This window comes from Trachemys scripta, chromosome 1, assembly GCF_013100865.1.
Source record: "Trachemys scripta elegans isolate TJP31775 chromosome 1, CAS_Tse_1.0, whole genome shotgun sequence".
NCBI classification, from domain to species: Eukaryota; Metazoa; Chordata; order Testudines; family Emydidae; genus Trachemys; species Trachemys scripta.
The window spans coordinates 105,704,346-105,848,524 of NC_048298.1; the positions used below are offsets into that span (position 1 = coordinate 105,704,346).

Genomic DNA, 144,179 nt, shown 5'->3' on the forward strand with positions numbered 1-144,179 from the left:
ACTTCTAGATCTTTCAATTAAGAAATTGCTCCTGATTCAATCTAAATGAATCTTATTTTGGATGTCCCAGGTAATCTAGTTATATCCCTCTACATTTTTCCAGGGATATTCACTTCAGTCTCCCTTTAGTCATCACATAGCCTGTTAATATGCTTCATAGTCTTAAACTTAAGTTCCTCTAGACCCCTAATCATTTGTTCTGTATATTCCTTTCATTCTGATGTTCCTTGTATTGAATTCCAGAATTGAAACCAGTGTTTTAAGTGCTGTATAGAGGGTGTAAAACTCCACTGTGGTATATGTAACCCAAAATCACACTTGAAGAAAGCCCAAACGTGCTGCAAACTCCTAAGCTGTTGACTGTCCCAAGTCTCAGTTTGGTAGAATTGCTTTGAAATCTTGCTAAATGGACTTGAGTTTTTTCAGTCTTTCTATCTGAACTCTAAGGTGTATCAGGATATTTCTCACTCCCATATAAAATTTCACAGTATTGTTTAATATGCAGATCTCATTAACTCTCTCTTTAGTTAGCTTAAGCTAATCGGGTCTCACTTATCCCTGCAGCAATTCATTAGACAGCTCTTCAGTGTAATATTACCATATAGCAAAGTTGTTCAACCAGTGTTCCATCCATGTTGGCTTCTCACGTCAAGTTAACTGGAGTATTTAAGTACAGCTTTAAGGCACTGAAGTGCAGTGCTTCAGGTACAATGTAAAATGTCATTCTGTGGTTTCATATATGTCTCCCGAAGAAGGGAGGAGGGTCATATGCAAAGATCTTTGTTTTAACTGAAGCTTCATGGTCTGTTTATTTCTAGTTGCAGTTAGTATCCCTGACCCAACTGAGGTATTTAGGAGAGAATACGCAGCTTGATGTGTATTTCTAGGGGTAAGTTCTACAACTGATAGAGCAAGAAAAGCAGCTCAGTTGCCTTTTTTTTTTTTATTGGCTCTGCAACAGGAAAACAGAAGTTCAGTGAGCAACTATAACATGGAATACATCCGATCTGAAGGAAAATGTTGCCATTTTAGGCAGTTTTGATTACCCTACTTATAGAGTGCAGATGTACTCTCAAACTACACTACCTTCATCTGCTAATCATGTAATTCTGTCCAAACTATCAATTCCATGGCCAGGAAGGACCATGCTGATTATCTAATCTAACCAGTAAAAGACATGCCATAGAACTTCCCTGAAACAATTGTTCAAACTAGAGTGGGTCTGTTTAGAAATATAGTCTTGACTTTAAAAATTTCCAGTGATGGTAAATTGTTCCAATGGTTAATTACCATCACTGCTGAAAATTTACCCCTTTATTTCCCACCTGAACTTGTCTAGTTTAATCTTAAATCTAGCAGACAAAACCCTGAAGGCTAGAAGAGCCCACTATCAAATATTTGTTTGCTGTGTAGGAATTTAGACTGAAAGCCACCTCTTAACCTTCACTTCATTAAGTTAAACCAAGTTGTCTGGCAAGATTTCTATAAAGATGCTGGGTATCCATGGTTCTGTTATCCCTTAAGAATATAGATTTTTCTCCATTCAATTGTATTAAGGTTAATTACCAAGTGATAACTGCAAAGATCACTTTTTGAAGACTTATTTGCTTGTCTCAATCCTGATTTCTCGCCACTTTTCTATGGCTCTTCAAAAATTGCTCATAGTTCTGTGAATTTGCTAATATCCCTAACACTTTGGTATGCAGATCATCCAGAGCTGTGTTTAACTTGTGAATACCTAAGTAATCTTAATCCCACTCCAGTTGTGAAAGCATAGTGTAAACGTGCTGGTTTTGACTCTCCACAGTAAAGAAGTATCCAATAGGGTGGCTTCTCCTTCCCTTCATTTCAGGCAGTTCCCTATCAATAGAAATTTAGGCTGCTGGAGGGTATGAAAGTCTTAACTATTTTCTTACTTCAAAGCTGTTTCTGGTTTTCAAGAAATGTTCACTTGTACAATACTTGGTGCAGGTTTTGTCTAACAAGAGAAACGAATCAGGTATTAAATTTTTTCTCTGCATCAAGGTAAACCAAAGATACAGCTTGTAGTGATTTTTTTTTTCTACAGGCAGATATAGGCAAACTCTCAAACACGTGAAGTTTGACAGGACACAAACTTCCCCACCAAGCCTCAACCTGTTCTGGATTCAATCAACACGTCTTTGACCACATGGAAGCCAGTGACTAAATCAGCATTCCTTGACATAATTTAGGATATCTCTTGCTCTTTATACATTTGTCCTGGCACTATCCTACTGCTTCACTGAGATGCTGCTTATGCCACATCTTGAGTCCCTTTACACAGGTGGTTTGCTGCTTCAATTGAGCCACCAGTACTCATTTCAGTTGCTGGTGAAGCTTACTGACCCATGTCAGTCTAATAAATTTATCAACAGTCAAAAGCCTTACTGCTGCTTGACTTCATATTGTTGGTTTGCTTTAAGCTTCTTTAATCCACATCCTATCCCAAAACTGTTTCTGTTGATTCCCTTCCTGCATGATCATTTCAGTTTGGCTTGCTTAGATTTTTAGCAAGTAGCAGCTGTTAAAACCCTTACAAATTCTTCTCCAGTTTCCAATTCCATATTTTCATACTAATCTAATAGAAATGATTCAAGGTAGGAGACACAGCTGCTAGTAATTGTATATCCCAGTTGACCATGCTGCTTCAAGTGAATTTTCTAGCTAAAACATGACTGCATCTAAGTGCAACTCTTCTCATCTCTTAAATGGTGAGATGTCTTTACCAATCCACACTTTCATAACTGACTCAGCTCTACTCATTAGCATGCACACAAGCACCTAGATGTTTGCAAACTATGTGGAGGGTGAACAGATTTCCAAATAAGCTCTTTTCAACTATTCAGAATACATACTCTGGATTATAACCATCTATAATAATAATAATAGCTCATTCTATGCAAGTGAAAAGCATGAAGATATGCCAAAGTATATTAGTTGAAACAAAATCTTACCAGTATACAACTACCTTGCTAATTAAGGTTACAAACAGAATAGATTATGGATGGCCATAGTAAAGAATGTCATAGTTCATCATTTTTATCAAAACTTGAAAGATGGTTTATGCAATTTCAGCTGTTAAAAGATTTAGACAATTTTACAGAAACTCTTAATTCTACACTACACACCTTTTTTTCCTCAAAGCTACAACTATTACAAGAAATTAGTGTAAAACACATGGGACAGTACCTCAAATGACTGTCTTCCTGTTTACAGTTCCTGTATTGACTACCAGCAAGTCCTCTCTTAACACTGAGGATTTTAACAGTGATAGTCCTAGGCCTGGTCCCCACTTAGTCCGGACTTCGGACTAAGGTACGCAAATTCAGCTACGTTAATAACGTAGCTGAATTCGAAGTACCTTAGTCCGAACTTACCGCGGTCCAGACGCGGCCGGAAGTCTCCCCCCGTCGACGCCGCGTACTCCTCTCGGCGAGCTGGAGTACCGGCGCCGACTGTGAGCACTTCCGGGATCGATTTATCGCGTCTTAACCAGACGCGATAAATCGATCCCAGAACATCGATGGCGTGCCGCCGGACCAGCCGGTAAGTGAAGACTAGGCCCTAGACTAGATGAAGTTCTAGTGGTTTCCAATATTCTCACCATAGTGTCATCAAAATCTGGGCAGCAGAGTAGACACAGTTGAAGACTACTACTCTAAACAAAAACATAGTAGCGCACAAGGTTCAAGAAAGCACCCAAAACCTAGTGGAGAACAGTCTGAATTTTGATCAGGTGTTTGTTTAGGTCATTCATAAACGCATAGTATATCTGAAAGCTCCAAAGTGCACAAATACAAATAGATATTGCACAATCTCAGTTTAGTGTAGTTGCCTAACCCTAGACTGGTTGGTGCTCTGGTCCTTGCTTTCATCCCATGCCTAAACACCTACACTGTGGCAATCTTTGGAAACACTCTGTGTAATTGATTCTCTTTAAACTCCATGTTTTTAATCTATCTTCAAATTAAAACAAGACCTAGATTTATATTCCTCTTTTTGGGAAAGCATTTAAGCTGGTAAATCTCAATGCCTTTTGAAAATGTTTAAGCAAAATTGTGGCTGTGTTATGTAGGGTTAATGTAGACCTTTTCTGCACACTTAACCCTTTCCCCTTTCATCACTCTTTACTCATTTGTTGCTTTTTGAATATCTGCACTGCTAACACATCTATGCAGGATTCAAATTTAAATTGTAGATTTCTTAAATCCATGGAAAAGAGGACACAGCACTACTCAGTTCTTGGTAAATCTTTTTTACTGGGCTAAGTCTTAAAATATGGTAGTATCATTATCTTACAATGGCTGCTGGAGACAACTTGTCTCCTGCCTGCAATGTAAGACAAATAACGTTAGGTTTTGTTTCAAATTCTGTTGAATGAAAAGCCTGTTTATAGTATACTGTAAAACAAGTTTCCTTAACTGTGGATTAATTTAATGGAATAGTGGAATAAACTTGAAATGGCAGTGTTGAAGCTGACTTAAGATTTTTGCTTTTTCAGGCCACAAGTGTATTGAGGCAAAGATACAAATGATCTGCCACAATTGTCACATTTGACATAATTTTGTAGTTAAAGAAATCCACATCCTGCTGTGCTAAGATGCAATAATTTCATTACTCATCCCAGTAATGTCACCTTGGCTTTGCTATTTATCTCTTCCTCATAGACTACCTTCAATTCAATACAATACCCGGCAGTTATTCTGCCAATAAAATAGGTAATAGATGAGACTAGTTCAGAACTGACAGTCAAAACTTTGACTGTGGGCCACCATAAATAGCTTTTGCTCTGCAGATTTGCCTTCCTAATCATGATACTAATATCAAATCCTGATATTTGCCTTTAGCTATTTGACAAATGGAGAAATGGCCTTGTAGAACTAACCATGTTGTTAGAACTAGTTTATCTAGTTCTATCTTGCATAGACATTTGTGAATAAGTCTTTATCCTTAAGTGTTGAACTTGAAATATGATAGTTGCCTTCTAACGGCAAGCAGTATATATGTTTGTATTTACTGTCTGAATCATTTGCTGAAGGATGGGAAGATCCAGGTGTGATGTTCCCCTCTGTTATCTGGACCAGTGATCTACTAGATCACCCCAATCCTTGACTCTGAGAGCCAGCTTTACCCTGCTCTGTTGTGAGAACCCCCACTCCTGGGCTGTTCACACACAGCCTCTGGAATATAAGCAGCTTCTAGCGACTTGCAACTGAATGACTCTAGCCACTATCACCAGTCCCAGACACACCCCTAGGAACCTCCATCTTGCAGTGTCTAGTTATGCCCGCCTGATGCTACAAACTCATGAGTTTGTCAATTTAACAAAGAAATTGATATATACCGGGCTTGTTATCCGAAGGGGAGTCTCTGATTTACTGCAAACTAAATGCACTGCTTCAGGTACAATAAAGAAACAAATTTATTAACTCTAAAGATCGATCTTAAGTGATTAAGTCAAAGTATAACGCGACAGACTTGGTCAAATGAAATAAAAGCAAAACACATTCTAAACTGCTCTTAACACTTTCAATGTCCTTACAAACTTAGCCAGCAGGTGGTGAGAAGCATCTGGTTACTTTTCAGTCAGGCTCTCTCCTTTGATCAGCACTTCAGTCACTTGGTGGTGTGGTGGTGGCTGTAGATGGAAGAGAGAGAGCATGGCAAAATCTCTCCCTTTTATTATGTTCTTTCTTTCCTCTTGGCTTTTCCCCCTGGCCCCCTTCAGACTCAGGTGAGCATTACCTCATCGCAGTCCCAAACTGCAAACCAAAAGAGTGGTACAGTCTAAGCCAATACCAAATACTTCATCTCATGTAGGAACAACCCCTACTCTAGGGCACCACTCCTCTACCTCCAGGTACATGTGATGGAAGGACCTGAAGGTGTCTATCTGGAGGGTTACATTTACCTGTGATGTGAGATATGAGAATTTCCCCCGTACCAAGTTCCTCTCCCTGCCTGTAAGAGAGCATCTATCTCTTTATTCCTATCTCAACTGTCCATCTCTTATGAGGGTAAAAGTTTATTCTTCATCAGCTAGTAGTGGTGATTTGCCCACATTCTCCTATAGCTCCCGCCCCAGATTTTGGATCTGAAAGGGAGTCTAGGCTATCCTATTGCTTTAAACATATAGACTATTAGGCTCCAATGTCATGGTACCTATCTCCCTGATCCCCTTCTCCACGTCCCTATGGTGCCCCATTGTGGCAACAGTAAAACCCCTCAGGGCTTTTAAGGGAATACTATCCTCCTGCACCCTCTCATACTGAGTAAGTTAGGCAACAGCCCACACCACCTCAAGCTCCTCCAGTTCAAATCCAACAACTGGAAGAACCTTGGAAGGAAGAACTACCCATATCGGTACTCACAGCACTCTCTCCTGTATCATGATGTCTGGCTGATCAGAACTCATAAAAAGAGTAGCTGAGGCATTCTAGATTCTACCTGAAGTTCCTCAAACTGTTAAACAGTCTTATGCTTCCATGTCAGGACAAGATGCCTCCCAATTCAGCCTGCAAGAAACGTGCCACATTCCTGCTACCATTTCCCTGACTGCTAAGAAGACAGAAAATTAGTAATGGGAGCAGAATATCTATGCTCCCCAAAGGTGGCAGCTACAACTGAAAGGAATAGGTAACCCTACTCCAAGATGACCCCAGTTTAAGCATCTCAACCTCAACCGCTGAGACTTCTGTCTTTAAAAGGTGTTTTAATCCCTTTTCCCACATACCCATCCTAGATAACCAGCTATGTAAGGAGAAGAATAATGCTACTATTACACATATAGATGTGACTTTAAAACACTGAAAAACCTAATTAGGTTTCTGTCCAATAGCAGGCTAAACTGTTGAAATGCTTGGAAACTGTTACTGGACCATTGACTTAGTTTACTGTGTCTCATTTAAGTGAAAACCCCAGAACAAAGAATACTATATGTCTTGACATTTTTTTTTAACCTCAACACAGCATCCTCTCTTCATTGTTACCATCCTTCTTATAAAAGATGGAGCACTCCATAAACTGTCACTTATTTGTACAAGAAATGAGGAAATACTGAACAAAGTGTCACGAAGGACAATATCAATTTCTTATTGAAAATGCTGGATTTGCTGTAATGGGGGTGAATATAGGACAGCAAGGTACTTAAATGTAGCCAGTTTAAAGCTGCAATAGAAAACCACATAAGCAGAAACAATATACCTGATAAGGGGTGGTTTGAAGGTTTTTGATGCAAGGGACTAGGTTACTAGTTTCATGCTAGGCCAGTTGTGTACTGACAGAATAGTATTACAATCTGAACAGTGTAACCTATGTGACATGACTTTGTAGTCTTAAAATTTTAAAAAGCACCTAAGTCATTTGGGAGCCAAGTCCATGTTCAAAAGTGCCTAAGTCACTTGGGTGCTTTCAGAAACCGCCTTTGTTCACTTGGCAAGGGGTAGGTACACAGACCATACATAATTGCTATCATAATTGGCTCCTTAACTAGCAGTCTCAATAGAGAAATGCTAAAGTTACTCTCCAATTTAGGGGGATTATGTAGAGCAGTGGTTCTCAACTTACTTACCATTGTGTTATGTGGGCTGCAGGTTGAGAGCCACTGCGCCAGATACACACTGGCCTACCCAGCCCTGTGCTGCCAACCTGTCCCTTCTCCTGCAGGCCAGACCCACACCATGCACTGCACCAACCCCCTGCCCAGCTCTCCACTGCCCAGAGCCACCCCCCACCCCAGACTTCTATACCCAGGACCCCCTGTGGCTGCAGGGCCAGGAGCAGAGCCCCAAGTAAAACCTGGAGGTGCTGCAGCACTCCCTGTGAACCCCTAGTTCCTGGGCCTATGCTGCCCTTCACACCCCTCCTCCCCCACTGCCAGGAGCCCACCCAGCGACCCACTCTCTCGCACCCTGCCCTCCTGCCGCAGTCACCGACCCCACTGCCAGCAGGAGTGCTCCAGCAGGGCTGCTAACACCTCTTCCCCCTCAGCTGGCCCCACCCCCTGCCAGACAGGGAGCAGCAAATCTTGATTTTTATTTTTTTTATTAGCACATACTGGAGCTGCAGCAGTGTGCTAATTGGACTGCATGTGGCTTGCAGGTTGAGAAACACGGTTTATAGAAACTCCTACTGTAGCTGCTTTCAGGAGAAGAGAGTTCAAGCAGCTGGGCAGGCAACTTGGTAGCCTTAGCGCTCCAACTATTGGTCCAGGCTGTTGCCTACAATATTTTCTTCACCCTAACTTCAAGGACAGCCGTTAGTGAATACTTACCTCTATCATTTTGCATGGAAGTAAAAATCTGTATGCTCTTTAACAATTAAAATTGTCCAATTTAAGGAAAACACAAGTTAGGCTGCCCCATTTCCTTCTTTTCTTTTTCCCCCTGCCTACAATTGAATTATCCTACATACTGACGTATGAGAGTAGATTTATGTATCCTGGGAATGTGGCTAACCTGCAGAGGTGAAAGTAAGCCGGTATGCCCTGGTATGCCGTACCGGACTGGCTTCCCCAGGTGGCAATTTAAAGGGTCTGGTGCTCCCAGCAGCAGCTGGAGCCCCGGGCCCTTTAAATTGTCGCCGGAGCCCTGCCGCCGCTACCCCAGGGCTCCAGCAGTGGGGCTCTGGTGGCAATTTAAAGGGCTCTGGCTGCTGCTACCACCCCGGGCCCTTTAAATTGTTGCCAGAGCCCGGCTGCTGGAGCCGGCAGAGATTTAAAGGGCCCAGGGTGGTAGTGGCGGCCCGATCCCTGCTGCCGGAGCCCTAGGATAGCAGTGGCAGCCGGGACCCCCGGGGCTCCGTTGGCAATGTAAAGAGTCAGGGGCTCCACTGCAGTAGTGGTGGCTGGGAGCCCCTGGCCCTTTAAATCACCACCGGCGCCCTTGGCCGCCGCTGCTACCCTGGGGCTCTGGGAACAGGGCTCAGGTGGCGATTTAAAGGGCCCAGGACTCCACTATGAGAGCGGCGGCTGGAGCCGCAGGCCTTTTAAATGGCCCCCGGGGCTCCTAGCCGCCTCTGCAGCTGGTAGCTCTGGCATTGATTTAAAGGGCCCCGGGCAACCAGCTGCCACTACTGCAGCCAGAGCTTGGGGCCCTTTAAATCTCGATTTAAAGGGCCCAGGGCTCTAAAGGCCCCACCTCTTCCAGTTGAGGCCATGCCCCTTCCGGTTGATGCCCCGCCCCCTGTTCAGGACTCTGGCGTACCGGTAAGTCCTTTAAATTACTTTCACCTCTGCTAACCTGACTTCACTGGAGTTATGTCAGATTAACATCAATATAGCTGAGTAAAATTTGGCCTTATGAATAAATCAGGTAAAATTTACAACTATGCGAACATGATGAAGTAAATATTACCCATGTAAAGGGATTGATTACCTGCCAAAAATTCAGAGGCACAACCAGAATTTTCCTAAGGAGGGGGCCCAAAGTGGAACACATGGAGGAGGCAGCATGAAGAGATCGTATGCCAGGATTCAGGGAAGCAGGGAGCTGGGTCTGGGTGAGTCCTATGGCTCCAGCTCCAGGAAGAGCTACTGCCTGCCTCTGCACCCTCAGCTGTGCTGGGCCCTGACAGCTTCAGTTGCCACTTCTTCCAGGACCAGTCCCAGCAGAGGACCTCTTATCCCACCCACCCACTGGAGAGACCAGGACTAGCTGGGACCTCTTCCTCCACTCCTCTCCCACCAGAGAGATGAGGAGAGACTGAATTTGTGGTAGCATCTATGGCCAAGAGGACTCCCACCCCCCATCTGCCTCCCATTGCACCCCTGTAAGAAAGTGAAGGAATTTCCTTCACCCTACCCTCCTATCGTATTTGCATAATTGACCAGGAGCATTTTCAAGGCTCTTTTACCTCTCTTTGGAAGGTTAGTATTGGTCCCTGGAACTAGTTAACTGCATGCTATAGATGTCAAACAAGTGCCTGTGGGCTGGTTCAAACTAGCCTGATGTATGTATTTGGCCAGCAGGGTAGATACAGATTCTTTGCAATGTAAGCTTACATTTTTAAAAGTGAGTTTCTAGTCCTCATCGTTGTGAAGAATTCCAAATGTGAATGGAATACAATTGATGCAGTGCTGTCTTCCTGAATCTGCAGATACCATGACATTTCCTCAGTGTCGACAAAGCCTCAGCCTGTTTCTTCAGCTGCAAAATTGGGATGATAATAATACTTAACCACTGCATTGGGATTATGTGAAGTTAATTCACTGTTAATAAAGCACTTCTACATCTTGTGATGGAAAGGTCTCATGAAGAAACTATTCATTACATGAAAGTGTGGCCTCATCTTTGGTAGTAGAAAGAAACATGGCTGCTAAAATGTAGTTGAAATCGGATGCTACAACTGTGGGATGTTATAAAAGAAATAACTATACTTATCAGGGTGAAGGGATGAGGTAATAATTAAAATTTCAAATTTTTGAAGTCCATTGGTTATACCTACACTGTCTCTAGTTAAATTGGATCATATGCACTTGAGAAATGCAATTGTAGGACAAGCAAATACTTTTCTGTTTTGTAAAGAATTCAGGTATCTTGTCACTTGGGAACTTGTAAATGTTTAGGGCTACACTATCAATGGCCTTCATAATATAGCTGATTGTGTTTATTTTTATACCTCTCAAGATATTTCTATTTTGGTAAAATTGCCAATATGACCATCTTATTTAAAACTGAATTCATCTCTGAACTATTAGGTGGGGAAATCACTGATAGGTAGGGCCCTACCAAATTCATGGCTATGAAATCTGGTCTCCCCCTGTTAAATCTGCTCTTTTGTGTGCTTTTACCCTATACTATACAGATTTCACAGGGGAGATCACCGTTTCTCAAACTGGGAGTCCTGACCCAAAAGGGAGTTGCACTGGATTGCAAGGTTATTTTAGGGGGGTCACAGTATTGCTACCCTTACTTCTGCACTGCCTTCAGAGCTGGGCAGCCAGAGAGTGGCGGCTGTTGGCTGGGTGCCCAGCTCTGAAGGCAGCACCCCGCCAGCAGCAGTGCAGAAGTAAGGGTGGCAATGCCATAACAGGACACAGAGAAGGCTACTGTCTTCCACACTGAATAGTTCCTCACACTCTGGGAAGGGCCAAGACCTGTTAACCTATAAAATCCAAAGTCCTTTTTAGGGCACCTCGCTGAGTAAGACACTGGCCTAAAAGCACAATGGATTGATTTAAATCCAAGTGGAAAGCCTCAATTTAAATCAGATTATAATCAACTTTTCTATTTGTACTTCAATTATATACTAAAGAAAGGGGCATTCTCATTGGTTGATATAACCATTAAAACATGTTGATTTTCAACTAACTAGAACCTTTACACTAGATTTGATACATCTTTTTGCTAGGAGGGTACACTGTAACTATAAGCTATTATTTCTTACTCTAACTTTTTAGAGAAGGGACAAAGTAGAGCTACCAATATTGGCCTCTGAGGGACTCATACCTTTCAAATAGAGAATCCCTGCTCCACTAGCAGGGCAAGCCCTGGGGGCATCTTGAAGAAAAGACTCTGTTGCTGCAGCCAACCTATCAGCTGGAGGGGCTGGGGCAAGGATCACCTCTACAAGCTGCAGGGGGAGGGGACAGAAACACCTAAACCAGGGGTTCTCAAACTGGGGATCTGACCCCTCAGGCAGTTGTGAGGTTATTACTTGGGGGGTCATGAGCTGTCAGCCTCCACCCCAAACCCTGCTTTACATCCAGCACTTATAATGGTGTTAAATATATACAAACGTTTTTTAATTTATAAGGGGGGGGGTCACACTCAGAGACTTGCTGTGGGAAAGGGGTCACCACTACAGAAGTTTGAGACCCACTGACCTAACTCCCCCAAACACTTTCAAGCTGCTAGTGAAGCAGCTTTGACCCCCTCCCCATAGACAACCCCCCTGAACAGTTTCCAGGGGAACAATCTCTTTCTCCCCTGCCCAGGAAAAAGCTGGAGGGAGCACCTGTGCCTATGCTCCTCCTCCCTGGGGGAGGTGCACACCTCCATCCCTCCACCCACTTAAGCAAAACTCCAGCTAGGTGGCGACCGGGGGCACCTGTCACCCTCCCGTCAAACAGTAATGACAGGACCAGCTGCGCCGGGAGGGCGGTCAAGGAGACAAGTTTCCGTACTACAACATGGCCGCCCCCATGGGGGACAGGGCGTGCTGTGGCAGCCGCCGTAAAGCAGCTTTGCAATGTCATTGTCCCTTTCCGTACAACAGTATGGTGGCCTCCTTTCCCTTGCCCCGGCTGCAAGAAGCTGAAGGAGGCGCGGTGGCCGTAAAGCAGCCCCCGTTTCCCGACGCCCGGCTGTCGCGCGCACTGGTGTGAATGGCCGCGGGGAGCGGAGCGAGCTGGTGATTGCGGGGCTGGGGACGGGGGGCGGCTCTCGGGGCGGCGAAGCGCTGCCTCCCGGCGTCGGGGGTGACATGGATCCCAACAGGATCATCCAGGCCCTCAAGGGCACCATCGACCCCAAGCTGCGCATCGCGGCCGAGAACGAGCTCAATCAGGTGAGGGGGCCGAGGCCGGGCCCTGCCCCTTCGCCCGCGGAGACGGGGCCCCGGCTCGGGGCGAGTCCCGGTGATCGACCCCCCCCCCCCGCTCCCGCTCCCTGCGGCTGGGGGAGTCTCCGCACTGCTCTGCCTGTCCCTCGCGCTGCCCGGGGCCGGGGGCTGCTCGCCCCTGCACCACAGCCCCTGGGGGCTGCCCTGTGGCTCTTCCCCGGCTTGGCCAAGGGCAGGCGGATTCCCTCTGTGCCCTGCCAGCCGCCTTCGCTCCTGGTAGGGTAAAATGGGGGCGGCAGAGGGGCCAAGAAAACCCCCGAGGGAGCCTGGACATCCCCGAAGCATCTTGCCCGGGAGCTTCTGCTTCATGGCTGCCCCGGCCACCAGCTGCCGCGCGTCTGGCGGCCTGTGAGCGCTGTCAGCGCTGGGCCTCCAGGCGCTGCTCTCAACCCTTCGCTGGACCCCAGCCCCAGTGATGCTAGTGCTTGTGGTGCTCATCTCTGTTGGGAGTGAAGGCGGGGGGAAGGGGGCAGCGAGGGGGACCTAGCGAGCAACATAACTCCCTCTCCCCCTTCACCTGAGCTGTCTATTGAGCCTGTGCGGATGGGGGAATCTGTCACTTTCAGCATCTGACAGCTGGTTTTGCAGTCTCTGTGGAGTGGTGATAAGGGCAGAGCCAGGTTGGTCCTAGGCACCAGTGTACTCTAACTACAGGCAGCTCCTAAATGGAAACAATGCTTAAAGGGGTTGTCAGCTGAAATTTAAAATGGTATAAACCTGAAGTACAATAGAAATATTTCCACAATTAACAGGAAAATCTGATGAGACGTTTTGTTGTGAAAAAAATATTCCCCTGCAGTGTTTGAAAGCTAAGGCATTGATACTGCAACTGGCTATGTATGAAGAGACTTCTGTACCACTGTGAAGTTCCACTGACTTCACTGGGAACCTGTGTGGTTATAGAGGTCTGCCCATGTAGCACCAGTTGCAGGATCAGTGCCTTCACTTTCTTAACTAAGTTTGTGAGCTTAAAAATATGAGTCAGGAAATGTCGAAGTAAAGGTTGCACCTGAATTTTTAATTTGGTGGTCTTGTACATGTGCATTAGACTTGAAATACATGATTGTGTACTAGTTTTTCAAGTAATACATATAATATACAATACTTCAGTATATTGTATGTGCAGGTTACAATGCTTGTGTGCCTCATACCATTCACTGTGAATATTGTACATTGACTCTCATGGATTCCTGATATATACATTAGACGTATAGATTATGCAGTGTTTGTGTATATAAAGTTCTGGAAAAACTGTGATACTCTTTCTTAGATATCACAGTATATCTGGTGGTCATGTAGTTAGACTACTGTAATGGCATGAGGGTATACAGTTAAGTTTATGCCTGCAATCATAATTTTGGCACTTCCTGAATTTTGGTTTGTTATACAATCTTAAAATTCTCGTAACATAGGTATTTTGATGGAATATAGAAAAATAACTTCAGTTTTGAACTTATTTTGAAGAGACCCACTTTTTGGGGTCTTCACTATGTTAATTGAAATGATTAATAAGGTTTCGCAGGATTCAGGTTCAGTTTAGAAATTTGTCCTTATTCTAATTTTCCACGCTTGCAATTTAAAACCACTCCTGAATTACTTATATCTAACACTCTCACTTTTAGAGTGAGAGTGTTCACTGTTGATTGATAATGGGCATTTGAAATGCTGTGAGGGGGGGTTATATCAAAATGTGGCCACCTTCTTTATTTTACAAAGTCCATATTTATTTAAAAAACACAAAAACAAATCCATCAGTGCTTGTTTTACCCTTATTAAAAACAACATATGGGAGCAAAACTACAATAACAAACTGCTGTATGTTTGGCAGGGTTAGAGCAAAAGAATGATTGTCTGGATTCCTGGATCCTGTTCCTGACTGTGTCATTGATTTGTTGCACATGAGCGTTATGAAGCTTAAAGAAAGTTTTGAAGATTGTTGGGTTCATCAGATGAAAGATGTGATGACTGCAGATTACTAGCAATATAGTTATTGTTCAGGATTCTGGTTCAGTTTCAAGGTTGCAGGGGTACTTAACAATGTTTTAAAAAGCATGTATTTTTTTTAAGGAAAGCTGACAGGATTTTTTAATCTGGTTTAAAAAGTGATTCCTGGAATTAAGAGAAATGTGTAATATTTTTGGAGGCCTCCTGTTCCTAGAGTGAGTGAGCATTATGGATTTAACCGACGCATATCAGGTTATCTTGTTATGACATACTAATGCTTGCAACACTGGCTTTAACACTAATCCCTGAATGAATGGAACAAAAATGTTGCCTGAAGAATGAAAACTGAAGATAATCAGTTAGATATTGATTTTTGCCCTTGGAATTCTGAAACATTTCAGTGCTAACCTCTGGAGCAAGGCTTTAAAGCCTTGTCAAACTTTAGTAAATCCTATGACAATACTGACCTGGAATTCACTTTCATATCTCAGAATCCAGATGCTGATTTATGTCATATGCCAGCAATTATACCAAGAATACACCTCTTTTGGTGACTAACGGCTTGTCTAAACACAAAAGTTGTACCACCTTATACTGGTATAGTTAAAGCAGTACAATCCCCTTAGGGTATGTCTACACTATGGGATTAATCCGAATTTATATAATTTGAATTTTGAAAACAGATTGTATAAAGTCGAATGTATGCGGCCACACTAAGCACATTAATTCGGCGGTGTACCTCCATGTACCGGGGCTAGCATCGTTTTCCGGAGCGTTGCACTGTGGGTAGCTATTCCATAGCTATCCCATAGTTCCCGCAATCTCCTCCGCCCATTGGAATTCTGGATTGAGATCCTACTGCTGATGGGACCAAAAACATTGTCGCGGGTGGTTCTGGGTACATCCTCCCCCCTCAGCAGGGAAGCAACGGCAGACAACCGTTTCGCGCCTTTTTCCTGGGTGAACAGTGCAGACGCCATACCACGGCAAGCATGGAGCCCGCTCAGCTCAAGACAGCAGTCATGAACATTGTAAACACCTCGCTCGTTATCGTGCAGTTTATGCTGAACCAGAACCTGCAAAACCAGGCGGCGAGGAGTAGGCTAAGGCAGCGCGGCAGCAAGAGTGATGAGGACATGGACATGGAATTCTGTCAAACCGCGGGCCCCGGTGCTTTGGAGATCATGCTGTTAATGGGGCAGGTTATAGCCGTGGAACGCCGATTCTGGGCAAGGGAAACAAGCACAGACTGGTGGGACCGCATAGTGTTGCAGGTGTGGGACAATTCCCAGTGGCTGCAAAACTTTCGCATGCGTAAGGGCACTTTCATGGAACTTTGTGACTTGCTTTCCCCTGCCCTGAAGCGCCAGAATACCAAGATGAGAGCAGCCCTCACAGTTGAGAAGCGAGTGGTGATAGCCCTGTGGAAGCTTGCAACGCCAGACAGCTACCGGTCGGTCGGGAATCAATTTGGAGTGGACAAATCTACTGTGGGGGCTGCTGTGATGCAAGTAGCCAAAGCGATCACTGAGCTGCTGCTAAGAAAGGTAGTGACTCTGGGAAATGTGCAGGTCATAGTGGATGGCTTTGCTGCAATAGGATTCCCTAACTGTGATGGGGCGATAGATTGAACCCATATCCCTATCTTGGCACCGGAGCATCAGGGTACCCAGTACATAAACCGCAAGGGGTACTTTTCAGTGGTGCTGCAAGGACTTGTGGATCACAAGGGACGTTTCACCAACATCAACGTGGGCTGGCCGGGAAGGGTTCATGACGCTCACGTCTTCAGGAACACTACTCTCTTTAAACGGCTGCAGCAAGGGACTTACTTCCCGGACCAGAAAATAACCGTTGGGCATGTTGAAATGCCTATAGTTATCCTTGGGGACCCAGCCTACCCCTTAATGCCATGGCTCATGAAGCCATACACAGGCAGCCTGGACAGGAGTCAGGAGCTGTTCAACTACAGGCTGAGCAAGTGCAGAATGGTGGTAGAATGTGCATTTGGCCGTTTAAAAGGTTACTGGCGCTCGTTACTGACTCGGTCAGACCTCAGCCAAACCAATATCCCCATTGTTATTGCTGCTTGCTGTGTGCTCCACAATCTCTGTGAGAGTAAGGGGAGACCTTTATGGCGAGGTGGGAGGCTGAGGCAAATCGCCTGGCTGCTGATTATGCGCAGCCAGACACCAGGGCGATTAGAAGATCACACCAGGAACTGCTGCGCATCAGAGAAGCTTTGAAAACCAGTTTCATAACTGGCCAGGCTACGGTGTGAAAGTTCTGTTTGTTGAAAACCCGCCCCCTTACTCATTCCCTGTAAGCAAACCACCCTACCCCCTTAAATCACAGCTTGCTTTTAAAGGAAATAAAGTCACTATCGTTTAAAAATCATGTATTCTTTATTAATTGATTATAAACATAGGGAGAGAACCGACAAGGTAACCCAGATGAGGTTTGGGAGGAGGATAGGAGGGAAGTAAAAAGCCACTGAAAAAAATTCAGTATAATAACAGCCTTTTGGTTGGGCTGTCCACTGGGGTGGAGTGGGAGGGTGCACGGAGCCTCCCCCCCCCCGCGTTCTTACACGTCGGGGTGAGGAGGATATGGAACATGGTGAGGGGGGAGGGAGGTTATACAGCAGCTGCAGCGGCACTCTGTTATCTTGCTGCCGTTCCTGAAGCTCCACCAGACGCCGGAGCATGTCCGTTTGATCACGCAGCAGCCCCAGCGTTGCAGCCTGCCATCTCTCGTCTCGAGCATCCCTCATGACCTCATGTTCACTGCCATCTTTCCTGTACTTAGATACCGTGTCCTTCCACTCATTCAAATGAGCTCTTTCATTGCGGGTACACTCCATTATTTCCGAGAACATCTCGTCTCGCGACCTCTTTCTCTGCCGCCTTGTCTGAGATAGCCTTTGGGACGGAGGAGGGAGGCTTGAAAAATTTACAGCTACTGGAGGGATGGAAAAAAGGAGAGAAGTTTTTAAAAAGATACATTTTACAGAACAATGCTTATACTCTTTCACGGTGAAAAACACTATTCACATTACATAGCACATGTGATTTCAGTACAAGGCCGCATTTTCCATCTTAATATTGAGTGCCTGTGGCTTTGGTGTTTAGAGATCACAGACGCGGGTCCGGGCAACAGAATTTGGCTTGCATGCGGCCATGGTAAGCCATCGTCTTTCGGTTTCTGCGCCCTCCTTTCCCACATACCAAGCAAAGCCCGTTGACTGCTGCGGTTTTCCTGTTAACCTTCAGCAGCAGAAAACAAACTAACCCCCCCCCATCCAATTCTCTGGGATGATTGCTTTATCCCTCCCCCCACCGCGTGGCTGGTATCAGGGAAGATCCCTGCAGAAACCAAACTACCCCCCCGCTCCCTCACCCGCCATGAATTATCTGGAATGAGCGCTGTACCCCTCCCCCCCACTGCATGGCTGGTATCAGGGAAGATCCTTGCTAGCCAAAGGCGAAAAGCTCAGCACCAATCCCTCCCCTCCCCCCCCGCCCCCCGGCCGCGCCTGGCTAACTGCAGGGAAGGATTTCTTTTCAGCCACAGGCAAACAGCCCAGTAGGAACAGCCAGCTCTGTCCCCTTAATTAAATTCCCGTATTTCAACCAGGTTACGATATCACTCTCCTGAGGATTACACAGCGAGATAAAGAACGGATGTTGCTTGAATGCCAGCAAACACCGGGACCATACGCTGCCAGGCTTTGTCATGCAATGATACCAGATTACTTGCTACTAGCATGGCGTGGTCAAGTGTCCTACCATGAAGGACGGAATAAGGCTGCACTGCCCAGAAACCTTCTGCAAAGGCTTTTGGAGTACCTCCAGGAGAGCTTCATGGAGATGTCCTTGGAGGATTTCCGCTCCATCCCCAGACAGGTTAACAGACTTTTCCAGTAGCTGTACTGGCCGCGAATGCATCCCAAGTCCTCAGGGCAAATTAATCATTAAAAAATGCTTGCTTTTAAACCATGTTTTATATTTTAAAAGGTAAACTCACCTGAGGTCCCTTCCATGGGGTCATGGTCTTGGGTACTGGCTTGGGAGGGTACTTCAGTCAGGCTGAGAAAAAGATCCTGGCTGTTGGGGAGAACGGAGTGCTGTGTGCTCTCCGCAAGCTCGTCCTCCTCTTCCTCCTCTTCCCCGTCCCCTGATGAGATTACCCCCGCCTCGGAATCCACAGTCAGAGGTGGGGTAGTGGTGGCAGCCCCCCCTAGAATTGCATGCAGCTCAGCGTAGAAGCGGCATGTCTGCATCTCTGACCCGGAGCGACCGTTTGCCTCCTTTGTTTTCTGATAGGCTTGTCTGAACTCCTTGACTTTCATGCGGCACTGTTCTGAGTCCCTATTGTGGCCTCTCTCCATCATGCCCTTGGATATTTTTTCAAAAGTTTTGGCATTTCGTCTTTTCGAACAAAGTTCTGCTAGCACTGAATCCTCTCTCCATATAGCGATCAGATCCAGTACCTCCTGTACGGTCCATGCTGGTGCTCTTTTTCGATTATCGGCCTGCATGGTTATCTGTGCTGATGAGCTCTCTGTGGTCACCTGTGCTGTCCTGTGCTGGGCAAATAGGAAATGAAATTCAAATGTTCGCGGGGCTTTTCCTGTCTACCTGGCCAGTGCATCCAAGTTCAGATTGCTGTCCAGAGCGGTCACAATGGTGCACTGTGGGATAGCTCCCGGAGGCCAATACCATCGAATTGTGGCCACACTAACCCTAATTTGAAATGACAGTATCGATTTTGGCACTACTCTGCTAGTCAGGGAGGAGTACAGAAATCGATTTTAAGAGCCCTTTATTTCGAAATAAATGGCTTCGTTGTGTGGACGGGTGCAGGGTTAATTCGATTTAACGCTGCTAAATTCGAATTAAACTCATAGTGTGGTCACAGTTATATTGGTATAAAGATGCTTATACCAGTACTACTTTTTCCTACGTGTGAAGAGGAACAAGCTATACCAGTATTGCTGGGTCCATAATAGAGGTTGTACTGGTACAACTATTTCAGTAAAAAAAAAATCACACCCGTAGTTAAAATAGTTTTGCTGGTACAAAACCTTTTTGTCGACCAGGCCTACATCACTTTTGATGAAACTGGCAACCTTTTATGTGTGTAATATTTAATTAAAAAAGAAATGTAAATAAAACTAATAGTCCACACACACAGTTTTTAACCAGTGTTTTTTCCTTTAAGAACATTCTGTTAATCCTCTAGTATCCCTTCTTACTTCCTCTTCCACCTCCAGAAAGCCTTTCTCTGGTGAGGAGATCCTGAAGCATTTATCTTGCGCCTTATCACCAACCTACCTTCAATTAGCCAGAGGCAATTTGTGGAGATTTATGCATGGCCCTCCTGACTTCCAGGGCAGAATATGCTGCCTTCCAAGAGACTCCAGGCCCTAGGTCTAGAGATAGAAAGATGGAGTTTGGGACCCAATATGTTACAATCTTACTACAACCACCTAACTTGCACAAATTTATTTTTCACAATTTAACAGATAAATGTGTATTATAACTTGTAAATAGATTACATTGTTTCTTCTGAGGCCTACTAAATTTTTATATCTGTAGAGAGGGAACTGATGCGGAGAATACTTTGCACTGATACATCCATTTTTATTTGAGATCTCAAATTACTTTACAAAGATTAAGCCTCCAGGCACAAAGCAGGTTAGAATCAAACCAGTTTTGCAGATGAGTAAACTGAGAGCCAGAAACTTAAGTGATTTGGCAACGGTGTTGCAGTGACAGAACTATTAATTGAACTTACAGAAGGAATCTTGATTCACCTTTAGTTGGTGAAGAATTGTGGGGCTGGACAGAGAGCTAATGATTTCTCTCCATTTCTTTGAATCCAGCCCAGTGGCTCATGTGTGATCCAAATTATATTTGTTTTGGAGTTTAGGCAGTGACTTCTTCATGGTGCTACTACCTCTTTTTTATGTAAGCCTCAGTTTTGATATCCTCATCCCTAATTCTCAAAAAAAAATCCTTCTTTGAGTAGTGTCCTTATGGGTGCTCCACTGTAGGTTTGTCTGCACCCCTGCATCTCTGATCACAGAATTTTCGTGGCAGTCTCCATTCAGCCTGTGCATGCGTTGCCCCCTCTCATGTTGTGCCACGAGGCTAACCAACACTGTGCAGGCAAACCTCCTCAGTTTCTTCTCAACCGCTCCTGGCTAAAGATGGAGATTTAGCTGTCCGTTAGCGGATCATTAACGTCTTCAGAATTGTTAATTTTAGCTACCTTTTTTGGAGCTTCCTTTTCTTTTTCTTTTTTTAATCTTTATTACTAAAAATAATTAAATCCTACTTTATTTTGGACATCATTTTTCTTTGACCCTCTCCTTCCTCTCCCCTGGGTCTGGGGACCCCTCTGGATAGGGTATGCCTGATTCACAGGGCTTCAAGAAGTGTCAAAGGGTACGTCCAGACTACCCACTGATTTGGCGGGTAGTAATCAATCTATCGGGGATCGATATATTGCATCTTGTCTAGACGCGATATATCGATCCCCGAACACACTCCCGTCGACTCTGGAACTCCACCAGGGCGAGGGGCGGTAGCGGAGTTGACGGGGGAGCCGCGGCTGTCGATCCTACGCCGTGAGGACCTGAGGTAAGTCGAAATAAGATACGTCGACTTCAGCTACGCTATTCCTGTAGCTGAAGTTGCGTATCTTACATCGACCCCACCCCCTAGTGTAGACCAGCCCTTCGTTGCGAGGAATTTATCCTGGTGACTGATGGACTCAGTGTGTCCACTGCCTGGGGAGAGAACCACATACCACAGAAGCGTGGTTTGTGCCAACAACTGATGGCCAGATTCAGAAAGGTTAGAGAACTGAGCTGCAAGGCTCTCTTAATAGAGGTGGCCCTTCAACCACCCTCTGAACTGTGTCAAGACCTGGATGATGGGAAGCCTCACTGCAACCCTCTACTTCTAAAGGAGGTGAGCCCAAGAAGACACCCACAAGCCACTCACGCAAGGCCTCTAAGAAAAGGACCATTAGTTCCACAGCAAGCCCTGACCTATCCGAAAATGATTTTTGGCTTGCTCAGTGTCATCAGTACTGACGGCAATGAAGCTCTCTAAATCCGGTACCCAAGGCTCACACGGTACCGCCCCAACAGAGCATGTTGGGCTGCATAAGGACCCAAAGGGCACAGGCAAAGAATCATCAGTACTGACTGGGCGTGAAAAATCCAGAAAAGCTGCCCTGGGGAAGTCTCCTATGGTGTGGACATCAACATCAGTACCATCTTCGGCATGCCAGGCACCAGCAGACCAGGTTCACATCACCAACTCTTTCGGTGCAGACATCTCGGCACCAACAACCACCACCAGTACCGACGCCTTTAGCACTGCCGGACTTCTGATAGGCAACAGACCTTTCGTGTGTGATGCACTGGATTCTCCTTTATTCAGTACCAGGGCCTCAATACCAAGTCCACCCAGAGCTCCAGACTCACTGGCAACATCATGCCATACTCTGCCTTTTTCATCCACTGAGTCTGATAGTGAGAAAGAAGACGTGTTCTCCCGCTGCTCCTCTCACCCACCCTACGGTGCCCAATTCCAGTATGGACCTCAATCATACCATCCCTCTGATCCCCAGTCTCCTTGGTATGGGCAGCCATTGTACCAACTACCGCCCCTCCCCAGTGGCTCTAATGGGATCGTTGGCAGGCACACAGACATCGTGCTTCCGATGGCGCTAGCGTGGCCCATCAAGAGCCAAAGAGACATCCTTCTTCAGCTGCTGCAACGAGGGCATCCTAGCCCCCTGAACAATTAAGAGAAGAACAAGAGGCAGAAGTCAAGGAGAAAGCTATCCCCCAGACTAATTTCTCATCGTCATCATCAGACAAGGTGGGGATGCCCCCACCACCATCGTTGGCAGATGACTTTAAGCTGTTTCAGGAGCTGGCCCAGCGGGTGCCAGATGCACTGCAAATAGCTCTACAGGAGGTGACTGAGTCACACCACAAACTAGTGGACATTTTACATTCTTCTACCTCATCCAGAGTGGCCCTCCCTATTAATGAGGCCCTCTTGGACGCTGCCAAACTCATATGGCAGACTCCTGTGTCGGTCCTACCAACATGCAAGCAGGCCAACAAAAAGCATTATGTGCCAGCAAAAGACACGGAATTTCTCTTCTCTCACCCACCTCCCAGTTTGATCATCGTGGATGTGGTGAATTCAAGAGGCTGCCAACCCCATCTCACATCCACACCCTACGACCAGGACTAGAAGCATCTAGATCTTTTTGGGAGAAAAATATATTCATCAGCCTCTCTTCAGTTCCATATTGTGAACTAGCAAGCCGTAATGGCAAAATACAATTACTTAAACTACTCAAAACTCATTTCCTTTATTGAGCAGCTCTCAGATTCGTACAAAGAGCAATTTAAAGCAAAGACATCACTCCAGTGTGCACTCAGTGCAGCTGACACAGTGGTACACTCCATCTCTACTGCCGTTGTGATGAGACGACCCTCTTTGCTGCACTTATCTAGGTTCCCCAAAGATGTGCAAACAACTGTGGAGGACCTTCCTTTTGAAGGTACAAAAGTGTTCACTGAGAAAATGGATGCTTCCCTTCATACTTTAGTTTTAAAAGATTCCAGGGCTACTCTTTGATCACTCAGAATCTACACACCTGGGCAGAAGAGAAAAGCCCCCAGTCTTCATTCAGACCCCGTTTGTCACAGTATTCATCCCAGAGATTTTATGAACTCCAGAGAAAGAAGTGCAGGTTCCCCAAATGGAAACCATCAGACTCAACCTCCTTCTTCACAGCCATCCACCTTAAAATGACAGTTTTGATGGGTTAGTCAAGGTGCCTGCAGACCATTCTCCTCAATGCTATCCAAAACTGGAAAACCTCCCTTGTCGCTGTGGATGCCGTCTCACTCCGTTCCGCAGTGCCTGGGAAAGGATAACCTCCGACAAATGGGTTTTGGAGATTATTCGAGATGGGTACTCAATCCACTTCACAACTCGCTCCTGCCAACATCCGTCCCCATCTATCTTCAGGGACCCTTCTCACAAGAGCCTGCTATGAGACGAGATTGACCATCCCCTCAGCATAGGAGCTGTAGAGCCAGTGCTCATACATCTAAGAGGCAAAGGCTTTTACTCTCGCTACTTCCTGATACCCAAGTAAAAGGGAGGTTGGAGACCTGTACTAGACCTCAGAGTGCTCAACAAATTTGTCAAGGCTCAGAAGTTTAGGATGGTCACATTGGCAATGATTATCCCAGCATTAGAAAAGGGAGTCTGGTTCTCGGACCTTGACCTTTAAGATGCTTACTTTCACATTTCGATCATATTGAATCACAGATGATACCTCAGATTCACACTTGGTCAAGACCACTACCAGTACAGAATACTCCCTTTTAGCATCTTAGAGGTCTGCAAAGTATTCTCCAAAGTCATCTTGGTAGTTGCAGCCCACTTAGTCTCCCAGGGCATTATGATTTATCCTTACCTGGATGATTGTCTCCTCAGGGCGTGTTCCTTCACCAAAGCCCAGCGCGTTACCCAGAATACCCTGGATCTGTTCAAGAACCTGGGCCTGCAAATCAATGCACAAAAATCAACCATTAATACCGGTACAGAAACTAGAATTCATAAGAGTGAATCTCGACTCAGTCCAAGCGAGAGCGCTCCTCCCACATCACAGATTCCTCAGTCTCTCCACACTTTTAGAGACAATGCATCCAGCCCCCAGATATTGGACAGACATTGCCTTTAGCTTTCTGGGACATGTGGCCGGGGGCACATCGCTGATATTTCATGCAGGACTCTGCATGAGATGCCTCCAATCATGGTTCAGTTAGGTTTACAGACTGAACAAGGACAACTAGACAAACTGCTATTGATGCCCACCAAAATCAAACAATCCCTGAATGGGTGGAAAGACCCAGCAAACACCTGCATGGGAATCTTGTTTGCTCAACCTCCTCCATCACTACTACTCACTACCTACGCATCCCTTATAAGATGGAGCACACATCTCAATAGTCTCACAGTACAGGGCAAATGGTCTTCATCTGAGACGTGTCTTCATATCAATTTACTTGAACTCGGAGTGTTCAGGAACATATAAGTTCACTTCCTGACGATGATCAGAGGTGCACACACACAAAGATCGTGATGTATAATATAGCCTGCATGTATTACATAAACCGAAAAGCAGGCGCGAGATCACCCTCCCTTTGTATGGAAGCACTAAAGCTATGGAACTGGTGTATTTCCCACACTGTTACACTATCAGTGGCTTACCTACTAGGAGTACACAACATAACAGTGGACAGTCTCAGCCACAAATTTCCCCACAATCATGAGTGAGAGATAGACTCAGTGGTACTCTGCAATATATTCCAATGATGGGGACACAGATAGTAGACTGCTTCGCTACTTCTCAGAACAAGAAACGCCCATGGTACTGTGATGGGTTGGATCACAGAAACCCCCTTGGGAGCTGACACCTGATGTATCAAGACTACCCCTGCTCCTGTTTTCCCTGCCAGCACCCTGTCTTGCTGAGCCAGACACTCCCATCTGCTTCAACATGGGACCCAGGGTCTGAATCACTTGTCCCAAAGCTGCAAGTTTACCTGAAAACAGCTCACGGAAGTGTGCTTGTCTTTGTCACTCAGATGCCCAACTCCCAATGGGGTCTAAACCCAAATAAATCCGTTTTACCCTGTATAAAGCTTATGCAGGGCAAACTCATAAATTGTTCGCCCTCTATAACACTGATAGAGAGATATGCACAGTTGTTTGCTCCCCCAGGTATTAATACATACTCTGAGTTAATTAATAAGGAAAAAAGTGATTTTATTAAATACAGAAAATAGGATTTAAGTGGTTCCAAGTAGTGACAGACAGAACAAAGTAAGTCACCAAGCAAAATAAAATAAAATGCGCAAATCTACGTCTAATCAAACTAAATACAGATAAGTTCCTCACCAGTTCCAGAATGCTCCCTTTTACAGGCTAATCTCCTTTTAGCCTGTGTTCAGCAATCACTCAAACCCCCTGTAGTTACTGTCGTTTGTTCCAGTTCCCTTCAAGTATCCTGGGGGGGTGGAGAGGCTCCTTCCTTAGCCAGCTGAAGACAAAATGGAGGGGTCTCCCACGGGTTTAAATAGACTGTCTCTTGTGGGTGGAGACCCCCCTCCTCCCTCCTATGCAAAGTCCAGCTCCAAGATGGAGTTCTGGAGTCACCTGGGCAAGTCACATGTCCCTGCATGACTCAGTCTTTACAGGCCGAAGCCATTGTCCACATGGTATCTTGCATGTCTCCAGGAAGACTTCTTGTGTGGATTGGAGCATTCCAAGATGCATTGTTCCCCAAACGTTTCCTGATCAGGTACTTAACCTGGCGAATTCCTTCCTAAAGAAGCTGACCAAATGCCTCACAAAGCTTACTTAGAAACCAAGCAAGCATACAGCCCATATTCTTAACCTCAAGTAGAAAATGATATATATGTACAAATAGGATGAATAGATATAGTAGACCATAACCTTTACGGAGATATATTACATGGCACAGGCAGCACAAAACATACTCCAGTTATGTCATACATACATTTATAAGCACCCGCCCCCCTAAAGCCTTATGGGGTACACTGTCACAAGTACCGCTCCAGAACAGGCATCAGCCAGCACTCCATGGGGGACTCTCTCCTCCTCTCATGGGAGAAGGGCCTCCTTTACGCCTTTTCCCCCGTTCCCTCTATTGCTGAAAGTCCTGGTTGAAAGTAAAAAGAGAAAAAGCAAACATAATATTGATCGCTTCCACCTGGCCCAGGCAGACGTGGTACCCTTACCTGTCACAACTGGCGCTGTGTCTACCGATGACTCTTCAATCACTCCTTACCTCCTCTTGCAGAGTGAGAGACACACTCTTCATCACCAACCTACAGATACTACAGCTCAAAGCCTGGCTCCTTCATGGTTCCAGCACTTAGAAACATCATGTTCTGAAGAGGTACAAGAAGTGTTATTAAAGTGGCTATCCATTGCACTTACCTACAGAAGTGGTCCAGGTTCTGGATCTGGTGCCAATCCAAAAGGATCACACCAGATACCTCCACTCTACCCATAGTCCAGTGGCTCTCAACTTTTCCAGACTACTGTACCTCTTTCAGGAGTCTGATTTATCTTGAGTACCCCCAAGTTTCACCTCACTTAAAAACTACTTGCTTACAAAATCAGGCATAAAAATACAAAAATGTCACAGCTCACTATTACTGAAAAATTGCTTACTTTTTAATTTTTACCATATAGTTATAAAATAAATCAATTGGAATATAAATATTGTACTTGCATTTAGTGTATAGTATAGAGAGCAGTATAACAAGTCGTATGAAATTTTAGTTTGTACTGACTTTGCTAGTGCTTTTTATGTAGCCTGTTGTAAAACTAGGCAAATATCTAGATGAGTTGATGTACCCCCTAGAAGACCGTTGCATACCCGCAGGGATATGCATACTCCTAGTTGAGACTACTGTCTAAGACTGTTTGTTGGATCTCAAGTAATGGGGACTTTCATTAGCTTGTTAAAAGTACACTTAGCAGCAATAGCAACCTTCCACCGGAAGGTGGAAGGGTACTCAGTTTTTCCCCACCTGACTATGAAGAGGTTTCTCAAAGACATAGCGAACCTCTTTCCCCAACCCAAGCTTCCTGCCCCATAATGGGACCTCAGTGTAGTATTAAAAGGACTGACTAGACCGCCCTTTGTACCTGTGGCCACTTGTTCTTTAACTCACCTTTCCATGAAGACAGCGTTCCTGATTGCCATTATCTCGGCAAGAGGATAGGGGAGATGCGCTATCAGAGAGCGGCACTGATAGCGTATCTCCCCTTCAAAGTGTTCTTCCGTGACAAAGTTCCACTTAGACCACATCCAAAGTTCACCCCAAATTGATTTCTGCATTTCACATGAATCAACTCATTCTCTTTCCAATGTTTTATCCCAAGCTTTATCAGGATAATAGGGAAGCCATCCTCCATATGCTCGACATAAGGAGAGCCATGGCCTTTTATTTGGACAGGACAAGAATTTTTAGAAAATCTCAGACTCTTCCTCACTGTTGCGGACAGGTTTAGAGGTACAGCGATTTCAGCTCAAAGACACTCTGAATGGGTCTCGAACTGTATCAAACTCTTATCAGATTTGCAACTTAGCACCCCTATCTACAATCTGCACACATTCTATGAGATCGGTTTCCTCAGCCATTGCAGTCTCCAAGGGTATCCCTGTATCAGAAATCTGCAGAGCAGCTACCTGGGCATCTGCACATACTGTGACAGATCCAGACCAGTGGGGTACAGGAGTCTGGTAGAGGACAAATATACTGGTCACTGGATGAGTAGTTTTCTGTTCCCTGAGTGACCAGAGCAGGGGCTGCACTAGAGTAATCAGGGGAACCTGCTAGAACCAGTTAAGGCAGGCAGGCTAATTAGAACACCTGGAGCCAATTAAGAAGAAACTGCTAGAATCAATTAAGGCAGGCTAATCAGGGCACCTGGGTTTTAAAAGGAGCTCACTTCAATTTGTGGTGGGAATGTGAGGCGCTGGGAGCAAGAGGCGCAAGGAGCTGAGACTTGTGAGAGGGTGTGCTGCTGGAGGACTGAGGAGCACAAGCGTTATCAGACACCAGGAGGAAGGCCCTGTGGTGAGAATAAGGAAGGTGTTTGGAGGAGGCCATGGGGAAGTAGCCCAGGGAGTTGTAGCTGTCATGCAGCTGTTACAGGAGGCACTATAGACAGCTGCAGTCCACAGGGCCCTGGGCTGGAACCCGGAGTAGAGGGCGGGCCCAGGTTCCCCCCAAACCTCCCGATTGACCTGGACTGTGGGTTCTTCCAGAGGGGAAGGTCTCTGGGCTGTTCCCCAACCCACATGGTGAATCTCTGAGGCAAGAAAATCCGCCAATAAGCGCAGGACCCACCAAGATAGAGGAGGAACTTTGTCACAATATCTTTGCAGAACACTATGCCATCCTGGGGGACTCTGCTGCAGACACCAGGTTCGGCGCCACGGTACACTCATCCATAACAGACTCGACTCAGAAGCCCCAACCTCCAGTGGGGGGATACTTCTCGGGAGTCACATACAGTGGAGCACACATAGGGACACTACTCAAAGAAGAAGAAGTTACTCACCTTGTGCAGTAACGATGTGTATCCCTATGGATGATCCATGACGTACCCTCTTCTTCGGAGTTCTCATCATAAACTCTGTGGCAGAGAAGAAACTGAGGAGGGTTTACCTGCACACCGTTGGTTAGCCTCATAGCAGATGATGGGGGGCGGGGGAGGCAACGCATGCGTGGACTGAGTGGACGCTGCTAGTAACATTCTCCAGTCAGCAGCACAGGGACGGAGATACATCTACAATGGAGCACCCATAGGGAAAGTACTCAAAGAACCATAGTTATTGCACAAGGCGAGTAACTTCTTCCTTCTCTGCAATTTTGTCTGTTTGAGGGCTTTTCTGAGCCTTCGTATAACCAGCCCTCCCAGGGTATAGTGTCAAGATGGAAATCCTTACCTGGTTTGCTGAAAAACCTGGTGGGAAACAAATAGACTCTGATCTTTCTGTTCAGGGTTGGCAAAAGTGACCTGCCAGTTTGTGCATGATGGCGTGTATCCAAGACCAATGATCTAGATTCCTTGAGCCTGTATCCGTCTCCAGAAGCCCTTGCATATTTGTTGTGTTGCTAGCTGTTACTGCTGTGGCATCATGTCAGGCTATGTTGACACTACAGCTTATATCAGCGTAACTTATGTTGCTCAGGGGGGGTGAATAAATCACCCCCCTGAACGACAACATAAGTTACACCAACATAAGCGCCAGTGTGGACACATTTCATTATGGAAATTATCATCATCTCATTATGGAAATTCTAGATCAAGGCATCCGGGCCATGAGAAAGAGACCTAATCATGTATTTCTGAGCAGTTGAATGAGATGCAGTCCAAGAAATGATGTAGTGTAGTTGTGTTCAATTTTTAGTTAAAGTTCTTCCCTTTCAGCTAGGAAAACCATTAAAACCACTAGAGCTGCCAAATGTAAGTTATCTGAAGAGTATTGGTTAAGCTCGTCTACAGGAGATTAAATAAAGAAAGCTGCGGTCATGCAGACACTGGGAAAAAGCTCTTTGAAACATCAATTGTCTGGAGCTGAGAGAAAAGAGATCATAACTGACTAATAACTACAGATGTTGCTGAGGCTGAAAAGTCACTGAACCATGCAGAGTTCCCTATTCCTCATGCAGGAGGACGCCCACTGAATTGTGGCAGTATACTGCTATCATATTTTCACCTTTTAATCTGGCATGCTTTGCTCAGAAGTTCACTAAGCAGTGTTTTCACTTTAGAAGTTCTTCAGATGTTCTGAAAATGGAGTGTCTGAAAAGTTCCCAGAAAATACACAAAAACTTGTGGCTTTGAAATCTAATCTGTCTGCACTTGATTTTAATTATGTATGGCTAGTCCAGTAGGTTTTCCAGATTTTTAATTTTTCTCTTATGTTACTATAAATTTAATCCAACAGTTATATTGCATATAACATAAGCATTTGCCAAATATACTTTAATGTAATTTAAATGATTTACTGATTTAAAAGGGAGTGTGGTAGCATTTCCATTAAACTCTGAAGTATTTCTCACAGAAGTGCTATGTATCTGTGAAGCAAATCAATATGCATTTGACTCTTTTAGGGTCAGTATTTTTTTTTTTAAATAATTCAGGCACTTCTGCAGAATTTATTATTTGTAGTCAGTTTTGTCTAAGTATGTAATATCTCAGAATCTCCAAGAAGGTGCCTTTGTCACATCACTAATGCCACTTCCTTGCCTATATGTGCTTAGTTTCATAAATTAATTATTTATGATGCCGGAGGGGGTGAATTCGACAGAAGTGAACTTCCATTCAACTTCCCATGGAAAGTCTCAGAACACTGTAGTAACTCTCTCAAAAATGGTCATCCTAATTTTCTTATTCATTTGGCAATGCAATATTTTAAATTTAAAAAAAAAACACGAATTTAACTTTGGGTTGTTTTGTATAAATTTCAGTCGTACAAGATCATAAATTTTGCTCCCAGTCTACTACAAATCATAGTTTCGGATCAAGTTGAATTTCCAGTTCGTCAAGCAGGTGAGCTAACTTCTTGTTTCATTTTCTTCCTATTGTAAAAAGTCAATAAGATATTAAAACAAAGTGGTGAACTATTGTCATGTCATTAAAATTGACTCTATTTTGGCCTTTGAATTAATATAGGTCAGTGAAGGAGTCATAATGACTTGGTGATTCACTTTCCGGTGTGGGGGTGAAATCTGGTTATGGCACACTAAACCTTCTCCCTTACTTTCTTGTGTTTGTAGTGAGCGCTCTTAGATTAGTTCGATTGCCCTGCCTTTCTGGGCAAAATTTGGATATACATGAGGGCATGAGGAGCTCAGATATTTTCATATGAGGAGAGGTGGAGCCCACATGAAGAGGGTATGTGGAGATCGGGGATTTTATCTGAATGGGTCTGTCACTGTTTTGAATCCTTAACATAGAGAAATAGAAGTCCTTATTAACATGGCCAGAGTCAATGCTAGATACTTACAGGCCCTTCCCCCAAAAACAGATCTCAAGAAAGATCCCTTAGATAAGTTATGGGTATATAGCTAGCTAAATGCATCTTGAAGAGAATCCTCATATGCGTGTGGTATAGTTAATATTAAGCATGTGTGTAACTCTTTGCAGGATCAGGACCTAAATTGTTTGTTTATAAAACATGTTGATTAATCCTGTACAATAGGTGGCTAAATGTGAACCTTTAATTAGAACAGCGAGTATTCCACTTTTCCAAGAAGAGTTTGATAGGGGTTTTTCACTCACAGTTCTCTTTCTAGCATATGAAATAGAATTTTCCATAGGAGGTGGGGGGTGGTTGAATTCTTGAGGGGGAGTGGGGGAGTTAAAAAGACCAGTTAATCCCCTGAATGCATTGGGGCATGCTGATGTGTGCTGTTCATTTTATTTGGCCTGTATATTATTGTAGATAATCCAACTGTGAATGGCATTGTTAGGACCATGTTGGCATAAAGGGAGGCACTTCATTCAGGTGTTACTTCATTCATATGGTCATTTTAATAAAGTAGACTCTTATTTTAATTTGTCAGAACAAAACAAATGTAGGTGTGGAACATATTTCAGTATTTTTTTGGAGGGAAGGAGGTGGGGAATGGAAAGACAGTAAATTTATACCAAATTGCTAAATCAATAGAATGCTACAGTTGCTGTGAGAGCAAGAATTTATTCAAAATCACAATCCATGTAGAAAGAACATGTCCTGGTGTGACATCAGTGTGTTAAGCTATTGTATTGGTTGTTCTGGTCCGGTTTTTGTCTGAATACTCTGGTCCATCTGAAAAACAAGTTTTTTAATTTCTGACATCCACTTGACCCTTTTTAACATGCTTTGCACACAAACTACAGAATTTGGTTAATACTCTTCAATCTGTCAAAATTGAGAAAAATATTCTACTTAAATGTGCCTGATTCATGCTTTAATATGCTTTAAAATCCCAATCGGGAATTAACTAAAAAGAAAATAGTGAAAGGATTAGTATTCTAAAGGTTTATTAAGAACTTTCTGCTAATGTTATGTCTGAAAGAATAGTTACAGGCATTCTTTAGGAGTAAGTGATATTTTCAGCTAAGGATTACCAGATACCACTTTTTAATGACCTTTCATTAAAGGCGATAGGGAACATCTCTGTGGAATTACAGAGAAATTTTAATGATGAGATAAGACTTGGGGATGTTACAGTGGACCTTTTTGCTGGAATAAAAGGTATGCTCCATGCTAGTTCGATACCAGGCAGTTCCCCAAAGTAGAACGTACTGGCCATGCATACAGTTATGCTTTGTTTTAAGTCAGCCCTGCAAAACTCTACTTACTGTGGGTGAGTAGGTTATTTTGAAGTTGAGTGAAATATTGTAATTTCCATTCATTATAACTATCACAAATGACAGATGAGTAGCTTTTGTGCCTAGGCTGGTAAATTGTTGTGACAGTTTTGCAAATCTGGTTGTAATAAAGAATACTGTCCAGTAAAGGCTGGCTGAAATAATCCCATATTCTGTTTAGGACCACACATTTGACCCTGATGTTTCTAGTGATGAAAAGCTTGGGTTCGTTGACTAAGATCTCCCACGACAACTTATGCTAAATTATCTATTTGATCTTGTATTTAGTTGTGACACTCTTCTTCAGATCTGGGAAAGGTACGAAGAGCTCTGTGTTGCTTGAAAGCTTCTCTCTGTCACCAGTGAATATTGGTCCAATAAAAGTTATTGTTTCACCCATCTTATCTCTCTAATATTTGCTAAAGGACAGATATTCAGTAGTTCTTAGCCTTCTGCGCTGTTTTGTTGTTCAGCATCACTTTGTGCCACCTTCAGTTGTAATCCACATTGAATGGTAGAGACTTTGCTACAGAACTGAATTTAAGTAATCCTTTCCATGCTGCTATGTTAGGATTTTTTCTGTAACTTAGCTGCCATTTACCTGAAGAACATGGTGACGCAGTACTGGCCAGATCGGGAACCACCACCAGGAGAAGCTGTATTTCCATTCAACATTCATGAAAATGATCGCCAGCAAATTCGTGATAACATTGTGGAAGGAATTATTCGGTCTCCTGACTTAGTGAGGTACATTATACTGTGCATATGTTGACGAAGGGCCTGACTTTCAGAGGTGCTCAGCTTCCGCAACTCCTTTTATTTGTCTCATTAGATTTCAGGCGAGGTCTACACTACCCGCCTGAATCGGTGGGTAGAAATCGATCTCTCGGGGATCGAATTATCGCTGGACTGTTTTTAACTTGCGAGTGTCTTCTGCTCACAATAAGAGATTTACCACAAAGCGTAGAAAGTTTAAAGCAACTCCTGAAACTTGGTCTAGTCACTTTCTGTTTATTTTGCTAATTCAGAGGAGATCGGTGCATGAGCTCTCCCGACGACAAAAAACTTCCATCCCCAACGAGCGGCGGTAGCTTTGTTGGCAGGAGAGCACTCCTGCTGACAAAGTGCTGTTCACACCAGTGCTTTTCCTCGACAAAACTTTTGTCTTTCGGGGGGCGAGGGGCGGCTAATGCCTCTGAACGACAAAACTTTTGTCGTTCACTTGCCAGTATAGACAAAGCCTTAATCTGAAAAGCACAAAAAAGAAGTTTGACAGGCTTTTGCCATATCATTTTAATTGGTGAAATGTCCAAAATATTTTGATGTTGACCAAAACAATCGCGTCTGAAAACCAGTTGTTTAAAAGTCTATAGGAAGCAATCACTGGGGGTAATGCTTTTAACTTGCATAAAGTAGAGGTGTTCTGTCAGTGCCAAGTAGGAATGTGGTGATTTGCTAGAAGGGTAAAAAGAAGCAAGGTCAAACAAACTTTATTATAAGTAGAGCAATGCTGTGGAGGGTATCACCTTTTGCTTGCCAGAGCAATAGTAGGAGGGTGCAGATACAGAAAGATGGCAGGGTGAAGCACAAACTGCAAAGGGATGAGAGGGAGGGGGAAATTGAGGCAAAGCTAAAATGATTAAAAGCTTGAGAGCCCCTTGCTGAATAATGACATCCCTCCACTGAGTGCCTGTATGGAGAATTGCAAAGAGGATTTTCTACAATAGAAAATTAGGTAAAGAGAAAATATTTTTGCAGACTTTTTTCCTCCCTTGGCAGAGTCAAGAACATTGATTTCTAGATGATCCAAGGAAAATCACATTTTGGTGAGGAAACTTCAGGCTGGATCACACACGACAGTTTCATGTTATAAAAATTTGCAAGCTTACATTTTTTTGTTGCTCCTTTTAATTTCATCGGCACTTAAAAAAACTCCTACCGATTAATTTTCAAGGGGTAGTGCTAGTAGCTTTCATAAAGAAACTGTATGTAACACTTGGTAGGTGTGGAGAGTGAAAAGGACGGGAGAAAAAGCAGCTAAAAAGCCTGAAGTTGGAGGAAGAGCGGGTTCCCTTAACATTAACTTCAAGTCTTTTTTGTTCTTCCTTTCTCATCTCCTGACCCTCTCCCCTCAAACTCTTCTAGTGTTCTCAAAGTATGTATAATCCAGTACATTGTATCCATTAAATAATGAGAGTTCAGGATCAGGTCTTTAATATAAACTGTTCGCTGTTAACATATTTATCTTCTTATAACATATTGCTTTTTCTTCCTTTTTTAGGGCCCAGTTGACAATGTGCCTCCGTGCTATCATTAAGCATGACTTTCCTGGCCATTGGACAGCAGTTGTAGACAAGATAGGCTACTACTTGCAGTCTCAGAACAGTGGGAGCTGGCTTGGCAGCCTGCTGTGTTTGTATCAGCTGGTGAAAACGTATGAGTAAGTGGATTTCCATCAGTGGAATAGAAATCAATGTTATCTCAGCTGATTTCTTTACTTGGAAAGAAAGAGCCGAAAGAGTATTGACAATTCTGTAGGGAATTCAGATGAAGGATGGGAATTTCTGATGCCCATATGCTTTCTTTCTTGTATGTAAATGAGAACTTTTCATCATATCTATATTGACAGCAATTTGAGAGCAGAAAATACAGCAGCAGTCAGAGTTTTAGGGTATGTCTGTGCTGCAGAGAAAAACCCATGGTGCAGAGTCTCAGAGCCTGGGTCTGTTGGCTCAGATTGCAGGGCTAAAAATAGCAGTGTAGATGTTCCTGCTCGGGCTGGAGACCAGGCTCTGAAACCCAGTGGGAAAGCGAGGGGATCTCAGAGCCCAGGCTCAAGCCTGACCGAAAGTGTCTACACTGTTATTTTTAGCCCTCTGAGCTTGAGTCAGTTGTCCCAGGCTCTGAGACTTGGCACTGTGGATTTTTCTTTGCAGTGTAGACATACCCTTGCTGATTTTTCTTTTTCCAATCTAACTTTTTTTTTTTTTCTTGAGTTTCTTCCTTGGGTATTTTACTTGAGTAGAACTATTTGTGAATAAATAAATGTATTTGTGAAAAACCTAAATGTATGTAACAACTTTGTTCTAAGGCTCCCAAAATGTTTTATGTACCACACACAAGAATCATGATCTTTATGTTCTGGTAGTGCCCAAAATGTGCTATGCACTGTCCACACACAAGAAAACATAGTCTCTACCCCAAAGTGTGTCCGGTCTAATCAGATAAGCACCATAGGAAGAGTAGGGGAGAAGGATTCTCTCAAATACATACATTTTACAACGTAACTAAATATCAGCTCTCTTTATTGTTGTGTCACTGAAAGTGCAGCCTACTTGGGTCAGAAATTATAGCCAGATAGCTAATCCACACACAATAGCGAGGTGGTGGGGAGAAGGAAACTTTGAGTCACTACCACAATCTGTATACTAACATGAAATGCTATGGGATCTTTGGGGTCAGCCAGAACTTACCTGACACGCTGGATTGCAAAGTACAATAAATACATTTTTGAACCTGTTTCATGAGGCAGGACCTGAAACACCCCCCTTTAAAAAAAAAAAAAAAATTGGATAACTCATTGATTTGTAGGACTTGCCTTCCTTTTGACTGAGCTTATGGAAGTGTGGAGTGGGGAGAGGAAGAGGAAGTATGAAAAGAGAATATGGGAGTGATATTGATACACGCAATATTTAGTGCCTAACAATCCATCAGTGTGTGGGTTATGCCAAGATAAAGTCTTGAAATATTTTATCCCCGCTTCTTATGTAGGGATGTCTGTGGTCAACCCATGCTCTTTCATGTAGAGGAGCCTCTTGCAGTGAAGTCATCACCTTTGTCCAAGCTGGCCTGTCCTTTCTTGTTTCTAAAAGAGCTGAATTGTGTAAAATGGGAGAATTTGGGGAGCTGGGAGAGGGGGGAAAGGGGCAAGGTAGCTTTGGATTGTAAGGTTGCTCAACTAATCTGTCAGCCACAAGGCTTAATAAGCAGTAATACCCTTGCCCAGTATGGAATCCATGTGGACTTAGAAAATATTGAAATGTAAAGTTAGTCTAAAACTGAAGCTACACTCTGTTTTCCTTGACATCCAACTTTTGTAATTGTATTCAGGGCCCTGAATGTGTAAACCACACAGATAGCAGTTTGCACAGATGCACCATGACACTTAGAATTTCTCAAGAGTTGCTGCCTCTTTACAGTGCTTTCTGGCACTGCCAAGAACTGAGAGAATGATTAATTCTTGGCCACTTCCAAAACGTGGAAGTCCACATTGAAGGCTAAAGTACTTTTTCCTTTGTGAAGGAGTAGAGCCATCTGATGGCCCTTAGTTATTGTAATGTCTTTGTACACATTTGGAGAAACAGCTATAATTTACTGGATAACAGGATAGAACTTATTTTCTAGCTGTGCTTCCAAAGAAAATGCTGGATTGTGAATATGGAATCTGCTTTGTTGTATTGTTGTTCAATACTATATATACCCTGCGCCCGATTTTCAGAGGTGCCAAACACTCTCTACTTCCTCTAACATCAGCTGGAGCCACAAGCATGTGGCATCACTGAAAATTAGTCCTATTCGTTATAAAAAATGTTGACCAGTTATTTATATTTATAAAAACACAAACATGTAAATGTTAAGAAGAACCCAAAAGCCTAGCCAATCGAAAGAGCTTTCACTACCTGTTGAAGGCTATTCACTTATTTACTGAGCACCAGCAGTGAGCTTGGTACTACAAGAACATATAAAAAATCATAGTCCCTGGTCCAAGAAGCTTACAGTCTAGTCGCAAGGAAAATATTATTTATTATTTGTATTACTGTAGCACCTAGGAGCCCTCGTCATAACCCAGAACTCCGTTGTGCTAGTTGCTGTACAAACACAGAACACAAAGGGGGTCCCTGCCCCAAGGAGCTTACAGTCTAAGTAAGATTAGTCCTGCCCATAGTGGCATTAATGTTTACTTAACCTTTGTTTTGACATTTTTCCATCTGCTGGTAGAAGGGTTAGGTAGCATGCATTGTGTGGGCTGTCAGATGGAGGCTGGAGGAGGGGAGAAATGTATAAACACTGCTCTCATGAATGTCAGGGTTGTTGTTTGTGTTTTTTAAAGGTAAAATAATTGGATTGTGGGGAAGAAGTAGGCATTAGAACTGGGAACACTCAGACCCTTGACATCTATGTTTGTCCTCTTTTGTAGATACAAGAAAGCAGAGGAGCGAGATCCTCTCATAGCAGCAATGCAAATATTCTTGCCTCGGATTCAGCAGCAGATGATCCAGCTTCTTCCTGATAACTCCCATTACTCTGTACTGCTTCAGAAACAGATCTTAAAAATCTTCTATGCACTTGTGCAGGTAGGCTTCTGTGCACCGAGAGCGATGTGAAATTGTAGATTGCTGGGAACAGCAGCTCACTTGCACACACAAAGCCAGTTTGATAAGATACTACTGATTCTGTACATGTATAACCAGCTAGCAATTCAGAACAACAAAATATGTTGCATTTACCTAAGAATGCTATTCCACCATGCTCAGAGGGTTCCACGAGCCTTAGCACATACAATCTTTGCAGTGTGCCCTAAAAGTTAATAGATTCAAGCCACTGTGGAGTAAGAAGAAGGAGCAAGTCACAGGGCTGGTCTAGACAAACAGTTAGTGCACAGCAAACGGGTGTAAATCTACCCTACACTAGCCTGCCACATGCTCACTGGCTATGTGGACCCTGCTGCCATGTTCTAAGTTCTTCTTCGAGATGTGTTGCACATGTCCATTCCACTGTTGGTGGCTGTGGTTCCCAGAATATGGCCATCGGAAACTTTTCCCTCAGCAGTACCTGTCTGGGCAGCTTGAGTGCCCTCTGCTGTTGGATGACATCATGCAGTTATAAAGGGCAGAGCCACCCTCTTCCCCCTCAGTTCTTCTCACTGCCCATGACAGTCATTGGACCTGCTTTCTGTTGCTTTGGCAACACTTGTCAGCCTTTGTGTAGATAGTTTTATGTTTAGTTGTAAATAATTTTGGAATTTTTAATAGTTTTAAAAAAAAATTCTGTTGCTGTTTCCTGTTGAGAGTGCTGTGGCCGGTGCTGGGGTATGCCCCTGTCATCAGGCTTCAAGGCTTGTGCTTCCTGCACAAAATCCTTGCCCAGGAGTGATCCGCACGACTCATGTCTGAAGTTCCTGGGCAAGACTTAAAAAGACCAGTGCCAATTTTTTTGGGACTTTAAGCCTAGGACAAAGAAGGACAGGGAAGCTAGGCTGAAGTTCCTGCTAGTGGAAGAGGCACTGAGATCACCCTTGGAGCTATCCCAGTCTGAGTTGATATTGAGTGCTGCAGTTTCAGTCAGAAGTGTGCCTTCAAGACTATCCAAATCCTGGCACTGGTCTCCTTCTCTGGTACTCTGGAAGAGATATAAACCTTCCAAAGGGGAATCAAATCGAGGAAGATCTCCACCCTCCAAGCCAGCTAAGGAGGAAGGAAAGAAGTTGAGTAGAGTGCATTCAAGTTCAAAGTACTCCTCCTCCTCCAAGTATGTGGCAATAATGGCACTGTTGACTCCAGTGCCAGTACAGGCTCCGAGTCCAGAACCACAAATGGTACTGTTGACTTCAGTGGCATTGCATCGGTCGGAGATGATCTTGGTGCTGACCATGCCATAGGGGTTTGCTGCAGCAAAACACCTAAGTCGATCGGTACTGGTGTCTCCAGTGATACAGGAAATAGTTCTCTCAGTGCCATAAGATCGCCCAGAACTGACTCTTATGGTGCAGCATTCGGTACCACACCACTCTTCAGTTTACAAATCAGCCTACCTGTCGGTACTGTCGACGGGGAAGCTAACAATAATGGCTTTTCTTCAGCATTCGGGATCTCTGCACCATTCTCCTGTACCAACAGGCCGCCCTTCCATGGTTGGTGGAAAGAGAGTCCTCTTCTTCAGACTCTGAAGCAGAATTATATGTCTCTCAGCCTTGGGGCAAGACTTGCCATTCCACTCTTAACCCTACCACCACCCAGGATACCTTTGGGATCCTGCCTCAGGGCTTGCTCCGGTAATGTGTCCAGGAGGCCCTTGGGGCCCAGTTCCTTATCAGCTACCTTTTTGGAACCCTTGGGGGTCTCCTCCAGCCTTCAGCTCATCCCCACACCCTTCCTACTCAGTATCTTGATCCAGGCGAATCATTGCACTGAGTTGAACCTGCTCCTGTGTCCAGTACTGGGCCTGATACTGAGCAGCTGGCAGAAGAGGTTCAACTGAATCCCGAGTTGACTTCATCCTCATCCTCTCCAAATGAGATAGCTTCCTCTGGGACAACATCATCCCCTCCTGAGGACTATAAGATGTATCAGGAGTTACTATACATGGTGGCTTCGGACCTGGACATTCAGGTCAAGGATTTCAGGGAGTCCCTCATTGCCTCATTTTGTCTATGATAAGTTCATCTCAAGTGGTTTTGCCAATCAATGAGGTTATTTTGGAGCCTAAAAAGTCCCTGCAGCAGACCCTCATCATTGTTGCCTCCCACATGAAAGCATGCGGGGCGCAAATATTGTGTGTCCTCCCAGGGGTTTAACTGCCTGTACTCCCATCCTCCTCTAGGGTTGCTAGTAGTTGCAGCCACTAATGAGAGGAAATGCCAGGATCCTCAAGCTGCCACCCCTGAATTCAAAGATGTAAAGAAACTGGATTTATGTGGTAGAAAATGATATTTGGCAGGGGGTCGGGGGAGAGGAGTTGCAGCTTAGAATTGCCAACCAACAGGCTCTGGTGGGATGTTTTAATCATAGCTTGTGTGGTTCTGTGGCTAAATTTAAGGACCTGCTGCCTGAGAATGCTAGGCAGGAGTTCTCCTCATCATGTCTGAGGGCAGGTCACTGGCGAGGACTTTGCTTCAGACCCAGGTTAGGTTCTGAAGACTTGGCTGCTAGGTCCATGGCATCTGCAGTCTATGAGAAGGTGCTCTTGGCTATGATTTTCCGGTTTACCCCATGAAGTCCAGCAAACTATCCTGGATTTTCCCTTCAAAGGTCCACTGTTGTTCTTGGAGCAAACAGATAGCAAGTTCCATGGACTCAAGGGCAACTTTGAAATCTTTGGTTTTGTATATACCTGCCCCAGCAAGAAAGCTCTATCAGCCTCAACAGTTGTGCTGGTGTACGGCTCTGGTTCCTCGTAGGGACCTGTCGATGAGGAAGAGCAGGGATTTTAGGCTTAGTCCTGCCCCTCCTTCAGCTTCTGCATCAGCCCCTGTCCCTTCTAGTCACCCAGGGAGTTCTAAGTAGACCTTTTGGTGGCTCAGTCGAGAACGTCATGCCAGTCACCACAATTCCAGATCCTGTTTTGCAAATTTTTTCCTACTTCCTCAGTGCTTGGTCCTGAATTACTTCAGACCAATTGGTCTTGAGCACTGTGGAAGTGGGATATACCTTCCAATTTGTTTCTACCCCTCCCTCCCTTTTCAGGGACCTCTCTCACAAAGATCTCATCCTGCAGGAAGTTCAAGCTCTTCTTCGGATGGGTGCCATAAAGTTTCAGAGGGATGGTGTTTATTCCGCTATTTCCTAATCCCAAAAGCAAAGGGTGTGTGTGTTTGTCTCAGACCAATCTTGGACTTGTGTCTTCTTAACAAGTTTTTAAAAAGAATAGTCTTGCATGGTCACCCTAGCTTCAGTTATCCCCTCCCTGGATACTGCCCTCAACTTGAAAGATGCCTACTTCCATATGGTGATCAATCAAGGTTACAGGAAATATCTCAGATTTCTGGTAAATAAGAATCATTGCCAGTTCACTGTACAATTGTTTGGTCTATCAGCAGCTCCCTGACCTGAAGAACTCTGTGTAAACTCTCAAAAAGTTTTTCTCTCTCTCACCAACAGAATATGATCCAATAAAAGATATTGCCTCACCCAGCTTAGCAGCTCCTTTTTACAGAGGTGTTGGCAGGTGTGGCTGCATTCCTCAGAAGATCAGGAATGTAAGATTATTCCTGTCTGAATGATTGGCTGTCGAGAGGCTGATCGAGGATTCAGATGTTGTTCAGTGTATCTCTAATCCAGTCAACTTTCGGTGCAGTGGGTCTGTTAGTCAACGCAGAGAAATCTCTCTTCTTCCCAGTCCAGAGGATATAGTTGATAAAGGACAGTGCTAGACTCGTCTTAAGCCAGAGCTTTCCTTCCAAACTGTATGTTTCAGACAACGTGGGCCTTTGTTTTGGATCTCAAGGCTCACCCAGTCATAACAGTACAAAACTTTTTGAGGCTCCTGTGGCATATGGCCTTGTGCACATATGTGGTCCAATATGGCAGACTGGGCCTAAGAATTCTTTGGTGTTGGCTGGCGTCAGTTTACTCACTGAACTATTTTCCTTTAAATTCAGTAGCGAGGGTGCCCTCTCAAGTTCTTGCCTCCCTAGATTGGTGGACGAGACTGGACAATATATGCTGGGTTGTCCTCTTTGCCCACCCTCATCTGACCCTCATGTCAGTGACAGATGCATCTGCACTCGGCTGGGGGACACATCTTGGTGCTCTTCAGACTCCGGGACTATGGTATTCAGGAGACCTGTATTTACATATAAGTGTCAGGGAACTGAAAGCTATCAGGCTAGCATGTTAAGTTTTAGTTCCGCAGGTCAAGGGGAAGGGCCTATTAGTTCTCACAGACAACACAGCATCAATGTTTTACCTCAGTAGGCAGGGAGAATCCTGTTCTTTCCTGCTGTGTCAAGAGGCAGCTTGACTTTGGGAGTTCTGCATTGCCAACTTGGTAGATCTCAAAGCATCTTACCTTCTGGGGTGCAGAATGATCTTGCAGAGCACCTCAGAATATCATTTACTAGTCACCATGAGTGGATCTTCACCTGGATTTGCCCAGACATATCTTCAAGTGGTGGGAATCTCCCCAAGTGGACCAGTTTGACACGAAAGTTAAGAGAAAATGTCAGCAATTCTGTTCCCTGCAAAGTCACATCCAGGGTTTCCTGACAGACATGTTCTTGCTTCCTTGGTCAAGTAGGCTACTCTATGCTTTCCTGCCCATACCGGTTATTCACACAGTATTGCTGAAGATAAGACAGGACCAGGCCAGAGTCATACTCATAGCCCCAGCATAGGCCTGCCAACACTGGTTCTCTGCTCCCCTGGATCTGTCAGTGAAGCTCTGATTTCCCTTGGACTTGGAACTAATTTCCCAAGACCATGTTGACTGCTCCACCTGAACCTACAAGTTCTTCATTTAACCCCATGGATGCTCCATGGTTAGATGATAGAGAAGAGTCTTGTTCGGAAAAGGTGCAGGATGCCCAGCTAAACAGTTGAAAGCTATCTACTAGGGTTACTTAACTTTCTAAGTGGAGATGTTTTTCCATTATAGGATGTCGCCTTCCTGTTCCTCGATCCAGCATGTTCTAGAATACCTATTGCATCTGAAATACCAATGGTTGGCTGTTAGTTTGATCAAGGCACACCTAGCGGCTATTTCTGTGTTCCACCCTAAGATGGATAATGATCTGGGTTGTTGTTTTTTCTGACGTCAGTGAGGTTTCTGAAAGGCCTGGACAAGTTGTACCTTAGGTGCACAATCCTGTTTTCCCCCGTGGGACCTGAACTTAATGTTGTTAAGGTTTATGGGTCCTCTGTTTGAGCCATTGGCTACTTGCTGTCTACTACATCTATCAATGAAGGTGGCATTTTTGGTAGCCATCACCTCTGCAAGAAGGGTAGGAGAGCTGTGTATGCTAATGTTTGGGCCTCCCTATACAATCTCCTTTAAGGACAGGGTTTACCTTCACCCTCATCAGAGATTTGTCCCAAAGGTGGTGTCCATGTTCCATGTCAAGCAGCCTATTTGCCTAGTTTTCTTCCCAAAACCACACTGGAAGAGGGACGTTTTCACACTCTAGACATAAGAAGAGTGCTGGCGTTCTACCTGGATAGATCTATCTTCTCAACTGTTCATGGCAATAATGAACAAAATGAAAGGTCAACCAATCTCTACTCAAAGAATTTCTTCTTGGATAGCCTTATGTAACAACATGTGCTAAGATCTGGCTAATATCACCCCGCCAAATAGGATCACAGCTCATTTGACAAGATGGCAAGTGGCCTTGGCAGCTTTTCTGGCAAATGTTTTCATTTTGGACATTGGTAGAGCAGCAACCAACTGTACTCATTTCACATGTTCGCTTCCCATTATGCCATCAAGCAGGACTTAAGAGGTGATGCTAGAGTTGGATGGGCTCTCCTCCAGTATTTATTAAGATAAACTATGATTCCACCTCTTCTTTCACAGCTTGTGAGTCACCAAAAGTGGAATGCATGTGTGCAATCCCTCAGCGAAGAAAAAATGGTTACTAATCTGTTTCATAACTGCTGTTCTTTGCGATGTGTTGCACATATCTATTCCATGACCCGCCTTCCTACCCCTTGGAATCAGAGTTCTATCAAGAAGGAACAGAGGGGGGAAGGGAGCGGCTCTGCCCTTTTATACCTGCATACAGTGACGTTCACAGCAGAGGGTGCTCGAGCCACCCAGATGGGCTCCACTGAGGGAAAAACTACTGGGTGCACAGACAGGAAAAGTGGAATGGACACGTGCAATTCGTTTTGAAGAACTAAAGTTACGGAACAGGTTAGTAACCATTATTTTTCCTAATGTGCTTTTCTGTTTGGGATGGATTATTGGGTGTCACCATTTTAGGCCTCATCAGGACGATGGGTGATGCTGACATGGGGTATGTTATAAGCTGGGTGAAACCTGGCTATGGGGTGAGTTAAAACCTCATTGAAATTGATGTGTGAGTGCACTCTTCACTTAAGATAGTTGTGAGACAGTTAAGGGGCCATATTGAAAACAAGGCCTAATAGACCCTTCCCAACATTTTTGGATTGTGTGGGTGGAAGGACTTTTGCTGAGTATTGTTTTGGGTAGGGGTATGTGTGCATGCGAGAAGGCAGAACAGACAAAAAACGGGAAAAGACTTGAAGAAGCAGCTGAAAGCCTGGTGGCTGACCATAGAAGAAACTTGGGAAGAGGTTTTTGGGTCCAGGGTGTAGCTAAAAAGAGTGCTGTTGGTGATGTGAGCAAAAGAAGCTGTTTCTTGCTGTTTGATTTCTTTTGTGTTCAGAAACACAGGACTTTGTATATTCTTTATAAATAAAACTGCATCAAAGAAGAAATACCTGACTATCACCAAATTCTCTCCTGCTAACTGAAACACCCTGATAGATCCCAAATTTTTGGCTAGCTACTTGGCTCAAAAAGGATAATGTTCAAAGTGCACTAGAGAATTTATTGCATGGCAGCAGACTCCGTGTGGCCAGTTATTGTACGGCAGGCTAGCAAGAGGTAAATTACACCCCTGATTGCCATGCACTAACAGTTCATCTAGACAAGGGGCTCTCACAGAGAATGTCTTGTCCTCCACCCCTTGCTTATCTACTAAGGAGGATCTAGCTTGAGTGCCTCACATAACAACACACTTATCTCGCAAATGTCATTTAAAAGAGCCACTGTGATCCCTGCCATTTTCTCCAGCTTCTTTTTCCAGCTTCCCATCACCAGTTTTGTCTGGATGGACCCATAAGAAACTTGCAAGTTGCTCTCATTTATGTGCCAGTCTCAGATATTGTTTGAAGTACTTGACTACGTCTTCTGGCTCACACAGAACAGAGAGAGAAAGAAGGGTATCTTCCATGTATTGAACATACTGCATGTTAATTGCTAGGCAGCTTATCTTACATTTCTCACTCTGTTCACTGCTTCTCTAGAATCAACAGTATTTCAGCTTGATTGACCACTTATCTTTCAATTACTCTGTTTTGTTGGCTTGATATGTTTTCCCTTAAATTTTTTCTCACTAAGCCATAGAGGTAGTATAGTGCAATTTAGCACTATAATAAATAAAACTTGTTTAAAGAGAAGCTACAGTTTCCTAGAGAAGTGTAAATAATGCAGAAATGCCTTCTGTTTCTTTGAAGAAAATTAACTTCATTTATCCTTATGTTTTCTTCTTCCCCTGTTTCAGTATGCATTGCCGCTCCAGTTGGTGAATAACCAGACCATGACTCAGTGGATGGAGATTTTCCGTACTATCATCGATAGGAATGTGCCTGCTGTAAGGTTTACTTCACTGGAGAGAGACTCACATTGATTTCTTTAGGGTGGGAAAATGGGGATGGTCCAGGTGGAGAGATTATTGAACTAATCTCTAAAGATACCATCCAGGCAGGTGTCTCTGATACAAGTCATGCAGGCAACTCAAGTAGCTCTTAAGATTTTTGACTGTTCGAGGTAGTTGTACAGTATATACTCCAACTTTGGGTACTTCAGAGATTCCAAAACGTTTTAGCCAGTTTGTTTCAGAAACAGGAAGGAAAAGCTCAACACGAACATATAGATATGCAGTGTCTACTCCATGAACATATAGTGTAAACACACAATCTGTATCTGTTCCTGCTCTCCATCCTTTTTCCTCATAAAAGACATAAATAATTCCAAAGGAATGGGTTTAAGAACAGCATCAACAGGATGAATCCATATAATTTAAACCCTCAAACTCTGAAAGAAGATGGATGGGTAAGAGTCAGTTTTCCAAGATATGTTCAGAGAAGCAGAATTACTAGGTATGGTAATACTCCCTTCTGAAAAGATACCTTTTGTACACAATTCTCATTCATAGAAATTAAGTAGCCTTGGGGAAAATAGCACCAATAAACACTTTATCTCATGTCTGTTTCAGGCAAATATGAGCAAGGAATTAGGAAGGATTACTAAATTTGACACACACACATTAGGGAGGAAACAAATTCCCACAGAGGGTTTGGATTCTCATGTCCTGGAAGCAGAATCATAGATCTGTAAGATTGAGGCTGGAAACCTGCCAAGAGACTGAATAGAAGCAATAGTTTACTGTCTACTTCTGGGGGCATTCTGCGCCAAAAAATTAAAATTCTGAAAATTTTATTTGTCAAAATAACACTACATAATCATGCCAGTTTAAATTATTTTGGTAATTTATTCCAAAATACCTGTCAGCAATACAATACAGATGCACACAAAATTTTCCCCAGGAGTAGAAAGTTAAAGAAACCCTATGACAACCCAGTTCCTGTTTCTCTGTTCCCTTCCTCCCCCCCAATACACCCGAACCCCCTCCCTCTGGGCCTCAGGGCATACCACTCAGAGCATGCTGGGAACTGCAGCTGCCAGGAACCCTCTAGCTCAGGCCTGGCTCCACTAATTAGGTGCCTGGAACCTGGAGAAGACGCACATGTAAGGTGAAATGGTGGCCTTGGGAGGGGAGTAGGGGGTAGGCGGGAGGGGGCAGTAGGGTGAGAAGAGGGGGTGGGGGGAAATTAGGATGTGCAGGGCTGCGGTGGCCAGAGAAAGAGGCGACTTTTCCCAGCTCCAGGTCTGTGGTTGCCAGGGAGAGATGGCCTTCCTCCCCAGCCTCAGCTCTGTGACTGCTGTGGCGGGGGAGCGACCCCCCTCCTTCCCAGCCCCTGCTCGGGAACTACTGCAGTGGAGGAGAGAGAGAGAGACCCCCCCTCCTTCCCAGCCCTAGCTTGGGGGCTGCTGCGGTGTGGGATGGAGGGCACATCCATCATATTAGAAAGGTAAGACTATTGATATTAAAATATGAGTTATGTGCTTTTATTTGTAGAACAAAAAACATTTATTATTGGGGTTTTTTTAATATATATATATAGCGCTTTTATCCAAAGCGTTTTACAATAGTTAGCTAATGGTACAAACAACATTTGGAAAGATCACTAAGTGATCTGCCGAGACCCTCAGAAATTTTCAAGTGGTCCATGGAAAAAAAAAAGTTTGAGAACCACTGCTCTAGCTCCTTCTCCCTCACCCCAGAAGTGTCTTCTGTGTGCGAGCTGGGCTCTGCTGGATCCAGTGGCAGCTAGCAGCACTGAAGCCCGTTTCTGTTGGGGAAAGGAAATTCTGCGTGTACAACGTTAATTTCTGCAAAATTCTGCATTGCACAGTGGCCTAGAATTCCCCCAGGAGTATTTAGAGTGTGGCCATGTAGTCAGTATACATATATACGTAACTGAGTAACCTGAGCCCAGCAGTGATACGGAGTTCTGTAATTAGATTGTATTTCAATGCATACGCAAAGGGATGCACAGTTAGGGGTGCTTGTGCAACCTTAACTTTGGCATTTCCTAATTTCTGAGTGCTTCACTTCGCAATCTTATTCTCTTAACATCTTTTGTATGAATGTATGGTATATGCATATACACGTGATTATTTTATATTATATCTAATATAAGAGTGCAAACATAAATACAGTATATACAGCTTTTTTAGATGGGTCATTTTCAACATAATAGTACATTTGAAGGATCCCATAAAAAAAAAAATCCTATCATGTTTTATTCTGGTAGCTAATATTATCACTATTAATAAAATCAAAACATTAATGTTTGTATCTGAATTTGTATTAATCCACTCAGTATGAGTGTTTTTTAAATTTAATGTTTGTATACTTTGGCTGATTTATTGATTTATTTATTTGTAGGAGACATTACAGATTGATGAAGATGATAGGCCAGAGCTGGTGTGGTGGAAATGTAAGAAGTGGGCATTGCATATCGTAGCTCGTCTTTTTGAACGGTAATATAGTGATTAAAAACTAATGTGGCATAAAAATGTTAATTTTTACTTAGCTATCTTTTGCGGATATTGTTATGCAGAATATATATCTTTATATTGATACTGCACCGGCACTATATGTTTATGATGTATGTATGTGCAGGTATTCTGAGAGATAATATCCTAGTGGTGAAAGCTGGGGACTGGGAATCCAGATTTCTGGATTCTGATCTTAACTCTGACACTCACATTATATGTGACTACCTAGGACAAATAATGGAATTTCTGTGTCTCAGTATGCCCGTCTGTGAAACTGAGCTAATGCTTAACTACCTCACCGGGGCATTGCAAGCTTAATTGTTTGTGAAATGCTTGGATGAAAAACACTCTAGAAGCACAAATGATTTATTTCTATTTCTTGTCTGCTCTTCCTGGGAACTTTTTAGAATAATTTTTTGTCTTGTCCTTTGCCTGGTGGAATGATGACCAAGGTTTTATTTCAGAAGTTTTTCTTCATATTTAGCATATAACTTGCAGATTTTTTTACTAGTTTGAGACATTTTTAGGCTGATTTAGACTTGAAAAAAGGGATTCCTAGATATATAATTATGTGGATATTAGTGTCTTTAATCCTGAAGATTCTCAAACTCTTTACAGTCTATTGCCTATAACTTTTCATGGAACAGCGGGGAAGAAAGGAAAATCTCTGGCGAAGGACTCCAGGGGAAATACATTTCCAAAAGATGCCATGGCATCTTTGTCTAGTAGATCAGACATTACCTCTAATTTAAGGTTTCATCCAAAAGACTGAGTGACAATAATTTACCTGCCCCTCAATTTTGATTTGGAAAGATGAAGGGCTAAGCTGACCCTGCTGGGATTTGAACCTTTAGTTCCAGGGAGTTAGGATGTTCCAAACTGGTTCTTTAACGGTTGAACCATCCACTCTGGGTAACACGGTGACTAATGTTTACCAAAATTAAGATTAATACTGTTCAATCCTGAAAGATATCTCCAAACAAACAAAATGCAGATTGCGTTAAGGTTGGAAATCTATATGTATGTATCTTAAATTAAAAACCAAATATTTAGAACGGGGCGGGCAAACTTTTTGGCCTGAGGGCTGCATTGGGTTTCGGAAATTGTATGGAGGGCTGGTTAGGGGAGGCTGTGCCTCCCCAAACAGCCAGGCATGGCCCAGCCCCTGCCCCCATCCAACCCCCCCCCCTCCCCCGCTTCTCACCTCCTGACGGGCCCCCCCCCCGGGACTCCTGCCCCATCCAACCCCCACTGTCCCCTGATCCCCCCCCCCCCCGCCCGGGACTCCTGCCCCATCAATTCCCTGCCTGTCCTCTGTCCGCCCCTGAAACTCCCACCCCTGACTGCCCCCCGCTGCCCCATCCAACCCCCCCTCCTTCCTGACTGCCCCCCCTGGACCCGTGCACCCAGTCAACCCCCCTGTTCCCCGCCCTCTGACCGCCCCGACCCCTATCCACACCCCCACCCCCTGACCACCACCCAGAACTCCCCTGCCCTCTATCCAACCCCCTCGTCCCCTGACCGCCCCCAGAACCCCTGCCCCTGACTGCCCCCCGCTGCCCCATCCAATCCCCCCTCTTTCCTGACTGCCCCCCGGGACCCCTTCCCCCATTCAACCCCCCCGTTCCCTGCCCTCTGACTGCCCCGACCCCTATCCACACCCCGAACTCCTCTGCCCTCTATCCAACCCCCCTGCTCCCTGCCGCCTTACCGCGCTGCCTGGAGCACTGGTGGCTGGCGGCGCTACAGCTGCGCTGCCCGGCTGGAGCCAGCCACGCCACAGCTCAGCACAGAGGACCAGGTCAAGCTGGGCTTTGCAGCTGTGCTGCCTGGCCGCCCAGAGCATTGCACCGGCGGCACAGCGCACTGAGGCTGCGGGGGAGGGGGAACAGCAGGGGAGGGGCCGGGGGCTAGCCTCTGGGCCAGGAGCTGAGGGGCTGGGCAGGAGGATCCCGCGGGCCGTATTTGGCCTGCGGGCTGTAGTTTGCCATAGTTAGAAGCTAGAAACTCTGAGTTATGGCTTTTTGTGGAAGCCTAACACTTTCTATCCCTGTCCACCATCCTTCTATTATTAGGATTACAGTTACAATCATGAATAGTAGAGCAGCTTAGTAACTTTTCACATCAACTAAACATTTAAAATAGAATACATTTTATACATGTGATGGCTCTTGTTTTTCCTCTTTGAGGAATGAACGAACATTTTTATCTGCACGCTATTATTATAAACATCAATTTCCATTTGAGTGTTTCATCTGACAGTCTGTAAGCATAATACTATTGTTACCCTGCTTAGTGAAGGGTGCAGTGACATTTTTGAGGAACCTTGGGCTGGCAGGGGCTGAGACTGCTTTGAAGGTGGTGCAAGCTAGTGCTTTGCCACCATTATCTTTCATAAATAAAGCTATTAGCTTGTTACAGTAAATCAGTGATGCTCTGATTATGGAGAAAGGCAAACACCACAAATTTATAGTTTTTAATTTTAAAAAACTCAGGTTGCATTATTTTAAGCAAAATATGCTTTTCCAATAAAACTGTTAAAAACCATATAATTGATAAAACTCGTGTTGTGATGTCTATTGGTCCGATTCTGAATGAGGATCTGCTACCATGTGACGAACCAGTAGCTCTAATTTGAGTTCCTGCTCTCACAGGCTTTAGTACAGTCAGGTTTCACTTGCTAGTTCTCAGTGCTTCCAGTAAAATTCATTCAGCTTTTCATCACTGCATCCACCTGCCCATGCGTAAATTCTGAAATATCAACGCATGAATATTAAAAAAAAAAAACCCCACACACTATGAAATTCATATATCCTGTGACAAAAATGCAACTTTAGTTATTGGTTACAACATTGTGCTTTGTGCATAGGTAAGAAAAATGGGGAAATGGATCATTGTGTGGGATATAATGGCCTAGAATGATGTTTGTGGAAAGTGATTATTCAGTGTATATATCTCTGGTGGAAGATGAGTTTTGCTTCAATGGCTTTTGTATGTTTGCAAGCTTAATCAAGGACTATGTTGTCCTGGTAAACAGAAAACTTTGCTTCAGAAGTGTAAATACCTGTTTTCCTTTTTTGTTTAAAGGTATGGAAGTCCTGGAAATGTAACAAAAGAATATTTTGAATTTTCAGAGTTCTTCTTAAAAACCTACGCTGTGGGAATCCAACAGGTAAAGATGTTGTTTCTTGTTTCTGAATTAGGATAACTTCTATAGAACAATCATGTTATCTTCCTGTAGCGTCTTCATATAAGACATAGGACCCTTTAAAGAAACCACAAAAAAATGGTCAAATACACATCGTAATCGATGAGAAATGGCTTGGAACTCTTGTTAGTAATGATATTTCCATCTTGGGGGAAATAATCCAAATTGCAGTGATGCAAAAGCGGGGAGAAATCCAAAAATCTGCAATGATGCAAAAAACGTAAGGGTGATAGGCAGGAAATGCTAGTAAAAAGACTGATGCAATTTGGGCCAGTTACATAGAGGCATCATAGCAAAGAAGGTCTTATTTCCAGGTCACGCTTCGTACGTGATTCTGCTGCAACTAACCCTGGAATACTGAAATCTCTTCTGGATGTGTCATTACCAGGAAGACATAGGCAGATTGGAGGGAGTTAGGAGCTGATCGGAAATACTCAGAATGATTTTCCATTGGAGAATGCAGGGAGGTTTGATGGTTTGATTTTTGACAAAGTTGCAATGGAAAACGTGCAGATTGTGAAACTGTCACCCCCTCTGGTGTACTGTCAGCTCAGCAGCTGAGGGTTCTGGGCTCCCAGCTCTTTGCCAGCCTGCCTGAAGAGCTGTCAAGGTGTGGAGAAACCAGCTCAGCTAGGGCTTTCAGGCTCCTGGCGCCTTCACAGCTTGCCAGGAGGACTGCAGAGGAGCTGGAAGCCCTGAGAGCTGCGACTCCCAAACTCCAAAGCTCCCAGCTCATCTTCGGCCCACCAGGCGAGAGTACAGGGAATTCAGAGCCTGGGAGCCCCAGCTCACAGCTCCTCAGCAACCTGGTCTTCCAGCGTTCACATATCTGGTGCTGCCTGCCTGGCAGACTGCCCTAGAGCCTGGGCTGCCTTCCCTTTTGTAGAGAATTTCAAAAGCTTTGGTCTAAATCAGAATGAAACCAAATATTGAAATCTCTGTGAAACGTAATCGCCTTTCTCTGCACAAAAAAGGTTGAGATTAAATGTGTAAGCTTGGCTAAAAAGCCAAGTAGAGAGAGGACATGCTAATTCTATGTACATTTGAAAGAGCTATACATAAAAGAAGATAAATTATTTCGGAGGTACAATTAGAAGTAATGGATGATACTGAAAAAGAAACTGTCCCGTCACTTGAAATACTTAAAACGTAGACTCTCTAAAAGACTAGGAAGTGTACCTTAGGGAACTATTTGCCTTCTAAGGCAAATGGTCTAGTTGAGCTACATAGGTCTTTTCCATTTCTAGCTTGTAAGTTCATGATTCACCACACTTCTCAGATGTATTGAGGCTGTAGTGAAACTGTATTGCTAAGTATTCATTATATATTTATTGGTTGTTAAGTGCTAACATTGTGTTAGTGACTGTATTAGATACAGACAGTTCCTGCCCCAAAGAGCATGTAGTAGAGAGGACAAATATAGGACCCAACTCCCAGGGAGCCCCAGGGGAAGGTATATGTTATGAAATATGCTACAGTGTGTTTATTACTCTACTATGAAGAATTATTATGAAACAAAACTACCCTTTTGAAAATAAATGACCAGAGAATATTTTGTGATTTGTGTACTTGCCAGTTCTCCATCCATGTTAACTCATAATAGGTGTCCTGTCATTATTAGTGACCTACTGTAAATATTTTCTTGCTTGCAATATACACAGAAACCTCCTATTGATAGAGGAATACTGTAGAATGAAAGGTCCCAATTGTTGCAATGGATTGCTGTTCTAATCAAAGAGAATGAATGTGATCTAGTACAGTGTTTTTCAGAGTTCGGGTGTCAACCCAGTACTGGGTCGTGGCATGTAAGGCACTGGGTCGCCTTGCTCAGCACCCAGGGACCCTAGCGGCTCCGGTCAGCACTGCCGACCGGAACGTTAAAAGTCCCATCAGCAGTGCTGCCCAGCTAAGGCAGGCTAGTACCTATCTGTTCTGACACTGCGCTGCACCACGGAAGCGGCCAGCAGCAGGTCCAACTTCTAGGCAGGGGGGCCATGGGGCTCTGCGTGCTGCCCCTGCCCTGAGCACCAGCTCCACCTGGCCAATGGGAGCTGGGGGAGGGAGGGCGGGTGCATGTGGGCGAGAGCCGCACAGAGCCGCTTGCATGCCTCCGCCTATGAGCCGGACCTGCTGCTGGCCACTTCCGGGGCGCAGCATGGTCTGCGGTGCCAGGACAGGCAGGAACCCTGCCTCTGCACCCCGGCTGCGCCCCTGACCGGGAGCTGCTGGAGGTAAGTCCGCGCTCCAACCCCGTGCCCCAATCCCCTTCCCCAGCCCTGAGCCCTTCCCACACCCCAAACCCCTCAACCCCAGCTCTGTTGGGTCATGGGTATCAACAGTTTTCTTCAACTGGGTCCTCAGAAAAGAAGTTTGGAAACCACTGATCTAGTAGTTATAGCAAGCAGTTGTTCGGACTCCTGCTCCTCTTCCTAGCTTTGCCATAAACTTGTTGCAACCTTAGTGAAGTCACTTAGAGCTCAGTTTTTAAATTTGGATTTCTCAAAATTTGGCACCTAAATTTTAGTCACCTAAATCCTATGTATAGATTTAGCTCCTCCTACCTTTAGCTACTGAAGTTTGAACATATAGCCCTTAACATCTGTGCTTTACTTTTCTCCATCTGTAGAAATGAAGACATAACTTATTCCACTGAGTGCTGAGACTTATTTAGGCCCCAATCATGCAAACACTTATGCATGTGTTGAATCTCACTAATGCTAGTAATTCTGTTGTGGGAGAATTCCTGGTAGTAAAGGTTTGTGGTCTCAGAACTTCAATGTTTAAATTATTACTGATGTTTGGATAAAAGGCATTATAGAAGTGATTAATACGTGAGCTTCTACTTAAAATGAAATTGACCTGTCAAAATGTCTTCACTATAAAATGGTTACATTGTGTGTTAAAATCTTCATGCTTCATTAAAACAAATAAATTTACTATTCCCTTAGGTTCTCTTAAAAATCTTAGACCAGTACAGGCAAAAAGAATACATTGCTCCTCGTGTCCTTCAGCAAATCTTAAACTATCTGAACCAAGGGGTCAGTCATTCTGTAACTTGGAAGCAGATGAAGCCACACATACAGGTCAGTGCAAGAACACAGTCAAAAACATTTAAATAACATTATTGCCATGAGCTGAAGTTGAGACTTCTGCTTTTCTGAAGGGGCTTGGAGAATCTCTCTCACTGCAGTCAGTCTGGAAAAATAGTTTTCACAGAGATGTACTTGTCTGTTACTTTATTGTTCTGTTTACCTTTTGCCTTTATTGCAGATATTTGCATTTGAATAAGAGCTTTTAACCTCCCAGAACAGCTTTTTATTTTGCTTGATCCTGCAATGAAGTCATAATCTTATGTTTTTGATTACTTAGTCTTTTGCTTTGGGTATGATTCCTGGAAAGATACTGGAACAAATTATTAAACAATCCATTTGTAAGCACCTAGAGGATGAGAGGGTTATAAGGAATAGCCAGCACGGATTTGTCAAGGACAAATCATGCCAAACTAACCTAATTTCCTTTTTGACAGGGTTACTCACCTAGTGGATGGAGGGGAAGCTGTAGAAGTGATGTATCTTGATTTTAGTAAGGCTTTCTACACAGTCCCACATGACAGTCTCATAAGCAAACTGGGGAAATGGAATCTAGATGAAATTACTGTAAGTGGGTGCACAACTGGTTGAAGGACCATACTCAGAGCGTAGTTATCAATGGGTCTCAGTCAAATTGGAAGGGTGTGTCTAGTGGGGTGCCACTAGACACACCCTAGCAGGGATCAGTACAGTATTAGTCAATATTTTCATTAATTACTTGGATAACAGAATGGAGAGCACGTTTATCAAATTTGCATATGACACTAAAGCTGGGAGGACGTTGCAAGCACATTGGAGGCAGGGCCGGTTCTAACTTTTTTGCTGCCCCAAGCAGCAAAAAAAAGCACCGCCCCGCCGAGGCCCCCCCCCCCCCCCCGAGCGCCACGCCGCCGGAACCCCTCCCGAGCGCCCTGCCGCCAGAGCCCACCCCCCCCCGCCGAGCGCCGCGCCGCCGGAACCCACCCACCCCCCGAGCGCTGCGCTCCGCGCCGCCCCCCCACCAAGCGCCGTGCCGCCGGAGCGCCCCCCACCCCCTGCGGAATGCCGCGCCGCGCTGCCCCCCCGCCACCCCAAGATTGGCCGCCCCTTACCAGGTGCCGCCCCAAGCATGCTTGGTTGCCTGGTGCCTGGAGCAGGCCCTGGTTGGAGGACAGGACTAGAATTCAAAAGGATCTTGACAAATTTGAAAATTAATCTGAAATCAACAGGACGAAATTCAAATGAAGACTAGTGCAAAGTATTTCACTTAGGAAGGAAATATCAAATGCTCAACTACGAAGTGGGGAATAACTGGCTAGGTGGTAGTACTGCTGAAAAGGATCTGGAGATTATAGTGGATCACATATGGAATGTGAGTCCACAATGTAATGCAGCTGTGAAAAATGCTAGTATCCTTCGGAGGTGTATTAACAGGAGTGTTGTATTTAAGACATGGGAGGTCATTGTCCCAGTTGGCACTGTGAGACCTCAGCTGGAGTACTGTGTTCAGTTTTAGGCACCACGCTTCAGGAAAGATGGGAATAAATTGGAGGGAATCCAGAGAAGGGCAACAAAAATGATAGACTTAAAAACCCTGAACTAGGAGGAAAGGTTAAAAATCTTGGGCATGCTGAGTCTTGAGTAAACAAGACTGAGAGGGAGCCTGAGAACTGTTTTTCAAATATGTTAAGGGCTGTGATAAACAGGATGGTGGCAATTGTTCTTCATGCCCACTGAAGGTAGGGTAAGAAGTAATGGACTTAATCTGCAGTAAGGGAGATCTATGTTAGATATTAGAAAAAACTTTCTAACTGTAAGAATAGTTAAACTCTGGAATAGGCTTTGAAGGGAGGTTGTGGAATCCCCATCACTGGAGGTTTTTAAGAACAGGTCAGATAAACACCTATCAGGGATGGTCTAGGTTTACTTGGTCCTGCCTCAGCGCATGGGGATAGGCTTGATGATTTCTCGAGATCCTTCCCAGTCTTACATTTCTATGCTTCTATGATTGTGACTATAGATATTCAACATTGTCTGCACTGTAAGGTAAAGGAAGGGAAGACAAACCGTGAGGGAATGAGCTCTTCTTTAACCACTTCTTTTGTCATTAGAACATGTGGAAAAAGCTAAAGAAAATGATTTTCATCTCCATATTTTGTTTTCCTATCATAAAATTCCCATGTTTAATTAACTTATCAAAAGATAAATCCCATGAGTTTTAGGAAGATGAGGGGAAAGTAAAAGATCTACTCTCATCTTAGTGCCACATTGTGAAATCCTCGCACAGAATTATATGTTCTGCTATTCTTAGATTGTGCCCTGCGGTATATTTTTTGTGTTAGAGTGGAGTATGGTGGAGTAAAATTTATTGCTACCTTCTGAGTCCTTTGAAAAACACAATGTGTGTATTGTAAGATTATCCCAGTCAGTAAAAATAATTTAAGAGGATTGGTTAAACTAACTTTACTTAACTTTACGAAAAGGTACAATGTAGTAAACCTTTTTTTTGGCGGGGGGGAAGCTATACTTGAAATATGTTCTGTGCACTTGAACATATTTGATTTCTCTGCTCTTAGAGTATATCTGAAGAAGTGATTTTCTCCCTAATGTGTTATAAAGATGAGGATGAAGAGCTGTGGCAAGAGGATCCATATGAGTACATTCGCATGAAATTTGGTAAATGTTTGTGCTTAGTGTTTGCTCCCTGTTTTTGCTGTAATTGTGCGTTATAGATCCCTGAATTACAAAACTGTATTTGCCACTGTAGTTGTATCTTCACCAGAGTTCGAAGGAGACTCTAAAAGTGAGGTGAATTGTTCTTTAAAGCCTAAGTCGGAATAAGCTAGTTTTGTCCATTTAAATAATGTGTTATATTTATAAGATTGGCTCTAGAAAGGTTGCTTACCCCTTCAGACCAAGCTTGATTGTTCACTTTATTCCTGCCCTTCCTCCCCTTGCTGCTTAGGCACCTGATGCATGTTTTCTTAGATTCCCCCATTTTGCTCACTTAAACTCACCTTTAAAGCCCAGTATTGAATCACTGTTATGCTTAGACATGAGACCCTATTGTAAGGCAGTGCAACTCTAGTTGACCAAAGGGGGCTTGACATACTCCATCCCTGTTGAAGGTCGGTACATTTTGAGTGCCACTTATTTTTATTAACGTTTTTGAAATAGTTAGAAATATGCATTCTTTCAAAAGACAAATGTAGGAATTAAAGTATAAATTGCATATAATTGTACAAATTATAAGTCCCTTGTTCCCCTTTCAGGATTAGTCCTACTGGAGAATAGGTTTTTTGTTTGTTTATTTGTTTGTTTTTTTAAATAGTATAGGAAAACTTGTTGGAAAAGTCCCCAAAACTAAGCATCATAGAGGGAATTAAAGTTTTAAAAAAACCAAAACTGGTTAACTTTTGGCTAGCATTTTATAAAAATAGTGTCCTTTAGATTTTCTTGGAATAGTAGAAAATAAAACCTAGAAAGAGGTACTGTAGAACAATAAGGCATCATAAGATATTAATATTCAGGGAGCAGAGATGTAGCCAAGACTTGAGCATCTGAATCCAATTCTTCATGGACAAGCATTTAGTTTTGATTTTTTCTTATGTAGCTAAGGTACTTAGACTTTGCATTTTTCATTTGTAAAAGGAAAAAAGAATGAAGTTTAGGGAGAAATACTCAGGGTGGGAAATTCAGTTCTGACAGTATATTTAATATTCTGCATCTGTTATGACTTACTTGGGAGATACCAGGAAAAATAGAAATTGCCTTCTTATTTCTAGACCTCATTGAATATCCCACCTGTTATCTGATGCTGCAAATGTAGCAATATTTTGCAAAATAGAAGAACTTTATAGGGTATACAATACATTTACAGTGTGTTTCGAGGAGGATTAATTACAATCAAGGACATAAAAAAAAATTCAGCTTTTTTAGTTTTTTGATATAGCCATAGATTCAAGAGTACCCTAAATTCAAATACATTTAGATTTAATGAAGTTTTTCATAAGGTCTGTAACTTTTTCTTTTTAGTGACCTGAAACCATAATGGACTTCACCAATATACACATAGCACTGCAGCATACTGGTGCTGCTACTGTAAATGTCACCATTAAAAATTTTGCCGCCATTTACTACGCTGTGATATCTTAGGCCTGGTCTACACTAGGCGTTTATGTCGAAGTTAGCGCCGTTACATCGAATTAACCCTGCACCCGTCCACACCGCGAAGGTATTTAGTTCGACATAGAGGTCTCTTTAATTCGACTTCTGTACTCCTCCCCGACGAGGGGAGTAGCGCTAAATTCGACATGGCCATGTCGAATTAGGCTAGGTGTGGATGGAAATCGACGCTAATAGCTCCAGGAGCTATCCCACAGTGCACCACTCTGTTGACGCTCTGGACAGCAGTAAGAGCTCGGATGTTCTGAACTGCCACACAGGAAAAGCCCCGGGAAAATTTGAATTTGAATTCCTTTTCCTGTCTGGCCAGTTTGAATCTCATTTCCTGTCTGGACATCGTGGCGAGCTCAGCAGCACTGGCAACGATGCAGAGCTCTCCAGCACTGATGGCAGTGCAATCTCAGAATAGAAAGAGGGCCCCAGCATGGACTGATCGGGAAGTCTTGGATCTCATCGCTGTGTGGGGCGATGAGTCCGTGCTTTCCGAGCTGCGATCCAAAAGACGGAATGCAAAGATCTATGAGAAGATCTCTAAAGACATGGCAGAGAGAGGATACAGCCGGGATGTAACGCAGTGCCGCGTGAAAATCAAGGAGCTGAGGCAAGGCTACCAGAAGACCAAAGAGGCAAACGGACGCTCCGGATCCCATCCCCAGACATCCCGTTTCTACGAGGCACTGCATTCCATCCTCGGTGCGGCCGCCACCACTACCCCACCACTGACTGTGGACTCTGAGGATGGGATAGTGTCCACGGCCGGATCCTCGGACATGTTAGCGGACGGGGAAGATGAGGAAGGAGATGAGGAGGACGAGGCAGTCGACAGCGCTCACAACGCTGATTTCCCCGACAGCCAGGATCTCTTCATCACCCTTACAGAGATCCCCTACCAACCCTCCCCAGCCGTTACCCCGGACACAGAATCTGGTGAAGGATCATCCAGTAAGTGTTGTAAACATCTAAACATTTATTTGTAACAGAACATGATTATTAACAATTTAAAAAATGGGTTTCTCATGATTAGTTTGATTAACTTAACGGTTCAGTCATGGGCAGTGCAACTATTTGAAAAAAATCTAGCAATGTCCGGTTTTGCATGATTGTCCTGCCCAAGCCGCTCTACTGTTTAGTCCCTGCTACTGCAGCTACAGTAAGATGCGGTCTATATGTCCGGGGATGGAGCAGAAATCCTCCTGGGACATCTCAAGGAAGCTCTCCTGCAGGTAATTTGAAATCCGCTGCATTAGGTTCTTGGGGAGAGCGGCCTTATTGGGTCCTCCGTAGTAGGACACGTTGCCGCGCCACGAGACTAGCAAGTACTCTGGAATCATTGCTTGGCACAGCATGGCGGCATACGGCCCTGGTCTTTGAAGGCTTTCCCGGAGCATTCTCTGTCTGTCGCTCTCAGAGATCCTCATGAGGGTGATGTCGCTCATGATGACCTGCTTTGAATGAGGTAGGGGAATGTTAGTGTTGGGACTGCTTTACCGTTCCTTTACAGAACTGTAACCGCTGGTTTGCAGCCACGCGGTGGAGGCGGGAGAGGGTCAGCCGAAAGGGATCGTTCCCGGGGACAGCCGCGAGGGTGTGGGACAGGAGCAGACTTCCTGCTTGCCGGATTGCTGGCAGCAGGGACCGACATTGATTTCAATGTGAAATGAGGCCATTGCTAATATTAAAGTTTTAAGCTGCCACGAATCTACGGCTTACCATGTCTGCATGCAAGAGCAATTCCGTTGTCCTGACAGGGTTCTCAAAAGTGCTCTGCAAAACCCCAGACACTGAATGCGAAGGCCGAGAATTCGACCTTGTGCTGAGTGCGCATGTGATAGGTGCTGTGCATGGTCCTGTTCACAGAGAAAGACTATGTTCTTTGTTCACAACTACATTTATCTTTCTGAGGAATTCACTCCCTTTTTCCCATTCCCACAGCCCCATCTGCGACTGTCTCACAACCTAGCCTGTCATCACACTCCCAGAGGCTAGGGAGGATTAGGCATAAGAAGAAGAGGACACGGGAGGACATGTTCTCAGAGCTTATAGCCTGCTCCCGAGCCCAGGCAGCACAGCAGACCCAGTGGCGGGAGAACTTGTCCCAAATGCACCAAGCCAACATGGATCGGGAGGAGAGGTGGCGTCAGGAAGACCAGCAGGCGACTCAAACCCTGCTTGGACTACTGAGGGAGCAAACGGACACGCTCCGGCGCCTTGTGGATGTTCTGCAGGAACGGAGGCAGGAGGACAGAGCCCCGCTGCAGTCCATCTCTAACCTCCCTCCCCCGCCACCAAGTCCCATACTCCCTTCACCCAAAGTGCACAGAAGGAGAGGCGGCAGAGTCCCTGCTAACTCTCACTCCACCCCTGCAGAGAGCTCGAGCAGCAGAAGGCTCTCATTCCCCAAAGTTTGACAAGTTCTTTCCTTCCCGCCTGACACAAGCCCCCGTCCAAGTTTCACTTCCCAGTCCCATGTGTAGTTGATAATAAAAAATATGTTTCTGTTAACTACTGTTTCCATCATGTTCTTTTGGAGGAGGGGGGGGAAAGGGGGTTGGTAATTGGACAGGACAGTCACCTTTGGCAGGGTACATAGTCGGGGGCAGGCACAGCAGCAGGGCACATACATAGTGCAGTGATGCTGTGACTACTTACCCTGGTTAGTCTGGGAGGTTCTTTTCATGTTATGTGGTGGGGGGTGGGTTGCTCTGTGACTTTGTGTCAGGGGAGGGCAGTTAGAGATCTTAAGCGGCGGTCCTTAGGCAGGATCACAGAGCCACACAGCAGGGGATCTGTAACCGTCCCACCCCTGCCACAAACTCACATAGACCCCCCCATACACACAGTCCGTATCAGGAGGGGTGACAGGCTCCGTTGAAAGAACCATCCCACCGCAGCGGAGCCTGTCAGTCCTTGAGTTTAGAAGCTGCATTCGCGCGACTACACTACACCCGCTCCGCACCACAGTCTGCGTCCCAGTTTTAAAAAATTCCCGCGAAAACAGTATTAAAGAAAACGGTGTGCTTTAACAAAGTAGAACTATTTTTATTTTGAAACGTGTGTTGGAAGTGGGGTGAAGGCTTCTCTGTACACAAAATTAGAAAGTCACAGGTTACCCTGCTCACTCAGGAACTTTGCTTTCAAAGCCTCCCGGATGCACAGCACTTCCCGCTGGTCTCTTCTAATCGCCCGGCTGTCTGGCTGTGAGTAATCAGCAGCCAGGCTAATTTCCTCAACCTCCCACCCCGCCATAAAGGTCTCCCCCTTGCTCTCACAGAGATTGTGGAGCACACAGCAAGCTGCTATAACAATGGGGATATTGGTTTCGCTGAGATCACAGCGAGTCAGCAAGCTTCTCCATCTCCCCTTGAGACGTCCAAAAGCACACTCCACCACCATTCTGCACTTGCTCAGCCGGTAGTTGAAGAGTTCTTTTTCAGTGTCCAGGGCACCTGTATAGGGCTTCATGAGCCAGGGCATTAGCGGGTAGGCTGGGTCCCCGAGGATGACTATAGGCATCTCCACATCCCCAACAGTTATTTTGTGGTCCGGGAAGTAAATACCTTGCTGCAGCCGTCTAAACAGACCAGAGTTCCTGAAAACACGAGCGTCATGAACCTTGCCCGGCCATCCGACATTGATGTTGGTAAAACGTCCCCTGTGGTCCACCAGTGCTTGCAGCACCATGGAAAAGTAGCCCTTTCTGTTAATGTACTGGCTGGCCTGGTGGTCCGGTGCCAGGATAGGGATGTGAGTTCCATCTATGGCCCCACCGCAGTTTGGGAATCCCATCGCTGCGAAGCCATCTATGATCGCCTCCAAGTTTCCCAGGGTCACTACCTTTGGCAGCAGTACATCAACGATTGCCTTGGCTACTTGCATCACAACAACCCCCACGGTAGATTTGCCCACCCCAAACTGGCTCGCGACTGACCGGTAGCTGTCAGGCGTTGCAAGCTTCCAGAGGGCTATGGCCACTCGCTTCTGGACAGTCAGGGCTGGTCGCATCCGGGTGTCATTGCGCTTCAGGGCAGGGGACAGCAACTCACAAAGTTCAAGGAAAGTTCCCTTCCGCATGCGGAAGTTTCGCAGCCACTGTGATTCATCCCAGACCTGCAGCACTATGCGGTCCCACCACTCAGTGCTTGTTTCCCGTGCCCAGAATCGCCGTTTCACAGCATCAACATGACCCATTGCCACCGTGATGTCCTCGGCGCTGGGTCCCCTGCTTTCTGAGAGGTCTGTGCTACTCTCAGACTTCAGGCCATCACCGCGTTGACGTAGCCTCCTCGCCTGACTTTTCTGCATCTGCCTCAGGGCAACCTGTATGATAAGCTGCGAGGCGTTGAGAGCGGCCACAACTGCAGCGATGGTTGCAGTGGGCTCCATGCTCACAGTGCTGTGGCGTCCGCGCTGTCAATGACTTGAAAAGTGCGCGAAATGATTTCCCGCCGGCGCTTTCAGGGAGGGAGGGAGGGCGGGAGTGATGGACGGATGACGACAGTTACCCAAAAGCACCCTGGCCCCTTTTTTTTTTACCCAGAAGGCATTTGCGGCTCCACCCAGAATTCCAATGGGCGGCGGGGACTCCGGGAACTGTGGGATAGCTGCCCTCAGTGCACCGCTTCCAATGTCGACGCTTTCCCCGTTAGTGTGGACTCACAAAGTCGAATTACTGTCCTTAGTGTGGACACACACGTTCGACTTTGCAATATCGATTCCAAATATTCGATTTAAGTAAAATCGAACTACTCTCGTAGTGTAGACAAGGCCTTAGATACCACAGAAAAAATAAATCTCTCAAAAAGAGAGTGATTGGTATTTGGTATATTGGGAAGGTAGTTGACAAAATAAACACTGGTCAAAGGTGACTGACACTCAGTTATCAGAGTCCAGAGGATGAAGAAGAACATGAATAAATGTAATGTTCTTTTGTCACCCTGGTTCTGTGACATCCATCCAAAGCTCTTACTCTACATATATTTGAAAATGATCTGTGAGAATTTTATTATTAAATTGTACTCAGTGACTGAAAACACTTTCTTTAAACATTGTTAGATGTGTTTGAGGATTATGCATCCCCTACAACAGCAGCCCAGAATCTCCTCTACACTGCAGCAAAGAAGCGAAAAGAGGTACTGAATAATTCCTTTTTAAAAAATTATTCTTTCTTTAAAAGGGCATCTGTCTATCTCAAATGGTTCTGTATTATCCTCAAGCCTTGAAGAATCTACCCTGCAATGAATGAGTGCTATCAACTTCCATGTAATCAAAATTTCAATTTCTATGTTTAAACTAAGTTTCTAGTCATTATGGTTGCAAAGATTCACCTTCCAGATGTGAACTGAGTATGAACAGATACAGTTAATGTCTTCCCAAGTCTGCAGGCAGACAGCCCCAAGGTCTCTGGGGCTCAGAGCTTCCTAAGCTACAGCAAAGGGAGAAGTGGACCTGATTCACATTAGTTTTTCACTGTTGCTATTTAGAATCCTGTGGGCAGCAGTGAAACTGCTGAGAATCAAGTTGGTTTCAGTCTGCTGTTTCTTGGGAAAGCAGTAGACAGGAGCAGAAGAAACAGGCATGAGAACTACTCACGGGGGAGGAAGATCCTAAACAGTAGGAGCGACCCCTATACACCATCACCGTGCAGCAGCCAGGAATGCTCTTGGGTAACAAGGGAGAATACTTCTCCCTTCCAGCAGCCAGAATTGAGGGATTCAAATGTATTATTTACCTACTAGCCAGAGGTAAATATGGCAGACTGTTCTTAGAGCTTGCTTACAGATAGCACCTTGGTAGGAATCCCAACATCCTCTCCGTCCCAACAGCTGGGTGGTGGGTTGATTTCTCACCTAAATGTTGCTTCTGAACAGCATAGGTGTTCCCCTATTTTCATATCAGTCTTTGGCTAATCGATTTAGTCTTTTGGCTACAAGATAGGTGGTAATGTTCTCAACACTGTGTAAGAGAGTGGAGTAGCAGCGGATGAAGGGAGTGGATAGAAGAGGGCTTGATGATATATTAAAAAAGAAATGCTATATTTAGAAAGAAGTTGGTGGGAGAGCAAACAATTTATAGAAGAGAAGGTAGGGAACACAGTGTATGGAAAAAGACACTGAAGACAGCCAAGAAAGGAGAGACCATGAATTTTTATAGGGCGGTGGGGGCGGGGGGGGTGGAATGGAAAAATAGCATGAAACCTGGAAAGGATAGAAGGTATGAGGAAAACAAAAGAGATGGAGTAACTTGCATTTTAAAGCGTATTAAGTTGATTGGCAGTGATGTTCACTATGGTACATGATAAACAGTATATAACTATTTATATTCCTTAAATGACAAGGGTTATGGTTTTATGCGATGTAACAGGACAAGTATTTTCCTGCTAAGTACCCTGGTCTTTCAGGCTGATAGGTGTATGAGTAAATTTTTCAAGCTCTTATTATCTTTCTAGAACAGTTGGCTGGAAATGGATATGAAACTTTTCTTTGCCCACAACCTATTTCTTTTTTTAAAAAACCTTTTAAGGCAGCATTAAGACCGAAAGTTTTAAACACAAATCAAGAAATTCAAATGCTAAGCATCTCAGAGACAGGTATACTATCTCATGTTGAACAGATGCATTTTTCATTGTTGGTTAATTTGTTAAATATATATCTTACCAGGCAAAAAACTTGACTGAGTTTCAGTTAAGGTTGTAAATATCTGTCAATTAGGTAATGAAAAAGCCTTTGAGACAATGTTGTAGTTTTCTTAAAGAACACAGGTATTATCCTGAAAAGTCTGTTTAGGTTAGACTGCAAAAAATCAAGAATTAAAAATCGTAAAGATGCAGTATTAAGGATAGCCAACCAACTTTGTCTCTGCCCCTTCCTCTGACCTACCTTTTTGTGTAAGATCAAACAATTTGAGTTTTTGATAGATACTTCAATGTGCACTTTTGCTCTGAAAAGTGACAGTAAAAATGGCACCTTCCTATGGATCTGCTCGCTTTGTTTATTCAGAATTCTCCCTTCTGACTTTAGTGACTAAAGTACACAGCTAAGATGAAGTGGGCTAAATTTGATTCCTTTGTCTGCGTGTTTGTTAGAATTATTTACTAAGTTCTGAACAGTTGAAAGGGAAGGGGGTGCAAAGGTTTAAATGAGGACCTAACTTTCCTGTAGAAGTTCCATTATTTTTGGTGACGTGTGAGGACAGAAGCCAGCCTGGCCCTGAATGCCCAAGTTGACTTTGCAGGGCTAGTAGTTAGAACAAAGCACATTTGATACTGGAAGTCATTTGAGACACAATAAATGTGAAGCATCAGGCTGCTGTTCTATAGTAACTTTTCAGAGTCAAACCAAGTCTGCAGCTCTGAACACTTAAAATCTAATTTCTTATATAGACTATGATCTTTCCCCTCACCTGCCCCAACGTGGTTCCTTGCCTGCCACCGTCCCCATTGTAGTAGTCTGCATTGGGGTCTTCGTTTCATGAAGTCTGCAAAGCATATAATGTATGTGAAACCACATTAAATGAATGATTCTGCCAAGAGACCTGTCCAAGTCTTGTAAAAATCAATAGATTTGTTGTAATCTCGAGTTTCTAGACCTCGCTGTTCTGGAATTTATGTAGAACGAGTCAGAAAAGAAGTTGGGAAGAAATTTAACAAGTGAAATTACTGCCTTGTGTGAACCCCTGTATCTCCAAATCACCTCTTCTAATTTGCTTTGAAGTATCAAAAAAAAGTACCTCACTTATGATTACTAATGTGAAATTTCAGGCAGATGCATCTATTTTTGACAAATTTGAGGGTTGTGATTAGAAAGAGGCTTATAATAGGGCTTTCCACATTAACTGGAAAGAGACTGCCATGTTGCCATAATACATTATGGGCAATGTGGATTAGTTCACATTGGTACTATATGAAAGCTTTAAGTTCTTGAGTTTTCAAACTTTAAAAGAAAGATGCTAATAAATAGATTTAAATAGTTCACTGACCCCACATACAGATTATCCTCCATTTTCTGTTTGTGTCTTACTATATTTAGGTATTACCGAAGATGATGGCATTTTGCTATCAGATCCTCACAGAACCAAACATTGACCCTAGAAAGAAAGACGGAGCATTGCACGTGATGGGATCTCTAGCAGATATTTTACTGAAGGTAAAGGATGAGGGCATACAGTATGTGTATGATCAGAATCTATTATCAACTGTCCTTTCTAATTTAAAATGTTAATTTTTAAAGTGTGGTTAGCCCTGAAGCACACTTACTAAGTCTGTGAAGTGATTTTTGCTGTAAAATACCAATCTGAAGTTCTTCTTAAAAAAAAAAAAAATTAAAATTACTTCAGCCACTTCTTTCTCTTCCCATTTTACAATCAGCCCTTTCTGTCAGACTACCTGCCTTGTTACAGAACAGTTCCTTGTGCTTTCCTGCTTTACTGATGAAATGGGACCATGTTACAAAATACATTCCAGCAACAATTGGAACCTTGGACACACTGATTACCATGACACGTGTCCATAGCAAAAAATAGCTCCTGGTCTTATAGGCTTCTTCTGGTTCTGTAAATAATGTTTAAAGTGTTCCAGCAATACGTTGTGTAGCCTGCCAGCCTCCCATTCTTCAATATGTGCCTCTTGCTCCTACGTCAAAATGCCATCTAGAAATTATTCTACATGTATTAATGGGATAGAAATAATTCATGTGAAGGCAGAGAATGGTTTTATTAGTCTGGATTTGACAGTTAATATGGGTTACTGAATAATACAGTATATCCAAAAATAAAGACTGCTTGAACTTAATTTTTTGTTTATTTCAACAGAAGAGTGTATTCAAGGATCAAATGGAGCTGATGCTACAGAATCACGTATTTCCATTGTTCATGTCTAACCTGGGGTATCTCAGAGCAAGAGTAAGTTCACCGAAGTTTATAGACTGCAATATGTGTCAGATTATTTTCTTTTCAGGTTTATTTCACTCTGAATAACAGACTGAAATGTAGCAGTTCCCACATGTCACAAACAATAATTTACTTCTCAGCAACTCCATTGTACAGAAACCTTTTCAGCATTTTGATCTGAAATGATATGCAAGTAAAACTTATTTATAGATGTTTGAAATTCTAGGTGATCCATTTCTGTATGGCTCACTTTCAACTCACTGTTTTGATCAAATTGGGAAACTTGAGCATTTGATATATGGTGACCTTTGGAGGTCCTTATATGATCCTTATGTCCAGTTTCGGGCACAAAACTTTTAAGAAAGATGTGGATAAAGTGGAGAGAGTCCAGAGGAGAGCAGCAAAAATAATAAAAGGTTTAGAAAACCTGACCTGTGAGGATATGTTAAAAACTGGGCATGTTTAGCCTTGAGAAGAGAAGTGTGAGGGGGGAACTGATAAGCCTTTATATATATTAAGGGCTGTTATAAAGATCGGTTGTTCTCTAGGTCCACTGAAGGTAGGACGAGAAGTAATGGGCTTAATCTGCAGCAAGGGAGATATAGGTTAGCTATTAGGAAAATCTTTCTAACTATAAGGATAGTTAAAAACTGGAATAGGTTACCAAGTGAGGTTGTGGAATCTCCGTCACTGGAGGTGTTTAAGAACAGGTTAGACACGCCAGTCAGGGATGGTCTAAGCCGGGGTGGGCAAACTTTTTGGCCCGAGGGCCACAGCTGGGTGGGGAAATTGCATGCAGGGCCATGAATGTAGGGCTGGGGCGGGGGGTTGGGGTGTGGGAGGGAGTGCACAGTATGGGAGGGGGTGCAGTGTGCAGGAAGGGGCTCGGAGCAAGGGGTTGGGTCGGAGGAGGGGTGTGGGATGTACGAGGGGGCTCAGGGCAGGGGGTTGGGGTGCAGAAGGGATGTGGAGTGTGGGGGTGGGCTCAGGGCTGGGGGTTGGGGACTCCAGGCAGGGGGTTGGGGTTGTGGAGTGCAGGAGGGGTGCGGACTCTGGCCCAGCACTGCTTACCTGGAGCGGCTCCGGGGTGGCAGTGGTGCTGCGCCACTAAGGCAGGATCCCTGTCTGCCCTGGCCCCGGGCCAATGGGAGCTTCAGGTGTGGAAACCACAGGCGAGGGCAGCGCGCGGAGCTCTTTTCCCTCCCCCCTGCCCCCAGAGGCCGCAGGGAGCGGCGCGGCGCCACAGGAGTGGCAATCCCGCAGGCTGGATCCAAAGCCCTGAGGGGCCGGATTCAGCCCATGGGCCGTAGTTTGCCCACCCCTGGTCTAAGCATACTTGGTCCTGTCTCAGCACAGGGTGATGGACTAGATGACCTCTTGAGGTTCCTTTCAGCCCTACTTTTCTATGGTTATATGATGATTCTGTAGCAAATCTCAGGAGTTTGAGCTAAAGCCAAATCCAGTTTTCAGAGAGCAGTTAATGCCACTTTGAGGATGGGCTGGGTTTAATCCCTAAGCTCTTCCCCCCCTATGCCCACATCAATCAGTAATGAGTGATTAATTTTCCTGCTAAGTGTACATCTCATTGCCTAGGAAGAAAACTTTTAAAAAATAAATCCCAAGCTCTCTTGTTCCTGATAGAAGTTTAGTATAACAATTACAGTTATATATTGAATCTATAGATGTTTGGGGAAAGGAGCAGAAGAACCACTGTAGTGTGAAACCTGCAGAGTATGTAGTAGTGCATGTATACTCTGTAAATGTGCAAACAAAAGAGCATCAATTTAAAACAGATAAAGAACTGTTAGCATGTAACTGAAATTCTTTAAAGAATTCTATAACTTAAGTAGCTCCTGACTTGCTTTCTTTTTGTACGACAGTCCTGTTGGGTTCTTCATTCATTCAGCACATTGAAATTCCACAATGAACTCAACCTAAGGAATGCAGTAGAGCTGGCAAAGAAGAGCTTGATTGACGACAAGGAAATGCCTGTCAAAGTAGAAGCTGCCATAGCTCTTCAGGCCTTAATAAGCAATCAGGAGCAAGGTATGCTACAATGGTTCATTGAAGGATATACTGATTATTTTCCCTGCCTAGATGACATGTTGCTATAATTTGCTGTGGAGGTATATAAACAGTTCTTGCATTTAGAGATATAGATCCCTGGAACACTTAATCACATTTAGACAAGTTAATTTGCTCATTAGCTACAATGTACATCATGGAACATTGGCTACAGATTTTTCTGACAGGTTTTTGAACAAAAGAAAACTGAATCAACACAATTCAGTTAACAAACTGAATGGTATCTTCTTTTTTAACATTGAATTGAAGCAATGGGTATGTTTAGGGCCAGATACTAGATGTGCATGTCTCTCATGGAAGTAGATCATTTCTGTGGACAGAATTCTAAGTGGTGGGAGATGTCTGAGTATATACATTATGTAATATGTTTGAATCTAAAAAGTACACACTGTTAGACTGACTCAACTTTTACTTGAAATGAATTGTTTTAAGTGTTTTTGCTTAAGAGAACAGTAAGAATCCTGATAACTAAGACAGATTGTATATTTGTTTTTATGGAAAGTTGATTTTTCCTAATTTTGTTTTGTTGTCTTATTAGCAAAGGAATATGTAAAGCCGTACGTCAGGCCCGTTATGCAGGAGCTGTTGCACATCGTTAGAGAGACAGAAAATGATGATCTTACTAATGTTATCCAGAAGATGATCTGTGAATACAATCAGGAAGTAGCTACCATCGCTGTTGACATGACACAACACCTGGTAAGAGACAGTAGAACAATATTGTAGTCACAGTCCTAGGCCTAGCTTATTAAACATTGTTGCAAGCTTGTTTGAAATGAGCCTTTTTTTAAAGGGACACTGGCAGGTTTAAAATCATAATTTTAAAAAATTCCCACCTATATTGCTTACAGCTTCTTTGATTATTTAAAATAAAGAATCTTTAAAATCTGATTTGCTTTTCATTGTTTATTCTGTTTCCTTTTGGATTTCAGCTTGGATGATGAAAATAGCTGAGTCATCTAGTTTGTTCTGTTTCAGTTCTAGTCTGCCTATTCATGCAGTAGCATGATGGCATCAAATTCTGATCTGCATATACTCCATGTGTTAGCTCCAACGTAAGCTGTTTTCATTGATGTTTTTAAAACACTTTACTGAAAACCTATCTGTCAATAGTAGCCCTTGTAACCCCCCCCCCCATGTAAATTTGGGGGTTAAACTACCTGACAGTTTCTCTTCAAAAAGTTAAACTTTAGTCCTTAAAATTACAGTAGTTTTGACTGTTTTGATAGCTGTTGCTGTTCTAAACAAGCCAGGATATTTAATAGCTTTGATTATTTAACTTAAGTGACTTGCCACAGTTAGGTTTATCAGAGGAGGGAGGAGAAGGTTTTTCAATTTCCCAAACTTCCCCAGTTCCCTTACAGAAATATCAGGCGTGCCTCTCACCACTGGTGGCTTTATCACAGATGTTTTAATAATTTGAGAACACTGCAGCCACTTCATTATCAGTCAAAGGGCAATCCCTCATTTCCTACGAGGCAAGCTGGAAGTATGAGTTGCCTCTAGAAGATCTGTCTGTTTGCTCTTTTCTTTTCTTTTTTTCTTTTTAAGGCTGAGATATTTGGTAAAGTTCTTCAGAGTGAAGAATATGAGGAAGTGGAGGACAAGACAGTGATGGCAATGGGAATCTTACACACCATTGACACTATTCTAACAGTTGTGGAAGATCACAAAGAGGTGAGATGACTCTCAGTTACACATCTAGTCTTCTCTCATTTTATTCATCACAACAAGCAGTTTTATATATATATTAAATAGCTTGAGTTGAAAAGAGCATGTAATAGTTATGGAGCTTGGTGTATTAGGATCAAGTGATCCCTCTCAGTAAACATAAATTTAAAGCTCAATGTAAAATGCTAATTTTCAGTTGTACAGAACTCATCTTTAAGAGATAATTGACATTTTTGAGGAAATAACACTTTAGCCTTTACTATAGCAAATATATTAGTAGAAAGTGTTGCAGGCTGTTACAAATACAGCTGTATTTGCTAAATTTTAAGCTAAATTCTCCCCTGAGAATGTTTGTTATAATTTACAGTAACTGCAGTATGATAACTATTGGTAATGGCAATGTACACTTTGATGTTGAACTCAGCAGTTACCTGGATGGAATTGACTGAGATTGATCAACATATTATTGTACTGCAGGATGAGTTCTAGACTATATATATTCATGAGCTATCTGCAGGAGGAACTTTTTTCCTAATTTCATTACTAGGTAAAGCTCAGCTTAGGGTTGCCTTCTGCTTTTTTCTGAATTTACAATTGTGTCAAGTGAGGTACAAAGAAGGTCAATTGACTTGCCCCAATGTCACACAGTCGTTGGGTAGTTCTGAGCTTAGCTGGTATTACAGCAGGAAGATGTTTTGTCCTTGATCAGTGGTTTTCAAACTGGGGTACGCATACCCATGGGGTATGTGAGCTCTCGTCAGGGGGTATGCAAGAAAAATCCTGAAATGGTGGACAATGCATTTTATTTAGTACAGAGGATTTCAAACTGTGGGGTACGCCACCCTAAGGGTCATGAAGGGACATTGGGGTGGGGACAGCTCTGCACAGCTGGGCTCGGGGACGGAGCGCCACCTCCACCCCATGACTTGCTTGTGGCAGGTCTTGGGGAGGAAGCGCTGCCTCCACTCCCTGATTCACCTCGGGCCAAACCCCACTTTGAATTACAATTTTTGGTTGTGCCCCTCCAACCCTGGGGTGGCCCACTGAGGTGAGTCAGGGGGTGGAAGTGGCGCTCCCTCCCTGAGCCCTGCTGCACAGGGCCTGACCCACCCCAAAATGTTCCTCTAGCTTTTTTTGAATGTTTGAAAACATGCCCCTGCGTGCCCCTTACCACTTGTCACCTGTGCGTATCTCAGATTGGGTACATGGTAGACTATTTGGAAAGGGGAACACAGCCTAAAACGTTTGAAAACCACTGTCCTAGATCATGCTGCTTCCTTGGTTATACAAGTTCTCATCAAAAGAAGTAAACCTATTTTTGAGACATATCAATCATCTGACAAGAAATGTCTGAAAAGATTTTCTTGGTGACCACTGCATTTCAGCTAAGATTTCAAAGCATCTTCAGTTTTTCATAAAAGATCTTTTTCCATCTTTTAAGAAATAGAATGGAAACTAGGATCTAAAATGAGCTTTAGCACTGGTAGATTGAAATACTGTTCTTTGGGGTTTGTTCAGCTTTTAGTCTAGTGGGCATCTATGCTAAGTTAGTCTTTTTGTGAGAACTTAGTAGCTCACTGTTTTGTAGTATACAGCACAAGATAATGCTTAACACTTTATCTCAGGATCTTTTACACATACATGAACACTACAATTTACTGCCTTTTTATGGAAATAGACTATGGTCAAGATTTGAAAAAGAACCTAAAATTAGACTCTTAAATCTGTATTCAGGCACCAAAAGAATTGGCCTGACTTTCAAAAGCACAAGGAGCTTAAAGCTGAGCGTATGCGCAAGAGCTTTGCTATACTGGGGGCAGAGTGCTCCACACCTTGCAGGAATTAGCCCTTAATGAATGCGTCTGTTAATAAAATTAAATGTCCATGTTTGTTGATTTTATGTAGGCTTCTAATGAGGACCTACACTTCTCTTTTGTGACTCTGACAGTTTTCACCCCTAAATACATTCTCCCTGCCCAACAACAACAAAATAGCTACTCACAGTAAAACCTGCTCATTCCAGCAAACGGCACCCTTTTCCCCAACACAATCTAATACTGTCTTCTGGGAAGTTCAGTATGGGCCACAGGCAGGAACATCTTTTCTTTTTTTTTTGCTCTTTTTCCCTCCTCAGCCCTATAGGGTTTTTGTGCAGATGTCTGTCCTCAGATCCTTTGGATGCAGCAGCTGGAGCAAGGGGGTGCTCTTCCAGTGTGACGGAGCTCTCAGCTAGTGTATGGGAGCAACCATTAGTTAGGAAGTATTAAAATGATGATCAGTCTGTTAAGTAAACAGTTCTAAGAACGATGTTCAGGAAAACTATTTTTTAAAATAGCTGAGTACTTATAACTTGAGTGTGTCCCTGAAACATTCTGATGATAGTTGAAAGCGTTTAAACCAGGATGGAAACTCTCTTTTCCTTGAAAGAACTGCTTAGTCAAACTGAATTAGTCAAGTGGATGGATCAAGTTACTCTGATTGTAGCTTTTTAAATAAACTGTCTTATTTTTATTTCAGATAACTCAACAGTTGGAGAGCATTTGTTTACAGATCATTGGCCTCGTTTTGCAGAAACACGTAATAGGTATATGCAGAAGCTGGCTTTTTGAAGTATCCAGTTTGTTTTATATGGCAGAAAAAAGTTACTAATGCAATATTTTTAAATCTAACAGAGCAAATAGTACTGTCTTCCTGCCGAGTACTTTGTCAGGACTTCAGCTCAGGCTTGAATAAGCCACTTCTCTCAGGACTAAAGGAAGTTCATTTTTAGTTCTGATTTGTATATCCTGATCTCCTATTTTCATGTTACTAAAACTACTACAGTAAATTACATTAGTTTCTGTGCATTGGAGCACTGAAAAGCATCAAACTCAGTTCCGTATAAAATTTTAACTTGATTTGAAATTAAGGGGAAGTGACCTTTGATTACATTTATGCTCCTAGCAGTTCCCTATATTAAAAAGCTTCAGAGTTTTATAGTAAAGCCTGTAAATTAAAACAAATCTTTAGAGAATAGAAAAAAGTGTGAAAATGTTTTAGAAACAATTTCTTTAGTTCACTGTGTGATGGGTTGAATCACAGAAACCCCCTTGGGAACTGCCAAGTGATGTGCCAAGACTACTTCTGCCCCTGCTTTCCCTGCCAGCCTGGGACCCCAGCACCCTGTCATGCTGAGCCAGACACGCCTGTCTGCTCCAACACAGACCCAGGGTCTGAATTACTTGCCCCAAAGCTGCAGACTTGACTGAAAGCAGCTTACAGAAATGTTCTTGTCTTTAACACTCAGATGCCCAATTCTCAATGGGGTCTAAAACCTAATCTGTTTTACCCTGTATAAAGCTTATGCAGGGTAAACTCATAAATTGTTCGCCTTCTATAACACAGATAGAGAGATATGCACAGCTGTTTGCCCCCCCCAGGTATTAATACATACTCTGAGTTAATTAATAAGTAAAAAGTGATTTTATTAAATACGGAAAGTAGGATTTAAGTGGTTCCAAGTAGTAACAGACAGAACCAAGTGAATTACCAAGTAAAATAAAATAAAACATGCCAATCTAAACCTAATACAGTAATACAACTGCATACAGGTAAAACCTCACCCTGAGAGATGTTTCAATAAGTTTCTTTTCTCAGACTGGACACCTTCCTAGTCTGGGCACAATCCTTTCCCCTGGGACAGCTCTTGTTCCAGCTCAGGTGGTAACTAGGGGATTCCTTGTTCTGTTCCACCCATTTATATACCTTTTGCATAAGGCGGGAATCCTTTGTCCCTCTGGGTTCCTCCCCATGGAAAAGCACCAGGTTAAAGATGGATTCCAGTTCAGGTGACATGATCACATGTCACTGCAAGACTTCATTACCCACTTGCCAGCACACACGTATATAGAAAGACTTACAGGTAAAACAGAGCCATCTGCAGTCAATTGTCCCGGTCAATGGGAGTCATGAAGATTCCAAACCACCATTAATGGCCCACACTTTGCATAATTACAATAGGCCCTCAGAGTTACATTTCATATTTCTAGTTTTAGATACAAGTGATACATTTATAGATTATTTATAGATGATAAGCTTTGTAATGATACATTACAAGAGACCTTTTGCATGAAGCATATTCCAGTCACATTATAGTCACTCATTAGCATATTTTTATAAAATCATATAGCCTGCACAATGTCACACACTGGTAATGCATTTTTTCAATGATTATAAGAAACTAAATATAGTGTGATGCCTTTTTTATTGGAATTTTTCAGTCCATATTCTTCAGTCTCTCACTATATAACATTTTACCTTTCCAAAGCTGTCTGCTCATTGCTGTATAGCCTGAGGGCATGTGTTTGAGAGATTATGGTATTTGCAAGCAAAACTTCTCTTTTACAGACCCCTACCTCAAATTTTCTTCTCTTCAGAGTTTTATGAAGAAATTCTCTCCTTGGCATACAGTTTGACGTGCCAGATGATTTCCCCCCAAATGTGGCAGCTTTTAGGTGTTCTATATGAAGTTTTCCAGCAGGATTGCTTTGAATACTTTGCAGGTATGACTGTTCCCCAGCTGTAGTGTATTGTAACTGTTTGCGGATGCAGCTTCAAAAAGCTATCTAATGGAGTTACTTTCTTTTGGTCTGTATTAGTGAAAAGAGCACGTGTGCTTGGGCCTTGTTGTGAACACCCCAGTACAACACAGTGAGCTAATGCCACTGTTCTTTGCTTGGAGAAATTTGGCCGAATAAGTCAGTTTTACACATTGTAGTAGGTCCAGAGCTCAAAGGAAAATCCTAAAAATTATGAAACGATCAATTCGTTAGCTAAAATGTAGTTATGTCTGTTCTAATTCTTTTCTCCATCTATATTTAAAAACCCCATCTCGCAAAGACATCTGCTAGCACAGAGAGCTGTATGCAGAAGCTTTAGGACTCCTGTCAGGCTCAGGGATCCAAGCAAGTAGATCCCATTGCCGGGTCAGGGCCTTAATGGTTAGAGTTTTGGGGGTGTTGTTTTTTTATAAAATCTTTTCTTGTTTTTTTAGATATGATGCCTCTCATGCACAATTATGTGACCATCGACACTGATACTTTACTGTCTAATCCAAAACATTTAGAAATCATTTACACTATGTGTAAAAAGGTAAGACTTGGATTCCTTGTCATAGTCCTCACCCTTGATGTTTGAGCACCAAATATTCAAAATAAGAGTGAGCAAAGCTTGCCAGTTGGTGGTGATTGATTGGTCAAGGTGAAATGATAAGCCTTAGCTCGGTTCCCAGTGGACGCATCACAGAAACCATTTCCACAATCTCCTCCTCAGAGAGGCCACGGTTTAAATGGACATGGGAATTGAATTCCCCCTTTCATCCATGAAGCAAGTGGATAGACCATTGTGGAAGAAACTTGCCATGCTGTTGCTCATGTTGTACCTGTTCTGTGGAAAACAGTACTTCACTTTGTCAGGCTGTTAATCTACCATTAGTCACCAAAACTGAAATCACATCGCAGAAAATACCAATTATCAAGGATACTCATAATAACTTGTAAAATAATGTTTTCCTCAAGAAAAGGACAAGCACTGAAATAACATAATGGAAAAATGTTAATGTTTGTAAAGAATGATATGGATTTTGCAAGCTCTAAGGTCGCAGTTTGAATTCTCCAGTCTTGTGCCCCTTTACCATGGTTTCTTATATATACATCTCTCCATACACATGCTCTCTCTCGTGTGTGTATGTGTATTTCCACAGCAGATTGCATACGATGTTGTTGGGCTGAATTATCATTCTTGTTGTTAGGTATTAACTGGAGATGCAGGAGAAGATGCAGAGTGTCATGCAGCCAAACTTTTAGAAGTAATTGTTCTTCAGTGCAAAGGGCGGTGTATTGACCAGGTAATATATTACAAACAGCTTTTTAGAGATTTGATGCTGTGTATGCACTTCAATATAAATGCAACCAGATTCATAGGAGTTTAGTAGATGAAATATGTAGATTTAAGGAACAAATGTAGGAAATCAGATGTTCTAAATGGAATTGTCCTCCAGCACACTGACTGTGCAAAGAGTGTGAGTGAGTTCAAGAGATTTTTTTGGATTTGTTTCTCATGGAGGAGATTAAAGGACATGGCATCTTGAAAATGCAAGAAAATGGGATTAAAACTGAACAATAAAAGACTGGTGCCTTGGGTAGGATTCTCTTTCTGTTTCCTAAATTTTCTCCTGATAGCACTGCTTGTTCCGAATTGAATGAGACGTTTTAATACATTGCTATGATTTAGAATTTAATCATGCAAGTCAAACTACTGGAGTTGTTTCCCACAGCAATATGAACTCAGATTTTTTTTATTATTAGTGCTGTATTTTGAATTGCTGTATATACTGTAAAATCTATGACTTAATATTTGCAGTATGGCTGGATTGTGGTTGCTGTGAGTACCATAACTACAAATTTCCTGAAGCTTTGTATACACATTTTCAACCACTATCTGGAGTAGTGTATTTTTCACATTAATTCTTCTTTGTTATTTTTGTGTAAAGCTCCACTCTGCACAGCAAGAACAGATTTTGTCCATTTGTTCTTGGACCCTTAAATTTACTGGATAATTCTGGAGTTAATTTAATTGAAATCAGTAGAATTCCACTCATGTACATCTGGAATAATTGAAGGGAAAATTTTGCTCAGAATTTTTTTTTTAATGAGAAATCTGAAAGGGATGGAATTAAATCACATACATTTTCAATGAAATTCATGTGTAAAAGCGCCACATCTGTGTTAATGAAATGATTGCACATTGAAATCAAAACTTTCTCCCATGCTCGTAAACATGGGATATACCTGTACCTTCTTATGGGGAACTGTTTATTTCATAATCTAGACATACAAACTTGCGCAATGCAAATACCTGAATAACCATACTCTTTGCAGACTTCTGTAAGAAATTTTTCACCATACTTTGTTACAATTTGGCAGAATATATATTTCTTGCTGAGGGTTATGTACATGCCTAGTGAAGCTTTAAAACTAGATGTTTTTGATTTAGCTTAGGACAAGAATATATTTGAGCTGTTTTCCCAAAGCTTGAAAATGCCTTTTATACACACTAAAACAAATCCTACCAAATTTCCCCAAAATATTTACCTTTATGTTGAGACTAGCCATAATTTTTAGTCCAAAGGGTAATTGTTTTAGAAAGCTTTATAAGCATGCAGAGTCTTAAGGTGAAGGTACACTCTTGCTTTTATGTTGGGAAATGAATATACTGTACTATTATGAGCTACAAGCAGAATTCCAGTTGACTCTTTGTCTTCAGCAGGTTCGAGACTTTTAAATGCTTTTAAATTGTCATGCAAACTGACAGTATTTTTAACATTTAATTTTTTCCCCTCCTGTGTCCCCAGTGTATCCCACTCTTTGTAGAAGCTGTGCTAGAGCGATTAACTCGAGGAGTTAAAACAAGTGAGCTTCGTACTATGTGTCTTCAGGTTGCCATAGCTGCCCTTTACTACAATCCTGATCTACTTCTGCACACGTTAGAGAACATCAGATTTCCACACAACCCTGAGCCCATCACAGCGCAGTTCATAAACCAATGGATGAATGACACAGATTGTTTTCTTGGGCAAGTATTAAGTCTTTTTCTTAAAATCCTTGTTTATCATTTCTTGGCAGCAGACTTCTGAGCTTGTTTTGAATCCCTAGTCACATTGATTCAAGAAATTAAATTCCAAAGCTAAGTTTAAATAACAGTAACCCACACCAAAAAAATCTAAATGCTGTGGTGCAGTTGAAGGTGACCTGCACGTATTAAGTTTTTCTTTTCGTTACATGCTGAGTATCCTGCGTAGCAAGTATAAGATGGCATTGAGCACTTAATCAATTTTAGCCTCTCAGGTGCCCGAGGTTACAGAACATCTGCCTCTGCATGAGATGGTCCAGTATGCACTGTGCTGGGGATAGGGTGACCAGATGAAAGACATGAAATATCGGGGCACGGGGGTGGCCGGGGGCGGCGGCGGAGGGGAAAACAAAAACAAAAACTGAGAGCCGGCGGCGGGGGAAGGGGGAAAAAAAAAAAAAAGCTGCCGGAGCATAGGAAAAATTGGTGGGGGCTGAGAACCCACCGGCAGCTCCCCGCCCCCCACCACACCAGCTCACCTCCGCCTCCCCTGAGCTGGCTGCCGCGTCCTGCTTCTCCCCCCCCCCAGTCAGCTGATTACACAGCTGATTCACGCAAGCCTCGGAGGGAGGGGGGAGAAGGAGGAGTGCGGCGTGCTTGGGGAAGAGGCAGGGCCAAGGTGGGGATTTGGGGAGGGATCCAATGGGGCAGGGAGGGGGCAGGGCCAGGGCTGAGTTGGGGGCAGGGGGGGCACGAGCCCCCTCCGCCTGTGCGCCGGAGTGCAAAATATCGGGACAATTCACATCCCGACGGAACATCAGTCAGGACGTGGGACAAACAAGTAAATATCGGGGCAGTCCAGATAAAATCGGGACGTCTGGTCACCCTAGCTGGGGATCTCAATCACTGAAGTATAGAACCAACCCAGCAGGATTTCAGGGAAATGATTGGTTTTTTTCTGGATATGTGGAGTATTTATACAACTTTTTTCTATTCTAAATTTTTAAAGTGCACTGAATGTAGTGTACATTTTTTTTTTTTTAAATAACCCAAACCACCCCCAACCAAAAAAATCCTCTACTCTGTTCCTAGTCATGCTCCCCTCACCCCCCAGAAAGAGACCTGGCTGCATGAATCAAAAGGGGCTTCATGGTTGACATTGCCAACACATTTAGCACATAATATTTTTGAAAGATAATGTTTTTTCTAAAGTTTGTTGAAGCAGTGGATTGTGTGGAGCTGATTGTTTTTCTTAGGTAGTTATTGGCTAAATGTTGGGCAGCATCTCCCCGTGAAAGTCATTCTGATCCAAGATTGGAGATGTAACTAGCTTTCCAAGCCAATTCGTTACAACACTGTAGTAAAGTCTTAGTACCATATGTAGCCTGGAAAAAATACTTAGTTTTGGGGGTGTCCTCTAGGATCCCACACCCATTCTTCCTCCTTTTACTTGTAGTTTTTCTCCAAGGTCCTTGCATTGCTTTGACCCTCCCTCCTAGCTGAAACCCTTTAGCACTGCTATCAGCTTCAGCCAGAGAACGTGTATATTATTGGCTGCAGTGGTTGGGCTAGTGCAGGGTATGTTGGGACAAACAACACAAACACAATTTTAATTAACACAATGCATATTGCACTTGGGTTACTTTGGTAGAGGCAGGTGGGGCATAACCAGAAAACAACTGAAAGGTAAAATGTCTCCTGACATGCAGGATGCTTGAGAGGCATATGCCAATGCGTAGAGTAGGTAGGTTTATCTCTCTCTTACTCTTCTTTACTTTTTAAAATGTATTACTTAAAGTACACAGTGGGGAATAGAAGGGGAACAGTTCGTAGGCTGCAGCAAAGCGGGGAAACCCAACATTTCTCAGAGGTTTTGGTGAACTTCCAGGTCCTGTGTGCACATTATGCCAATTGGACCAACACTGCCAGCATAGCGATGTGGCAGAGAGGCCAGTTGCTGCAGTATAATTTGGCTATAGACAGGTGCCCAATGGAAAATCTCATCCTAGTATTGTCTGTTAGGTAATGGTTTAGTAAGGATTGGTTGGGGAAAGTAATATAGCTTGAAAGAAATGTGTGAAGTGTGTCACTTACAAATGTTACTTAAATTGATGATTGAAAAGTAGGGAGGATATTTTGTGATGATGTTGGCAATCTCATATTAAGGAATTCATATACATTTCTTATAACATGTACATGGCCAAACACTTCTGTATGTTGGTTTGGAAAGTTGAGAATCTCTTCTGTCCAATGGTATAAAGCTCCAGTTTCTTGCTGTGCTGGATTACAAGACATTGGAGCTGAAGCCTGTCGCTGTTCTGAAGCTTTGAATACCAAGGGGAGGGATGGAGAGTGAATTCCGTACTTCAAGAGAAAAGATGAATATGTCTCTTCTTCATGTAATTGTCCACATGGATCCCATTTCTGGTTTGCACATGTCCTGGATGCAGGAGGGAGATTGGGTTCTTCTGGCCAGCAATGTCCATTGAGGCAACACCAGCACCCTGGACGCTCTCGCTCCCCTTCCTTAACCAAGGACATAAGGGGCAGAGCAGTTCCAACCATCCCTCTGTTCCTTCAAACAGCTCGTGCTATGGCTCCTTTTATTGTGCTCTATACAACTTAAATCTGTTTTGTATGTATAGTTAGCATAATTGTTAGTTTTTCTGATTATTTTTATGCCTGTTGGCTTAAAACCCCTAAAGCATGACTTGCTAGGGACTTCCCCGGTACTGGATCTAGCTTCTGTGGCTGAAGCAAAGTTTGTGGGGTTCAAAACTTGCCCCTCCTGGTGATGCTCTAATTCCACTGAAAGATGGTCAGATGAAATGCCTCTTTTGCCTTGAGGACATGTGTAGTTCAATAGGTGTTGAATTTTATCATTCCTTTTTTGAAAGAATTCAGAAGGCAAATGAGCCTTAAACTCCTCCTCCAAGAGCATTCAATGGGAGCCTCCTTAGAACGGGAGGAAAAAGGCTCTAATAGGCTTCATCCCTGAGTGCTCCTATTAGCCATGTTAGATTCCAAGTCATCGAAGGCTCATCTCCCGTAAGAAAGATTCCAGACCACAGTGGACCTTGTCAGCCACCTGCAGGCTTATTCAAAGACATTAGTAAGAGCATGGCTCATGCTTCTGAGTCATATGACTTTCTAAGCCTACATGATGTAGTTTACTAGACTTCAACTATGCTTCATGCAAGGATGGTTAAAATCAGTGTATTTGCCAAGCAAACATCACATGGCCATGCAGGAGACAATCCCACAAGAAGTTGGGTCCCCATTAAACTGGAGGAAAGACGCATTACAGGTGTTTAAGGGAGTACCCTTCTCCTCCCCTCTGCCAACCAAGACTCCGCTCAGGGATGAGCAGCTCATTTAGAGCACTTACAGATTCTGGGCATGTGGTCTCAGCAAGAAACTCGTCTGTACGTAACTGTTTTAGAACTCGGAGCCATCTGCCTGGCGTGCAGAGCGTTCCTTTTCTCTCTTCAGGGATCTGCAGTCCAAGTGCTGACAGACAACATCACAGAGGGCGGAGCAAGTCATCTCCGCTCTGTCAGGAAGCTGTTCGGCTTTGGACTTGGTGTATTACTGTAAAGAAAGTAACTGTTCTTTTAGGTTTATTTAAAAATATGGTGACTCTTTGGAGCTGCTCAGCGACTTGGAGTGCTAGAACTAATCCATGGGGCGGGCGGGGCGGGGTACAGGTGGATTAGACTGCCCTGTATAGATGAAGCATAAATAGAGTGTATCCCCTGGATATTGCACATTTGTGGGTGCATATTTGTACGTATATAATGTGCTTTGTTTGGATTGTTTCATGTAGACTGAAATATGTATTGTGTAGTTATTTAAGATTGAATTAGAGTGAGGGTGATGAAGAGACCTGTAAAACCCTGTGTACATGTGTTATTTGCCATCTTATCCTCGATGGCCTGAAATTTGAATAAGCCATATTTTGCATGCTCAGTGTTTATTGTTCCTAGTAAAGATTCTTCTACAGAAACTAAAGTGAAAAGGAAAACTTAATTTTGGTTTGAACATGTGAGAAATCAATAGTTGAATTCTCTAAAAACTGAATAAGAAGGTTTAGTTGATGAATAGGAATCATTTGACTTCAAAAGAGCTAGGATTTCACTCAATCTTTTAAAAACTGATGATTTGTATTTATTTAAGCAGAAGATCTGATATAGGAAATTCAGGCTGGTCCAAACTCTGTAACCTAAAGGAAATGGCTAATTATCTGCAACTCCGAAAGGAAATACATTGATGTGACTGAAAGAAAATTATTTTTTAACACGAAAGAGGCAGCTAATTAGTATAAGAAAGTCTTGCTGGTTTCCCTTTGAATTTCCTAGGATTCAATTTAAAGTAGAAAAGATCCTTTAGCTCCTTCTGTCTATTACTGAAACAAGCGTTTGTAGGCTACAGAAGGGCTTGCAGATTATGAAGACTGCACGCCACATGTTAAAAATAGACTTGCGTTATGGCAGTATGTTGTGCTTCCATTTGGGGAACAGTCTGTCCTTAGCACTCCAGGCTGAGAGTGCTGTCCAGGGAGCAAGGAAAGTGCATGTCTGGTGGAAGAGTGTTTTACATTGCTGACCAACTGACTCAGGATCAACACTAGCGAACACCTCAGGGAATTGTGTTCAGGCCGCCTCATGCAGGTGGAAGGGTTGCTTCAGTCTGGGCCTATGGTGGGGTGAGACTAGATGGATGCTGAAGCATCCTTCCCCACTACAAAAAATATCCTATTTGGTTTGTTAAGTCTTCTTGATACTTGAAACAGACTCAGCATAACAGACTGCTGAACTCTGAATAAGATGATTGCTAGTTCTGCTATTCATCTTTGGCTGATAGGCAGAAAAAGCAATTCTTCCTTCGTCTCAAATTCACTAAAATTGGCATAGTGCCCAAGTTTCAACTATCCTTCTGGGACCTCTAACACCACAATATATGTCCAGAGCACACATTTGTTCTTGCAACTGCTCATTTAAAGGCTTGAAAACATAGGAAAAGAAATATTTGGGTCAGCTCCTAAGTATTACCATTTAAAATGGATTTATTCTTGAGTCCTCTAATCTCCTTTATTGTCCAAGAAGGGGAATTTACTAGGAAGTGGAGGCACTAATTACTATGGCTTCTTGAATTTTGGCTATGTTCCATTTTGGAGTTGGCATTACATGACTGTAAAGCATTGACACATATTATAAGATGTAGTGACCACATGACATTCACTGTTGTGGTGCACGTATAGTAAAATTAGTTCATTGCACTGTAGGGACTTGAAGAAATTTCAAGGCTTCCAGTGTCAAGCTACAGAACATGTATGGATTTGGGGGCTATAAGAGGCTGCTATCATAGAAAGGAGCTGCAGGAGACAGGTGTGCAAGGATCAAAATTAATTTTTTTTTTCTCTCTGGTCTTACAAAATTCATCTGGGTGATCTCCTTGTACATTTGTGCTTTGCACATATACAGCACCTTTAATCTAATAATATCAAGGGGCTTTACAAATATCAAGCCTTACAACACTATGGTGTGCGTAACTGGTGGTGGTAAGCCTATATTAGTGATGGGTAAACTGAGGCACTGAGCAATTACATTTTTTTCCCCTGGTTGCAAAACTGGAAATAGGATTCCTGAATTCTATCACCCTCCTGATTTCAGTCCTAGCCTGCCTTCCTGGTGTGTGTGTGAGAGAGAGAGAAATCCTAAAAGTTAGAGAAAGAGAGGATATCCTTCATGCCTGGTTGCAGTTCATCCATTTCTCAAGACAATAAATGAGGGAGATGGCAAACACCACGCAGGCAAAACACTCAGCTTGATATGCTGGTTGACTTTACTTTCCCTTGGATGGACTATTGTAGCCAGAAGGCTGTGCTTGCTCTTTTTAAGTAGCTTATTGCTATTGTGCATCACTCAGAAAACAGAGCTGCTTTGCTAAGCCCAATTGGGACTAACATACTAAGAGGCCTAATGCAATTCCTAAAAATCCCCATTCCTGTGTAAGCTCTTATTTATTACATCTTTGTAACCACTTGGTTTGCTTGATGCCTGTCTCAGATCTGGTTGGGCACCCCTGTGTGCCAGTCGCCAGACTGCTCTAAGGGGAGCCTCTGGATTCCTGGATGTTCTAAGCCTCTGGTGTCTGAGCAGAGCTCAGTCACTGCCCCAGTCTTGGGGCCCAGACCCTTTGTCTAGTGCCCATTCCTGAGATCTGGAACCCACAGTTCAGCGGCCTTGCCCCTGGGCTCAGTGCTGACGGCTCAAATTCCTCTGGTAGCTTAAATACACTGTTACTTAAAGGTTTGGGGTTTCTTAATTAATAAGATGTCAAGTAATCACAGTGAACCAAATTTATCAATCCATGAGTGTTAGAGATCAGTCAGCACAAATACAGAAAGATACGGGTTAAACCAGGGGTTCTCAAACTGGGGGTCGGGGACCCCTCAGGGGGTTACGAGGTTATTACATGGGGAGTCGCAAGCTGTCAGCCTCCACCCCAAACCCCGCTTTGCCTCCAGCATTTATAATGGTGTTAAATATATTAATAACTATTTTTTATTTGGGGGGGGGGTTGCACTCAGAGGCTTGCTATGTGAAAGGGGTCACCAGTACAAAAGTTTGAGAACCACTTGGTTAAACCCTTCCATTGATCTGGGGATACAACCAGCAGCGTGGACTGGTCCAGAAATATAACTCACTGCTAAATAGTATATATACCTTAGGTTGTTACCATCAGTGCAAACTCCCAAAAAGTAGTTTGTGTCATTCTTACCCTAATATTTCCATTGCCATGCACTTGCTATCCAAGGTTGTTGGAAATTTGTGCCTAGTTTCTAGCAACAATTATATCAGTTGCTTATTACTGTCAGAAACTTCGGCAAAATACTACTTTCAATGTGCGCTCCAAAAACAAAAGTTTACACACACTTTTTACTGTCATAGAATCATAGAATATCAGGGTTGGAAGGGACCTCAGGAGATCATCTAGTCTAACCCCCTGCTCAAAGCAGGACCAATCCCCAACTAAATCATCCCAGCTAGGGCTTTGTCAAGCCTGACCTTAAAAAACTAAGGAAGGAGATTCCACCACCTCCCTAGGCAGGGCCGGCTCCAGGCACCAGCCCAGCAAGCAGGTGCTTGGGGCGGCCAAGGGGAAGGGGCGGCATGTTGGGCTGTTCTGCGGCAATTCGGCAGTGGGTCCCTCTCGGAGAGAAGCATCTGCCGCCGAATTCCCGCCAAAGAAGAAAGTGGCGTAGTGGAGCTGCCGCTGGAGTGCCACCGATTGCGATCTCTGCTTTTTTTTTTTTTTTTTCTTTCCCCGCTGCTTGGGGCAGCAAAAACCTTGGAGCCGGTCCTGTCCCTAGGTAACTCATTTCAGTGCTTCACCACCCTCCTAGTGAAAAAGTTTTTCCTAATATCCAACCTGAACCTTCCCCACTGCAACTTGAGACCCTTACTCCTTGTTCTGTCATCTGGTACCACTGAGAACAGTCTAGATCCATCCTCTTTGGAACGCCCTTTCAGTTAGTTGAAAGCAGCTATCAAATCCCTCCTCATTCTTCTCTTCTGCAGACTAAACAACCCCAGTTCTCTCAGTCTCTCCTCATAAATCATGTGCTCCAACCACCTAATCATTTTTTTGCCCTCCGCTGGACTCTTTCCATTTTTCCACATCCTCCTTGTAGTGTGGGGCCCAAAACTGGACACAGTACTCCAGATGAGGCCTCAGCAATGTCAAATAGAGGGGAATGATCACGTCCCTCGATCTGCTGGCAATGCCCCTACTTATACAGCCCAAAATGCCGTTAGCCTTCTTGGCAACAAGGGCACACTGTTGACTCATATCCAGCTTCTTGTCCACTGTAACCCCTAGGTCCTTTTCTGCAGAACTGCTGCCTAGCCATTCGGTCCTTAGTTTGTAGCAGTGCATGGGATTCTTCCATCCTAAGTGCAGGACTCTGCACTTGTCCTTGTTGAACCTCATCAGATGTCTTTTGGCCCAATCCTCTAATTTGTCTAGGCCCCTCTGTATCTTATCCCTACCCTCCAGCGTTTCTACCACTCCTTCCAGTTTAGTGTCATCTGCAAACTTGCTGAGGGTGCAATCCACGCCATTCTCCAGATCATTAATGATCCTATATTTCAGGATAGAGAGTGCTGTGAAAAGTGGTTCACTTTAGCATAAGTATGGATTCTATTAAAGATGTATAATATTAGCTAAATAATTTTGGTAACACCCTTACCCAGAACTCCGCCCAAAAGTGTAAATCTTCTGGTAACTCTCCAAAGGGCCACATGGAAGGTGCGACACATAACACGTGCAGATTTTGCACACAGCATTGTTCTTTAATAGCAGGAGAATTACACAGATCTACACAAAAGTAATAAACCCTATACTAATTTCCCCTCCCTCTGGCTCACCCTTTCTTTGCGGGACCATCTGTATTCAGGTAGGCAAGGTTCTTCTCCCCTTGGCTCATCCAGCTCCTGCAGCAGTTTCCCTCATCTTAAGCTGGTGAAAATTGCCAAAAAGAGCCAAAAGATCAGCTTCTGTCTTTCAAAACCTTCCAGTCCCTCTGTCAGATGACTCCTGCATCAGGAGGATGATCATAGACACTTACAAGTGACTTCATTGTTGGGTGTCCTGTCCCATGATAAACTGGGAGCCAGTCTGTTGTTGAGAACTATTTAACTTCAGCGGGAGAGCACTTTAAGTCAATGGCTCTCTTATTAAGCTTTTGCCACTACTCCTGTTGGAATTTAGGTCCAACATGGAGGTAATGGACAATAGAGAGAGCAAAACATGCATATTCAGAATGGAGTTTGCAGCTTGGTAAAGATACATACAGAGAATTTATAAATTGTGCAGATTCCTTGAATCGTCACAATGCCCACTATGACTTAATCCCATGGTATGTGTGGCCTTTGACTAGGAATGAAATTGTAGGAGTTTTTTTAATGGTTAAAACTGGGGGGCTCCCTGTAAGTTTTATTTCAGACCTTGTGATTACAATATTGCTTTAAATGTGCATCCTGTTAGTTTTCCAAGTCTCTACATGCATTGAACCATCCTTCTAGTTCTCAGAAATACTAACTCTGCAACAAAAGTGTCTCCCAAGAGCCTTTGTTTTGTCAGATGCCAGAACTTGCATGGCCGTACCATATGAGAAAGCTAACCATGTTGAGACTATGGAAAATGACCGGTTTGTTACCAGTTGAAAACATCTTATGATCAGACAACTAAAAAGGGATTTCTTCCCCTTTTATCCTTTCCTCTTTCCCACCCCTGTTACAGTCTTGTTAGCAGTAACATTTTGGAATGGATCCAGGACACTGGATAGGACTGCTATGTTGCATGGAGGAGCAAGGGAATGAGAACCTGCCAGCCGGGTTGGCAGTACATATTTTATGGTAGCTCAGGGGAAATTATCTTTCCTGTAGGATATTTCTTGTCCTATTTGGAGTTCTGCACAAAAGCTGTCAGTAACTGAGAATTTTAAGAAAACAGAGTTTCTTTAATAGTGAAATGCCGTATAGTCAGAAACACAGCTGAACGGTGTTTCTAGTACTACCCAGTATTCTAAGTGCAGTCTAAAGAGTGTCAGACAGTAGATAAGGATTTACCCCTGTTCTGATGGTGGTTGTGATGCTTTTGCTTATGCAGCCCAAAAGCACTTTTTAAAAAAAGTGATTGAGTTATAAGCTGTTATCTAATTTCCTGCATACGGTCAATATTAGGGATCTTTCAGCTGCCACTTTCCAGCCAACTCCCTCCCATAGAATATCTTTGGATTACTTTTCCCCGGGTGTGCTAGTTTGCATTTTTCCTGATTAAATCTCCTGGTCCATTATTCTGGTTGCCTTTGAATTATTTCTTTCATCTCATTGATATTTGCAACGTCTCTCAATTAAATTTAATCTACAAATTGAATGTACAATTTGGCCTGTTTAAATCAGGGGTTCTCAAACTTCATTGCACTGCAACCCCCTTCTGACGACAAAAATTACTTTGTGACCTCTGGAGGGGAAACAAAGCATGAGCCTGCCCAAGCCCCACTGCCCTGATTGGGGGCCAACGCCTGAGCCCCACCACTCTGGGCAAGGGGGCCAAAGCTGAAGCTTAAGGGCTTCAGCCCTAGGAAGAGAGCCTGCAACCTGAGTCCTGCTACCCAGGGCTGAAGCCCTGGGCCTTTGGCTTCGGCCCTGGCAGTGGGACTTGGGCTTCAGCCCCAGGCCCCAGCAAGTCTAAGCCAGTCCTGGCGACCGCATTTAAAGGGGGTCGCGACCCACTTTGGGGTCCTGACCCACAGTTTGAGAACCCCTGGTTTAAATAAAACCAGCCCCTGTGGCACTCCATCAGATCACCCCCCCCCCCAATTCAGTATATTACTGTTTGTCATTGCTCTTTGCTTTATGGTCCTTTTTTACCAGTTTTCAATCCATATGACAGTACTCCTATTTAAACCAATTCAAATAGATTTTCCAGTCCAGTTTAGTGATGTGCTGCGTCCAACGCTTTACTGATAAATTACACCATTAACCATGTTTATTTAGCATTACATTTCTTTGTATCTGAGAATCCTAATCAACAGCTCTAGGAAGTTAACCAGTGTGCGATAGGTGAGCAATCAGTTATTACAGGCAGTACTTGCTCTTGGGAATTTTGCATTTAAAAACCTAGCGGAAGAATATATTTAGGAGCCATTGCTTAGTACTGTAACTCTACTCCTGTGTCCTCTGTAATCTATACAAAGGGACCTGTTTCTCATGGAACATATTTGTATTGTTTTAGACTTCACGACAGAAAGATGTGTATAATAGGACTGAGCATCCTAATGGAATTGCAAAACCGACCTCCTGCGGTAGATGCTGTGGCTGCGCAGATTGTTCCTTCAATCCTGCTCCTGTTTCTGGGATTAAAACAAGTGTGTGCTACGCGAGAATTTACGGAACATGAAGACCAGGCTAAAGACGAAAAACACGATGCAGAAGATAATGGTAAAATCTCCCATTTAAAATTAAATCCAGAATGTGGAAATGTGTTTGAAATTACAGTTCATTTTAAGACTCGTCAGCCAGTCTGCTGAATTGGTCTGGTTTATTGGATGCTTGGAAAGATCCTCTTGTGAATTGGTCATTCCTCTTAAAATTAATGCTAAAGCCCTTTTGGGGTGCATCTATGTCACTCTTCCTGCAACGGCAGTTTTGTTTTAAAAATAATAAAAGCTGCAAATCCATGCTGCCCGATCACAAATGTGCTCTGTAAACCAGCATGCGGGAGACTCCTGACTAATAGGCCTGCGGAAATTTGGCAGTGCTGTGGAGGCAGCATTCTTGGTCCCTGGAAAAAAAATGTCCCCAATAGCTACCTCTTCAGTTAATTTAAAAAGCAATGATAATGGGCTTGGAAGGGATCCCTGGCACGTTGTCTTCTCCCAGATGGAGGGTGGCAAAAAGAAAGGTGGATTCAAAAATGACTTTTTGAAAAAAGAACTGATATTTTAATTTAAAGGGGAGTTTTTGATTTAAATAAGATAGGTTTATTTTTAAATGAAAATTTATTTACAGTTAATTTTAAGTTGTAAGGAAAGTCAAACCACTGAACTAGTGAAGTCATTGGCTCGGCATCTGGAACCAGAGTTTGTTGAAGTGCTAAACCAGCTTTTGACAGCAGTAGCTTCTTCTGCAGGAGCAGAAAATATTTTCTTCTTTTCAGTTTAATCCAGTGCTTCTCAAAGTCGGGCCGCCGCTTGTTCAGGGAAAGCCCCTGGCAGTCCAGGATGGTTTGTTTACCTGCTGCATCTGCAGGTTCGGCCAATCGCGGCTCCCACTGGCCACGGTTCGCCGCTCCAGGCCAATGGGGGCTGCGGGAAGGGCGGCCAGCACATCTCTCAGCCCGCGCCGCTTCCCGCAGCCCCCATTGGCCTGGAGCAGCGAACCACGGCCAGTGGGAGCCGCAGTCGGCCGATCCTGCGGACGCAGCAGGTAAACAAACCGGCCCAGACTGCCTGGGGCTTTCCCCGAACAAGCGGCGGACCGGCTTTGAGAAGCACTGGTTTAATCAACTAGTTCAGTTCAATGATTAGTTCATTCAAAGTTAAGAAACCAATCGTGAGTTGAAAAAAGGAGAAAAGCTTGTTTTCCTCTGCTAATCTATGAATAAAAACTAGGTGTGAGAAGATGAGATCTACTAGTTCTAAAAACTTGAAGGGCAGAAACAATCAGTTTAATTCACTAACTACAGATAATGCTTCCTTTGTTTGATAAATCCATTTTAAATGGAAAACCATGTTTTGATTAACTTCATTCTGTTGTATTCAGCATATTTAAGGTAGTTTTGTTTAATAAAACAACTTTAAAGTGCTCTTTTTGTGCACTTTTAATTGAATTCCAAGTTCCAATCTTACTAGAGACACAAATTTTGAGTAAAAAAGAAAATCCTCTAGTAAATAAGAAATGCATCATTTACTATTTTCTAACATCATAAAATATAAAAATTAAGAATGTGAATGAATGTAAATTAATCTATATAATTGCTTAAATGACTGTGTATAGATAGTATATGCTCCTGGTTAGCAAAATGTACCAAATTTAATGGAAAGGCTATATTTTGTTCCAAATCCACATGTTTTAATGGCTTGCCAGTCAATGAGAATCAGTCTTTCTTTAGGAAAATAAACAAATGCAAAATTAGATTAAAATCATTTATTTATATAAAGTTTCTTGCTTACTGCTTTAAATCATGATCAGACTCAGTGATGTAAATTGTTTTGGTTAAGTCAATCCACCCTGGCACAAAGAGCCTTCAGGACAGGTTTACAAAGCAGGAATTGAGATGATCATGATTCCTGTTGCAGAGAGGCCTCCTCTCAATCTATCAGGCAAAAAGGAAAAAAAATCCAGAGAATTTGCTGCACTGGAGAGTGTATATTACACAGCATTAATGACCGATTATTTTATTGTCTGGATATATCTAATTTGCAGTATGTCTAATTTGCAGTCTGAGATAAAACTATTGTAGGCTCTAATGCTTAAGATGGGTACAAATGAAATGCTTTTAAGAGGTGCAAATTTCAGACATAATTGTAATTAAATTGAGTTGCCCCTACTTATTAAGCATAAGAACGTGGTACAGTAGCTACACAATCACTTCAGTAGCCATGTGCTGCTCAGATCTCTGCACTCTGATTTGCCTAAAACTCCAGTCCCACCCATTCCAGATTGCTGTCCATAAGCCCATAGCAGATATAACCAATTCCACTCATTTTATCCAGCTGACAAAAGAAAAACTTGAAATGCTGTTTTTAGCCCCCGTTATATTCTTGAAAATATTTCTTAGATATTTTGGCATAGTAACTTGAGACCTTGCTTAAGTCAGAAATAGCAATGTTTGGAACTTACATTTCGAGTTTTTGATTCAGGATATGATTGCTGTTTTAGAAATACAAAGCTGGGTAAAACAATCAAGGGAAGTTGCTTTAAGTGTGTGCAGTTAAGAGAGCTCTCTAAAGGTTGGTAGGCAATAAATTTGACAAAAGTCTTTTAACTGTATATGGTACCTGTTTGTAAAGTCCAAGTAAGTCTTTATTTGCTGTATTTTATTAAAAAGCAAAATGACAGGCCATTTATATTACCGTATATACTCGATCATAAGATGGTTCGTTTATAAGCCGATCCCCGCAGGATGGATAAGTAAAAATGGAATTTTTTTATAACCCATTCATAAGCCGACCCTATAATTCAGGGGTCAGCAAACTTTGGCTCCCGGGCCATCAGGATAAGCCGCTGGTGGGCTGAGATGGTTTGTTTACCTCAAGCGTCCGCAGGCACGGAGGTAAACCTAAGTAAACAAAGTGTCCCGGCGCGCTAGCTGCTTATCCTGACAGGCCGGGACAGCAACTGGTGGGGAAATTTTTTTGGGGGGAGAAGCTGGAAGTCAGGGGAGTAACCCCTGTGACCACCCCCCACATGACCCCACCCCTAGCCTGGGACCCCCACACTCTCCCCATCCCATCCCTTCCCACCTTATCTGGGGAGGAGGTCTCTGACCTGGCTGGAGCTGCTCCAGCAGGCTGGGCAACGCCGCCGCAGCCTGCTCCGGTGGGCCAGACTGGGCAGCGCGGCCGCAGCATGTTCCAGCGGGCTGGGCCGGGTGGCACGGCTGCAGTGTGCTCCAGCGGCCTGGCCATAGCCTGCTCTGGGGGGTGGGGCCGAGCGGCACGGCTGCAGTCTGCCAGCCCCAGAGCTGTAGCTGCTTTGCAGGCTGGGGGGAGAGCAGCGTGGCCAGAAGCAGAGAGACTCTGGCCCCGCCTCTTCCCTTCTGGCTCTGCTGCCTCTCCTTGCTCCCTATGTTGAGGGAGGGGCTGTGTCCCACCTCTCCCTCTCTATACCTGTTCATAAGCTGACCCCCATCTCTGGTGCTTCCCTTTTTTACTAAAAAAAATTCGGCTTATGAACGAGTATATACGGTAATTTAAAAGAGAAAAGTTGCTGTTTTGCTCCTACAGCAGTCTTTTACTCACAAACTAATCCGGTATGTGTGAGAGCAAATTTCAGTTTCACACTTCCAAGGTGTGATTAGAAACAGAGCATAACTGTGTTCTAAAATATATGAAATATTTTGATGACTTCCTGTTTCACATCTTCAAGTTTGTTTGTTTTTAAAATGTGGTCCCTTTTCTGGCCAAAAATGTACATATACATGTTTTGTCCCTTAATATTTTTAATTACTGAAAGCATATGATGATTTTAAAAAGAAAAATGTTGATACATTTGCAGAAGAGATCCCAAGTGATGAAGAGGAGACAAATGAAGTGGGTCAGGCAATGCAAGAGAATCATGGAGGAGGTGGTGGTGGAGGAGAAGATGAAGATGAGGATGACGACGATGATGACTGGGATGAAGATGCATTGGAAGAAACTGCTCTAGAAGGATTTAGCACTCCTCTTGACCTTGAAGATGGTGTAGATGAATATCAGTTTTTTACACAAGCACTGTTAAGTACGTACATGCCTGTATGCATAATTCTTTAATATGATAGTTAATAATTGTTTAAAATCCTTATCTGTGGTATTAGTAACCTCTTGCACTATTGAAACTGAAAAATAACCTAAGATCTTTTTTGTATGTTTGCTTCACCGTTTATGCTGATTTACCTCCGTTTAGATTTTTGAAAATTTTCCCCTTTCTACTAATAAGTTTCACTTTCTGATTCTCCTGTTCTGACATAACCGTGAAATCTTTGGCTAGCACACACTCAAGGATACATCTAAAGCTGAACAAGTGTTCTAACTGAAAAGGTCCCGAAATCATTTCTGTTCATACTATCTCTATTGCAATTTTTCAAACAAAACCTAAATTATAGGGCCTACATTACTTCAGTGTCTTTTGAGTGCTCAGATAGAAGTATTTATCATTTTCTAAATTGTCAAAACCCTAAAGGAAAAAGCATATTTCTCCTGTCCAGAAGGTTTAACAAGTATAGTTTTTATTTTTAACCTTTGAAATGAGTCTAATTTTCAGCATAATGGATGCATTTTGACTGTGAAATTGAACATGGTTGTGAATATTGGGAACACTTTGAAACATTATTAAGTCCCTGTTTCCAGAAAGCTGTTAAGCACATGCTTAATTTTAAGCTTCTCAAATCCCAGTCCCTTTTGGAAATAGGCCAACTTCATCTGTGTTCTGAGAAGCTGACAGAGGTGCTAAACCAGTGTTGAGGGGTGAGGTCTGTGTTTTTTAACCACAAACCCAGATCTTCTTTCTCTCTGTGTCTTTTTCATCTTGTCCTTCTGAAGTAGTCTTAAAACACAGGCTGATAATCACTTTGCATCCACTCTTTGTTTTGACAGCGGTTCAGATCCGGGATGCAGTCTGGTACCACTCACTGACAGCACCACTGAGCGATGATCAAAAGAAACAATTACAGGAAATTTACACATTAGCAGAACACCGGCGAAGTGCTGCAGGTCAGTCATTTCTCTGGGGCTGTCATGTGTTGTAGGGACTCTGGAACAGAATATGCCCCTGTAACAATTATATAGGGTGCAGTGAGCCAACATGAGTCCCTGTGCACTACTTGACCTGGGTCTTAGAGGAGGTTTGAGGAGCATAAGCGGTACATAGGGCCTTATGCTGTCTCTGCACTGAGATGAATCTCACCTAGAGATTAGCATTGCCTCTAATTTGTAGACTCCTATCTGGCAGATATAGTTGTTTAAATAGGGACTGAGCTAGATTTTCAGATGGATTTTTCACATAAAGAGTAAATTAAGGTATAACCTGGCTGACAGCCATTCATTTGATCAAGACTGTTATAGATCAGTGTGTGTTTTACAGCTGTTTAATTTTTTTACCACTAAAATTACTTTTCACAGTAAATATAAGCATTTGAACATTTAAAAAGGGGCCTGCATTGATGGAAGTAAGTTCATTAAACTGAGGAGCATGCAGTGTAATGTCATGTACAATTATTTCATAATAAATTAATCTTTCAACTTCTGTCCTAGAGAGGGGTGTGGAATGTTACTTTAAAAAAAGAAAATCTAATCTACTGCAATTTATCACTGCCATGGCAGATCTGAGATTGAAATCTTGGTCAATAGAATTTGTTCCACAAGCTTCCCCATCCGCACAGGACTATGTAGATCAGACGCAATTGCTCTCTACTTTCATACCCCTTTTCTTTCCCTTCTGTGAATTCTAGAGACTAAGACGATAGAACAACAAAGTGGCTACACGTTTGACAACAAAGGACTGATCACAGCATTTAACTTTGGTGGAAATGCTCCTGGAGGCAACTGAAGGAGAAATTGCAAAGGACTCTGGGAATGGCTTCATCATTACATTTTATTATAAAACAGTCATGACTTCTGAGTGTGTGGGGTGGGTAATCTGATGTTCCCGAGGGTTTCCCCTGGGAGACAGCAGTGTGGTTTCCCCACCAGCCTGCTCTTTCTAGCCAGCTACTGTAAGGGTCAAATTCTTGTGGTGTTTTTATAATTTGATGGACTGAAAAGAAAACATCTGCCCTTAAGGAAACTGAATGACTGGGAGGGGCTAGGTTGAATCTAGTTGAGTTGCACTTCTCAGGTTTTTGCTGTGCAGAATTGGTGGATCCCTATGGATAACAGTGCCTTCTGTTGTATATGGATTAGCTGAACAAATGAATTTGAGTGTATTGTAATTTTTTTAAGTGTAAGGATTCTTCTAGATGCACTGTAAGCCTTGGTTCCATGTTTTCCTACTATCTGTCTTTTACTACATGACTTAGTTGTTTGTTAATTGCATATACATTGCTGGTTTCAAAAACATCATCTCAGCTTCCCTCCTTGGTGTAGACCTTTATATGTTGGGCATTCTTTTGGAATTATAAAGCATACTCTGGGGCTTTCAAAGGTTCTTATAAAAAAAGCAGGTTTTTCCCTTGAGGCATTGGTCACCTCAGCCTACGTCCTTGAGATCTCTCCATTAAAAGACAACCCACTTGAGTTGTAATGGCACTCATGCCCTGGCAGGTTCAGATCAAAACAGAAACTGGTACCAAATAATTTTCATCTCCATAAGTGTGAGAGTGATCAATCTCTGGCCCTTGCGAGTAGATGAGCTACATGACCACTTGTCTCCTTTATTGCTGAATATTGGGTTTTTGATTTTGGGACCCTGTAAATTTTTTTCCTTTAGTGATTCATTATCATTCCAGCTATAGTACTGAAAAACGGGGGTCCATAACATTTTAAAGCAATAATTTATCTTAGTGGAGGGGAAAGTAGCTCCAAATCTTGCTTTTTTTATGTCTGAATTTCTACTCTGCATCCCATCTGGCTTCTATTCCCAGTGCTGTAATTTAGTCATGTTTAATTTTCCCATGTTTAAAAGGTCAGTCTCTTATACTCAAATATACACAAATACCTAATTGTATGTGTGTTCGTACAGTGAAACTTGTTTTAAGCAGACACCCAGCTAAATACTGATATGCACAGAAACCCCTCTTCTATAACTAAGGGGTTAACAAAGTTATAGTGGAAATGATGGGGATAATTAAAATGGTTAAATATTTTAAAATGAGGATTGAAGGTAGAATCTTTAATCCATGTTTCATGTATTTTTTGTGTCTGATCACTTGTTCAGGGCTTGAAAGTGTTTACTAGACAACTGTTACCCCAAGACTGACATGAAAGGTGAAAAGCCCTTTGCCTGGGGTGGTACCCAATTGAAAAAGCTCAACTCTTCCTTCCTTCCCCATCACGTCTTTAGCTACTGCAAAGGGGGGAGGGTGCTGTCCTTGGACCCTGCTCAGGGCTCTCATCTTTTATACTAACCTCTGTCTCTCCCACTGCCCAGCTGTGAAAATACCTCTCTCCTGTTTTCCCCTCCTCCTGCCCCAGAATCTTCTGCCTGCTAGAACTGCTGGGTGGAGAGAGGTCCTCTGCTGCTTTAGCCCTCTTCAGCCTTCCTACCTCCTGCTGTGAGAGTCATGTGTCTGCTACTTTACCCCTCCCTCAGCCTCAGTGTTAGGTCCTCTCCAGTGGCCTTCTCTGCCACTGTATTTATAGATTTTTTTTTTTTTCAAAGCAGCCCCAGAATGAAATTGACTTGGTTCTTATTAGTTTTCACTGCTGCTATTCAAAACCCTGATTGCAGCAGTGAAAAACTATCGTGTCTCTTAGAACTGCTTTCATTCCGCTAAAGCCTGAGAAAGCTTTGAACACTTGAAAATTCAGGCCCCAGTTCCTTTGCTAATACAGTGATTGGTGATTTTGGATGTCCAATATGAGACCCTTCAAAGACGCAAGAGTCCTCTGTACTTTTTGAAAATCAGGCCCTAAAGTCATTGGTCACTTTCAGAGATTTAGATCTGGAGATGTCTCCCTAACACTCTAGATGGATAACACTACATACATCACTTTACATTCAGTTTACAGTTGGGATTTCTTTACAACCATAAAAAGCTAGAAACTTGTTCACAACTCTAAACAAAAGTTATTCAGAAGTCGGTGGCATTGATTTCTCCACACATACTTGGCAACGGAAGCTTCCTTTTTGCCATTTGGCATCTGGCAAGTGGAGTTTTTAAGCTCTGTGTTCATTTATGTATAAAATGTTGATTGTCAGTCAGTGGGATTTCCTTCAAAGCCTCTCCTCCCACCAGAACTAAGAACAAAAGGATTTTTTTTTCTTCCACTAATGAAGGTCATTGCATAATCAAAAGGTAGTTTTCAGGAGTTAACATGTTCAAGGCGAAATCTACCATTGTATAGCACTATCCTTGTGTCCACCCCTCTGAGTCATGGTTGTTCCCTTAATGCTGCTGCTTGTATACTTTTCAAATGAACTGCCAAGATTTCATCCAGATGTTTCTGACAATGGATTTGAATTGCTATTTGGTATCTCACAGTTGTGGTCAGAGAGGAGATTTTAGGAGATGGTGCAAAAAAGGGTGACTAGCTTTCTCCTTCCCAGGAGATTGAGTAAATGTTTCTACTGGCAAAAAACAAACATAAATTTATACGCTTTTTGAAAAGGTATTCAATTAAAGAAATAGTCCGAGATCTACTGGGTTCCAAACTCCCCTTTTACATGTGGTTCTCTTTTAATGTGATAAATATGCATTCATACACAATCATAATAGGTAAGGGATTGTAGGGATTTCTTCTTGAGATGTCTCCAGCTTGTACTACATTTAGTACAAATGTGCATTACTGTCTCATGTTGAAGCCAGGGTAATCGTGGAACGTCAGATACCAGCAACATTGAACTGAGCAAGATGTAGTCGCCCTTGGAAATGCAGAGACTTATGAATGTATTGTCAAATAAAACAAAGGTTGATAAAAGTAACCTTTGCTGCCCTGTGCCAGCATTCACTAAGTATGAAGGTGACTGTATGGACGCTATGGGTGCTTAAGTATGAAATTAGATTTGTGTAGGTTATAATTATAGCAAGTGTTAACTTATGTGGTAAAACATCTTTTTCAGATAAATTAACCAGTCCTGGGTGTGAAATTTCAAATGCTGTTTTGTCATTCTTAAACTTCTGGTGCCTCTTATTATTCTTTTGGTTTCCTCTTTTTGCTTTGGCTGAGTCTTTCTTTGAAGGGGGAAGAGTACAGTCTGTTTTAGCAACAAAGCAAACTCTACAACCAAAGAGACTAGCTCCAGGAAGAAAGCAGAATACCAAACTGAAGAAAACGTGCAGTGATTAAAATTGACATGCTTTGGCAGAGGCTGGGTCAAAATATGTAAACCATGTTCTGCAGAGTGTCATAGTAAGATTCTTTGCTTCAGTGAGAAAAGGATGTTTTGGGGATGGGGATTGTGAGAGAGGAGGTATTGGAAATAAGTGATTTACTACTTCAGAATCTGCCATTTGTCCAGGTGGAGAAATTTAGTCTCTACTGAGTGTTAGATTACGTCACAAGTTAGTAGACAAGACCAACCATCGGAACGGTGGAGCCCATCAGGCAATACTATACCATGCCACCCTTATTTTTGCACAGCTGCCGGCAGCGCAGAAGTAAGGGTGGCAATACCGTGACCCCGACTACAGTAGCTTTGCGACCCCCTTTTGTGTTAGGACCTCCACTTTGATAAACTCTGATTTAAGGTCTTTTCCTGATTATATTTTGCCATTTAAAAATAGATATTGTGATAGAGCAGGACCAGGGAGCAGTGGGAGAGAGATTGAGGGGAGATATATAAGCCCTAGGCTAATTAAGGCATGGTTCCCTGTAGACTAGGGAAGGTTACTACAGGTTAATTGGTGCACCTGTAGCCAATTCAGGCCCTGTCAGGAACCAAATAAAAAAAACACGCTGCTTTAGGCAGACAGCATGGAGAGAGGACTGGAGTTTGGAGGTGTGTTGCTGAGAATTGAAAGACCAGAGAACCAGAGGAAGGGAGACCCTGCCCTAGCAGAGCAGGGAGACTTCTAGTTAAGGTTCTGTGCCATCTCTTGTTAATGTCAGCCAGTACTGTGGGCAACTCCCCATGTCTCTGCTTCTTCAATCATTCTTAGTCCAGGAGGTTTTGTTGCTCTTCAGGTGAGCAGAGAATCCTATTTCCCCAATCCCAGCAAAGCACATAACACAGGTACCTTAACAGCTGCTTGATTGAGCAGAAAAACACTTTATACAGGTGTAGACAACACTCTCTCCTTGAAATGTTACATGTGATCAAAACAAGTGGGGTGTAGTCATTTACAAAAATAGCAAAAGTCCTGAGACCCTATTCCAGGAAGAGATTAGAAAGTCTTAGATATAGAGAGAATATATAGACTGGTTCAGTTGCCTGCTTAATATATCTCCTCCAATGCCATTACTTGTGAAAACAAAATACTTTATAAAGGAAGGTAGATCTAAATAAGTCTTTTGCTTTGGACTGGCAGAGACATCCCTGGTCCATGCATCTAATCAGGATGCTCTCTGCAGACATACTCATATGCCTTTTAAGACAGGATCAGCTGAGCCAATGTGCAGTCTCGCTCTGGACAGCTGGAGACTGAATTTGACAGCCTGACAAGTGGGAGATCAAGTCAAAATTTGGCTGTCTGTATTGGCGTGTACTCTCCACACTGGCTCTGAGGGGGCTGAATTAGGCCACATGGGCCCAATCAACCAATTAGGCTGCAAAAAGGGAAGACTTAAGCTGGAGGAAGCTAATTAGAAGGAGGGTTGCCTGTGAGGGAACAGGTGGTGCTTCTACAAAGCCAAGAGGCTGGCAACAGTGTGAAGACAGTAGGAAGGAAGCCTGCAGTTCCCTCCATCAGGCAAGGGAGGAGAAGCCCAGTAGGAAGGAGTCCAGGGGGGAGAGCAGTAAGGTGGTGGAGATGCACATCTTACCTGTTCACTACAGGGCCCTAGACTGGAACCCAGAGTAGAGGGTGGGCCTGGGTGTTGTACTTAAAGTACTGCACAGGATCTTCTCAGGGGGGATAAGGCAAAGCACCACATTTATTGGTAATACATGTATCAATCAACACTGTATCATATGCATATGATCTATATTACACTCATGCACTCACATACACACAAGCACACTCCATCTTGTTTTTGTTACTAGTTGCTCCCCTTAACTTCACTGGCCAGGTGAGTTAGATGGGGGAAGGGTGGAGCCGGGCTTCTGTCGATCCGGATCAATGCTCCGATGTTGACAAGACGAGACCCAGGGTCCTCTGCAAGATGCCTCACATTTATAGCAGCTTCCCCCTCATGTAAATCTATACCAGATGCAAAATCTGTGTCTGTGTCAGTTGGTCATCTGTGACGCTTCCTTCTGGGTGTTGTCTTAATGCTGCCACATTTATTTTCAAAGAGGGTGTTTTCAAAAGAAGGTGCTTGCTTCTAACTCCCAAGGCTGTCAATATGTCTGATCTTCTTTAATGAGCACACTTGACAAGTTTTATTGTTCTTGGATCTGGCTTCTGTCCCCTCTCCAACCATTGTAGCTGTCTGGAGGTGCTTGCTTTCCATGCCTTACTCATTCACACTTCATTCATTCAACAGGGCAATTGATAAAAAGGGCGGGGGGGAGAGATCTTATTCTACTCCTAGCGAAAAGACATTTTTTTTCTACCTTAACTATCCTTAGGGGCTATAACATTATACCAGGGGTCGGCAGCCTTACAGAAGTGGTGTGCCGAGTCTCCATTTATTCACTCTGATTTAAGGTTTTGTGTGCCGGTAATACATTTTTAGAAGGTCTCTTTCTATAAGTCTATAATATAGAACTAAACTATTGTTGTATGTAAAGTAAATAAGGTTTTTAAAATGTTTAAGAAGCTTCATTTAAAATTAAATTAAAATGCAGAGCCCCCCGGACCGGTGGCCAGGACCTGGGCAGTGTGAGTGCCACTGAAAATCAGCTCGCGTGCCGCCTTCGGCATGCGTGCCATAGGTTGCCTACCCCTGCCTTATACCAAGGCTCAATACAAAGTTTCTCTATATGGATTTGATACAAAGTTCCTATATCAAAGGACTTGATATAAAGTTCTATGAAAATAGATGTTATATATGGAAAGACTTAATACAAGGTTATATGAAAAGGCATAATACAAAGTCATATGAAAATGATACACAGTTATGCAAAGATGCTTAATACAGAGATTTATCTACATGGGTTCCCCTACCAACCACTGCAGAGTGGTACTGTTTGGGGACAGACTACCTGAGTTACTTGGTGGAGTGACAGGATCAGGGCAGTGGACATGTGGATTGCCTGGCGACATGTGGACAAAAAAGACATAGACCACCAGGGAAGGGGAACCCAATTAGAGGGTTGTGTCAAGAAGAGGCTGGAGCAGCTCCTGAAGTGAGAGAGGGGCTGCAGACTGAGGCTTTGGCTACACTGGCGCTGTACAGCGCTGCAACTTATTGCGCTCAGGGGTATGAAAACGCCCCCTCCCCTGAGTGCAGCGCTGTAAAGTGCCAGTGTAATCCGCGCCTGCAGCGCTGCATGCTCGCTCGCTCGCAGTGCTGCAAGTATTCCCCTCGGAGAGGTGGAGTACTTGCAGAGCTGAGAAAGCTCTCTCGCAGTGCTAGTGGCGCGACTACACGCGCGCTTCACAGTGCTGCCACGGCTGTGAATTCTCAAGTGTAGCCAAGGCCAGAGAGAGAGAGAGGGAGCACAAAGGCAGGAAGGGGAATCAACCATACAGAACTAAACCCCAAAACAACCAGGAGGAGGCGACAGATCTGGTAAGTAGTGCCCCTCTTTCCCCCCCACTCCTCCCGGTCACACACTGTCTACCAGGTAATAGATGTGACTTTTTCCTCAACACCATTTAACAAACTTATTCTAGACTGTAGCTGAACTATTAGCACTAGTGTTCAATCCTGTTGTATCCTTTCTTCAAGATTGTCTGTGGGTGTCTGCAGTAGGGGTCCTTAACCATATTTAGCTTTCCAAGGATCACCGCCAACTGACCAGCCTTTACGTGACAGGTTTTTGGGAACAGTAATTCAGAAAATCTCCCATGGAGTTTAAACATGTGGTGGGATGGGCATTAAGAGTGTCCATTTGAATTAATGAGATCAATTTCTTTGTATGTTTTAGATCATAAACACTGTTCTTAATTTTGGTTAGCTCTGTTAGAACTGTTCCTTGGTTACATATCTATGTATTTGGAGAAATTACAAGCAGAAACTTTCCCTAACATGGGGAATGTTGTACTGTATACTTTTAAACTCCTAAATCATTTTAAATATTAATGTTATTGGTTAGGTTCAATGCTACATGTGTTGTACATTTGCTTGGTAGGAATAACACTAAATTTTTTTTTTCTTCTTGTGGAACATGCCGTAAACCAGGGAACCTAATCTCATTTGTAGTCTCTCTTCATATTGCTTTTAAAAATCTACTTGCAAAAATAGCCAGGAATTACATTTTTCACAAATTCAGAGTTAATACTTTCTTTCACACTGATTGTAGCAATATGTGTCTGTTTACCTGCTGAAATGGTTATGCTATCCCATGGATTTACAGAAGCACGTAGCAGACGCTGGTTTCAGGTGAGAACATAAAAGATGTAATACAAAGACATATCTTCATTTTACTGAGCCTGCCTGTCTTGCATTTCAGCAGAGCAGCTTCCTAGAATCACTTACTGCTGGAGCTTGGACCAGCCTCCCTGGGTTTGAGATGTTTCAGACTTTATGCTAATTTTATATAAGAATTATATGATCTTACTGAACTTCCAGAGATCCAGTGCCTAGTCCTGCTGCCCAGGCTCAGACAAACAAATTTTTATAAATCTTGTATTGACATCCATGAGAAATTTGCCTGAGGTGAGGGCTGCAGATATGGACTTTATAATTGATTGCAGCATTTAATAATACTTAGCACTTGTCTTTGAAACACTTTACAAACATTAAATAAACATATTAACGCCTCTTGGAGAGGAATATTAGCCCCATTTTACAATTGAGGAAACTGAATGAGTGACCTGTCCAAGGCCGTAGAAGTGTGCTCTCTGTCAGAACTGGCATTAGAGATTAGGGGGGGAAATCCTGGCTTCAACTAAATTACTGGCAAAATTCCCATCCGATTTCAGCAGAGCCAGGATTTCACCCAAGGAGACGCATGAGTTCTCTGCCCTGTGCTTGGACCATGGGATTCTGTTTTTCCTTTTTCTGAAACACTTCTGGAAAATATTTCATTGTGGAATTCTTTAACAACAATGGAATCTTTTGTTAAGATGCCATTTTAATCTATCTAGTGATGACATCAGTTAATTTTATTCTCTCAGATTGCTTGGTCCAAAAGAGCTTTTATGTGGGGGAATAAATGGGTCCAGACTATGGTGAAGAATCACTGAAATGGAGGGCTGGAAGGTACCTCAAGATGTTATCTTTTCAGTCCCCTGTGCTGAAGCAGGAACAAGTATAGACCAGCCCTGACACACATTTGCCTAACCTGTTCTTAAAAACTTTCAAAGACAGGATTTCCTTAACCTCCCTTGGAAGGCTATTCCAATACTTAACTATCCTTCTAGTTAAGATTCCCCCTTCCCCCAATATAACCTAAATCTCCCTTGCTGCAGATTAAGCACATCACTTTTTATCTCACCTTTAGCAGACATGGAGAACAATAGATCACAGTCCTCTTTATAACATCCCTTAACATATTTGAAGACTGTTATCAGGTCCCTTGTTGGTCTTCCTTTTAAACATGCCTTTCCTCATAGGTCAGGTTTTCTAAACATTCTGTCCTTTTTTCTGGTTTTTTTTTTTTTGTTACTCTCATCTGGACTCTTTTTCCAATTTATTCGCATTATTCTTAAAGTGTGGCAGCCAGAACTGGTCACAGTACTCCATATGAGGTCTCATCAGTACTGAGTAGAATGGGACCGTTACCTCCCATGTCTTACACATGACACTCCAGTTAACACACCTCAGAATATTAGCCTTTTCTGTAGATGCATCATATTGTTCGATCTTTCAGTTAGTGATCCACTCTAAGCCCCATCAGTACTTTTCAGCACTACTAATTCCTAGTCAGTTAGTCTCCATTTTGTATCTGTGCATTTTAATTTTCCTTCCTAAGTGAAGTACTTTGCTCTTGTCTTTTTTGAATTTCATCTTACTGATTTCACATCAATTCTTCAATTTGTTATGGTCTTCTTGAATTCTAATCCTGTTCTCCAAAGTTCTTGCCACCCCTCCCAGTTTGGGATTATCTGCCAATTTGATAAGCATAGTCTCCATTCCGCTATCCAAGTCATTAATGAAAATATTGTACCAGACCCAGGACTGATACCTGTTGGATACCACCAGGTACACCCTCCCAGTTTGACAGTGAACCGTTGATAATTATTTTTGAGTATGGTCTTTCAACCAGTTATGCATCTACCTTATAGTAATTTCATCTAGATTACATTTCTTTAGTTTGCTTATGAGAATGTCCTGTGGGACTGTGTCAAAAGATTTACTAGAATCAAGACATATCACATCCACAGCTTCACCCATCCACTAGGCCAGTAACCCTGTCAGAAAAAGAAATTAGGTTGACCTGGTATGATTTGTTCTTGACAAACCCATGTTGGCTATTTATTATCACCCTATTATCCTCTAAGTGTTTGCAAATTTATTGTTTAAAAATGTGTTCTAGTATCTTTCCAGTTAAGTTATCCCCTAGATCCTCTTTATTCCCCCTTTAAAAGGTATTTTGTTTGCCTTTCTCCAGTTCTCTGAGCCCTCAACCATCCTCCATGAGTTCTTAAAGATAATTGCTAATGGTTCTGAGATTGCTTTGGCTAGTTCCTTAAGTAGCCTAGGGTGAATTTCATCAGGTCTTGCTGTCTTGAAAACATTTAACTTTTCTAAATATTCTTAAACCTCTTTCCCTATATTGGCTTGTGTTCCTTCCCTCTTGTTAACATTAATCATGTTAAGCATCTGGTCACAGTTAACCTTTTTAGAGAAAACTGAAGAAAACTGTCATTAAACACCACCTCGGCCTTCTTTGTCATCGTGTTCTTAGCTCTCCTTCCCCCACTAAGGAGAGGAGCTACGCTTCCCTTCATCTTTGTGTTGCTCTTAATATATTTATAGAAACTCTTCTTACTTCCTTTCATGTCCCTTGCTAGTTGTAACTCATTTTGTACCTCAGCCTTTCTGATTTTGTCCCAACATGCTTGTACTGTTGTTTTGTACTCCTCCTTAGAAATTTGTCCGTGTTTTTTCACTTTTTGTAGGATTTCTTTTTGATTTTTGGCTCCTGATGAAGCCATATTGGCTTCTTCTTATCTTTCTTTCACACTGGGATAGTTTGCTGCTGTGCCTTTAATACTGTCTTCTTGAGAAACTGCCAGTTTTCCTGAACTCATTTTTCCCCTTAGATTTTCTTCCCAGGGGACCTTTCCTACCAGTTCTCTGAGTTTGTTAAAGTGTGCTTTTTTGAAGTCCATTGTCTTTATTCTGCTGCTTACTCCATCCTTCCTTTCCTTAGAATCATGAAATCTTATAACAACTTTCACTCAAATTGCTTTCCACCTTCAGATTCACTACCAATTCCTCCATGTTGGTCAGAATCAAATCTAAAAGGTCTGTCCCCCCTGATTACTTCCTCCACTTTCTGAAACAAAATGTTGTCCCCAATGCATTCCAAGAACTTATTGGAAAATTTGTGTGTTTTCACATTACTTTTTTAACAGATTTCTGAGTAGTTAAAGTCCCCATTACTACCTGGTCTTGAGTTTTAGATATTTGTTCTAGAAATGCCTCCTCCTCACAACCTCCTGATTTGGTAGTTTTATGGTAGATCCCTACTATAACATTACTCCTATTTTTTCCCCTTCTGTGCCCACAGACTTTCGACAGGTCTGTCTCTCACCTTGTCCTAGACATCAAAACAAGTAACTACATTCTTGATGTACAATGCAACACTTCCTCCCTTTTTCTCTGATGTCTGACCTTCCTGAGCATGCTCTGCTCCTCTGTACCAAAATTCCAGTCATGAGGTTTATCCCACCAAGTCTATATGATGCAATCAACTCATCATTTTGCTTGTGTGGTTTTGGCGAATAAACAGGAAGAACTATTAGTCTTACTCCTTGCATTTGTGTATAGACACACAAAATGTTGTTCAGATTCCCACACTGATTTTCCTCTTGTTGCTCCTGTTGTAATTTTCCATTCCCCCCTGACCCCCAACTTCCAGCCCTCTGTCAAGGTGATTTTTTTTTATACTTACCAGCAGGTTTTTGTCACCTGCCCCTCTTGAACCTAATTTAGAACCCTCCTCATTAGCTTGGCAAGTCGGTGTCTCAAGATACTCTTTCTTCATCATCAAATGTGTACCCCATCTCTTCCCAGCAGTCGTCCATCATGGAATGATACTCACTATAAAATGTTTTGGTGGATTGAAATGAACCTGAGGATGTGGCACCACTGAATACTTTCTAGGTGGATGAGAAGTAGGGGGGGAGTATAGAGCTTCAGATGATCCATTGCATTGCCTATATCCAATATGCTAATGAGCCTTATAGTTTCTTTAGAAGAGCTAGCCAACATGTTGGATCAATTATGAGGTCCATAGGTTTTGATTGTCTAGAATATGCCGCAGACTTACAATGGCAGTAATTCTTCTCTTGCAGTGATAACCAAATTGCTTTCTTGCCTCCTACACATCATAAGGATGAATACTAAAATATTGAACTCCTGTTGGCCAAAGTTTGATCTTAAATTAAATTCTGCCTGCAAAGTCCTCAAATGTGAGCCATAGCTATCTTCTCCCTGTAGAGGTCAGGTTTATATTGCAGTTGGTAGATTATTAGCGGTTGCTTGATTTCAAGGAGCCTATAGGGATTGGGGTGGAGTGTGTGTGAGAGAGAGCGTGGTATAAACCTCGTATTTTATGTGCACTTTATTCACATGCTCCTGACAACTTACCAACATTGCTCTTGATGTTGCAAAGCTTGGGGCCCCTTATTATGTGTGTGCTTTGAAATCTATCCTTAATTATATGGATTATATCAAGAATTTCATGTTTAAAAAATGATTAACTCCTCCCTCTGAGTACTTCATACTAGTAAATCAGTAATGGATTCTCTCTCTCCCTCCTCCCCATTATTGTAAGATGTTTTTTAATGGCTTGTAGGGCCATGTATAAATGTTGTTTTTTTTTTTTTTATAAACCCCAGTAGCTAGTGGCAACCAACAATGGGTGCCCACTATTTCAAATTTTCCCCAGTGTGTTAAGTGATCTGACATGAATTCATTCCTTTATGATGATACTCTTTTTAGTATAATTTGCCTGATCTTGCAACAGGCTCCACGTAGAGATGGTTCCTGCCAGATGTGCCATATTTGAAATTTTAGGTCTGTACTGGCACAGGGACCTTCCAACAGTATTGGGGCCATAGTTTGTACTTCTGTGGCTGCTTTCAGACCTGGTTCTCAAAAAGTCAGGTATTCCTGGAGCAAAGTGAGACTTGTCCCATTTTCCTCCCATCCCACCATCTGCATTGTGAATTTTAGAGAGACAAACCCTCCCACAATGTTCAAAGTAGCAGCATGAGGTGTCTATAAATTGTGGGAGCCAACGTCCACCATTAACTCTTTATGTAGAGGCACCTCAGTAATCTGACAACATGAAACAAGATTAAACAGATGTTAGCCGGTTCCACAGCTCATTAAGGATCATGATCTCTTGAGCTCAGTCAAAGACTCAAAGCAGTGAAGTTACTACACATAGACTAGCTTGTGGTATTTCACTATTTCTTGAAACATTTGCAGGTATGGTCACCGCAGGGTCCTGTCTATTACACGGTGAAATAGACAAAGTGCTAGTCCTAGACAGAGTCCATGGGGAGGGCGGGGCAAAGCACTAGTTACCTTGAGGAGGATGGAGTCATTGCTTTGGCTTGGAGGGCCAATAAAGGTATTTCCAATTGCCTAAAAAGATAAGTGTAGAAGGTTGCTGATAGAAGCTGTAGGTGGTTCCTGGGGGAAGGCAGGAGAGCAGCAAGAAGGGTTTGCTGACTCACCTACCCAAGCTTGGAGAGGGCTGAAGGGAAAAGAGCAGTAGAGGGGCTTACCCGCTGACATCTGCATGCTGGAGAGAGGGATGGAGTGGGCTGAGAGCCAGAGGAACAGTGGAAGGGCCTGTCTTCTGGCTGGCTAAGATGAGAGGTTAACAGAGCAGAGAGAATAATGGATGGTCCCCTAGTGTGGCCTAACCCCCAGCAGACAGGCTGGGACACTTCCCCCTGGGGAGAGTGGGGTTACACGCCAGCTAGGAGCGTCGGGCTGGCTGTCATGGCAGAATGACAGGCGAGAACTGAAGAAGAGCCCAGGTGTGGTGGAAGATGCTAGTGTGTGTTATGTGCAATGTTGAGGGACAAGATGCTCTGGGAGTGATAAATGAACTGTTCTGAGACTTTCCTTATGCATTATCTGCCCTGTTCTTGTAATAAACCAGACACAGTGAGTGAGATTATTGAGGCAAGAGAACCTGTTGTGGAGTCTGGAGGGGCCAGAGGGGAGAAGTGTGATGCAGGGCCAGCTCCAGCGTTTTTGCCACCCCAAGCGGCAGGGGAAAAAAACAAAACAAAAAAACCCGCAATCGGTGGCAGCTCTGCCGCCGCCGCTTCATTATTTGGCGGCAGGTCCTTCCCTCCAAGAGGGACTGACGTACCCACTGCCGAATTGCTGCCGAAGACCTGGACGTGCCGCCCCTTACCGTTGGCCACCCCAAGCACCTGCTTGCTGCGCTGGTGCCTGGATCCGGCCCTGGTGGGATGGTAACCCCTGTGTAAAGGTGCCCAGCTGCAAGGGAGTGCTTGGGCATGGGGAGGAATCATTCACAAAAAGCTATTTCTATTAATGTTTAGTAACAGAGTATTTATAAAACACCTTTTCCTTAATTCAAATGATTTCGGAGGTTGCTGATCTCATAAATATGACTTTCCAATGAGCACTAGGGGGTTCCTAAACTTTCTCCAATCATACTCCCTCTCTCCCTCTCCAAATATTTATTTACAACAATAACTTTCAAAACTCTGCCTGATCCAGCCAAGTTGATGGAATAAAGGAACCTCCCTGGGTTGCCAAAAATTGGACCAGTGTAGGAGATTCACCAACCCCTAGGGTGGCCTAAATTCATGTTATTTCCTCCCCACCACTATGAATGGATGTTTGTCATTGGTCTGTGGGTTTCTCTAAAGTTGTGACTGGTGTTTCTGCCACCAATAAAATAAACACAATGAAAAACAACTGGTGTGGGGAGACTGAAGTAGGATCTCTTTGTGGTTACAAATCCAGCCAAACCTACCCTTTACTAGAGGGAAGGGGAGGGGAGGGGAAGAGTCCATGTTCCCCATCTGGTTGGACAAGCAGTGCTTCCTCTCTGACTTTGGCACCCACTATGCAACTAGAGCACGTGTGTCTTTCAGACAGAGGAATATCTCTGTATTTAATTGGGTCTTAGGCTTCTGTCTGTTTGTAAACATGGACATTTTCCCATTAATAATTTCAATTCTGCAACACCCATCCCTGAAGATTCAGCTCTCCCTGCCACCACACACATCTGCAGGGGATGGTCACAAATCACACTTCATGAAATATTGACTTAGGAGAAGTTGGGGGATGGGTTACAGATTTGCCTTCTGATGAGCCTTACCGTAGAACACAGATTAGTTATGGAACATTTCCATGCCCTTGCTTAGTATTTTGTGTACTGATTTGCAAAGGAGATTAGTGCTGGACTTTTGACAGATTCCTCAGTACTAAGTTTAGTGTTACAGGCCCTAGTTCAGGATATATGTGCTGGATTTAAGCATGTGCTTAAGTGCTGTTCTGATTAGGAATGCTTTCCCCAATTTGGCCTTCATTGAACAAAATTCTGGAACTATTTGTGAAGAAAAGGAGAAAAAAAAGCGAGTAAGCCACTGTGTAGACACAACTACAGAAGCAGTTTCTCCTCCCTTGGTGTTCACACCTCAGCTGCTAGCAGAGCACCTCACCCTCCCTGATTGAACTAACCTCGTTATCTCCATACTGATTTATACCTGCCTCTGGACATTTCCATTATTTGCGTCTGATGAAGTGGGCATTCACCCACAAAAGCTTATGCTCCAATACCTCTGTTAGTCTTAAAGGTGCCACAGGACCCTCTGTTGCTTTGTGTAGACACAAACACTTTAATGAGATTATTTTGTAAACTGCATATGGTCAGTCTGTAATGTTATATCCTTATTCTGTTACTGATTTTGGATTTTAAGAACCAACACAAGTGAATTTACATTAAAATAAAAAGTGTATTCTTTATTCAAAGTCTTGTAGTTTGAAAGCAGACTGCTTTTTCCTGTACTGCTGCTCTGAATCTCCCACATAAAGCACCAACGACTTACTCTGTCAAAAAGCTTATTCTAGTTTTATTTTGCTGCCATCTTATTGGCTGCACTCTAAGTTCACCTGTCTTACAGGAAGGTGGAGTAGAAGAGCTATCCCACTTTGGCAGATCACTTAAAGTGACACCACCAATTTCAAATCTAGTAAATGTCAAAACCCAGTTTAAAGTAACTTCAGGCGGCCATCTTCCCTTCAGTCACCCTGCCATTTTTTTGTGGTTTTGCAATAGTATTTTCTTACTGATGCTGTGAAAGACCCACACAAACAGGGTAATTGACCAGCTATGGATCTGATCCTACAAGCATCCTCAAGTAACTTTACTCACATGAAGAGTTCCATTGAAGTTCTGTAGAGTTACAAGTATAGGGTTACCATATCTAATAAATAAAAAAAGAGGACCCCCCACGGGTCCTGGCCCCGCCCATTTCCCCAACCCCTAGCCCCGCCCCAACTCCGCCCCTTCCCTGCCCTAACTCCGCCCCTCCTCCCTCCNCATGGTAGTAAAGTGAAGCATACATGTAAACGTTTGCAGGATCGGAGCTCTCATCAGTAGCTAAAGAACTAGGAGTCAGGAGAATTCTAAAATATCACACCTTTCAAAGTGCTGTAATTACATGCCCCAACTGGAGTAGGGTTACCATACGTCCGTTTTTTCCCGGACATGTCCGGCTTTTCGGCAATCAAACCCCCGTCCGGGGGGAATTGCCAAAAAGCCGAACATGTCCGGGAAAAATATCGGCCGGGCACTTCCTCTCCCGCAGCTGCTCTGCTCCTCCCCGGACTCAGACTTCACTTCTGTTTAAGAGCCAAGCTGCCGAGCCAGCGCTACCGGCTTTGGGCAGCCCTCATGCCTCCGGACCCTGCGCCGCCGGAGCAGAGCAGCTGGAGCCAGGGAGGAGAAGTGCCTGGCCGGCGGCTCGGGGTCCGGAGGCAGGGGGGGCTGCCTGAAGCCAGTAGCGCTGGCTCGGGCAGCTCGGCTCTTAAAGTCTGAGAGGGGAGGAGCGGAGCAGAGCAGCTGCGGGAGGGGAAGTGCCCGGCAGGCATTTTCCTGGACATGTTTGGCTTTTCGGCAATTCCCCCCAGACGGGGGTTTGATTGCCGAAAAGCAGGACATGTCCGGGAAAAACCAGACGTATGGTAACCCTATACAAGTATCACCTAAGATGACTATAAGTAAAAGAGATTGGAGAGAGACTCCAATGCCCAAATAAATTCGTTAGTCTCTAAGGTGCCACAAGGACGCCTCATTTTTAAAATGTTATTTTGGTAGCACTTTTGTACAGTTGGTTTAATTGTTACCCTTTCATAAGGTAAGAGCCTGGAAACACAGGAATAATTTAACTCACATCAATAGTCCTATTCTGTTGTTCCTGTAAAAGAGATTTCAGCTGCTTCTTGTCCATAGCTGTGTTATTGCCTTTTGCTTTTTCCAGTACAGTACTGTACATTGCTTTAATTGTATCACTCATCTTGCAGCTTTTCTGTCTTCAGCCATGGACTCTCCTGCCTCAGTAAGTGATACTGCAGCATTCAGAAAACATTGTTATGCTGTAGAATTAATGCAGCATATCAATGCTATAAATAAGCTCCTATAGGACAAACTGGAGGTAGAGACTGTATTATACCAAATAAATGCATTAATCAGTAAAGTGAGAATTCCATCAGCGGACTACATCCAAAGATGTTCAGGGCTCAAACTGGGGGTTACCAGGTGGTATGGCACACCACCACTTCTTTTAAAATGCCAGATTATATTCCAGACTCTAAGGTTTCTTTGGAGGGGAAGGAAAAAAGTTTCTAGTGCTCTAAGGTTGTGAAGAAAATTAGCAAAGGCGAATGGAGTACAGTATAATTGTAAAGGTTAACTGCAAGATCAGGATCCATTTTTTTTCCTTTTTATTCCGAGCTGAGCAGTGGTTTGGTTTGCTGGTGGTGACTTGTGTTTTTTTTTTAATTACCTGCCTGATTACATTTTTAGGCCTGGAGACTGTGGGAGACTGTTAGTTGTGTAGTTCTCTGATGCACATTATATCTAGGGATTGGTTTATTACTCAGGTTTCTTTACTTTTATATTTTTGGTGAGTCAGTTAAACTCTCCTAATATGAATAGGATGAGAACATGTGAATTAATCATAATATGGCAGGCACTATAAAAACTTCCTCTACACTTACTACCCTGTGGGTGCACCTCTTTCTTGACCTGCAACACTCTTTAAAAGAAGCTTTGTTAGAAAAAAAACTTGAAAGCTTAAGCTTAGTGGGGTTTGTTTGTTCTAAAAAGGGAAATTCCTGCAAGAGACTTGTGAAGTGGCTGAAAACAATGAGGGGAGAAACATAACCTGTTTGGAGCTAGTCATGTTATAAATTTGCAAGCAGAAGGACAAGCCAGAGAAATGCAGCGGTATATTATTATGTCCAAAGCTGCACAAGAAGAAAAGGTCAATGTATCTGCTACTGACCACGTTTCTACTGATCCTGTACTGTGGAGAAAACAACAGGCAGTTTTGGATTGCTAAAGGTTTGGTGGCCTGTAGAAATATGAAGATAGAAAACTTCCTGGCTTCTGCGTGAACAATTGCAGAGAAGAGGACAGCATTAGCTTTTGAATTATAAATAACCGCGTCTGAGACCAAATGGGGTAGGGGGCTTGCTGAATAACAGACAAGCTCCACTGCAAACTATGCTACTAAATGTCATTCCAGAAATGCTATAAATCCAACTTAAAAATAGTTCTGATGGTTTTATGTTTGAACACACTAGCTCCAAGCTCTACACATAAGAAAAGAATAAACATTGTGGGTGGCATAATTGTTACTTTTTTTATATATATCCCAAACACATGCTTTTAGCAACCAGGACCTCATAAATTCTAGCTCTCTGCTTGTCAGTATTTGGCTTCCCAACAAGGGCCTTTCTACTGCACTGGCCTCATGCCAGAGCTATCATCTTGCCTCCATTGATGGCTGCAGGTCTTAGGGTCTAATAAAAATACTAATTTAAAAACATAATGATATGAATGAAAGACAGGGCTTCACACGTAGAAATAATGAAGTGATGTCACTTAGTTTCAGAATTGCCTTTTTAATTATGATCTCCTTCCCAAATCACACTTCCCCTCGTTTATGCCCTCTGCCTCAAGCTGGGGCAATACTCCCATTCAGTCCAGAAATCCTAGGCTTTTGCAGTCTATGCTGCAATAGTCTCATCTTCTATGAAGTCTCCACTTGGCTGATCAGACACTAAAGGTTGAATGGGTCTGTCTGAGGGACAAGCGTGAGAGCCCCAGAAAGCTACAGGAGCCACTTGGCAACATGATCTGATTGCACTGACCTCTTCAGAACTCGGAGTCTTGTTCCATTTCACACGCCTTCCTGTAGCAGCATGTTGACCTACTGCTATGCCCAAGTCCAACCCTCTCTCGTGTAAGAGAGTGAAACTGCTGTGCGATTAGAACCCCAAGTTAGTGCACTTTTGTTTGGGACAGGGGAAGTATTATCATTTTTCCTTCTTGTTTATGCCTCCAACCTCTAATTCTTGCCCTCTCTAACACATACAGAGCTACCATCTGCCAAAGCATCTCAGTGATAGTCTCCTGTAGGCTGGGATTTGATGGCTTCTGAACCTATATGGAGACCATCATCTCCTCCTGTATGACCTCCAACCTTTCCCTCTTCAGGCCTCAAATCACCAGGGGTATTGCCATTCTCAGAACAGGAGAACTTAGGAAAGATCCCCTTTGGAACTGATTTACTGTACCCAGTCAGCCAGTACAGTCAGCCAGCAGATATCACTTGATGTGCGTGAGATTTCCCTTCTCCTGGGAGCAGAGTGCACTCCTATTGTTTTATGAAAGATGTTTGTCCTGTACCGTAAATTACAAGCTTGCCTATTTGCAGCAAGTCAATGGTAGATTGTGATTATAAAATTTCATTGGTGTCAAGGAAGCATGGGGAAAAATCAGGTACCCACATTTTGTTGAGCGTATCTTAAGTAACTCCAGTGGAATTACATCAGGGATAAATTTGAATGATTCCTCTGAAGAAAAAAATAAAGTCAGAATTTTATAATTTAGTGCATTAAGGTGGAAAACACTATAGCTAATATTCCAGTTTACAGTACAACACTGTTCAATTATTCATAACCATCTCCAAAAAAATCTCATTTCCAGCCAAAATTTGTAATACTTCTCCAGCGCAAAGATTAAGATATGTTAAAGTTAAGCCAGGAAGGGCAAAATATTTCTATTTATTTAGATTGCAAGTTCCTTGAGGCGGGAACCTTAGATCACTCAGTGGAGGAGGGGTAACTCAGTGGTTTGGGAATTAGCCTGCTAAACCCAGGGTTGTGAGTTCAATCCTTAAGGGGGCCCTTTACAGAACTAAGGTAAAAATCTGTCTGGGGATTGGTCCTGCTTTGAGCAGGAGGTTAAACTAGATGACCTTCTGAGGTCCCTTCTAGCCATCATATTCTATGATTTATACTTGTTAGTAAAGTGCCCAGCATGGTCTATAAAAATAATTTAAGGCTTCTTGTGCACGTCACTCAAACTGCTAAACTTTAACTGCTAGAGGATTAAAATTGCACACATGGAAAAAATGGGTGCATATTTTATATTGAAATCCTACTCTAAAAGTTCATGTGTGTCTAGTCCTCACTGAGGAGCAGTCATTTGGTAATGTTGGTGTTTACAAAATAAATAAAATTTGGCTTTTATGCATGAGCAGTTAAAATACTCCATTACCATTGTTTTTAGCTGGATTATTGCCAGTGGCACTAGTTCTGAAATGAAGTGTTTTATTTTCCCCCCTATAGTGTGAACTTCAAAACCTATAGCATTGTGCACAGAGTGAAATAGTGTGACCCAAGAGTCTCAAAGATTGGGTGTTTTGAGTCCTGCAGTTCATAGTATCATAGAAATATAGAGCTGGGAGGGACTCCAAGGTCATCTAGTCGATCCCTCAGTGCTGAGGTATGGAGTTGTACAGTTCTGCTTTGTACATTTCTCTCTTGCTTTTATTTCCTTTTAAGGCAATGAATTGCAAAAGCCAGTTAATTTTAAATTTTTAAAAATTTCAGGTAATAAGAATTAGTGTTACTTAAAAAATTTAACTCATTCATTCACATTACACACAAACACATAGTCTTTTGGATTACTCGTTTTGCTGATATATGGGCACTTTAATGTACAGCATATAAAATGTGGGTGAGTTTCCATTCCTATGAGAACTTTAACTTCGGTACTTGTGTGTATGCGTATAATATATATATGTGTGTGTGTTGTGATGGGGCAAGGCCAGATGACTACAGTAAAGTAGTGGGAGACAGATATATTAGCCACAGGCTAAACAAATCCCTGTTACCAAGATAAGCAAATGGCAGCTGCTCCAGGTCAATTAAGACACCTGAGGCCAATTAAGATCTTTCCAGAAGGCAGGGAGCTAGGTTGATTGGGACACCTGAAGCCAATCAGGGGCTGGCTGAAACTAGTTAAAAGCCTCCCAGTTAGTGAGGTGGTGTCACGTGTCAGGAGCTGTAGGAGGAGGCTGCGCTGTTGGAGAGACTGAGCAGTACAAACCATATCAGGCACAAGGAAGGAGGCCCTGAGGTAAGGGTGAAGTAGATATTGAGGAAGTGGGGGCTGCTGTGGGGAAGTGGCCCAGGGAATTGTACGTGTCGTTTCTAAAAAGTCAGCTACCATAGCTGATATTATTAGGGTCCCTGGGCTGGAGCCTGGAGTAAACGGTGGGTCCGGGCTCCCCCCCTTTTGCCCCTCCCCCCCGATTAATCACTGAGACTGGGAGACAACAGAGACTGTGCAAGGGAGGATAGCTTCTCCTCACCTCCCTTGTTGGCTGATGATAAAAATGGCTCAGTAGGTTGTGACCTTTGCCTCTAGAGAGAGAAGGGCTATGTGGATGGTCACAGTGAGCCTCTGAGGCTAGCGAAATCCACCAGGAAACACGGGACCCACGGAGACAAGATCAGAGCTTTGTCACAATATATACACACACATGCCCAAGCAACCTGAGTTTGGGCCCCTTGTGCATATGCATTGTGATAGTCTATAATTATATAATCACATACTATTTTTCTACAGGACCCTTTCCTCGTTCAGTGTGCTGGATGGATGGCACGCCATTGATTAGGTGTCCTCATTTTTGAATATGTGTCATGCATTATTTACTGCACACCATCCAAACCATGCACTGAACACATGGGTTTTTCCTAAGGGTTTTTTTACGAAACTTCTCATTGTAGCAACTGATTGTTTCACAAACATTAATGAATTTATTTTTACAATACATCTGGAAGCGGAGGTGGTCTCAATATCCCTGTTTTAGAGATGTTGAAGTTAGGCAGAGAAAAATTAAAGATAAAATCATTAATAATATTCACTAATTTTGGGTGCCCAGCTGGAGATATCTAGTGTTTGATTATTAAAGTAGTTAGCATTTTTATAGCACATTGTATGTTCAAAGCAGAGCTTCAATTAACTTCAGTTGCAGAGGGAATGCAATTCTTTAAATCGGGCCCCACGTGTTTTAAATTGGGTACTTAGAACATACTGTAACCACTAGTGGGAAGGTGTGTTTTTTTTTTTTAAGTGACTTGCCCAGCATCACACAGGATCTCTGTGGCAGAGGCAGGGATAGAATCCAGTTATCCAGGGCAGCATTCAGCTGCTTAACCATGAGACTGTCCTTTCTCTTCCTGCAGTCCTCTGCGTCATTCGTTACACACCTTCCAACTTCCTCAACAAATGAGGCAGGGGGCTTACAGATAACTTATTCACTGCATAACCCTGACTTATTCCTTGGGCATCATCAGTCCAGTGCACAGAATGAGGCCAGGGTCCTGTGGGGAAAAAAGGTGATCATGCAACTAAAGCCTGTATCACAAGGGGAACAAATAAGATTGCACAGAATAACCTTAATTCTGGCATTCCCTACGCTTTTAATGTATGGCTGTGAAATCTTAATGTTCTTGTAGTGCAGACGTTTGTGTGTAACTTCCTACTTCTTGTTGTAAAAAGCAAACTGGGAAAAATCTGAGGTTTTTTTTCATCATGTGGAACCATATTGACCCCCACATAGGTCATCAGGAGGGCTGTGAACTTTAGATCCACAGGAGAGTCCTCTGCCACTGAACTAACAGTGGTAGCAATAGTAGCTTGGGTTCTCTGTGTGGACCAGTCAGTAGAGAAGGATACACCATATACTTTGTAGTGGAATTCACAGCTATTTGTGAGACAGCAGGTGACTATTGAGACTCAGGGCATGGCTACACTTGCAGATGTAGAGTGCTGTGAGTTAAACCATTCTTCGGAGAGCGCGGTAGGGAAAGCGCTGCAATTTGTCCACATTGACAGCTGCTTGTGCACTGGCGTGGCCACATCTGCGGTACTTGCAGCAGCATTGGGAGCGGTGCATTATGGACAGCTATCCCACAGAGCACCTCTTCCCATTCTGGCGCTGTGGCTTGTGGGAAGGAGATGGAGGGGGCAGGTCACTCTGGGTCCTGTCCCAACGCCCTGTGATGCATCGGTTCGTATCCCAGCATTCCCTGTGCTTCCGTCCACGTTTGGTGCCATCTTTCAACTTTTTTTGTACTGCGCACTCTGTCTTCCCTTTCGGTCTGCGGGAATGGAGCCTGAACTGCTGAGGAGTAGGCTGACGAGTCTCGTCAGCATGAAACGTTTGGCAGTCGAGTTATTCCTTAGGATCCAAAGTGACAGTGAGGGCTCCGACGATGATTGCAACTCGAGTAACGCATACGACATGAGTTTGCTTGTGCTTGGACATGCTCACCACCATGGAACGCTGCTTTTGGGCTCAGGAAACAAGCACTGAGTGATGGGATCACATTGTCATGCAAGTCTGGGATGATGACCAGTGGCTGCAGAACTTTCAGATGAGAAAAGCCACTTTCATGGGACTGTGTGAGGAGCTCGCCCCCACCCTGCGGCGCAAGGACACAAGATTGAGAGCTGGCCTGACGGTGGAGAAGCAGGTGGCTATTGTAATTGCCAGCTTCCAGATTGCAGACAACTACTGATCGGTCGCTAACCAGTTTGGAGTGGGAAAGTCGACCGTTGGAATCGTGTTGATGCAAGTTTGCAGGGCCATTAATCGCATCCTGCTTAGAAGAACCGTGACTCCGGGTAACATGCAGGACATTGTGGGTGGCTTTGCACAAATGGGTTTCCCTAACTGCGGCGGGGCAATAGATGGAACACATATTCCAATTCTGGCACCAGCCCACCTAGCCTCCGAGTAAGTTAATCAGAACGGGTATTTCTCTATGGTTCTCCAAGTGCTTGTTGGTCACTGTGGGCGTTTCATTAACAATAACGCAGGCTGGCCTGGAAAGGTGCATGATGCACGTATCTTTCGGAAAACTGGCCTGTTCAGGAAGCTGCAAGCTGGGACTTTTTCCCCAGATGAGAAGCTCATCGTAGGGGAAGTCAAAATGCCCATTGTGATTTTTGGAGACCCCGCTTACCCTTTAATGCCATGGCTCATGAAACCCTACACAGGGAGCCTTGACAGCAGGAAGGAGCGGTTCAACAACAGGCTGAGCCGGTGCAGAATGACTGTGTTTTTGACCATGTAGGGACAAAATCAGGAAAGCCAAGGCAAAGAATGAGTTACAGCTGGTAAGGAATGTTAGAGATAACAAGGGCTTCTTCAGATGTCAGACAAAGGTCACAGACGGTGTGGTTCCACTGCTCAGTGGAGAAGGTGAGCTGGAATGGAAGATGATAGAAGGCAGAGCTGCTCTATGCCTACTTTGCTTCAGTCTTCTCACAAAAAAATAACATGTGACCTGACGACGAGCAAAGTTACCATAGACCAAAGGGGAAGGGATGCAGATCGGAATAAGTAAAGAACACCTCAGAGATCTTCTGACCAATTTGAATGAATTCAGGTCAGCCAGGGTACTGAAGGAATTAGGATTAGAAATCTTGGAGCCACTGGCATAATATTTACAAATTCATGGATGACAGGAGAGAGGTTAAGGTAGTGCCCATCTTTAAAAAGGAGGAACCTGGGAACTATAGACCAGTCAGACTGACTTCGATATGTAGGAAGCTACTAGAGCAATGTATAAAACATATTTAATTTGTGAGGACATGGGCTGTGACCTGCAGCACATCAGCAACTGGGAGAACATAGAGGGTAAGAGGGGTGAGGGGGCACTGGGATGGGGAGTTCCCTGCAGTCAGGGGAGCCAGGGAAATTCCTGCTACTTCAACCCATGGGGGCAGCCCCCAAGGAAATGGAACCCTCACAAGCACATGAGGAGCCAAGGTGAGGGGGGGGGGGAAATCTCTGCTGTCCTGCTCAAGGGGGAAAACCCCCAATCTGCCATATTAGCTGAAATAGTTAGTCTTAAAACTTAATTAGAGAAGTTAACTTTCTTGTGGGTTGACATGACTTGTCTTTGGCAAAAAGCCAAAAGAGTCACTTTGGCACACATTAGATTCTTTCTATCTTTTTTCCCCATAGCTTATGTGATCAATTGCAAACTTTGTTTTAAAACAGTTCTCACCACTGGCTGAAACTTATAGTTCTTAATAATACAATAATTTTACCTCAGGTTAGGATTATTTCTTTTAATTAAATTACTTTCAGGAATTGTGACTGTTGTCTTTCAGACATCTTTGCTTCCCCTGTAGAAAAACTGGACTGGTAACAGGATCAACATGTGGGAAAAAATGTGTAATGGTCAGGTTTATTGGGGGCGATGAAAGAACCACTTGTTGACCGTGAATGACTGATTCTTGTAACACCAGTGTTGTCCAGATTAGCAGTGAACACCTTTGTGTAATGCTATGGATAATATCTAGCATATTCATTTTTTATGTTGAAAAATTGAGCAGTTAATTTAGGTATAATGAACTGGGATGTGATTTGCTTTATTATAGAGTATGTAAACACTGAATGGAGTTGCATTAATGCATTTTGATACATTTGTGTTTTTAACAGGGTAACTGGTTTGGTGGATGGGGGAATGTAGCGGACATCATATACCTGGACTTCAGCAAGGCTTTTGGCACAGTCCCACTTATCAGTTGGAAGTAACAGAGGAAGAGACAGAAGAGCGAGACCTGGATGGAAGGTCTACACTAGAAGTGCTACATTGGTGCAGCTGCACCAATGCAACTGTGCCACTGTAGCACATCTGGTGAAGACACTCTATGCCGATGCCAACCTATGCTTAGGTTGCTGTAACTTGTGTCGCTCAGGGGGGTGTCTTTCTCTAACTAGAAACTTAAGCGGTTAATGTAGACCTGCCCACAGGATGATTGAGCAGTGAGTGTGATGCAGCTGTGAAAAAGGCTAATATAGTCCTAGGGTGCATCAGGCAAGGTATTTCCAGTAGAGACAGGGAAATGTTAGTACCATTATTATTTAGAAAGATGAATTCAAACTGGAACAGATGTAGCAAAGGGCTACTAATATGATCAGAGGAATGGAAAACCTACATTATGAGAGGAGACTCAAAGAGCCTGGCTTGTTTAGCCTAACCAAACAAAGACTGAGGGGAGATATGACTGCTCTTCATAAATACATCAGAAGGTTAAATACCAGGGACGGAGAGGTGCTATTTAAGCTGAGTGCCAGTGTGGACACAAGAACAAATGGCTATAAACTGGCCATCAACAAGTTTAGGCTTGATATTAGATGAAGGTTTTGAACTCCCAGAGGAGTGAAGTTCTGGAAGAGCCTTCCAAAGGGAGCAGTGGGGGCAAAAAACCCAACTGGCTTCAAGACTGAGCTTGATAAGTTTATGGAGGGGCTGGAATGATGAAGGCATGTAGCATATCTGTGTCTGCTAGCAGCAAATATTTCCAATGGTTGGTGATGGGACACTAGATAGGGAGAGCTCTGAGTTACTACAGAGAATTCTCTCCCAGGTGTCTGGTTAGTGGGTCTTGCCCACATGCTCAGGGTCTAACTGATCACCATATTTGGGGTTGGGAAGGAATTTTCCCCCCAGGTCAGATTGGCAGAGACCCTAGATGATTTTGTTTTCCTCAGCAGCATGGGGCCTGGGTCACTTGCAGGTATAAAGTACTGTAAATGGTGGATTCTCTGTAGCTTGAAGTCTTTAAATCGTGATTTGAGGACTTCAGTAACTCAGGCTTGGTCTACACTACCCCCCCCCCATTCGAACTAAGGTACGCAACTTCAGCTACGTGAATAACGTAGCTGAAGTCGAAGTACCTTAGTTCGAACTTACCTTGGTCCACACGCGGCAGGCAGGCTCCCCCGTCGACTCCGCGGTACTCCTCTCGCCGAGCTGGAGTACCGCAGTCGACGGCAAGCACTTCCGGGTTCGACTTATCGCGTCCAGACTAGACGCGATAAGTCGAACCCAGAAGTTCGATTTCCAGCCGTCGAACTAGCTGGTAAGTGTAGCCAAGGCCTCAGCCAGTGATTATGATGGGTGGATGAGGTTCTGTGGCCTGCAATGTGCAGGAGGTCAGACTAGATGATCACGATGGTCCCTTCAGGCTTTAAAGTCTGAGTCTATAATGTATTTCCCATTTAAAACAATGTACTGATGGTAGTCTTAACTTAGCGGGACACTGCTATCAACTTTTCATTAATTTACTCATACTAGAAGAAGTAGCGGTACAACAAAGAGAGGTAGTTACCTGCTTTTCATTCCCTTTAGAGTTAGGGTGGGGGGAGGCATGCAGAGCAGTTTATGTACCCAGGGATGTCTCTTGAATCCTCCTGAGAGATCTTGATGGAACTTTCGTGGAGGTATCTGCAGTCCCCTGCTGAAGGTTTCTCGGGATGGCAGCCTTATTTCTTCTTCTGGAGTAGGACACTTTTCCATGCCAGTCAGCGATAGCTTTGGCAGGCACCATTGCAGTACATAGGCTAGTGGCATATGGGCCTGGGCAGTTTCAGGATGCCAGCAGCAGCTGTGCTCTGTGCCTTTGTTACCCTCAGGAGTAAGATATCAGCTAAAACCACTGCCTGTGGAAAATGGTGCCAGTATTTAGTGCCAGTGCCCTATACTCATAGTTTAATGCAACTGAGCAATTCCCTTCACATTTCCCGTATCCCTGAGGGTCATATTCACTATGGCTGGAGCTGTGCACAAGCACTCTGAAGCAGAAGGGTCAATAAGCATGTCTTGCTTAAAGCTTTAGGGGAGCAAGGAAGGGAGTTCTGAACCGTAACTTTTGCTTTCTGGTGTGGCTATGCTGACAGCAGTATCTCTGTGTTTTCTCAGCATCTGCCACTCTGGCGGTTCCCCCGCCACATCAGCGGAACACCTAAGGCAGATAAGGAGGAGAAAGAAGAGGACTTGGGATTACATGTTCAGTGAGATCCTGCAGCCAGTGCTGCATCAGAGTGTGAGCAGAGGATCTGGAGTGTTGATATTTCAGACTGTGTAGAAGGAAAGAGCAGACAGGAGACAGACCCAGGAATCCCAGGAGGAAAAGGACAGGGTGAGTAAATAGCACCATCACCCCTCCAATCTGTCAAAACCACATTCAACTGTCATTCTGCATCTGTTGAGATGGTACTTGAATCTTTCTTTGGTGCTGTCGAGGTGGCTGGTGTGCAGCTTCATGAGCCGGGGGGAAAGGGGTAGGTGGGGGTCCCCCAGGGTCAATGTTGGCATTTCAACATTGCCAATAGTAATCTGCTGGTCGGGGAAAGCAAGTCCCTGCCTGCAGCTTTCAGAGCACTGCTGTGTTCTTAAAGATTACAAGTGTCCTGCACCTTCCCTGACCAACCAACACTGTTGGTGAAGCATCAGCAGTAATCCACCAACACTTGCATAACCATAGAAAAGTAGCCCTTTCTGTTGATATACTCCAGGGCAATGTGGGCTGATGCCAAAATAGGATATTCATGCTGTCTGTCACTCCACTGCAGATCAGAAATCCCGTTGCTGCAAATCCATCCACTATGTCCTGCACATTACCAGGAGTCAGTCCTGTGTAGCAGGAGACAATTAATGGCTCTGCACACTTGCATGACAATGGTCCCCCCCACAGTGGATTTGCCAACTCTAAAATGTTTGTCCATTGACTGGTAGCAATCTGGCATTGCAGGTTTCCACAGTTTGATCACCACTTGCTTCTCTACTGTCAGTGCAGCTCTCATTCTGGTGTCCCTATTCTGGATGGCTGGGGTGAGCTTGGCACACAAATACAGGATTGTGGCCTGTCCCATCCAAAAGTTCTACAGTCGCTGCTCTTTGTCGCAAACCTGTATTATGATACAATCCCTCCAGTCAGTGCTTGTTTCTTGGACCCAGAAGCAGCACTCTGTCATCTGTAGCTGCTCCTGCTACCAACACCCTTGCATTGGTTTTTACAATATCCCACAGCAATCTGTTCTCCACAAAATTGTCATGTTCCCTGCAGATGCAGTCATTCTTGTGGCTCTGCAAATACAATGGAAACCAGGGATGCTGAAGCCCAGGCAGAGACTCAGATGCTGGCGGAGGCCTGGGAGAACCCAGGGTCACTCACTGGGAGCCATCCGCATCAAAGAGACTGGAGACCCCGGAGATACCTGGAGCACGACTACAAGGGATATGGTAGGAAGTAGCCCTGGGGGGGTGGGAAAGAGGGGGCATCAGCCACATGGCTAATGACAGTCTGCATGTTGGGATCAGGATCCCTACCATTGACTCAGTGGCAGAGACCCTCACCACTGACAAGTCTCTGGGCTGGGACCCAATGGAGTAGGGAGGGTCCGGGTCCCTCTATACCTGGCTGCCACCCACCTGTACATGGCAGCCTGTGTTCCTGACTCTCTGGCCATAAGCCTTACAGCCCTGAGATCTAGGGCCCCCCATTGACTCTGACCACTAGACCTTACAGCCCTGAGAGCAAGGGCAACCCTGCTGACCCTGGCCACTAGGCCAGACTGTCCTGAGGTCAAGGGCAGTCAAGACGACTTAGCCACAAGTCTGCAATACCCCTCCTGCCCCAAAGGGGGGTAGGGTGCATTTACCCTGCACTGGATGGAGTACCCCCACCCCATCAGAGATGAAGACAGTTGCATGCTGGGAACCTGATCCCTTCCAGTCACCCTGTATGACTCATTTCTTCCTTTCCATGCATTGCCAAAACTTCCCAAAACACAGTGCAGTGGGCAGGGGAGAATTGCACACTGAAATACCTACCCATGGTGCACCACACTGTGCATTGACACAACCACTCCTGGTGAGTACATGCAGTGCCAACACAAACAACCAATTATGCATGCACACGAGGGATATGCTAACTGCAGCAGCTTTATGATGATGTAACTTGAGGTGGCCAAAGTTTGTAGTGTAGACGTGGCTTCAGTTAACCATGGTGTGGTCTGATTATGATTTTTCAGAATGTGTGCTTTGGCGGTTTTGAGCATAATAGTTTTCATTTTATTACAAAGTTCATTAGGGTTATTCCTCTCTTTCACCTGTACCAATGACTGAAACCCATTCTGGACAGAAGTTATATGATTGGCGTTGATTTTGGGTAAGTCCAAATGCAGTGGACCTGTCAAGCGTTGTATGTTAAGTTTTAATTTTATGTTTGGAGCTTAACAACTGATGGTCTGATCCACAGTCTTCACTCAAAGTCTTTTTCCACTTGACATTCTGTCTCTAGAGTTGCTGTATCATTGCATAACTGATTTGGTTCTTTGGCATAGGGGCATTGACCATGTGCTTAATTGACTACCCTAAAGCTTTTGATGCTGTCCAGCATGATTATCTTTGGAGGATACTGGCAACCGGGGGATTCGAAAACATCTCATTTAACTCATTTCAAGTCTCTACAACCACCAGCCAACCACGGCGAGAAAAGCAGTAGGTGACAGTGATTAGTGTTCTACTGGGCAGGGTGTGAAACTAGGATGTATTTTGTCCCTAAGCCACTTTAACATATACACAGAATATGAGAAAAGCCATGGAAGGTTCTGATAAACTGTAAGGAGCTGTAATCTCCTTGGTGGACACCTCTTAACCGACCTCAGATATAGTGATGACAAGACATTATTTGCCACAACCACTGATGCAATATAACAAATGTTTGAGTCTGTAAAAAGAGCAACTAATATGGACAATTCGTAAATACAACGAAACCAAAATGCCTGTATGTTGACACAGCTAACCAAAACTGGATGCAAGCAGACATCATGATTAATGGACAAGCTATAGAGGCTGTAGATTAATTTAATTATCTGGGATCATATATATCCAACCGAGGTGGCTGTTCCAACACAATCAGAAGATGACTAGGGATGTTCCCTCAGTTATGTCCTTCCTTAAGGAAGTGTGGGGGAAAATGGCATCTCAAAATGAATGAAGGTGTGACTGGGTGAAAAACAATTTTTCCCCAAGATGATTTATGAATGCAAATCATGCTGCTGACACAAGGGGAAACAAGCTTTTGAAATGTGGTTCTGGTGAAAACTTTTTTGCATATGTCCTGGATGGGAAACATAGACAAATGTCTGTTAGAAAGATTATTGGAGAGAAGCAGGCCCTGATGTCGGAAATGAAGAGACACAAACTTATGTACTTTGGTCACATTAGCTACAAAAGTTGGAAATAACCTTGAGAAAATTATGAAAGGAATGATGATGGGTTATTGTGGTAGGGGACAACCAGCGAGGAGATAGACGGATGATGTGCAGCAGATCACTGGAAGGTCAGATATTGGAAGCTCAAAGTTAGCAATGGATGGTGAAAACTTCTGAAAATTCTGTTATGATGTTGCTGATATTTGGACATGAATAAATAGATTTACTTACATATTTCATTCCTTTCTGTGACACTGCACCCCATATTCTTCATAGAGATATGATTATAATATAATCTAGGGTTACCATATTTCCACAATCAAAAAAGAGGACACGGGGGGGGGGGCGAGCCCTGCTTTAGCCCCACCCTGCCCCATCCACTCCCTCCCACTTCCAACCCCCCAACTGCCCCCCTCAGAACCTCCAACCCCCCCTGCTCCTTGTCCCCTGACTGCCCCCTCCTGGGACCCCTGCCACTAACTGCCCCCTAGGACCTCACCCCCTATCTAAGCCTCCCTGCTTCTTGTCCCCTGACTGCCCCCTCCTGAGAACCCCCCCTAGGACCCTACCTGTCCCCTGACTGCCACAACCTTTATCCACACCCCCACCCCATATTCACACCCCTGCCCCCAGACAGACCCCCGGGACTCCCACGCCCTATCCAACTGCTCCCCACCCTCTGACAGGACCCCCAGATCTCCTGACCCATCCAACCCCCTCTGCTCCCTTCCTGCCTTGACCCCTCTCCAGACCCCTGCCCCGACAGCCCCCCGAACCCCTGACCCATTCAATCCCCCCTACCCTTGACTGTCCCCTCCAGAAACCACCTGCCCCTTCTCCAGCCCCCTGGCCCCCTTACCCTGCCACTCAGAACAGTATGTCGGGCTCTGCACGGAGCCCGACACGTGGCTGCGCTCCCCAGCGCAACACACAACCCGGTCCCTGCCCCTGCACAGTGCTGCCAGAGCGGGGCGCTGGGGAGCAGGGGAGGATGAGAAGGGGGGGAGGAGGAGGAGCTGCTGAGGCCCGATGCGAACGGCCTGGCTGGCTGACGATCTGAGAATGCAGGGAGGGGAAAGGAGTAGCTCTACATTGGCTGGGCTGGACTCCAGCAGCTGATCTGAAGCTGCGGGGGAAGGGCTCTGGGTGCCGGACCCCCATGCAAGCGGCTGAATTTCCTGCAGCCCTGCCACGCTCTGCATGGGGGCGGGAAATCCCAGACATTTGTAGCTATTTACAAATCCCCCCCCAGACGCTATTTTTAACCCAAAAAGCCAGACAAGTCTGGGAAAATCTGGACGAATGGTAACCCTAACATAATCATAATATATTTTATGCAGGATAGGTCATGTGAGATATCATTGGAAAGGTTATGATTTGCTGAATATGATTATCCTCTTTATATGCATGTATCATTGTTGTATCTGAAGTTAGGAATATTGACTATGTATCTGTATTACAAAGGTGTTTATACATGGGGAACCCCCACTAGACAAAAAATTCCCAGTCCAGATGGCTGGCTGGGAAGGGCCCATTCAAGTTAATGAACCATTAGGGATAACAGTAGGCTTTAGAAGAAGCTTATTGCCCACCTGCAGGAGGAGGGGGCGCTTCCTGAGGATGCTACAAACAGCCTCTGACTCATGGCTGCTATGACACTACAGGGACATGTGATCAGGTCACCTGGTGCTGGTCTCCAACTTGGGATACCAGTGTTTTTTCCATTTACTGACATGGGAACCAAGCTTTGAAACAAAGGGTTCCTGCCATATGCAAAAGGCAGGGCAGTGACATCATCGTGGTTCTTCACTGACTCCCCACCCAAAGAGATTCCTGGAAACACCTGAGGAACAAAGACTGAACTGGGGGAAGGGATTTTTATCCTGTGACTGGAACACCTGTGGTTTCTAAGCTGTAAGTCTGCGCAGCTCGCCCCTTAAGAACTTGCAGCCTGCTGGTATCATTTAGGATGAGAATTTGCTATTCATATCTGATCTATGTAGTATATTAAGCTTAGTTTGCATGGGTTTTTTTGTTTATTTGCTAGCTAATCTGCTTTGATCTGTTTGCTATCCATTATAATCACTTAAAATCTGTCTTTTGTAGTTATTAAACTTGTTTTTGCTTTATCTAAATCCAGTGTGTGTAGGAGTGATAACTTGGGGCCGAAAGCTGTGTATAGTCCTCTCCACATTGAGGGAGGGGGTGACTTTCATGAGCTTACACTGCACAGTTCCCTGTGCAGTGCAAGATGGTATAATTTTGGGTGTACACTGCAGAGGGGGGTGTGTTCCTGAGCAGCTGGAAAGTTCCTTAACTGAACCCTTCCCATGCTTACAGATGCTGTGATCAGCTCTGCAACTGCAGCTGGGTGTGTCCCTAGCTGTACATGTGCTGGAGGGGGCTTGAGAGCCTGTCACAGCAGTACAGTGTAAAGGGAGCCGCGGCTGGTGGGTCAGGCAGGCTCAGTGGAACCCCAGTTCCAGGGGGAAACCAGTCACACTCTCCACTCTGTCTGGATGCCAAAGGGGGAACATTGAGAGCATAGTCTCTCTACTCTCAGGTCTTGTGCACAGCAACATAGTGACCCCCAGTGGCGAAGAGGTGCAGTTGCAGGAAAACTGCTGCTCAACCCCTGTAGCCCTCACCCAGAGTATGACTGGTTGCTCTGTGGGGATGGCACCTGCACGTCTGCACTTAGGAGCTGTATGGGGATAGAGCATGCTCAGTGCAGATGGAATCTTCAGGGAATAATGATGCCAGCTCTAACAAACCTCTGCTGAGCATGTATGAACTGCAATTGTTATAAATAATTTCATATAAATTAGCTAAATTTGGATAGATTTTCATGAAGACAGCAAAAAGTACATTCGTAGTACCAGGGTAACCATCTTGCAAAATTTCAGATTCTTGCTTTAAAGCATGGAAGCACTAGAGCTTCTCAATGAAACAGTTGTTAACAGGAAAAAATACATTGTTTGATCCATAACCTCATTCTTAGGACTTTTTCAGTGCCAAAAAAAAAAAAAAATCCCAAAATATTTAGCCTGAGGCAGACACTTGGCATGGAAAATTTCAGCCCAGACAATTAAGTTGGAAAAGTTATAAGCAACTGAAAACAAAGTCTTATAATTAGATTTGGCTGAATTCATTTTTTTTTTTATAATTTTGCCACATAATATTGATATTTATTTTGAAGCTTTTTAATTTTTTTCAAGTTGCATTTTCACAGTTGTGCAAAATTGTGGGTGCATCAGTCAGTAATCGTTTAATGACAGTAGACCGCTTCAAATAATTAAAGCTTTATAACCATTAAAACAAATTGTCAACATCACATGTCAAAATATACAGAGTAAATATCCTTAAATCAAACTCTAAGTTCTCAAGCAGCATTTGTCTTACTTTGCCTATCTGTTAGTTTCAGTTATTATTGATGGAAATATTTTTTTAGTCAGTTTGTGTGGGTACAGTGAAATTCAATGTTTACCGACATTTATCAATAAAAATTAGGGCTATCAATTAATCGCAGTTAACTCACGCGATTAACTCCACAAATTAATATTGATTAAAAAATTAATCCCTATTAATTGCAGTTTTAATTGCACTGTTACATTTTAATTGGCATTCTGTTGTTTATTAAATATTTTTCTACATTTCATATATATTGTATTCTGTGTTGTAATTGAAATCAAAGTGTATATTTTTTATTACAAATATTTGCACTGTAAAATGATAAAAGAAATAGTATTTTTCAATTCACCTCATACAAATACTGTTGTCTTGAAAGTGCAACTTACAAATGTAGATTTTTTGTTGTTGTTACATAACTGCACACAAAACCAAAACAATGTAAAACTTCAGAGCCTACAAGTCCACTCAGTCCTACTTCTTGTTCAGCCAATCGCCAAGACAAACAAGTTTATTTACATTTACAGGAGATAATGCTGCCCTCTTTTGTTTTACCCACATTCTGCCATATATTTCCTGTTATAGCAGTCTCGGCTGATGACCCAGCACAGGTTATTCATTTTAAGAACACTTTTACTGCCAATTCCACAAAACACAAAGAAGGTACCAATATGAGATTTATAAAGCTAGCTACAGCACTCGACCCCAGGTTTAAAAATCTGAAGTGCCGTCCAAAATCTAAGAGGGATGAGGTCAGTGGCAGATTAATAATTTTGCCGCCCCTAGGCCGGGAAATAATTGCCACCCTGGCCCCGCCCCGACTCCGCCTTTTTCCCGTCCCCATTCCAACCCGCTCCCCAAAGTCTCCGCCCCCTCCCGTCCTCTATTGGATCCCTTCCCCAAATCCCTGCCCCCGGCCCCACCTCTTCCCCCAGCATGTGGCATTCCCCCTCCTCCTCCCCCGTCCCTCCCTGCCCCGCGAAACAGCTGTTTCACGGTGCAAGCGCTGGGAGGGGAGAGAAACAGGACGCGGCGGCGTGCTCGCAGAGGAGGCGGAGGTGAGCTGGAGCAGGGGGGCGGGGCGTGGAGGGGAGCTTCCGCCCCTGCAAATTTGCCGCCCTAGGCCTAGGCCTTGTCGGCCTACGCAATAATATGGCGCTGGATGAGGTGAGGAGTATGCCTTCAGAAGTCTTAAAGGAGCAACGCTCCAATGTGGAAACTACAGAACCCGAATCACCAAAAAAGAAAATCAACCTTCTGCTGATGGCATCTGACTCAGATAATGAAAATGAACATGCATCGATCTGTACTGCTTTGGATTGTATTAAAAAATATTTGTAATAAAAATAAATATAAAGTGAGTACTGTACACTTCATATTCTGTGTTGTAATTGAAATTAATATATTTGAAAATGTAGAAAACATCCAAAACTATTTAAATAAATGGTTTTCTATTATTGTTTAACAGTGTGATTAATTGCTATTAATTTTTTTAATCACTTGACAGCCCTAATAAAAATCTAATCCTTCCAAGCCTGCTTCCGATGGAAAGTGTTAGGTATCCTTAATTAATTGTGTGTGTGTGTGTGTGTGTATACAAATAAAACTAGTGGTGAACTGAGAAAAACAAGTTGCTTGTGTGTCATGTAAAAATGACTTATATTGTGTGTAATATTTACTGGAGAGAAACATGGTGACAAGTTTGTCAGAAACACTGGCTGGAATGAAGCTGCTGATCTAAACAGCCTCATCATTCTGAAGTCTAAGCAAAAATGAGAAATCCCAATGGGCATGGAGCATGGTAACATTACTTTTATTTTATATTATATTCAGATGTTGGTTGTGTTTACAATCAATCCTGGCAGACAGACTCTATTAGCACTGCCAAAGCTGATCATCTAACCCTCCCAGATCCGATCATATTTCTGAGACCAGTCTGGGATTTTACTTGGGCCTGGGATAAATCGACTTTTTTCACCATTAGCTCATCTTGCAGTTTCTGCATCTGCATGAGGCTCTATGTCCGTTTTATTGGGCCCCAGTCTTTCTCTTGTATCCTTGAGGGTAGCTCTAGTTTGAAGCTTCAGTGAAGTTAATGACTCCACATAGGTGCGGGCAGAGGCACCAGAATAGAGGGGGCCAAGGACCCATGGCCCTCCCACTTTTGAAAGAGGACAGGTTTGGCCCATCCACTTTTCACCACAGGCCTGGCCCCCAGCTCCCCACTTCCCCCCCGAGTCCCCACCCCTGGCCAAGCCGGAAGCTGGAGCCCAACCCAGGCAACTGTGGGGACCCTGAACCTGCCCAGGTCGGGGGGCCTGAGAACAGCCCCTGATCCATGTCCCTGCCCCCCAGGTCCCCTGCCCAGGGCATATTGGAGGGTCGACAGCAGGCTTACATAATGTATGCATTGCAGAGATTTGCAAAGCTGCCCGTTGGAGCTCTAGTCAGACACTTTTACACTAATATGCTCTGCGTCTGGCATCTCTTCTAGCACTAGTTTCAGACTCTGGGTCATTATTTAATTAGTTCTCCTCTGTCCCCTTCCTGAGTGGTTTGCACTGCTGACTGATCCCTCCCAAGTACACGTGGGGAATATGCAGAAGCACTTCTCAAAGGAGAAAGGCTTTCTTAGTAACTGTAGTTCTTCCAGTATGCTGCCTCTGCAAACTTCTCCCCCATCTCTTTGGAGTCCTCCTATGAATATGTAGATTTAGTGAAAAAAACTGAGGACAATTAAGGCCTTTTTATAGCTTTGGATTCAGATGCTCACATCCATGAAGGGTGCTTGTGTGGCCCCAGCAGGCACTGCTGTTCTAGATGGTTCTGAGCCCTGCAGGATGGTGGGCTTTTGCAGAGGCAATATATGCCAAGAAATACAATTCCTAGTGTATAAACTTTTTCTTTCTCTTTTGCAAAATGACTTTTCTCGCTGTTTTGGTCTTACAAGCAGCTTCCAGTTACTGTTTTTATATAAACAGTATCATTTACTGCCTCCTCTCTCTTCCAGTGTTTACCTTCCTCTGCCTCCTCTTTTTCCTCCTCCTGTCCCTGTGCTAGATCTCTAACTCCATCAATGAGTGAGGCAGCAACTTGCTTCAACAGACCCAAAATCTGATTAAGATGGAGTTCTCCTAAAATTCCCAGACCATAAAGCAGGAGAAATTGCTTTTTGGCAGTACGAAGTGCAAACCCAGAAGTGAAACACTCATTATCAACCAGGAAGCAGCTTATGTTCCACCATCAGGTACAAGACCGATCTTTGTTGGCTTGTGATTCTGAACCCAGTAGACTTGATTGGGTTTGGAATTGGGCAAAATGTGGTTGCCCATCCCTAGTACCTACCCTTGGTGACTTTTGTAACTGAGTTCCCTCCAACTCAGATTTCTTGTTCCACAGGTTTTTTTCTTTCCTCTCTAGCTTTTATTTTGAGCACCACTGTTTAGGAGGCTGGAGCCAAGCCAAGGCTAATATCTCTGATTGTTGGAAGGAAAGAGGTATACAACAATGAATAGCCAAGACAGATCTCCTCTTGAGCCCCAACACAAAATCTATTGAAATCAATGGACAGATTTTCATTGACTTTTAACAACTCTCCAGACAATGACAGTTGCAGTCCCTGTCTAGCTGTCCTATTTGAGATGGCCTATTCTTGACTGCTTGGTGCCCTGTCTCTTGGGTTTGTTTGTTTTTTTTGCCCCCCTCCCTCTTCTGTTCCTTTTTACATCATCCTGTTTGTTGAAGTGTTGGGAACTGATCGCTCTGGGATGGTTTGCCTGGATGGTCACTGTTTTTCCCTCATTGTCTTTGTGTTTCTCCTAACTCTCTCTGGGTCTGTCCCATGCAATTGAGCTTGTTGGGTCTTTTAAATTGATTTAGAATGTTTTACACCTTGGTTTTATTGCACAGTGCTTAAATATGCTGTGATAGGTTTCCTGAATGGGTTAAATACAAGTTACTGTTGTGTGGAAAGGAAAGAATGCAGGAAGAAGACACAGACATTACTATCTGCATAGTTCATGGACAGAAGCCATTTTCTCCCTCTCATTTAGAGTAAAAGGAAATTAGGATCGACATGACTAAGAACAGACCATCTCCTTGTGTCTCACTAGCTACTTCTTGGCTGTTGCCCTTTTATTTTGATCAGTAAGGAGCTTTGAAGAGAAAATGTATGAGTTCTCTCTGTGAATGAGCCTGTGCGTAGGAGAGCAATGATGGTTCAGGCCTTTTATTCATGGGTTTTATTTTAAGATGCCCCTTCCTTGCCCCCCTATCTCTCCGCATTGTCTTGACCTCTGAAGCTGGACTAAGGTCATGGGAAAGGGCATCATTTTTTCCCAAACCTAGATATGTCTAATGCCCTGGGATGCTTATAATACTCCATCTTGATCTCCAGTATCAGGGAAGGAGGAAAAAAGTACCTTCACGTTAATAGTCCTTGCTAATTCTTCTTACAGGAATTCTGTAAGCTATGTCAGCATTATGCAAGATCATCCTTCATATTCAGCTTCATAAATAAGATTATTGACTACTCCATGAAGGACGGCAAGTTGGGGTATATCAGCAGGGATGCTTAGCACATGGCTATTCAACCCTAATATGTTCTTCTAGATATTCTAAACAGAACTTGGCTTAATGCTTAAATCTTTTGTTATGTTGGTTTCAATTGCTTTCTTCTGTGATCTTCATTTCTAAGGTATTCACTTGCCCATCATATTTCTCTGTCTCTGTAATAATTTACTATTATTAATTATTATTTATATAGCAGTGCGGGTGTGCATGGCACATAGCAATATTCCTGACCCAAAACACTTGCAGTCTCAATGTAGGCCTTCATCCTCCAAAGACTTAAGCACGTGTTTCACTTAAACACAGTAGGTGCAATCCTGACCCCACTTAAGTCGGTGGCAAAACTGCCATTGACTTTGGCAGTCAGGATTTCACCACTTGAGTAGTTCCAGTTATTTCAATGGGGACTCCTCACTGTGTATAAAGTTAGGTGTGTACGTAAGGGCCTTAGAGTGACACTTCATCTTGCTGCTCTAGCTCAGTACATGGTCCATATCAAATAAATCCATCACCTACAAAACTTTACAAATGCAATTTAAAAAAAAGGGCTTCACCAAAGCCCATTTCCCTGAAAGTGAAAGAAAATACAGTGCAGGCAGCTGAAAATAAGCAACACTAAGAACTGTTCGGAATGCTAGCGTTTGTTCTCATGGTGCCACCAGAATAGCTGGACAATGATGCAGTAGACCATCAGGCCGCTTTTGTCAGCTGCAGTTCAGTGTGGTGCAATATATGAATGGTCCTGCTGGAGACAACTTCACAGGCTGTCTTTGGGCTAACAAACCAAACAAATAAGAAAGAAACAAATGGAAGCCAAACCCATAAATGGAAGCCTAGCCAGTGAGGCACACTACCATGCTGAGAGAGAGAGTTTTTGCTTCGTTTGTTGTGTCCCTCTATGGCAGCTAGTCGACATAGAACTAACAGAGTAACTCCATTAGCTGGTAGCAGTCGTCGGTGCTTGGTATGTTTGATGCTGACATTCCCAGTGCTATCCTAATTGATGATCCATGGTGGGTGTTGCTTGAGGTTTCCCTCATTCCTGGTCCTTACCTTACAAATAACAAGGTTCTTCAGTGGGAAGCAAAGGAACAGAATCAGGAATAGGAAGTGTATGGACTCTGCTACTTTTTCTTTCATTTATAGTGTTGAATGAAGTCACTGAAGAGTGGACAGGACCAACTTTGATGTCTTTTAACGCCTTTGAGAAAGAAAGACATAGGGTGAAGTTAGGAATAATCTGTCATACTAATTGTACCTGCTCTGCTGTTCATTTGCAGAAAAAAGACACAGATTTTATACTCACACTGCACATTAATTTTCTGTTAGCTCCATCTATTCAGATGAAGTATTTAAAGAAAGCATTTTCCAGTAAATTGAGAACATTAAAAAACAGACTTCTAATTCTTTGGTATTCTTGTAATTTAGATATTACTTTAACTGAGGACATTTGTGACAAAGCTGTAATTGCATGATATGAATGAAACACCATGGTAATTTTATATTTAACTTGATATTGTAAATCATTACTTTATCCTTCTGCTGAGCAGCTGTTGAATAGAAGTGTCTTTGATGCCTAAGAGTAATGTGATACCCTGACACACTGACGCTCCTCTAAATTTCACATGCAATCTTATCTATTTTTCTTGGGCCCCACATGGAATCATAGAATATCAAGGTTGGAAGGGACCTCAGGAGATCATGTAGTCCAACCATAATTCTAGGCTAGAGGTACACTGGCACTTCATAGCTTCAGGGAAATGAGACATGGATTCAAGACACCTATTTGTTTAGTCGAGGGAAAGTTTTAATAGAATGAAAGGTAAAGTATAGGGCACCAGTGTATAGTGCCCTTAAACTGCTCCAGTCTCATAAATGTGGACAGCTAATTAGCAATATTATTAATCTGTATATTTTAACTGAAGTCTGGATCCCTGAGTGCAAGCCATTTGAATGCTGTACTGTATCTTTCAAGTAATTTCAGTTTAAAGGTTAATTTTCATGTTAATTTTGCCCCTTGGATGTCTAAAGATGAGCACACAGAGCAATGCAAAATAGGTCCATGATTCAATTCATTTTGAATCGGAGGCCAACACTGGAGACCAATTTAAAGATTACCCTTCCCCTTACCATCTGATGCTTTTGAAGTGAAGAGGAAGAGTCCTCTTCTCTTTTTTAAGAAGAGCTTCTTAGAGCCACTCACGGAGTAGGACCCTCTTCAGATGAGAAAGCTGAAATGGCCTGTTCTTAAAGATACAATGTTTGTTCCACTTTCTCAACCCCTGCACCGCCATCCAATTTGTCTACTCGTTCATTTTCCCGTTGGCCTTTTGTTTGATAGTATATTCCTTGGAGCAATCCCATTATTTCCAAACATTAAGATTTCCTGGGATTTTGTTTAATGTAACTAGGCTAAGCGATACAATACAAAATTAAACTCCAGTGGGTAAAACTGGGAGTGAGGACTCCTGGGGTTCTATTTCCGGATGTGTCAGCTATTTCCTATATGGCTATCAGCCAAGTCACTTAACCCATCTGTGCCTCAGTTTACTCAGATATCAAATTGGGATAAAATGTCTCTCATCATGTTTGTGAGAATTAGACATTTTTTTATTTATTTTTTGCAGAAAGTTTTGACTTTGTCAAAAAAAGTCTGAAAAAAATCAGCTAAATCGCAAAAGCTGTTGGCTGAAAACTGAAAAAAAATATTGGGAAATGATACTGTGGTGCCTCAGGGTAGCTGTAGTTGAGTTGCTTCAAGTCACTGTTTTCTTCTATGCGTTGGGCTACATCTCCAATGTTGCACCATGTTCTCCCCCTTGCTGAGCTGTCACAGTGCATTGAGGGGAGGGATAGCTCAGTGGTTTGAGCATTAGCCTGCTAAACCCAGGGTTGTGAGTTTAATCCTTGAGGTGGGCCACTTAGGAAGCAGGGGCAAAAAAATGTCTGGGGATTGGTCCTGCTTTGAGCAGGGGGTTAGACTAGATGATCTCCTGAGGTCCCTTCCCACCCAGATATTCTATGGGAGATGTAGTCCAACAAGGACCCAGCTGCAAATATTAGGCAGCCAAACTATATCTCCCATGAGGATCTCTGGTGGCATTTTCAAATCAACATTTTTTGTTTTTTGGCAGATGGCTGAAGACTTTTCAGTTTCCAGATGTTCAATTTTTCACCCGAAGTTGAAATAATTTGCCAAATGCAGGAACTTTGGAAAACAAATTAGTTTAGTCAAAATGCCAATTTTTCACTGAAGAACAATTGACAGAAATTTTTTTGACCCGCATCAGTTGAGGCCTAGTTAAATGTTTTGAGGCAGCTCCAGCCAAGAGTGCAAGCAGTGATTTGGGGCCTTCTAGCCCCCAGTTATTGACCCCCCACAGAATCCAGAGGGACCTGCATAGGGCATCTGATCCAACAGCCTGCCCTCCTCCCTCTGCCTGTAAATTAGAGCTGTAGCAGCCAGGATGGACTTAGAGGGGCTGGGCTTTGGAAAAGTCCAGGCTCTGAGCCCCTCCAAGCTCCATCCTCTACAGGACTCAAAGGATCTGGGCAGAATCCCAGTTCTGAGAAGCTTTTTATAAATAAGGCAGCTCACATATTGCCTGTCCAATTAGTAAAGAAAAATGTGAGTATGTGGGTACTGGCAGCCACTTGGGGGTGAATTGTGTGTGAGTTTATGTATATGTGTAAATAAAATATTGGCAAATGAGGGAGGAAACTGCCATGGCTCATAACAAACCCCTCCCGCCCCCCCACGGTTTTCTCTGTTGTTTGATTTATGGAATGAAATGTTGTCCCCTTGAACAGCCTGGCAGTTCCTGGGCAGCACAACTACATGCTGCACCTTGCTCAGGGCAAAGCTACAGTTTAGCCTGAGCTGGCTCTGAGCTTAGGGAAAAGTTGGTTTTGTGCCCATGGACTAGGTGGTTGTGTTTTGCGGTAGGGCCTCCAGTGTGCTTGGCACTGACATAACAGAAAGAGATACAGACCTGGTCTCAAAGAGCTCACAGCTGGAAGAGGCAAGTGATGAAGGAAGGGAAAAGACTAAACCACTACATCAAGGAGGCATTTAAATAAATATCAACTATTGCCAGGAGGACCTCTACTGAGCCAGTGAGCTAATTTATTGCCAGCATCATGGTAGAAGTGAATCTTGAGGAGGGATATGAAGGATCCCTCACTCTCACAGACCTTGGGAGGCAGGCCAGTCCTCGCTTACAGACAACCCCCCAACCTGAAGCAAATACTCACCAGCAACTACACACCACACCACAGAAACACCAACCCAGGAACCTATCCCTGTAGCAAACCTCGTTGCCTACTCTGTCCCCATATCTACTCTGGCGACACCATCAGAGGACCCAACCACATCAGCCACACCATCAGGGGCTCATTCACCTGCACATCCACTAATGTCATATATGCCATCATGTGCCAGCAATGCCCCTCTGCCATGTACATTGGCCAAACCGGACAGTCCCTCCACAAAAGAATAAATGGACACAAATCGAACATCAGGAATGGTAACATACACAAGCCAGTAAGTGAACACTTCAATCTCCCTGGTCATTCTATTACAGATTTAAAAGTCACTGTCATTGAACAAAAAAACTTCAGAAACAGACTTCAAAGAGAAACAGCAGAACTAAAATTCATTTGCAAATTCAACACCATTAATCTGGGCTTGAATAGGGATTGGGAGTGGCTGGCTCACTACAGAAGCAGCTTTTCCTCTCCTGGAATTGACACCTCCTCATCTATTATTGGGAGTGGACTACATCCACCCTGATTGAATTGGCCTTGTCAACACTGGTTCTCCACTTGTGAAGTAACTCCCTGCTCTCCATGTGTCAGTATATAATGCCTGCATCTGTAGCTTTCACTCTATGCATCCGAAGAAGTGAGGTTTTTACTCACGAAAGCTTATGCCCAAATAAATCTGTTAGTCTTTAAGGTGCCACCAGACTCTTTGTTGTTTTTGTAGATACAGACTAACACGGCTACCCCCTGATACTTGAAGAGAGGATGGTGACCTTACTGGTCACATGAGGGAAGGGGCGAGATGGAAGATGGTGCAGAGACATTTGCTGGGAAGACAATAAAAGCTGGTTGAGGCTGGCAGCACTGGCAAGGTGAGAGATACATAATGAGGCAAGAGTGAATAAATAGGAATGGGCAGAGTTATTAAGGGATTTGAAGGTGAGGACAAGAAGGGAGACCTTGAAAAGGTTAAAAATGGGGAGCTAAAAGAGGGATTCAAAATGGGGGGGAATATGATCGGGCTGACAGGCAAGGAAGATTATTTTAACAGCTAAATAAAACAATGGCTACCCAGTAAAGGAGGCTAATAACAGAATGATGCAGATTTTATCGCAGAAATGTGCAGCAAAATAATTTCATTCCCGGCATGATTTATTTAAAGGATCTGGGCAGAATCCCAGTTCTGAGAAGCTTTTTATAAATAAGGCAGCTCACATATTGCCTGTCCAATTAGCAAAGAGAAATTTGAGGACATACAGTATGTGGGTACTGGCAGCCACTTGGAGGTGAACTGTGTGTGTGTTTATGTATATGTGTAAATAAAATATTGGCAAATGAGGGAGAAAACTGCCTTGGCTCATAACAACCCCTCCACCTGGTTTTCTCTGTTCTTTGATTTACAAATAATCCAAGAATGAAATGTTGCCTCCTTGAACAGCTGTCCTGCTTTGATCCCTTGTTGTGCTGGGAACTTCACCAGCATTCATAAGGACTGGAGGGAAAACAAATTCCAGTGAACAGAGGCCACTGGATGGTTTGGAGTCAACACTCATATTGGCAGCAAGGCCAGCTCCTTTGCCATTGGAGTCACACTTGATGCCTATAGCAGGAAATCTGCACTGCCACTGAAGTGCCTAATTCTGTACTTAGCCTGGGGGAGGTGGCAGGAATGCCGATAGCTGGAGGGATTCAGCTGAGATGCTGTGACCAACTTATCACCTCAAAACAGAAGCAAAAGAAGCTCTAGACACCTTGGCTTGGCTTGTTTAGCCTAGCCAAAAGAAGGCTGAGAGATATATGATTGTTCTCTATAAATAGAGCAGAGAGATAATTATCATGGAGAGAGAGGAGTTATTTAAGTTAAGCACCAATGTGGGCACAAGACCAAATGGCTATAAACTGGCCATCAACAAGTTTAGGGTCGAATTAGGTGAAAGTGTCTAATCATCAGAGGAGTGAAGTTCTGGAACAGCCTTCCAAGGGGAGCAGTGGGGACAAAAAAACCTAACTGGCTTCAAGACTGAGCTTGGTAAGTTTGTGGAGGGGATGGTATGATGGGACTGCCTACAATGGCATGTGGCAGATCTCTGACTGCTATTAGCAAATATTACCAGTGGCTGGTGATGGGACACTAGATGTGGAGGGCTCCAAGTTACTACAGAGAATTCTTTCCCAGGTGTCTGGATGGTGTGTCTTGCCTATGTACTCAGGGTCTAACTGATCACCATATTTGGGGTTGGGAAGGAATTTTCCTTCAGGTCACATGTGGGGCAGGGGTTGCCTTCCTTTGTAGCATGGGGCACGGGTCAGTTGCAGATTTAAACTAGTGTAAATGGTGAATTTTCTTAACTTGAAGTCTTTAAACCATGATTTGAGGACTTCAGTAACTCAGCCAGAGGTTATGGGTCTATTACAGGAGCAGGTGGGTGAAGTTCTGTGGCCGGCAATGTGCAGAAGGTCAGACTAGATGATCACGATGGTCTCTTCTGGTCTTAAAGTCTATGAGATGCTTCTCAGGGTTCGCATGCTTGCAGGGTACTGGCATCTGTTGGAAACGGAGCATTGCTGTGAATAGTGTACAGGTATGTCTGGTTCCTTGGAGGTGGAAACTCTCCAAAGTTATGTGAATGTTTTTGCAAGATGCTAGCTTGACAAGACTGATAGTCATTTACACTAAGGCCCCTTTACACTGTTCTGGCTCCATTAAGTGACCTTATAGTTGGTATAAATTACATTACATTTACTCCTACTTTAAGGCCTATTTTTATAGCCAGAATGAGGTAAAGAGGCCTTAGTGCAAATGAGAAGTGCTGAAATACTATTTTTGAAAGGACCTAAGTCACACAGGCTCCTTCAATGAGATTTAGGGTTTTAAGTGATTTAGGTCCTTTTGAAAAGGGGATTTAGGCTCTTTAGTCACTTTGGTGCTTTACTTCAGGTCCTTAAGTCTTTTGTTCACCACCACTGGCCAAGAAAGGAGCAGTGCCAGTTTCCTCTGCACTACCTTGTCATTGCACATGAGTATTGATGTGGAGTAACTGCCATTAGGTTAGGCTCCTATTTAGTCCTTAGCCTTTCTGCTGATTGCCAAAAAGGATGACATTGGTGGTGGTGGATTTTGTGATGCTGGGTTGAGACCACCAACTCATCTCACACAGACTAACATACGGTCATCAGACATTGGTGACCCCTGATCACTACTGCAAGTTCCATTCATACCACACTTAGTTGGAACTGTAGGACTCATCTTTTCAACAGAGCATTCACCAGATAACCAGATCAGAAGTAGACATTGCACTGCACTCAGAGATAAAACCTATGATTAAGCCAAGAGCAGGAGCGAGAATTGACATTTCTTAGTGTTTTATATTCAAAAGCAGCATTGAATATTCTCTGGCCATGTGGCTAAGATGGACAAAAACACCCCAGCCCACCATGATTTCAAACTCTCTATTGATTCACAAAGGGGTGCACACCCTGAACCTACCTGGTGCCACCCGTGGGGCCACCCCAGAGATTGGTGGATTCACGGGAGTGAGCAAGATCTGGGAACTTCACTACACATCTGCTGTGATGCCATCAACTGTGGTCACTGTGGCTGGTGCAGTGGTCTTTAGTAGACTACACATGTTTGATGATGATTAATGTTTCTCTAATCCACATACAGTGAGAAGGTACAATTGTGGCAGGTTCTTTAGATGAATAAATATTTACCTAGCTGGATTCAAACCACTAACAGGTACTGATGGTACTGCTAATATCCTAAGCAATCTAATTCCCTTTAGTTCAATATTCAACCAGAATGGATTTATATTTTCATAAATGTGGAGAGAAAAAATGGAAATGAAAAGCAAAAAGGAGGAATGGATGGATTTGCTATATTTTCTTAACCAGAGCTATGAGATACTCAGCAGTCTCATTTTGCAGGGGGTTGTGAAAGCTTTTTTTTTTCTTCTTCTTCTTCCCAGTTTTAATCTGAATGAGGTTTGCCTCTTTCTCTCAATGCCTCAAGCCCAAGCCTTGCTTAGAGTTTTGGGTTTAAAGTGAAACTGAATCAAAGCTATTGAGTTTTACCAGATTTCATGTTGTAAATTTGGCCTGGTTTTGATGTGTAATCAATCACAAACTGGTCCAAGTTCACTCAAAAGTTTAGCAAACATTTCTGTGAGCCTTGTTTATCTTTAAAATTTGTAGTGACACCTGAAACCACATGCTTGCCATGTTGTCCTGGGGTTTGTAATTAGTTGTCAACACAGCTTTATTTTTATGGGGCCTCTTGTATTGTTTTGTCAAAAGTACTAGAGATCTTGTATTGGCAGGTTCCCCCAGACACATAAGAAGGGGATACCAGGAACTGCTCTTCTTCTGTATGTGCCTGACCTAGTTCCCACTGAAATCTATGGGTGTCTTTCCACTGATTTCAGTAAAGTTGGATTGTGCCTGTACAAAGGGTTGCGATCTGGTGTTATAATGATGATAACAAATTAGTTATGGGCTTAATGCAGGAATCACTTGGTGAAATTCTGAGGCCTGGGTTATGCAGGAAGTCAGGCTAAATGATCATAATGACTCCTTCTAGCCTTAAAATCTATGCATTGATGAAAAATCCAGATACACAGCTAGCCAAGGATTTCAGGTCAAGAAGTGGAATGACTTGTTTTAAAGAGGCTCATGAGTGTGCAAAGAACAAACACTTCTGCTTTAGGTTCTTGTTCCTAAATAACCAACATACAGATCCCAAATTTTATGTTATAGTGGAAAAAATTACCAATTATGAATCCATTGCCACAATTTTTTAAATAGCAAAAATAAAGGGAAAAGGGGGAGAAAAATGTGTATTTTTTATAGAAAAATAGATGATATTTTTCAGATATTTTATAAGTGTAGCCTCAACTGTGCAGGCAATAATTACATGCCTGATATTTTTGCTTCTACCAAGAATGATTGCTTTATTATTCAGCTGAAATGCTACTATAATATAAAATGAAAGACCAATTATTTTTTTCATGATTGACCTAATTGAAACAGTATTCCTGTTGCTTGCGGCATATGTTCTTTTCTTCTTGTAATTATTGTCAGTTACTAAAAATATGGCATCCCAACAATTGGAGTCCAGAGGATGAA

The 144,179-nt window shown here is 43.4% G+C and overlaps 1 protein-coding gene across 3 annotated transcripts; it reads left to right on the plus strand.

Annotated features, from left to right (window-relative positions):
• Positions 1-12,339: 12,339 nt before the first annotated feature.
• Positions 12,340-96,979, plus strand: IPO8 (importin 8). Of its 3 annotated transcripts, XM_034780392.1 has the most exons (25): positions 12,340-12,528; positions 30,659-30,740; positions 33,137-33,293; positions 34,828-34,986; positions 37,744-37,900; positions 45,571-45,660; positions 48,082-48,176; positions 51,282-51,366; positions 54,351-54,485; positions 57,047-57,146; positions 63,708-63,784; positions 66,680-66,796; positions 67,461-67,550; positions 69,419-69,584; positions 70,162-70,322; positions 71,175-71,300; positions 73,812-73,878; positions 75,710-75,835; positions 76,327-76,424; positions 77,083-77,178; positions 78,685-78,905; positions 89,706-89,911; positions 93,692-93,913; positions 94,768-94,884; positions 95,622-96,979. In XM_034780392.1, exons 1-25 carry the CDS (start codon positions 12,445-12,447, stop codon positions 95,717-95,719), a joined length of 3,132 nt encoding a protein of 1,043 aa, XP_034636283.1. In that variant the 5' UTR covers positions 12,340-12,444; the 3' UTR covers positions 95,720-96,979. The 3 variants fall into 3 exon arrangements, with proteins under 3 accessions (XP_034636283.1, XP_034636300.1, XP_034636293.1); XM_034780402.1 differs by lacking the exon at positions 12,340-12,528 and having other exon boundaries at positions 33,118-33,293; XM_034780409.1 differs by lacking the exons at positions 30,659-30,740; positions 33,137-33,293; positions 34,828-34,986 and having other exon boundaries at positions 12,420-12,528.
• The last annotated feature ends 47,200 nt before the right edge of the window (positions 96,980-144,179 follow it).

Excerpts from the sequence above, each read along its gene's own strand:
- IPO8 (XM_034780392.1), top strand. The coding sequence starts at position 12,445 with ATGGATCCCAACAGGATCATCCAGGCCCTCAAGGGCACCATCGACCCC. Across the intron at positions 78,906-89,705 it reads GACACAGATTGTTTTCTTGG|ACTTCACGACAGAAAGATGT; the intron begins GCAAGTATTAAG and ends GTATTGTTTTAG. Across the intron at positions 89,912-93,691 it reads ACACGATGCAGAAGATAATG|AAGAGATCCCAAGTGATGAA; the intron begins GTAAAATCTCCC and ends ATACATTTGCAG.